Source organism: Cupressus sempervirens, chromosome 9 (assembly GCF_028749045.1).
Source record: "Cupressus sempervirens isolate cs-2001-9-10 chromosome 9, ASM2874904v1, whole genome shotgun sequence".
NCBI classification, from domain to species: Eukaryota; Viridiplantae; Streptophyta; class Pinopsida; order Cupressales; family Cupressaceae; genus Cupressus; species Cupressus sempervirens.
Genome location: NC_143126.1, coordinates 329,374,617 through 329,518,795, shown reverse-complemented (window position 1 = coordinate 329,518,795; position 144,179 = coordinate 329,374,617). Strand labels below are relative to the sequence as shown.

General features: G+C 34.5%; 1 protein-coding gene across 3 annotated transcripts; it reads right to left on the bottom strand.

Annotated features, from left to right (window-relative positions):
* Window positions 1-52,729: 52,729 nt before the first annotated feature.
* Window positions 52,730-104,523, bottom strand: LOC149538692 (chaperone). 3 transcript variants are annotated; one of them, XM_089798877.1, is made up of 4 exons: window positions 104,224-104,523; window positions 93,552-93,629; window positions 74,672-74,810; window positions 52,730-53,131 (listed from the first exon to the last, which is right to left on the bottom strand). In XM_089798877.1, exons 2-4 carry the CDS (start codon window positions 93,595-93,597, stop codon window positions 52,924-52,926), a joined length of 393 nt encoding a protein of 130 aa, XP_089655003.1. In that variant the 5' UTR covers window positions 93,598-93,629; window positions 104,224-104,523; the 3' UTR covers window positions 52,730-52,923. The 3 variants fall into 3 exon arrangements, with proteins under 3 accessions (XP_089655003.1, XP_089655005.1, XP_089655004.1); XM_089798879.1 differs by lacking the exon at window positions 93,552-93,629 and having other exon boundaries at window positions 104,224-104,522; XM_089798878.1 differs by lacking the exon at window positions 93,552-93,629 and having other exon boundaries at window positions 74,672-74,802; window positions 104,224-104,520.
* Window positions 104,524-144,179: the final 39,656 nt, after the last annotated feature.

Below are 144,179 nucleotides of genomic sequence, written 5' to 3'. Positions count from 1 at the left end.
ACCTACTGTTGTTATACCTATTCCTCAATCTACATCAGTATTTATAAATCTCCCTTATCCACAAACATTGTCTCAATCAACTCCACCTAAAGAAAATCCTATAGTGACGGATCTAATAGATCAAATCAAGCAAATAAAAATACAAATTCCCTTGTTGGATGCCCTTAAAGAAGTCCCAATTTATAACAAAGCTATAAAAGAAGTTTGCATTAAAGAATCTAGAAGGAAGAAAAAACACCCTGACACTATCCATCTTTTGGGATAACTTTCTAATCTCATGCTAAGAAAAGATTTAATGCCCAAGTACTCTAATCTAGGGAGTCCAGTACTCACTATTCATATTAATGGCATCCAAATATAGAATGTCCTAATTGACCTAGGGGCATCATTCAATTTCATTACTAGGGAAGTTTTGTTGAGGCTTAGCATTATTGGTTTGCGAGATACACTTACAATACTACAATTAGCTTATAATTCCATTGTTAAGCTAGATGGTATGGTTGAAGATTTTGTTGTAACATTAAATTCATTAGATTACCCTTTAGATTTTATAGTTTTGTCACCCAAAGACACTCTAGGAGGATATCCATTAATCCTAGGATGACCTTGGTTAGCCACAATTGATGCTTGCATTGCATGTCTCTCAAGAAAAATGACCATATTAGATGGGATAAATACCAAGAAGCTAACTATGTATTCTCCAACAAAACCCTAAGTAGAACTTGACCAAGTTGTTTGGCTAGATTTAGGTGATATTTACCTTGAAGCAAACTCAGTGCAACAACTCATGCTCATTGAAATAAATCCATTTTTGGTGTCACAAGAAGAAGATGATATATTAGCAGCAATCCTCACCAACCAATATGGTTCTAAGGAATCTTCTTGTGATGTCCCTAATTGTTCACTCCAAACAATATTGCCTAAGGAAACCTCACCTCAGTCTCCTACAACATTTGATTATCTCCACACCTTGTTGCCTCATGAAATAAAGTCAGCATCACTTTCAAAAATTTTGATGCTAGATAAAGTCAAAAGAGTTGAAATTTCCTTAGGGAAGGAGTTGAATATTAATAAGAATCTCACTACATCTCAGATGTCTAGTCTTCTCAAACTTTTGCAAGAAAGTTAGAAAGATTTTGCATGGGACTACACTAATATGAAGGGGTTAGACCCTAAACTTTGCACCCATAGAATCTACATAAGCCCTAAGTGCAATCTAGTAAGACAAGCGCAAAGGAGAATTAATCTTGCTTTGAAAGATATAGTGAAGACAGAATTGCAGAAGTAGTGTAGGTTTCATGTACCCTATTACTAACAGCCAACGGGTTTCACCTCTAATAATTGTCCCAAAGAAAGGGGAAAATGGTGAATTTGTGTAGAATATAGGGAGCTTAATAAATCCACTAAAAAGGATCACTTTCCCCTACCTTTCATTGACCAAGTGCTTGATAATCTTGTTGGTAAAAGTTATTTTTCATCAAGGATAACTTTAGTGGCTAATATTCACCAATTGGCTAATCACACTCATTGGGGACCCCAGATTTGGCTAATTTTTTTTACACTTTTTGGGTGTACATGTCACTTACACTTTACCAAAATTGGGTCCCATTCTTAGCCTAATTGCCCATAATAACGTAAAAGTATTTATGTTTTTGTGATAGCTTCGCCAATGGAATCTAATTTTTATATGTAGTAATTTAAATAAATTTACCTAAAAATTTTAAGGCTTGTCTTAATTGATGGTCATATTCACCAATATTTGGTAAAAAATTAAGTTGCACTGTAGATTAAGTATGTAGATTTGATATATGTCTCTATTCTGAAGACTTTTTCATGAAACTTTTTATCTTGCTCACTTTGCCATGAAATAGATTTGATTAGGGACACGTATCTTTACATTAGGAACTTTCTTTAAAACTTGGTATCCTTTTGAAAGTTTGGCTTGAAATAGGATTTAGGCCACTGTCTCAAATCATCCAATGTTTAAAAATAGTAGGGGTGCTTCCCCAAGCCACCATTCAATAATTTGGAGGGATGTTGTAATCATAAAATTGGGCTAAATTTAACCATAAAGTTTTGATAAATAATTAGGTTCCATATAATAATAATAAAATCATTATTTCTAGGCATGTGTACTTTTTTCCATAATTTTCATCTATAATGAAAGATTCGCCAAGATTTTACAAATTTTCATGTGATTGAAAAATAATTGCAAATAAAATTAAAAGATCTCCTACTTAAAAATAAAAATTTGCTAATAGAAATTAATTTCTTCCCCCTGAACTAAGGTTCGATTCGCCAAAATTTTATAATTTTTTCTAAAGGGGGGTTTCTTAAAGTTATCCCTATTTTTCATTTGTAGATGGCTTTAGTGGATATAACTAGATCCAAATATCACTAGAAGATTAGGATATGTTAATGTTCACCTATCCATGGGGAACATTTTCTTACTTAGTCTTACCATTTGGATTTTCTCTAACAGAAGTGGTTGGTATTTTCTTTGACATTGTTGTTAACTATGTTGAACTATACATGGATGACTTCACTACTTATGGATCCACATTTGAGGAGGCACAAGATAACTAGGAGAAGGTTCTTAAGATATTCCAAGAATATAAACTCTCCCTCAATAGTGAGGAGTGTTACATGATGATGGAAGGAGTTTTCGTGGGACACTACGTTTCATCTTTTGGAATCTAGGTAGACCCTACAAAAATTATAGTCATCAACACACTCCCCACACCAATCAAGCAGAAAGATGTTAGGAGTTTCCTTGGTCATGCTGACTACTATAGAATATTCATAAAGGATTTCAACCAACTTTCTACACCTTTGTACAACTTATGAAAAAGGAGGCCAAATTCGAATGGACAATAGATTGTGAAGCAGCATTCTAGCAGTTGGTGAAGATGTTTTGACAAAAGCACATATTCTCAAAGGATTTGATTGGAAATTGGCATTCCGCATCCATAGTGATGCATCTAACTATGCCATTGGAGCAGTCCTATGATAGAAAGAAGGTATTGTTGAACATGTTATTTACTATATTAGTAAAAACTTGCAAGGTGTTGAGCTAAATTATACTATTATTGAAAAAGAGATATTAGCAATCATTTATGCACTAAACAAATTCAGGAAATACATCACAAGTTATGAAGTATTTGTTTATACTGATCATTCCTCCATCAAATACTTGATGAACAAACTTTCCATTAGTGGTAGATTAGCACATTGGTTACTCATCATGTAGTAATTTTATGTGAAGATAATTAACAAACTAGGAAAAGCTAATGTGGTGGCTGATTTTTTATCAAGTTTGTAAGTGTCAGATGATCCTATAGTAGTTGATAACAACTTTCCTGATAAAGCACCTATTTTCTATTAATTCTTTCAATCCATGCTATGCGCACATAGCCAATTTCCTTGCCACAAGAAGAACATCACCTCGCTTCTCACATAAGCAACACTGACTTTTAGTTGAGAAGAGTTTTAACTTCCCATGGATATCAGGATTTATGTTATATACAAGTCTAGACCAAGTCACCTATAGATGTGTTTGAGAGAACAATACTTATGAAATTTTATGGGCATGTCATGATGAGCTGTGTGGAGGTCATTTTGTAGCAAAGAGGATAGCTTATAAAATTCTAGCAACTAGATTCTACTAGCCTAATTTTCATAAAGATGCAACAAAACACACCAAGCACTATGATAGATGTCAGCATATGGGGTGCCCAACAAAGTCTAACGAAATGCCCTTGTAGCCTTAAGCAGTAGTCATACCATTTGACAAGTGGGATATTGACTTTTTTGGACCTATTGAACCATCTTCTCATGGGAAGTCATATACCTTAATATTTACTAACTATTCCATAAAGTGGGTTGAAGCCAATGCAATGAGACATGCTAGGGATCATAAAGTTATTGAATTTCTCTATGAATGTATATTCAGCAAGATTGGAGTACCATGGGAGATAATTATAGATCAAGGAGCAGAGTTTACCTCAAATCTTATTCTAGAGTTGATGAATAGATACATGGTGCACCATGGTAAATCTTCACCATCACCCTCAGGCTAATGGCCAGGCTGAGCTAACTAGGAGATAGAGTCCATTTTAACCAAGATAGTTTTTTCCCAAAAAAAAGACTAGGCTACCTATCTTCTTGAAGCCATTTGGGCTTATCGTACAACATGGAAAAAAATGACTGGATTTACCCCTTCTAAGCTGGTATATGGAAAATTGGCATCCATCCCTATTGAGTTTCAACATAAGATGCTTAGAACAGCTCAAGACCTAGACATTGATCTTACTAGAGTGCAAGAAGGTCGGTTATTACAATTGAATGGATTAGATGAATACACAAAATTTTTACTCCACAACACTAAATTAATCTAGTAGCAAAGGAAAAATGGCATGACAAATTCATCCGAGAAAAAAAATTAAGTGGGACATTAGGCACTGTTGTATAATTCCTAATACTAGCACACACCAAGAAAATTTCAAACTAGATGGCTCGAGCCCTATGAGATAATCTCCATATTTGATAATGGTATAGTTCAACTTTTAACCATTGATCCTGTATGGTTCAAGCTACTTGTCAAAGGGCATAGACTCAAAATCTACAATAAACCAATCAGTTGTGAGGAGTTCTTGTAGCAGTTCCAACATAGTGAAGACACATTCTTTCCTACAACCAAAGCATCTAGGCCTCCTACCCAGACTTCTACCAAATCTTGATTCCATTCAAGATCTCCGTAATAAACATTTTACTTTTTGTGAAATTATTTCTCCATAATATAATTCACTTCACCTTCTCTCTCAACCATCTTTCCATACCATCCCATCACTCTATCAATGTAGGTGATATTTGCAGAGCACTCTTCCTGTAGCACTTGCTAGGTTTGTGCCACATACCCTCGTACATATTTAATTTTATTCATTCTTTATTAGGAATTTGTGTCATTTTAATTTTTTACTCTTGCATTTCCTAGCCTAGTGGGACAATTTCCCTTACTTAGTTGGGGGGGGAGGATATTCTACTTCCAAAAAAAATTAAATTGCATGTAAATATTGAGTTTCTTCTTTTTATGAGATGACTATCGTCATGTGATTGTTGATCTATCCTTCTGTAATTGCATCATAATTTATGTAAGGAAATTAAATATATTAAAATTTGAAGTTTAACTTTTAATGATATGTTAGCAACGTGTTCAGGGTGGTAGACCTTGACACAAGCAAACTATTATGAGGTTTGATGCAAGTAAAGTTATCATTAGATTTTGTACACTAAAATATTTTAATTTGAAGAAGAAACAAGCATTTGGTATGTCATTTATTCTGTCTACAATATCATATGCCATAACAAAGTGCATTTTTTTGATTTAACATTGTTGTGCTTTGTGAAAGTACAAAGTTTCTATAATAATTTAAATTTGTTGTTCATAAAAATGGGAGATCTTCATAGACATGAGTTGGTGGATCATGGGGTTTTGTTGGGTGACGCATCTAGCTGTGAAATGTTCAGAAGGAAAGGATAGTTGGATTATTTCTTGAGTCTTAAGGGCATTGATGAAGGAGTTTCTTTGCAATTTCTAAGCACTTTGAAGGATGGATTTTTGCAGTGGTTAAAGGCTTAAAATTTGAATTTACAAAGGATATTATGGCTGAAGTAATTGGTTTTCCATAGGAAGGTGAAGAATGGGCTAAGGATCTCAACGTGTTTGGCTAGGGCTCAGTTTACTTCGCATGATGATCCTCTGCTAGACATAGATAAGAAGCAAGGCACTTCCAAAATATCCTTGCCCTTGGAATTCATGTAGCTAGTTACATTCATCATTTAGTATTTCACCTGTAAAGGGTGCTACAATTATTTGCATGGCCTACATTCCAAAATTTTGGGTCATTTTTGGTACAACAATAGACCAATAAATCTTCCCAACTTCTTGTTTAATATTATGAAAAAGAAAGCTTCCTTAGTTTAGTTAGGAAAAGACTAGTCTATTTTGTATCATTGTTTCATAAAGTTAATTGTGGAGAGATAATTAAATAAATAATTGATTGGGACATGGGAATAATTTCTACAAATGAATGAGGTAGAACCTATATTGGTCAGCCCTAAAGGCCAAGGTGTTGTGTATAAAAAATGAACATCCATTAGATTTTGCAAATTCATCCCAAGAGCAGACAATGTTCTTGAAGCTTCTCCTTCCAATTCTAGACCATCTAGGAAAAGAATTTACAAATTCGGTGCCTCCACTTCTAAAAAGAAGAGAGGTAAAAATAAAGAGCTACTAATGTCCCTAAAACCCCACCGTTCGTAAAGACCAAATCCACCACTAGGGGAGACAAGGGTAAAATTGTGGAACCAGAAGAAGGAAAATTAGAATAGCATCCTAGTAGTAATAATGATAATATTGATGAAATCTTGCATTTTCATGGGGAAGAAACTTTAGAGAAACATCTTGAAGCAACTATGGAGGAAATAACCTCTAGCAGGAGGAAACCAAAGAGTCCTCTAGGCTTGTCTAGACTCCCTATAAGAAGAAGTGTAAGGCTTTTTTAGAGTAACAAGGATGTTGAGGCTTCTATTCCAATTGTTAACCTAAAATCCTTTGAATTTGTGGAGAAGTCCTCTTTGGAGGGTGAGTTTCAACAAAGTGTAGCCAATGACAATGAATTCAACAACCAAAATTCACAAAAAAAAGTTAACCCTAGTGCTAACTATATAGTTATTAATAGTGATGAGGATTATAATGAGTCCAAAGAGTTTGAATAAAAACCTATTATGAAAGACATTTTTGGGGATTTAGATGACCTCTCTTCTAAAGACTACCCAGAATTTAGTTGAAGAACTATTAGAAAAACCTAAATAGAATGGATTAGAGATGTTGGCTAAGGTAGTAGCTAAGTCTAGTGATAAAGAAAGTGTAGTAACAACCCTTGTTCTATGGAAGGGAGAATCCTCCACACCACAAAGCATAGTGAAAAATCCTCACCTAGCATCTAACTGGGTAGATATTCTCAATCAAGAACCCTTGCCACCACCTGATTTGTTTACACCCCTGGTTAGAGCGATAAATTTATATCAACAATTGTTGTGGGAAAAGGCATAGTGGAAATTAGAAAAAGAAAAACTGAAACATGTCATTAATGAGAAAGGTCATCAACTAGAGAAGAAATCAAACCAAGTTGAGGTTTTGAAGAGACGAATTCAATAAATCACAAGGTTGATTCCAAGCTTATGGCATGCAGGTCATCTTCTCTAGTGTATGCATTATTCCTTAAGGAATGGCTTGTTAAATTTAAATTGATAAGAGTTGTAGAAGGACTGAGTCCCTCTATTTCAACTCCTTATGAATTCTATGATGCATTCCAGATTGTTTTATTGACCTTGAAAAATGTGATGTGTGAGCTATACCAGCATAACTTGGTAGTGCCAAATGATATATAATGGGACTCGCTCATTTATGTAGGAGATGTGCAATTAAGGGAAATTATGTCCTAGATGCAAAATAAAATAAGTAGGGAGCACCAAGTTGCACCATATAGAGATAATGAAATGGCATTCCCCTTGCTTATGAGGCCTAAAGTTCAACATTCTTAGTGGACATCTCTAGACTAGATTTCTATTATAGGAAACTCAAGCAAAGCTAATAAGGTATACCTAGTAAGAGAGAAAGCTTTTACAAATTGGGAACATCATTCATCTCATGATATTGTAGCAGCAATCAGTGCCTCAAGATAAAGATGGATATGAATTTCACATGATCTGAAGAAAAGGGAACCTAACTCTCATTAGAATTTAACTCTTTCCACTATGAGAGTCTCATGGTACATCAACTTCGGAAGGAGTTTGTGCAAGTATTGGCTTCCATTAAGGTTTCAGGCTGATGTACTCCTACATCCATTGCTAGCAATGAATGAGAAGGTAGAAGATCATGATATGTCTACAAAAGTTTGGTGATGGAAAAGACTTAGAGAAAATCATGGGTATATCAATTATGCTAAGGATGAGCATGGGGAAAGGATAGCTAGTGATTGGAGAATTTGTGCCAAAATCCAAATTTTCATGGTTGTTAGGGACCAGAAATAGTTCAGTTGGGGAGAATGATGGACCTCTAAAAGGCCATCTTTCTTAGTTCTTTTTATCTCTTTTCAAACTATTGTTTTGCAAGAAGACATGAATTTACGGTTTTTAAGCATATGAACTTATGGTTTTTTATGTATATGTTTTATGTGTGTGTGTGAAGAAATGACATAGAAATATGGATAGTTTAAAGACATGATATTTTTTTGAATTCATGATTAGGAATGGTATAATGTAGTAGCTATACATCTTGATAAATTGTTCCCTATCTATGCTATGTTTTGGGTAGTTTTCCTCATGTAGCCATAGGACTTGCAAGAGTGTTAATTGGTACTTTACACCCTTTTCTTAATATAGATGATGAGAATATATATGTATATGGAAAGTTGTGTGTGCATTGATTATTTTTTAAGAGTGTATCGCAGGCATTCAAGGACCACATTGTGGTGCTAGAATAGTCAAATCCAACCATGGACTGCAAGACCTTTGCAAGTGGGGCAATTCAATTTATGTTGCATGTAGCATGCGGATGTAGTTCCCTCAACATGCTATATTCATGGAGGATTTATTCATGTTTAATGTTGTTTCTATTCTAAAACTTTATGAGTGTGCAATTAATCCTCATTTATGGAGTGATCTTAGATTTAGGAGGTAGTTGTAAGTTTTTCTTCAAACAAATGACCATTGTAACTTTTTGAAAGTTAAGTTGAATAGAGTCAAATGAGTTAGTTTTTCACAACATAACTATCATGATACTATTTTTCAATCAAGTGTAATCTTTCTCCATGAATTAATATAATGCACAATACAAGTTTGTTTCTCTTATCTTGATTGTATTTTCTATTCACTCATCCAAGGGGAGCCACTTGGTGAGTGAATTATTCTATTAGAGTAGATTTCATTTTCCTATTCATTTCTAAGTAAGGTAGAACTTTGTTTCTCCTGCAACCACTAGAAACAAAATTGGTGGAATGTTCCTGTAGCATAGGCAGTTGAATTCCTATCCATGATTACATGCTTCGATAGAGTAATTTCATTTACTATTTTTAGCTTAGTTTTCCTAAAAGCTCAAGCATTTGAATTCCATAGGTTAGTCTTAAGATTGAGAAATTTTAAAGCATATACTTTGCAAATTCCATTCCAAGTTTACATCCCTGGTTGATAATTAGATGATACTGAATAATTTTTTTAACAACCAATTAGGGTGTCCAATCCTAAATAGGAAGTCCATTGTTGTAGGTTTTCGATACCATTATTTGGCCAAGCAGTTATGTTGGATATGCACCAACTAAGGAGAAATTGGTTGATATCTTCACAAAGTCACTCTAGAAGGATGTGTTTGAGTATATGAGAGAAATGCTAGGGGTCACACCCCTATCTAGTCTAGACTAATCCCAACTATACATACATCAATCCATGATTAAGGAATGAAGAAAACTCAAAATGTATTGATGAAGACAAGGGACTACTCCATAGGGGGTGTAGTCAAGAAAATAATAGGTAAGAAAGGATGGTCACCTTTTGCATTGCTATCAAAGGGGGAGAAGTTGGGAGAAATGAGTTGTAGAATAATAAATGCATTAAAATTCACTATCTCAAGGGGAGACAATGGATGAAGTAGAATAAGGCACAGAAAGAGAATCACACACCAATGAAAATAATGTCAAATTGCTAAGTATTTACATCAATGCCAAAGGGGAAAATTATTAGAAAAAGTGTCTTTGAGGTTGATCGGTAGGCCATACCAATAGACTCAATGATCAATGGTGTTATAATTGATATCAACACTAATGAAACATTGATAGAAAGGGACAACCAAAAAAGTGTATTATAATGTGCAAACCTATCAAATAAGGATGATTAGAAAGAGAATATGTGTACACCTAGTAGAGGTGATGACAAATGTTATCCACTTAGAAAAAGCAAGCTAAGTGCAATCCAATGCAATAGAAGAAAGCAACGTGGAAGGAAATGCAAAAAGATCAATGAGTTGGAGACATCAGGCTAGCAAGATGTGCATGAATTAAGGAACTCATGAATTTACAATTGTGTAAAGGGTAATGAGTACACTCAACATCACATTTAATGGAGATAGGGTATAGATCAAGGAATAACTAGAAGAATTTGAATTTGAATTCTTCTCAGTTGAGAGAAAACTATTGAGCACACATAACATATGTGAATCTCGTATGAACAAAATGAATCTGACAAGAGTGGCACAATACTGCTATGGGAAACCATGCTAGTGGTAGTGGTGAGAATTCAAAATTTTTATTCATAGTTTGAAGCTTCTAAGCCAAGCTAAGAGAATAGTATAAAAAGAGACTTAATGGAAAAAGGAAGGGTTAGATTGCCAAGTGACTAGCCAAAGAGCCAAGAAGTTGAGCTAAGGTGGAATCTCAAAGAGTAAAGAAGAGTGATCAAAGATATCATCTTCGAGGAGTAATTTTGTTGAGAAAATAGGAGTGTATTTGAATAGCACAAAGAGTTTCATGTGCACAAGCAAAGAAAGAGAACACGATTAGTAAATGAAGTTGTAGAGCTGAGAGAGGGAAGAGTAGAGTTCGATACTAGTCAAGAGAGCTAGGAAAGGAACTACATAAAGCTAAGTTTAGTAGAAAAATCATTAGATCATTTGTTTTGTTGTTTACTTATATTTATAACAAAACATACCATCAAGGGTGAACCCTAATAGGTTGTTTTTACAAATCCCTTAACAAGGTGACATATTATCTTGTGTTCCAAAGTCATCTAACTAGGCTACTCTTGATAGAGAAAGATCTTAATAGGTCTCAAAAAAATCCCCTAACAAGGTTGCACTTTATAGTTTCATTGTAAGATCTTCTAACAAGGATAAGCTCTTGACCAAGCACACTTCGAAAGTGTGCAAATTTGTGAGGATCAACTCACACACCATGGTTTTTACCCTAGTCAGGTTTCTTTGAGATAAATAATGTGTTATATATTGCTATTTTCATGTGATGTATTTTTTTCATAACCTTGACTAGTTGAGTTATAGCTTGCACTTACCTTTAAACAAGTGAAGAGCTCAATTTGAAGTAAAAAGATGAACATGGAAAGTATAGTGATTCACCCTCACCCAATCTTAGTATATTGACCTATGGTAGGGACCAACACATACAACCGACCAACAACATATAACAATTTATTACAACTCAATTCAAATAAACATATGAAATAACATAAATTGCATCCAATAACACATCAGCACTGGTATTTAATGTGGAAACCCAGTTTGGGTTAAAACCACCACGAGAATTGTCACCCACAAAGAAATTCACTCTTTTGAACTGAGCTCAATTAAAGGCCAACCCTGTTAAAGGTTACAATGCACATTTGTTAAATCTAACCCTGTTAGGGGATTTTTAGCAAAGATTAGCTAAATCTTCTCACCCTATTCATGAGTGACCTTACCAAAGAACTAGTACATTCATTACAATGACACCTTACAAGGATTTACAAATAGGATTGTTAGATCCACTCAGTTAAGATATTTTCTACTATAATGGTTAGAAAGTAACAATGAAATGATTTATTTCAAATATCAACTATCTTTTCTTGTTCAGATCTCCCATCTACTCAATCCTCTTCTCCACACTTCTCTTTACTTGGTTGATGAATACACCCACTTCATTCAACTCTTTCCTTCACTTAATTCACACTTTCCTCTTCTCGGTATACCCTTATCTTCTTCATTTTCTATTAGCAACAATCAACAACTTCATCCTTTATATAGGCATTATTTTGTCACTTAATCTCCTTCATTAGATTTTCCTTGAATTCCTATCGTCTGTTAGATCACTTCTCATCGTTCAAACAATGTATCTGGCACTAGGTAAAAAAAATTAATCATTGTGCCAAGTTTAATTTACCTTGGAACTTTAGCTTTTTCTTGGATCACAAAACTTCCTTTCAATCTCTTCCATTACATCATACCTAACCAATTTATTTAGTAGATTTCACTAACAAACTTCTTATCTTCCTTAGAATATTCTAGAGTAATCTAGATTCTCACTTGATGTTGTCCCACATTTGATTTAACAAAAGTTGTTCTCCTTGGCCGAGTTGTGTTCTTCCTTTACCAAATAACCTCATTTTCTTGGTTATTATTACTTACTCAATTAACACAATCTTTATCAATTAAACTTAAAAATTTAATTATTATACTTATGCTCGATACACTTTAGTTGATCAATAGCTCTACTTATCGACCACCATTTCTAGCTCGGTAGCACACACTTATTCCTTATCTTTTCACTTCACAACTTCAAACCTTTCTTACCAATCAATGTAACTGACTTCTTCATGTTTCTAAGTCTTCATTAAATCATGTAAAACAATCACACCAATATTATCTTCTCAAGGACTGATTCATCAATTGGCAATTGAAACTCTTATACTTACCATTGCTTCATCATTTCATCTTTTAGCTTTTACCAACCTTTACTTTTTTGAATGCCACATCCTTCAAACAATTTTGTAACTTACATAAATTAATAAAGTCAATAAGCTTGATAGAAATGACAAAATAACAATTGATCGAATTCTTCTTCATTCCTTTCAATGCTCAGTCTACTAACCTTGATCATCATCAACATATCTTTATTAGTTGTAATAAAAAAACCCTGTGTGCTTTTGCACCAATACAATAAGAATATTAATATATATCCTCAAGGCTCAATAAAAGAGCCATGATTTATTTATTTAAATGGAATACTAGAGCCATACCTAGACTCATACTATCATAGATTTTTTTTTACCCCATGACAAGTGTAAGTTCTTCATCAACATATTTCACAATAAATAATTAAGAATGTATTATAATAAATATCTTAGGCATCTTGTTGTACACTTGATTTGTGTCACACTCTAAACCCTTCTATCCAAACGATTCCATGAGTTCAGAATGCTTAGATGTCAGCTTAGAGCTCCATATCCATGGAGTGCAAGAGAGTATATTTCAAGAATAAGAAGGCTCTCAGATGAGCCTTAGATATACTCTTCTTGCTAGTAAACCATGCAATGGGAGGTTCCAAAGACAAGATGCAAGAATGCAAATATCCCAAGGAGTTCCTCAAGAATGCAATGCAAATGAAGATTAAGCTAGAATGAGATGCAAAGTGGAGCTATGCTAAAACATGTATAAGAGTGTTACAATCCAACTATTAGACTATATGATTTAAGCTACATGTAAAAATGAAAGCTAAGCCAACCTAGAATGTCATGGATGAGAGAATGTAGACAAGAAAGAGAAGTTCTCCACAAAGCTCCCAAGAAACCTGTTAGAAAACCTGCAGCATAACAATATTCAAAATGAGGATGGATCCTTTGAGGGGGAAAGCTCTCTCCCTTTTAAAGTCATATGGACGGTAGAGATCAAGATGAAGATGGTGGATGATCACCGGTGGAATTTTAAAAGAGGAGTGATCCATGTGCACACACAAGTCAACCAATAGAATATAAGTTGACTTGTCATATAAGACAAAAGTCACAAAGCCTTTTCTTTTAATTGCAAAATAGAAAAAGGACTTTATGTGTGCACTTTAAGTGGGTTAGAAGAATGGGGTCTTTTATTTAATTAAAAGGGGACATGTTATTTTAATCAAATAATGAACTTAGGATAGCATAGTCAAACTATAGGTTATAATCAAATAAATTGATTATTAGCAATTTGATCTAGGTAAATGATTAAATTAATTTAGCCAAAATGTTGAAAAGGGGGCTAATATTCTAGATGACCATTTTTAGGTGATTACATTTGCCCCTCTTTGACTAATGCGTGATCGATCTAGGACCACATTATGTCAAAGAAAATAGAAAGCCAAGTAGGCGGTGATAGATATAAATATCTGATTTAAAAGAATGAAATGCAGAAATGGATAGCAAGTCCTAAATGCATAGCCTGATAGTGGTAGTACTAAACATTAGGAAGATTATTTTAGGATCCGAAAAGAATTCTAACATCTAGCAAAGCGAATAGATCGAGAGCAAGTGATAAGGTCAAACAAATGCTCCTAAGAAATAGATAGCTATAACAATTAACAATAGAGTATTTCTGCCCCCTCAAGATCGAAATTGAAATGAGGTAAGAGGAAGCAGAAAGTAGCTAGACATGAGAAAATTGAGATATAGCAATGTCTGATATGATAGATAAATAATTAGAACCCAGGAATGGCTATAAGAAACTGATAAAATGCCCCTAGTTTGACAAGAGTTGACCTTGAAGGATATAGCATAAAAATTAGGTCAAAAATGAGTAGAAAGGTGATTTTAGACATGAAATGGTGAATTGAAGTAGATATGAAGCATAGAAATGATGAAGACATGAAGAAATGAAGATGCCCCAGTGATGATTCAGAGATTAGACCTCAAAAGGTTAGCTAACTGCTCAGAAGAAAGTAGAATTTTTAAAAGACAATTTTGATAATCAAGATGAACTCGAATTTGGATTTCGATCCCGAAAATGAATCTAGGACGTTAAAATTATTTAAGAGGTCAAAAATTTATATAATGTGATGATAAGATAGAAAAGAGATGAAGTGAAAAATTAAGAAGGTAAAGGACATGAACAAGAAGAAAGTAAAGAAATATATGAAAGGAGTTAGCCGATATGTCTATGAAAAGATGAAGAGAGAGCTCTCCCCATATGCAAGAATGCAAGGCTAAGCTAGAAAATGAACCTAAAATGCAAGCTAATATGAAAAGTGGTTTACCAGAAAGAAGTGCATAACATTTAGACTCTTAATTTCATCATTGAGCATTTATTAGGGACATCATGAGATCATACAACCATCACTAGTATAACTATGAGGATATGAATATGATCGATATCAGATAGGTATGTGGAAATCCAATCTAAGCACTAGAGACATGTAAGTCAAGATAAATACGTGATTAGATTCCCTATGTTTAATTTAGCAAGATCATAATTGTAACAAGGGATAAGCACCAAGATAACCCCTCAGTACGGTCTTGCAAAACAATCAAGGATGATACATTTGTAAGTCAAAATGTTGAATAGGTCAAGCATAAATGCTTACAACACTATAGACAAAAAAAGTATACCCACAAGAAAAAATCAAGAAAACATGCCCCATGCCCCCAATCTTCTAGTCAATGAAATCCTTTAAAGACTATTAGGGATGGAACATATAGTAAAGAGATCATCATAGACAGCACACAAAGTAGATAAAGGTCAGCACAACTCAGTTGTTTTAAGTGTTAAAGTGTGTGTGTGTGTAAGTTACTTGGCCATTTCTTCAAGACTTGATTTTGATAGTGAGAAATATCGTGACATCGAAGACCGTAGGTAAACTATCTGAAAAGTGTTGAAAAACACTTGATGTCAAGGTGGGGAAAGTGTTGAGAAACACTATTTTATGAGTTGTCCAAGAAACCCTAATGCACAAGAATACCTCAATAGGCTAAGCAGTTGTGCCTCCAAGATGAGAACAAGAAACAATTCCAAGCTAGGAAATGTGTAGCAAAATAGGTGATTGAGAATGATAGACAGAGGTGCAAGGGTCTCAAGTAGCACCTGTTTCCAGATTTTCACCACTTGATAGATTTTTTCAGGAATTTTTTCAATTTTTTTGTATTTTTGTATTTTTGATTATTTTGGTGATACATCAAAGTGCCTATTGCTAGGTTTTCACTAAGAAGATCTTTTTTTTCAGGACATTTTCTGATTTTTAGGATTTTTTTCAGGATCATATATGATTTTTTTTGGAATTTTTTAGAAGGTTTTAGATATCACTAGTTCTCAAGCAAGATCACATCATTTTATCCCAATGTCTAGCAAGGTATAGGATATGATGGAGCAGAAAGTTGGTGGACAGACAAAGATGGATAAGAAAGGAGTATGAAGCAAGTGAAAATGATCCTCAAGGATGCACTCCTCAAGAGTGCCCAAGCTAGGGAAAGATAGCCATATAAAGTAGGTTTTGGATAAGCAATGGAAGAAATGAGCAAGATAGCGTGTAGGATAAGTGGTGAAGCCAACAAGTGTGATAGCATATAAGATAAGCGATGGAAGCCAATGAATAAGATAGCATGTAGGATAAGCAGTGGAAGCCAATGAGAGAGATAGCATGAAGCATGTAGTCCAAAATAGTAGACATGTCAAGAGATCTAGGAACCATTTTTTATTTATCGTGATCAAGACCAAGGGGTCAACTAGATAGGATAGCAGTGGGATAGAGCAATAAGAATAAAGCTCAAGATAGAGGCTATGAGTGAATGGGAGAGCACAATAGAAAATCTCGTGGATAAGATAGAAAATATGCAAAGATAGCTCAACATTGTCAAGATCAAAGAGAGAAGAGGGGATAGATGGATGATGAAAGAATTACGCATGATGCCTGTTTGCCAGGTTTTCATCATGGTACTTATCTAAGGTGCCACAAGAAGTAGTTTTCACCATAGGATAAATTTATTTCTCTTTACTTTTGCTACCAAGGTGCCACAAGAAGTGGTTTTCACCAAGGCACATTTTTATTTTTATTTATTTTTTTGCTTTTTTTCTTTTTCTATTTTTTTTGAATTTTTAGAAAGAGCTGAAGTTGTTTGAATGTAGATAATGCTCCTATAGAAAAGATAAGTCATGATAAGCCAAGACCATAGAAAGGTATGCTCAAAGATGTTGATAGGATGATAGAAGAGAAATGGTAGTAGGAAGAGTATATGGAGGATAATAGTTCATGTATAGAAAGTTAGTGTAAGCTTTAGAGGATTTCATGAGGGTAGTTGAAATATTGTACAAGATCAACATTGACACACACCTTGAAGGGTATTGGAATGATGGAGGAATCATGGATGAAGTAGCTTGAGGTCTAGATGTATGAGGTGGTAGAAGAGATTTGGAAAAAAGTGGAGTGGAAGGCTTTGGAATAATTTTAGGAAGATTTATGGAAGAAGATGGAATGGAAGCCTTTGGAAGCTTGAATGTCAACTTTGAAATATTTTCAATATTCAAGTCTTTTAAAAGAGACTTGGGAATCCACATAGCTTTAGATTTTCCTCATTCTTTGGGTGCTTGAGAGTGCCTTTGTATAATGATGGATTTAGGAACCCATTTTTTCTTTAGTTTAGCTCTTTGAGTAGTGGACCTTTGCGGTCTCTTTTGTGCAATCTCCTTCTTAGCATTCACATGTTGATTAGATGGGACGTAGTGATCTTTCTTTTTCAATGGATTCTTATATTTATTCTTACTTCCAAAGGACTTGGGATTTATGAATGAATAAGGCTGATATGATTGGTTTAGATGGATAGATGGGTGAAAAGTCATCAAGGATGAGTGTCTTTGTTGATCTTGAGGTATGATGGAGAGCTAGGGAATGAGCTATGAGTGAATGTAGGAGATGGAGGAACATAAGGCCCCAATATGGATGGAAGGTTTGAATGCTTTAGCTTAGATGGATAAGGACCAAGGATAGATTTAGAAGATGCAAAGGGATAGTGGGAAGGGATATCAACATCTTTAGAATGAGCAACATGGTCAAAGCCATCAATAGACTCATAAGTACCTTTGATAGGAACAACATTTTTAATAGAAGCACTTGAAGCTTGAGCACAATTTTGAAGTGGATGTGGAGAAGTAGAACATGAGGCGATGCTTTGATCTTAACAAGTAGCTTTGGATAGCATATGAAGAGAACTTTTCTCATAATTTTCAGTAAGATCAAGGGAGATAATGGAAGTGGTGTCTTCATCATACTTGGGGGGTGGACAAGATATAGGATATGGAGGGGTAAAATATTGAAAGAGATGAAAGGGTGCTTGATCTTGATCTTTCTTGAAATTTATAGCTTTTTCTTTTTGAGAGTCCTCTTGACATGGAGCCACTTCCAAGGAAAAGGGAGAATGAAGAGTGAATGGAGTAGTGTTTGGATTATGCATAGTAGTGCATGAAGGTTGAGGATGTTTAGGATTACTAGCATGGAAAAGGTTTGCAATCAAGTGAAGGTTAGCTTGAGTTTCTTTTAGAGGTAGCCCTTGAGGATACATGTAGTCAATGTGGAAAGCATTAGGTTCCTTTTTTGATAGAGGCATGTTGGAAAGCTTTGAAGTGTTGGGAGATGCATGAGTGTTGGAAGAAGTGGAAGATGTAATGGAGCCACTACTAGACATAGGTTCATCAATGTAATCTTTCTCAAGAGAAGTATCCTCAGCACATGAGTCACTAGAGGTTCCAAGATCAACAATCTCATCATCAATGAGATCTTATTTTATGCTTCGGCTCTATACAATCAAAAGTAGCATGGTCATTAGATCGATGATAGGCACAATAGGTATCCAAGAATGGATTTCCATAGGAGCTAGACTTATGCAACATGATGATCTTATTGCCAAGAAGTTTTTGCAAAGTGTCATCATAAGAATCTTCCAAGGGAGAAAAAGTTCTATTAGAAGTATGTCTAGAGTCCTTTTGTTGTTTCTCAATTGAATGGTATGCATCCATTTCTTCATCATTAGCTTGGTCAAAGATAGGTCCATCATGAAATTTTAGCATAGGATCAAAGGAGGTATCACTTGCTTGTTTTCTAAAGAGGTCTTTAGATCTAGAATATGAAGACATTTGATGTCTTGAAGTAGAGCATGTAGACCTAGAAGAAGAGGATGACCTCAAAGAAGGTGACTCACATACATGTAAAGAACTTAAGGAATATTCATGTAATGATGCAATCTTCTCCTCTAACCTTTTCTCAAGTTTAGACTTCATTTCTGTCATGCGCTTAGAGAGATGAAGGTAAGAAAGATCATTTGTCTCTTCTAGTTCTTTGTATTGCGCATATAGATCTTGAAACTCTTTAGTGACATGGAGGATATCATGATCATCTAGATTTTGTTGAAGTTTGGTAGCACAAGGTTTAGATCCCATAGTTTTAGATGCAAAGCCAAGCATAAAAGAGCCTAGAGGATAACTTGATGTTGAAACTATAGGAGGTAGAGTGTTCACTTGCCAAGATAGTAGAGAGAGATTAAAGTGACTTGTCAAACAATATGTCCAAAAACTTTATGACATGAATGACTTAAGTCAATAGCTAGGAAAGATGCCCAAATAGCCAAATAGATAGAGCAAGTGAGGTGACAAGTGAACAACTCTCTAACCCAAGAGTGTAGTCAAGAAATCAAGGCAACCATTTTAGCAAAAGGATAACTAGAAAGCATGCATATACCATGAAGACAAAAAGACCTAGAGCACTAAGACCAAAGAGCCACTTTAAGCATGTTTAAGCACTAGAGACATAGAAAATAAAAATCAAATGATGAGACTCCCCTTAGCAAGAAACACAAGAAAAATGTTAAGACTTGATGATTTGACTTGGTTGACAAAGTTTGACAATAGTTGATAGCATAGCAAGTTTGATGTTCAAAAGAAATTTCTTTCCAAGCAAGATAGTGACACATGGAGTAGTCTTCAAACAATCAAGCAAGGGACAAAGCAACCTTGCATGATACAAGCATATGTGAGGTCTTAAAAAAAAGCCGCCTAACTATCATCATGTGTATGTTCCAAATATTTCCACAGGTCTAGCACATTCGAGAACACATCAAGCAATATCTACCTAAAATTCATGGTTCATTACTCAACAACTTGGCCCACGCTTGATGCTCCTTTGCCTCACACCAAGTGGTTTCCCACAAGAGATATTTTCTTTGTCATGGAAATGCCATAAGCATAACCAAGGGAACACATATGGTGAGTGTAAATCTTGGGGTGATCCGGGTAGTCCACTAGGATCAATCCTTGCACCAAGAAGTTGAGCGGCTAAAAAGGGTAGTTACTAACTTAGGGTGTTTAGATAGGGCTTTCGTTCATAGTGTTCCTCTTGCTCTCAATTACAGGACACCTCACCTTGCGATGAGTAACCGATCTCACGATCACAAGAGTACCTTAAGCATTCTTGCCTAGTGATCTCCCTATGGTCGAAATCCCATAAGCGATCACACTAGGGAAAGATAAACACTACGTATACCAAGGTTTTGTGTCCTTGATAGCCTTGAATTTATAGTGGGTTGGAAAAATTGGATAATTTGCTTGTCCCCACTTGGGTCGTTCCTCTCAGGTTGTCCGAGAGCAGGCCCTCTAAAAGATTCTAAACTACACAAAGAGTGGATCAACTTTTAGAAGTCAAGATTTTTGATTCACCACAAGGGTGAAGAGCATACTTTCTTATTCCAATCATTTTCTCCCAAACATGTCAAGAAGATTCAGTTACCCCTTACTCTTGAAATCAAATGGCAAGTCAAGATTTCTAATTCACCACAAGGGTGAAGAGCATACTCTCCTATCACCAAAAGATCCCAATTGTAAGTTTCAATGTGCCTAAAAATAAACAACTAGTATATGCCACACACGTAAAAGTAAAGAAGAAGAAAAATTAGGTTTTTATGCATTGGGCAGCCCTACAAACAATCGTTAGTAGCCCTTGTGCATTTGAAGTTTTGACATGCGCTCTTTTTATGCAATGTTTCAATTTTTTTCATAAGGATGGCAACCTGTAATCACAACTTGTTATCACCAAAAGTTAGTGTGAAATAACATAAAATCTGCAATAAAAATTGGTTAGTTGCTTCAAAAATCTAATTTATCTTCCAACCAAGTGCATGGAAAGAAAGTGCAAGTTAATCACAAATGCTCTCATTTTTTACTCTTTGATTTTGACCTAGTCAACAAGATTGGACTTGTTTGCTATGATTTCGGATCCAAAAATAGAAATGAAAAAAAGAGATACCTACTAAAAATCAGAGAGCTTTCCAAAAATGTAAGAAATTCAAAAAAATCTTTTCATTTGCTCCTTAGAGATTGATTTTGTCAAAATAGGCTAGATTTATCAAATTGAGTTTTTGATCCCTAATACGACCTCAAAAGTCAAAACACAAAGAGAGTACCCCTCTTAGAATTCAAAAATATTTCTGAAAATGTAAGTTTTTCTAAAAAAAGTGCTGATTTGTGATCAGAAATGGCTTTTTATGAAAAACAAAAAAAAAATCATAACTTTCGCAAATCGCGTCAAAATACTCTGAAAATCGAACTGAGACATTTTGAACACATACCCAACTTGAAAAAAAAATTCAGAACCAAACTCCAAGTGGTTTAAAAGATATGATCAAATCTTTAAACCAACTAGATTTTTGGCCTTCAAACCAATCTACATATGGGTTGGTCTTAAAACCAAAGTGATAATTCTACAAAAGCACTTAATTAGATCCAATATGCTGCTGTAAAAAAATTAGAGATGAGAAATGAAAGCAAATGAAGCTAGAAAATTGATTCATGCCCCACGGTGGGCGCCAAAAATGTACACTCGAAAGTGTCCCACTCTAAACCCTTCTATCCAAACAATTCCATGAGTTCAGAATGCTTGGATGCCGGCTTAGAGCTCCCTATCCACGGAGTGCAAGAGAGTATATTTCAAGAATAAGAAGGCTCTCAGATGAGCCTTAGATATACTCTTCTTGCTAGTAAACCATGCAATGGAAGATTTCAAAGACAAGATGCAAGAATGCAAATGTCTCAAGGAGTTCCTCAAGAATGCAATGCAAATGAAGATTAAGCTAGAATGAGATGCAAAGTGGAGCTATGCTAAAACATGTATAAGAGTGTTACAATCCAACTATTAGACTATATGATTTAAGCTACATGTAAAAATGAAAGCTAAGCTAAGCTAGAATGCCATAGATGAGAGAATGTAGACAAGAAAGAGAAGTTCTCCACAAAGCTCCCAAGAAACCTGTTAGAAAACTTGCAGCATAACAATATTCAAAATGAGGATGGATCCTTTGAGAGGGAAAGCTCTCTCCCTTTTAAAGTCATATGGACGGTAGAGATCAAGATGAAGATGGTGGATGATCAACGGTAGAATTTTAAAAGAGGAGTGATCCATGTGCACACACAAGTCAACCAATATAATATAAGTTGACTTGTCATATAAGACAAAAGTCACAAAGCCTTTTTTTTTAATTGCAAAATAGAAAAAGGACTTTATGTGTGCACTTTAAGTGGGTTAGAAGAATGGGGTCTTTTATTTAATTAAAAGGGGACATGTTCTTTTAATCAAATAATGAACTTAGGATAGTATAGTCAAACTATAGGTTATAATCAAATAAATTAATTATTAGCAATTTGGTCTAGGTAAATGATTAAATTAATTTAGCCAAAATGTTGAAAAGGGGGCTAATATTCTAGATGACCATTTTTAGGTGATTACACTTGTTACGTGTTTACTTTATATAGAGGTCAACATAATGAGTCTCAATATTTAGATAAGGAAAAGATAATCTTCTTAAGTCAAGTGAAAGTTACTTTCAAATCATATGCTCCAATATAATTGAGGTCTTTATATAAATATCATTGTAATTTTTTTTTACAAAATTACTTAGTATATTCTGCTCAAGCAAGGGAGGGAATTATTTTTAGTCGTTTGACTTTATATACTCATTTACACATAAGGTACATTATAATATAAGAACTGTACAAATTCATCTCCAATAGATGTCACACCACACTATTACTTAGCCTCAAAATTTTCAAATTTATTGATCATTAAAGAGGCAAAAGGAACAAGTCTTATTATTCATTAAGTCAATTATTCCATAATATCAAAGAAGCTAATTTATAATGACAATGCATCTTTTAAATAATCTACAAAAAAATCCTTTTTTAAAATCATATATGAAAATGTATTAATATTAGGCATTAACATCAACTTGACTATTTTATTAAAAATTAAAATATCATATTTAACATTAAAAATCTTCAATGATAGTGCAAGTACGCGACATTGAAATATACCTAAATATTTAATAAATCCATAATTTTAATTTTGTTATAAATATATAGTTTACACAAGGATATAGACCAGAGATAATGATTTCCATTATATCTCCATACATTGATAAACTTCTTATAATGCTCACTTAGCTTTTATCCAAAATAATACTAAAACATGGTGATTATTCATAATAGTTTGAAAGAACATTACTTGGTTTATGATCTCTTTGTTCTTTGTAATTGAAAGAGTCTGTGTTATATATCTTATCCTCTAGAAAATTTCCATTCTATCTATTGAGAAACATGGATCTGTTTCTACAAATGAAATTGCACTGCCATTGTTATAGGCGTGTTCCAAATGCAAATTTGGATATCATATAGATATGAGAGGAGGAGACATGTCTCATGAAGAGACATGTCTCTAAGGTATGATCATCATTTAATTAGTATATTTAATAATAATAATTTATAATATATATATTATTATTACATGAGTATGTATATATAGGAAATGATGATTTATCAATAACAATAATGTACATCGAATCAATCTGGCTGAAGCTACAACTTTGACACTCCTTCTTAGTTAGGGAGGATTTGTAGAACACATTATGTTCTCAAGTATCATACTAAGATATCAGTATGATATTCAATTCAATATAAGGCTAAAATTCTCAACACTCCCTCTTTAGAAAAAAAGAATTTTAGTAACTATAATACAAGATCTAAATACCACTTTAAGTGTGTTCTGACATATTTAAGTTATTATGTCTGGCAAGATCTAGCCCGAAGAACCATAACAATTAATTTTCATGGTCTCTGGAAAAATTCAGCCTAAAGAGCCGTGATGAGTTGATTATCAAGGTGTCCAACAAAATCTAGCCTGAAGAACCATGATAAGTTGGTTATCAAGGTGTCTAGAAAAATCTAGCTCGAAGAACCATGATAACACTTTCTCCAACACATTTTTTTGTTAGGAGATAGATCAACTATTGATAAAGTTGTCAGCTTACAATAGTTACCTTATGGTTGATATGTTCGTTATCATGACTTCTAGCACTTTGGGACAACAACTTAATGAAATATGTCATGATAACAGGTCTACCATTTATAAGATCATCATCTTACAATGGTTACCTTCTGTCTATAGATGTCAATGAAAGATCATCATCTTTCATTAGATATCATATGTGAAATAGTGACCACCATGAACCAAGTCAGGGGGTAATACAAAGGCTTTCACCTCAATTCTATCTCATAAAGAAGGATACATTACAATAAATTTTACTTAGAACTTCTCCTCATAGAGAAGATATCATTTACAAAGGATTTCACCTCAAAATTATATTATCTCTCTAAACATTGATCTTGGGAAGTTAGGTCCTTTAGTTACTTCCTCATAAGCTCTCTTCACCCAAGGATTCCTATTGAACTCACTCTGAATTTGATATCAATTTTTTGATATTTTGGTGATAAGTAATGACTTCCTCATGATGTACATAGGAGTAGGCCCATCAACATCATGTAGTCTCACATGCATTTCTAGACTTCCTCTGAGTATCAATCGTCTAAGCTCCTATGTTGCCTTAGAAGAAGTGCCATACTCCCTCTTAATGTAGAAGGATCTCATAATCTCAATCATCAAAGATGTTTTCTTCAAGAGCCTCACTTTATTTTTCTTGATCATCAGGGTCTTTAGAGCTACTATCATTAGATTGAGCCTACACAATATTTTGTAGCATGTGTAAAGTACCAACCTTCTTTTCATGTAAGGACATCCTCAAACATAAAGGAAAAGATCAAGGAAAATAATCCTTATAGTATGTACAAAATTAAAAATAAGAGAGAGACTATAATGAGTGGATAAATGTAAAAGATAAGAAAACTTATTTGCACATTGGAACATCTCCTTTCTAAAGGTTCAAGTGGGAGTAAAACATTGTTTATAATATTTCCCCCCTACAATGTGAAATTCCAACTCTTATATTGTCAAACAATTTTGCATTATATTCAAGGTCTACACAAAAGTATTTTCCTTCTCGAATACCCAATGTATGACTTGATGATCTCAAAGATCAACATATTATTGTGAATGATATTGTTGATACAATATTTTGAGTATATTCATGCTTAAAAAGTTTGTGTTTATGAATTACTCTCTTATGAAAATGTACTTGTATAATTTCATAGTAACATGAGTGAAAATAATAAAAGATAATATGCTTCCCTTATAAAGATTCAAGTATACATAGTATCAACATCATGTCATCTTTATCCAAGGTTTCCTTTAATGGACAATCAAACTCCTAATTCTCAATCTCTCTCTTTCTGCAATAAAATTCTCAGAGGAAAAGATCAAGGCACATAGGTCATATAGAAATAAAAATGTAAACATTTAATTAGAATGTTAGTAATTTAACTCATGCTTATTACTAACAATAACATAAATGATAGTAACATAACTCTTTATTTTGTATTTTCAATGATGGAAGTAAGATAAAAAAAATACTTAATCCGTTACTTATCATACTCTGATAACAAATCTCACAACCATCAAATTATTCAATATCATTTTGAATTAAAATGGCATCATTTCCTAGTACATCATGATTATTCATTTCCTTTGCATATAAATAGAAATCATTCACAAAAATAAATATCCATGCCTTCCTTATAAATAATGTTCCTTAATAAAATATTCATAAAGAAATAAATTATAATGTTCCCCTATGTTCTTACCTTCCTTAGTAATAGTGGAACATTCATACCTCAATATGTGCTCAAACTTGTGCTTGGTGAGACACGGTCTTCTATTAATGTGATGCTCTTCCAATTCGTTTCTCCATATTTATCAATGTTTAATCCAAGGATATACGATTTTCAATCCCAGATAATTATCTTATCTTCTCATTATATATAGTTGAACTTGTGTCTCATTTTATTTGAAATTTTATCCCTTCTTAGTAAAGTTATCTATTAACCAAGCGTCACTAATTTTCCTTGTAAATCAATTTTAACTTGTTTATGTGGTATCCAAGTGGACATGTGATAGTAGGGTGTAATGGCATTTGAGATGGCATGAGTCTGAGTGGAGCCTTAAATTGTGTGTCATTTTAGATAGGATTTCAATAATATATTTTGGTTCTTTATCTTTGCGCTTTTATCCCTTGTCATTTCTATTATGATATTGAAGCATGTTCTGACACTAAGATAAGGTTTTGTTATCTTGAAAGAAGTCACTTGATGTGAAATGCAACATGTAAGTGATGCTACCCCATAGGCACGAGTAAATTTTACCAAGATGCTACTTCCATCACCAAATTTTATTGTAATGAGATCGGTGTGTTTGAAGTATTTATTACCTTAGAACTACTATGAACTTAGTCCCACTAAATCAAAAATGGACATGTACCCATGCATACATTGGAATTCTTTTAATGGTATCCTTTATTTTGGATGATTATTCTTCCATGGTAGTTCCTTCTTTCTCTATGAAAAAAATGTGTGGTGGGAACTTTATTTGTGTGGCAAGTCAGACTTTTGGTAGTATCCACATTGGTGCCAATGCAAATCAAACTACATTACGCGTCAGCCTATTAGCCATGTACATCATCTTTTTACAATATATTATTGTCTTCCTTTCTTCGATCGCACTACTTTCCTTGGAATCTATAACTAAATATACAATAATATCAGCTCAAGTTATGGATGTGGGGTGAACCCACAATAGTGGGTTACACTTTTTTGGAGGAAGAAATTCCTCCAAAATTGTGCGACCATGAAATTTTCATTTATTAGTTTTGATAGTAACTTTTTTTAAAGTTTCGGTACAAACTAATTATTGTCTATTGAAACTAATCAAAATCAAAGTTTCTATCAAAAATTTCCATGCCACGTAGTTATGATTGAAACTACATAGAAAGTTTTCATCAAAACTTTCTATGTAGTTTCGATCGGAACCATGAAGCTTGACTGAGGTTTGTTAGCCTTGTTGTCAGGCTCCTTAGTTTCGATTGAAACTATATGAATTAGCTTTGATCAAAACTAGTTTATATAGTTTCAATCAAAACTAAGAAAAATTGAATGTTCAAATAGGTCTGCATGACCCGACATGTAATTTTTGACAGTGGCAAATAGTTTCAATCGACAATGGCCAAAAAGTTTCGATTAAAAGTGCAAGGAAGACGAGAGGCATCCAAATTTACCAGCCTTCAAAAAAAGTATGATTTTCCCCTTTTTTTACTTGTTTTACACAATTTTTAGTTTCATTTATATGTTTTTAGTTTCATTTTATATTTTTTTAGTTTCATTTTATATATGTTTTTTATATGTATGTATATATATCATGTATATGCATGTATATATATCATGTATGTATGTATAAATATATATCATGTATATATGCATATATATATACACACACCATGCGTGTATAAATGCATATATGTATATGTATATGTGCATATATATATATATATATATATATATATATATATATATATATATATATATATATATATATATATATATATATATATATATATATATATATATATATATATTGTGGATCATATGTACACATACATTTAAATTTTTAATGTACACACATGAACTTGTAATATATTAAAATTTAAGTTCATATATACATGTGTGTGTGTGTGTGTGTGTGTGTGTTTAAATATTCACCTTACCTCTAATAATTTAATTTCAATGAGCTAACCCTTTAACATTAGTTCCAATGGGTTAGGTCACATATATGAACCCTAATCTAAACTTCACCTTGACCTCCTCACCCTAATCTTGAAATTCTAATTAAACCTTGACTATTTAACCTAATCTAATTTAAATAAATATAATCATGAAATCCTAACCTAGAAATTTTATGTAACATAATGCTAACCCTCATGTAAATTTAATCCTAATCTTAACTCTAAACATTATATATCTACCCTATAATTGACAGGTTGATTCTAACCATAACCATAAAATCTAATTTACCCTAGAAAAATAAACTTTTAAATCTAAACTAATATCATTGTAATCCAAAAGTTATCCCTAAACCTAACCATGATGTGAAGAATAACTATAAATTTGTACAGCATCATCCTCAGTTCTTAACCCTAAAAAATGGGCAAATTTATGAATCCTAATGAAAAACTTTAATCTAGATTTGTACGCTAATGCTAAATATTTAATCCTAAAGATCCCTAAACAATATATTAACTTTCCCTGACATTGATCATGATTCTAATGATATAGCTCTAGAAATCCTAACCACAATCCTAACTCTAAGCATAACCATGTAACTATAGTTCCATAACATATTTACCTTTTAATCCTAGGTAATACTAAACTAGATAATGGGATAATTATATTAACTTAATCAAGATTTAACACTAAATCCTAAACCTAATCATAATTCTACCCTTAATGCTAACGTAAGTCTCACACTAATATTAAACACTAATGATCTAACTATATAAGTTACACAATAATAACACTAACCCTAACTCTAATCATATAGCTTACTCAACATAGAACAATACTCTAAACACACACACTCCTTTAACCCTAGCCCTAAATACTTTCCTAACCCTAACTTAATGAAAATTTAACATGATTAAACCCTAATAGTGGTCCCCTAAACTCAATCTTAATACTAAACCAAGTAACCCTAAAATTAACCCTAGAACCATAATATAAACCATAATCATGATAAAACATTAACCTTGAATGCCAACCCTATGTGAGGCCTCGCCCTGACCCATCGTAGCATAGTGATACATTATTATTTTAATACTCATGTCTCGATATGTTGAAGCACTATCAGACACCCTGAACATATTATGTTATTTCATGTTGTGTGATGTTGTACTTTTATATATTTGTTTTCTTCATTTAAAGCTTTATGAACATGTATATTGATGAAGTAAGTGAATACTGAATTAACACTTTGATTATGCAATTTTAATGATTGAAAATATGAGAAGAATGAGATAAAAAATGATTATTTGAAAGATGAATGTTTTAATTTATGTGATTTTCTTAATACGTTATATACATATATGCATGTGATTTTCTTGAACTATTGACGTGTGCAATGAGTGTGTAAGAAGTTTTAGCTAAGCAATCTAATGGAGAAGAAAAATTGAACCCTATGTACCAATTGCAGAAAATCTTGTTGTTTGTATTTTATTCATATCATTAGATGTATGAATGTATCATTCTATAATTAGTAAATGTTAATGTTTCATAACAGTGTTTTTACAGTGTCACTTGACACTCGTGAATTGTATATGCATTTCAACATGATAGTTAGGGTTAACCATGTAACCTAAAGATCTAAGTCAGACTAAGTTAGTGACCTCTGTGCTAACCAGGTTTTAATCAAGATTAATTACCCTTAATCTGGATTAGTGTTTAATCTGCATTTTGAAGATTGTTAGATAGTCCTAAAAATTTCTAGCATTTTTTAGGTCCCAAATTAATCCCTAAAGCCTAAAATCATAAAATTTAAATACCCAAGGGGTATGGGTATGAGTTGGGGACATTTTCCACCCCCAGCCCCTTTTGTTGACTTTTATGGTCATCGAAAAATCCAATTTTTGCTTTACTGCGAAAATTGATAGTTTCATCATGAGTTGGATGACCTTAACTCCACCTTGAGATTAGCCTTAGGTCTAGTTGTGTTAGAAGCCTCTAGAACTTTTGGACAAGTGAGGGAGTTATTTCTTTTAGAGGTGGTTGAGTTTAGGATCTTATTTAGAGGCAATTTTGAGAAGGTTTGGATTGTTCACCCAACCTCTAGTTTTAGAGGGGATTTTCAGAATTGAAGGGAAGGAGGGGAAAGCAAGCTCATCTCAAACATGTTCATTTGCCATAACCTGATTTTTGAAGGTAGGAATAATTCACCTCTTTTTGTTCATGTTGTATTTCATATTTCAGTTTTATTTCATATGTATGTATGTGTGTGTGTTGAGAATGTTTGGGAGGGATGGGAAACAAGTTTTCTGTAATGTCTTCCTTTGTGTTTTTGTTTTGAATTTTGAAAAAAAAATTTATGGGTGTTTTGGCATTACTTACCCTCGGATAGGGTAGAAGTGGCCATTTTTGTGGGAAGGTCTTCAGTTGGACTCCAACAGTGTAGAGTCTCTTCTCAAGATGAGAAGAGGGAGAGAGGGTAGGGTGTTATGGGCCCCTACTTGTCAGCACAAACCACATATGAGTTTTGGCATGTAAGAATGGAAGAACGAAAGTTATTGAGTTATAGTCCCGATAGGGCATATGTTTTGGTGTTGTGTCTGACATCTCTTGTTGGGAAAATCCACCTTCTCCCTAGTTTGGGTCAATGTTGAATCTTTTGTGAAAACCTGGTATGGGAGTGAATGTCTGATTTTGTCTTCTTGTTGTGATTGGTTGTCTCCTAGTCAATTTTCGTCCTCTCCATGATCATCCTAATATATTGCAAAATTTGAAATGGATCCCTTGTTAAGGGCCAAGAAGGAGATTTATCTTGTTATTAGAATTCAATTAGGTTGAGGAGATTTCTCCTCATGATTGAAATCTTGTGTAAAATGTATTTAAATTGATAGTTGAAGTAGCAATGATGTCGAGTTTTCTTCCTAGTTCTTTCCCAGTGGAGCCTTTGAATCAGGTGATCAATAAAATAATGATTGTGTAATATCCTTGCTTATGAGATTTTTGTATTTTCAGTTATATGTATGTGTATCAAAAATGAGATAAAATGATGATGTTCAATTATGCAAATTTCAAGTTCAAATATGTTAAGGCATAAAAATTGTGTTATTTTGGGAACTTGATTCATTTTCGTGCTTAATAGGAGATAAAATTGCTCTTACATTATTATGATAACAAACTATTGAATTCTATGTTTTAAACCCATTCAAAAAAAATACCCCCTTGTTATAAAAATATATTGCTTGGAAGAAAAATCCATACTTAGGAAATAATTTGCACAAAAATATAACACTTAGACAAACTAAGGACTTAAAAAAAAAAAAACATCCTAGAGCAAAAAGTCTCTAGATTTTGTATGAAAAAATGTTTTATTCTCTCATATGGAAACAAAGAATATTCTTCATAGATACCTTACTTTATATTTTAAATTTTTTTTATTAAAAAATTATAGAAAAAAAAAATACTACATTATAATCCTAAATATCCTAAGTCCTTACCTAATAAACTTTTTTAATTTATTGTATTTCCCTTATACTAAGTCTTTTAAAATACACCTCATTCATTCTACCTAGGCATGGTCAGGGCTCATTTAAATCTCCAACAAAACAAGCAACCCATGTACCCTCCTTAAATCTGACACGTCACTAGGGTTGATGGAATAACATAAAAAAAAGTGTGCAAGGTATTACGTTGAGCATAATTGTCATATCAATTCAAACTTGCAAGTAGACCTTTTAAACCTCTTTCTACCTCTTGGCACCTAGCTTGGGGTCCATGTTTCCACGTGCATGGGAACTTTCCAGCCACCTCTGCCACTTTATGTCGCCTTACACCAAGATGTTTGTGCATAAAAAGTTGGGAGTATAAAGTCTTGGTTTAAACAATAGCATATATATATATATATATATAGGTTATTCATGCATCGACTTAGTTGTCCTGATTGGACAGCCCATACTTCATCATAGCCTAGGGGAGGTGTGCATACTTAGGAGAGGATTATTCAGCTCTGGGCAGCGTGAGTGGGACAGGCATGGGGCCTTGTACCATGTATGGAGAATTTGGGCGCTAGGGTAGATGGGTGGGGTTAGAATAGTTAAGGGGGGTGGTAAGTTAGTTGTAGGTTAGTTTAGGTTTGTTTTTAGTTTGTAATTAGTTTTTTGTAGGTGAATTTAAATTATGTTAGTACTTTTTTGAAATTGTGTTATTTAGTTTGTTAAAAGGAGTTTAGTTTAAATGTTAGGTTAGTATTTAAGTTAGTTTAGTTTAAAAGTTAGTGTAGTTTAAATTAAAAGTGTTTAGATTTTAGATTAATTTAGAAATCAGTTTTAAATTATGTAGTAGATTTAATTAGTATATTAAAAGTTTTGAGTATCCTTAGTGTTAGCTATTATCTTGTTTTATTAAGTTAGCATTGATAGAGTAGTTGTCTGAATTTAGATTTTAATTAAATAAAGTTTTTAACTAGTTAGTTTGTTATGTTTAAAACAAGTTTATTAGTATATGTTAGACTAATAAGATAATGTTAGTTTGTTTTGTTTTATCATTTAATCAAATATAAGTTTAATTTATGTTGTTATTTTATTAGGTATGTTTAATTTCAAAAGAAAAATTTATAGATTTAAATAAATTTGTGATTTGAATAAAGTTAAATAAAGTATATTTATGTATATGTTAGATGGGACATTTATTTCAATTAGTTCTTTGATCTAATATTTTAAATTAATTAGACCGTATTCATTTAAATTGATATTCAATAATTTTAAATATAATGTTGTAAAAGTAATGTAATAATGAAACAAATGTCAATATCGATTTAATAACGAGAGATTAAATTTAACAATTTATTCCTACTCATGATTTTAAACTTAAGATGAAATGTAGTGAACTTATATTTTTACTTGTAAAAACAAACTTATCAAACTTAGTGGAACTAACTTTTAAAAAAAAATTACATGTGTTTTTTTCCCTTAGTATTTTTTTGGGCATGACATTTTGGTATCAGAGCTCGTGTTTCAATACTAGGAACCTAAAACCATTATGCTTTTGAAACTTAAACTAAACATTAAATTGTGTAGGATGCCTCCCGTTACATGAAGCAGCCGACGAGGCAGAGGTCGTAGGGTGAGAGGTGGCAAAGCAAGATAGGAGGATGGACCACCACCTTTGCCACCACCACCTCCACCACCGCCACTGAACTTGAATTAGGATATTTTGGATGCCCTTTAGACTTTGATGGGTGTAGTTTAGTAGAGGGTACTACCTGTAGTATAGCTAGGGTAGCAGATTCCTGAAAGGGAAGCAGAGGGACCCAGAGGAGGCGAAGCCGGAGTAGGAGTCCCCCACTGAGGCAAGTAGAGGGACAAGGCGAGCATGAGGGTGACTTGATACACCAAAGAGGACCACCAATCGATAGACCTACTAGACATATAGGAGATGATATTAGGGAGCTGATACAAATCGGGCCACCATTCTTTACCAGTTCCATTGAGGGAACAATAGCAGAGGCCTAGTTACAGAGTTTATAGCGATGCTTTGGATTACATCCTTATGGGAGTAATCTGAAGGCACGTGTAGCAGTCCATCAGCTAAGAGGAGATGCCCCCAATTGGTGGCATCAGGAAGAGACTATAGGAGGAGTGAGGATGGATACCCTCACATGGGAGTCATTCTTGGAGAGATTTCGAGAGAGGTACCTATCCGAGCACTTTAAACAGAAGCAGATTGAGGAATTTCATTCTCTATATCAAAGGGGTCTTATAGTAGCTCAGTATGAGAGAAAGTTTCTTGAGCTCCTTGCTTATGTTGAATACATGAAGGATGAGAAACTACGAGTTCATCACTTCATCATGGACCTAAATTTTTCACTTCAGGGTCTAGTATGTTTGGCCTTCCCTACCAACGTTAGACAGGTAAATGAGATAGCACTAGTTGCTAAGGATACTCAAGGTAGAAAAGAGTCATAGGATCGGTCAGAGAACCGAAATTCCACCCAGCAGAAACACCCTTGGAAAGGAAATTAGAACTATATAGCAGGGTCCTCTAAGGGCCAACAGTCTCAGAAGTAGAAACCACAGTAGCAGCACAAACCCTCACAGGGTTATCAGGGATCCAAGTGCAAGTAGTGGCAGTCCTAGGGTCCCAAATAGGATCAAAAGGTATAGGCCCCACAATCTCAGTCAGTGAAGACTCAGCAGTCCTCTACAGGTGGATAGAGTGGATCTAGCACGTCAAGAAGCCCACAGCAGTCTGGATCACAAGGTGCATGATCTTATACCCGAGGACCATGCTACACTTGTGGTGGCATGGGTCATATAGCTAGAGAGTGTCTGCAGGAATAGTCATATGGTGGTCAGAGAGGGGCTTTTTTTAGAGCCGACAGTTGGAGACATGGGTAGATCTCACAGAGTTTTTGCATCAATTGACAACTACTAGGCTGAGCATCAAGCCACAGTTATTGAGGCTACATGTATCATACAGGGCCATATGGTTGCAGTTTTATTTGATTTTTGAGCTACTGACTCATTTACATCTCCATATGTAGTGGAGCATTACGGGCTAGTGGTAGTTAGATAGGATGTCAGTTGGGAAGTAGAGTTAGCCTCAAGAGCTAGAGTGTCAGTTAGTTCCATGGTGCATAATTGCTAGAAGCAAATTGGAGACATGTCCACAATGTTTGACTTACATATTACCCCTCTAGGTTCTTATGATGTTGTTCTTGCCATGGATTGGCTTTATGCCCATAGCACCAAGATGGATTATCGACAGAAGAGGGTGGAATGTGTGGATGAAGATGATATCTCTAGAGAGATTTTTGGGGTAAAGAGACCAATATCCCTTCGTATGATTTCTGTTATGTAGCTTAGGCGGTGCATGCAAAAGGGGTGTCAGTTGTCCACTATCACCATTAGTGATAGAGAGGATGATTCAAAGGGAGAGCCATCCCTTGACAATTTTCCAATCCTGCAGGAGTTTGCAGATGTGTTTCCCTCAGAGCTCCCTAGTATGCCTCCACCTAGAGTAGTGGATTTTCATATTGATCTCATGCCAGGACCTAAGCCAATATTGAGAGCACCATACAAGATGACTATTCATGAGCTTAGTGAACTAAAGACTTAGTTGGAGGAACTCTTAGAGAAGGGGCATATTTGATCTAGTGTGTCACCTTGGGGTGCACCAGTGATCTTCATAAAGAAGAAGGATGAGTCACTTAGGTTGTGTATTGATTATCGACAATTGAACAAAATAACGATCAAGAATCGATATCCTCTTTTCAGAATTTATGATCTCTTCAATCAATTGCAGGGTGCCCGAGTATTTTCAAAGATTGATCTAAAGTCAGGTTATCATCAGTTGAGGATTGTGGATAGTGATATCCCAAAGACTGCATTCTGTACTAGGTATGGTCACTACGAGTTCACCGTGGTACCATTTGGCCGCACGAATGCTCCAATTGTATTCATGAACCTCATGAATAGAGTATTTGGTACCTTCTTGGATAAGCTTGTGGTCATTTTCCTTGATGATATTTTGATATATTCTCATGATGAGAAAGAGCATGAAGAGCACCTGAGACAAGTATTGTAGAAGTTGAAAGAAAACCATTTGTTTGGTAGCTTATCGAAGTGTACATTCTATAGACCTAAGATACATTATTTGGGTCATGTCATATTAGGCGATGTTGTCTCAGTAGACCCATCAAAGATTAGGGCCATCATGGATTGGCTAGCACCCACCAGTGTCACTGAAGTGAGGAGCTTTATGGGACTAGCAGGATATTACTAACACTTCATTGTAGGATTTTCTAGATTGGCACACCCTATCACATCTCTTCAGAAAAAGGAGAAGAAGTATTAGTGGACAGAGAAGTGTAATAGAGCTTTTTAAGATCTCAAGTGAGCCCTCGTGAGTGCACCAATTCTCGTAGTACCAGATCCTTCTGCGAATTTTGTGGTGTGCACTGATGCATCTTTGGATGGTATAGGGGTAGTCCTTATGTAGGAGGGATGACCTATTTCCTTTGAGTCTAGGAAGTTGAAGACTCATGAACTCAATTACTTGACTCATGACCTAGAGCTTGCGGCAGTGGTTCATGCTTTAGTGAGGTGCTGACACTTCCTTCTAGGTCATAGATTTGAACTTCATTCTAACCACCAGAGCTTGCAATACATATTCACTCAGTTGAACCTTAATGCTAGGAAAAGATGGATGGAGTTCCTCTATGAGTATGATTTTGATGTTCATTACATCAAGGGAAAGGAGAATGTGGTTGCCAATTCCTTAAGTAGAAAGTGCCATGAGCTTTCATCTGTGACTACTTGCACTGACTTGAAGGAACAAATCCTTCAGCACCTGCCAGTGGATGAGCTTTATGCAAAAGTTAGTCAGTTAGTGCATTCTTAGAGACCCTTGGAAGGGAAGTATTCAGAGTATTCTTTGGAGTCTGATAGACTTTTGTGTCATAGAGGACGTATGTATGTACCTTCCGTTAGGGGTTTGCGCGAGCTCATTGTACTTGAGGTTCATAAAGCACCTTATGCAATGCACCTCGGTGTTAAGAAGCTACATGCAGATCTGAGACAGTTGTATCACTGGCCAAGCATGAGAGTGCAGATTGCTAGCATTGTTGCGAGATGCCTCGAGTGTCAGAGGGTGAAGGCAGAGCACCGTCATTCCGGCAGGCTTCTTCAGCCTCATGAGATTGCAGAGTGGAAGTGGGATGTTATATCTATGGATTTTATTGTTGGTCTCCCCATGTCATCTCGCCACCATGATACCATTTTGGTGATAATTGACATGTTGACCAAGGTTTCCCACTTCTCACCCATGCGTACTACATACAAAGCACGAGACATAGCCCAAGTGTTTTTGTGAGACATTGTCAAACTTCATGGCATTCCTCATAAGATCATCTCAGATAGGGACTCATTATTCACTTCATCTTTTTGGAGAGAGTTGCAGGCAACTTTGGGCACTAGGCTCAATTTTAGTACATCGTACCATCCTCAGACTAATAGTCAGACCGAGTGATTTAATCAAGTTTTGGAGGACATGTTGCGTATGTACATGATGGACCATCAGGTCAAATGGGAGGAATACCTACACCTTGTCGAGTCTGCCTATAACAATGGCCACCATTCCTCCATAGGTATGCTGCCTTATGAGGCCTTGTATGGAAGACCTTGTAAAACACCCTTGAGTTGGGACAAGATCGAGGATCAAGTCTCTATTGGTCCTCAGTTAGTAAAGGAGATGGAGCAGTAGATGACCTTGATTAGATAGCGGCTCAGAGAGGCACAGGATAGGTAGAAGAAGTATGTCGATGCAAAGAGGATAGATCGAGAGTATCAGGTTGGTGATAGAGTTTTCTTGAGGGTGCGATCGCACAAGAGTCTGATTCAATTTAGAAAGGGCTCTAAGTTGGCACCTCAATTTATTGGACCATTCGAGATCCTAGAGAGGATAGGATTAGTTGCATATCATTTAGATTTTCCACCTAGCTTGTCATGCATCCACAATGTGTTTCACATTTTAGTACTTAGAGGATACATTTATGATGAGTCTCATATTATAGATTGGGATGCTTTGTAGGTGGAGTCGGATGAGAAGCTAGCCTTGGAGCCTATTCGTATTATTTCTCGACGAACCCTAGCACTTTGAGGCTAAGAGTTGAACCAGGTTAGGGTCCAGTGGGATTGTTACGATGAGGTCACGACTTCATGGGAGGATGCAGCATGGATGCGATCTTAGTGTACACTAAAAATGTGTCACACTCTAAACCCTTCTATCCAAACGATTCCATGAGTTAGAATGCTTGGATGCCGGCTTAGAGCTCCCTATCCACGGAGTGCAAGGAGTTAGTATTTTAGCATGAAGGCTCTCAGCTAAGCCTTAGAAATGTACTTCTTGCTAGTAAACCATGCAATGGGAGGTTCTTTGAGACAAGAGCAAGAGTGCAAATATCTTCAAGGAATCCCTCAAGAATGCAATGCAAGTATGGAAACTAAGCTAAGATGATAATGCAAAATGCGACTATGCTAAAACATGTATGAGAGTGTTACAATCCAAATATTAAGCTATGTGAGAGATTATTGCAAAATAGAAGCTAAACTAACATGCAACATGAATCTAAGCTAAAATGCCATGGATGAGAGAATGTAGACAAAGAAGAGAAGTTCTCCACAAAGCTCCAAAGAAACCTGTTAGAAAACCTACAGCATAACAATATTCAAATGAGGATGGATCTTTTGAGGGGGAAAGCTCTCTCCCTTTTAAAGATGTACGGACGGTGGAGATCAAGGTGAAGATGGTGGATGATCAACGGTTGAATTCGAAAATAGGAGTGATCCATGTGCACACACAAGTCAACCAATAGAATATAAGTTGACTTGTCATATAAGACAAAAGTCTCACAAACCTTTTCTTTTAATTGTAAAATAGAAAAAGGACTTTATGTGTGCACTTTAAGTGGGTTAGAAGAATGGGGTCTTTTATTTAATTAAAAGGGGACATGTTCTTTTAATCAAATAATGAACTTAGGATAGCATAGTCAAACTATAGGTTATAATCAAATAAATTGATTATTAGCAATTTGGTCTAGGTAAATGATTAAATTAATTTAGCCAAAATGCTGAGAAGGGGGCTCATAGTCTAGATGACCATTTTTAGGTGATTACACTTAGTACCCTTATCCTTTTGATGAACTCTAGGAGGAAGTTCATGCCTAGTGGGGGAGGATGTGAGGCCTTGCCCTAACCCGTTGTAGCATAGTGATAAATTATTATTTTGATACTCATGTCTTGGTATGTCGAGGCACTGTCGGACACCTTGAACATATTATGTTATTTCATGTTGTGTGATGTTGTACTTTCAGATATTTGTTTTTGTCATTTAAAGCTTTATGAACATGTATATTGATGAAGTAAGTGAATGCAGAATTAACACTTTGATTATCCAATTTTAATTATTGAAAATATGAGAACGAGATAAACAGCTGATTATTTGAAAGATGAATATTTTAATTTATGTGATTTCCTTAATACGTTATATACATAAATGCATGTGATTTTCTTGAACTATTGACATGTGCAATGAGTATGTAGGAAGTTTTAGCCGAGCAATCTAACGGAGAAGCAAAACTGAACCCTATGTACCAATTGCAAAAAACTCTATTTTTTGCATTTTATTCATATTGTGAGATGTATGAATGTATCATTTTGTAATCAGTAAATGTTAATGTTTTGTGACAGTTTTTTTATAGTGTCGCTTGACACTAGTGAATTGTATATGCATTCCAACATGATAGTTGGGGTTAACCATGTAACCTAAAGATCTAAGTCAGACTAAGTTAGTGACCTCTTTGCTAACCATGTTTTAATCAAGATTAATTACCCCTAATTTGGATTAGTGTTTAATCTGCATTTCGAAGGTTATTAGATAGTCTTAAAAATTCTTAACATTTCTTAGGTTCCAGATTAATCCCTAAAGCCTAAAATCGTGAAATTTTAAATACCCAAGGGGTATGGGTATGGGTTGGAAAAAAATTTCACCCCCCTAGCCCCTTTCGTTGACTTTTATGGTCACCAAAAATATAATTTTTGCTTTATTGATAATTTCATCATGAGTTGGATGACCTTAACTCCACCTTGAGGTTAGCCTTAGGTCTAGTTGTGTTAAAAGCCTTTAGAACTTTTGGGCAAGTGGGAGATTATTTCTTTTAGAGGTGGTTGAGTTTAGGATCTTATTTAGAAGCAATTTTAAGAAGGTTTGGGTTGTTCACCCAACCTTTAGTTTTAGAGGGGGTTTTCAGAATTGAAGGGAAGGAGGGGAAAGTAAGCTCATCTCAAACATGTTCATTTGCCATAACCTGATTTTTGAAGGTAGGAATACTTCACCTCTTTCTATTCATGTTGTGTTGCATGTTTTAGTTTTATTTCATATGTATGTATGTGTGTGTGTTGAGAATGTTTGGGAGGGATGGGAAACAAGTTTTCTTTAATGTCTTGCTTTGTGTTTTTGTTTTGAATTTTGAAATTTTCTTTTATGGGTGTTTTGGCATTACTTACCCTTGGATAGGGTAGAAGTGGCCATTTTCGGGGGAACATCTTTAGTTGGACTCCAACAGTGTAGAGTCTCTTCTCAGGATGAGAATAGGGAGAGAGGGTAGGGTGTTATGGGCCCCTACCTGTTAGCATGAACCACGTATGAGTTTTGGCATGTAAGAATGGAAGAACGAAAGTTCTTGAGTTATAGCCCCGATAGGGAATCTATTTTGGCGTTGTGTCTGACATCTCCTATTAGGAAAATCCACCTTCTCCCTAGTTTGGGTCAGTGTTGAATCTATTGTGAAAACCCAGTATGGGAGTGAATGTTTGATTTTGTCTTCTTGTTGTGATTGGTTGTCTCTTGGTCAGTTTTTGTCCTCTCCACGATCATTGTAATATATTGCAAAATTTGAAATGGATCCCTTGTTAGGGGCCAAGAAGGAAATTTGTCTTGTTATTGGAATTCATTCTACCTAGGCATGGTCAGGACTCATTTAAATCTCCAACAAAATATGCAACCCACATACCCTCGTTAAATCTGACACGTCACTAGGGTTGATGGAATAACATAAAAACAAGTATGCAAGGTATTACGTTGGGCATAATTTTCATATCAATTCAAATTTGCAAGCGGGCCTTTAAAACCTCTTTCCACCTCTTGGCACCTAGCTTGTGGTCCATGTTTCCATGTGCATGGGAACTTTCCACCCACCTCTGCCACTTTATGTCGCCTGACGCCAAGATGTTTATGCATAAAAAGTTGGGAGTATAAAGTCTTGGTTTAAAAAATAGCATATATATAGGTTATTCATGCATCGACTTAGTTGTCCTGATTAGACAGCCCACACTTCATTATAGCCTTCGGGAGGCGTGCATACTTAGGAGAGGATTATTTAGCTTGGGGCAGCGTGAGTGGGACAGGCATGGGGCCTTGTACCCACGTATGGAGAATTTGGGCGCTAGGGTAGATGGGTGGGGTTAGAATAGTTAAGGGGGGTGGTAAGTTAGTTGTAGGTTAGTTTAGGTTTTTTTTTAGTTAGTAATTAGTGTTTTGTAGGTGGATTTAAATTATGTTTGTACTTCACTTGGTGCTTCATCTTTAGTAGACTTGTACAATGTAGCAAGCATCCCTTCACTAACTAGCTTAGAGGGTCTCACTGAAGAGTTGGCACAAGATACTATGAGTAATCTTGCTGGGGATCTATTATATATTCATATAGATTCATATCAGAGCATCTTGGCATACCCATATTAGATATTTGACATTGTGTCCATGGTGGTATTGGGACACATCCTCAGCCACATTTCTCTCATCGATCAGGTAGTGGTCATGGTGGTAGTACACATCATGATCTACCTATTGACCAGTCTTTCACTGCAGAGGGATATATACATACTAGTACAAACCCTTCAGATAGTGTAGGGCATGGTTAGAATTCAAATGTGAGCCTTGATCATGTTGACTTCAACTTTTTGACCATAGCACAGATGGACATGTTGACACATGATGATTCTACTTCTATGCCATCTCATCTAGTCAGTCTTCTTGGCTCATCATTATTAGGACATGTGCCAGCCACCAATCATGTTAGCATAGATGCAGAGATGGAGCTAGATGAGGACCAACAAAATCTGGATATATTGGTGGACACGATTGATGCTAGACAGTCTGAGTATTATCAAATGCCAGCATCTGCACAGGTAAATCTATAGTTTTTTTTACATTCATGTTAAAATTTCAATTGAGCATTTATTCATCTAATAATTTATGCATGTATACATATCATGTCTTTGTAATTAAATACATGTTTTAATTTTATTTGTTGCACACAAATTTCAAATTGTTGAACCAAATTTCAGATTTCAAATAGTTCAACCGAATTTCAAAATGTTCAAGTTGTTTCAAATTACAAGTTGTTTCTATCTTGTATCAAGTGGGTAGCTCATTGCTAGATAACATTTAATATTTCCTGTGATCATCAATATCGAGCCTCCACTTATGTATTCCAGGTCCTTTGACTAGATGAAGAGTTAGACTAGTGGAAATAACATGGTTACCATACTGATATATATTATTTTTAGGTGTATATCAATTAAATGAATCTCATTCTTAAGTACTCTATTTTGCTTCAAATATGTTCCCTCTACAACAACAGAACCTACATATAGGTCAATCAAATAAGTCAATAAATTGAAATTCATTTAAAACATAGATGTACACACACGTACATGATTCAACTATATACTGACATGTGTTTAAGATAATACTATCACTTATTTCAGTCTTTGTCAGCTTCTCTCTTTGTATGGTGCAATGCAATAAATAATAGCTAACTTCTTCTACATTTTCAGATTCTGCCATGACTACAAAAATATTGCCTACACAAAGTATATGTATATAAATTCCATGTGTCATGTACATGAGTATATTATGATATAAATACCAACTCTGATCAATCCTAAAATATGGTGATAATCACTAGAAATCAATGGAATATCATCATATTTTTCATCCTCAAACTCTTTTGTATTGATAACATCTAGTGGCACCAAAGTCAAGTCACCCACATATCCATGTTCTTGATTAATGCAACCATCATAGTTTTCATCAATGCAATCAAGACAAAAAAATGAGTTCTCTTGTGTATAATGACCACACATTACTATCTATACTCATAACTAAATGCAAAGATCGTGTCTTGTCTACCCTCTTGCGTGCATGCATTGATCTTCTATCAATACCTGAATGTAAGGTCCATACATACATATAAAAAATGAGTTTTTAAACATGTGTGTACCATAATAAATAGTTATCACATAATGTATTACATATAAAATTGATTCAATTATAATATTCAAATTAACTTATACCTAATACCTCCTAAAACACTCTGAATGGTATGACTCGATCCACTTATGATGATGTGTTATCTGTATTTGTTGGCACTATAAAATATGTTTTGCACCACTCAACCACATCATGAGCATTATTAACGTAATATCCTTTATAGTCCATTTCATACTTTCTTAAAGCACATTTAATACAAGCTCTGGCACCATCATGATCACCCTTTCGATGTCCACTCCTTAAAAAACTCCAAATTTGTGGTATATGAAGGGAAATGAGAGCATCCCAGAAATTCATTTGAGATCAGTATGCATATCCTGTATACAATACTTTCTGGTACAATTTCTAATCAGCAAATACAAGTGCATACTACTATGCCATAAAAGCGGAAACAGACATAGTTGATTTCCCACAATTAAAACCTTAAAGGAAAGTGATTGCAATTTACCAATCTAAACAAAATTCAGTAGCATTATGTCATACAGATTATTACTCTACAATCATAGAACTAGAAGAATTAGACAGAATAGAGAACACAGATATACGTGGGGAAAACCTTTCCAGGTAAAAAACCCCACCCTCCAAACCATCAAGCTAATGTATTATTCAGTAACAAGTTAGAATACATTTTCAGCCTTTATATGGAGATTTACATCTTGTTCCATTCTAGAGAAAATCTGGTAGCATAACCCTATGCAAATATCTTCTCATCTCACTCTTCCACTCTCTTGCATTACAACATGCAATACTCATTTTATGAACATCTTAAGACCCAACAAAATGCCCATAATGGAGTTGGGAATTTTTCATGGCTCAACCACCAAGAACCATGCACAATGCCACATGTACATGCAATACCAAGAAAAGGGCGTCCATCCTTTGAATAGGCAATGACAACTTGTCATAGAATCTGCGAAAAATAGCGATCACAAGAGAAGTGTACGGGAATCCGGCATACCAACTTATTTTTGGCATATTCTCTTACACACACCAACCACTCATTCTTGGCGCCCAAATAGGCCTCATGTCATAAGATGCTCTTACACCTGTCATAGCTCATTCCTTAAATAGCTCTTACGCATCATAGGAATCTGTCATAACCATTTCAGCCATGATCTCCTTCACACACTTCAAGATGCCGACACATGTAAGTGATCAACATGCCAACTAGACATGTACACTCACATTTACATATTATTTGCAAAAATACATTTTACAAAACAAATAATAATAAGAATAGGAATTATACAAGGTTGAGACACCTTATTCCTAACAGTATATTAAGGTATCGATGATATCTACATAATGCATAAAATGGTCTAGCTGATTTAAATTGTGTTGCACATCCATCTAACCATATAAAAAAAAAATCTATTTATATGGCTTTGTTTTTCAAATAATCAAAAAATGTCTTAAAACAATGTTCCACAAAATGTGTGTCGTGTTCTTTGTCATCACTAATGTAAAAGTGATACTCCTTTTTAATGACTCATGCTTGATCTGCAGTTTCCACACCATCCAAATCAATTTGTGCATGTCGATAAGACACTTGAACCATAATAGTAACCTTCTTTGTATAGTAGTATTCTGCTTGAAGTTATTTTTGAGAAATGAAGGAGTAATTCTCTGTAAAAGCAACAATAGATAAAATTGTCCCGAGTGGGAAAGTTTCTCTTAGTGTTTGAAATTGTTATGCTTGCCACTTAGCAAAAAAAAGTATAACATATATATGGGTTAATCTATTTACAAAAATTTGACATAAATTCTCCAACAAGTATGTCATCCTCTACATATTCCAACCTTGTTGATTATTTTCCAACTTTTGTTTCTGACTTTATGTACTTATATCTCTTGCATTTTACGATCCTCGTCATATTAGTATCTTCATCTCTCAAAGGAAATTTGGTCAAGTTACCACATGTTTCACAAGTTCCTCTTATGAAATCTATTTCACCTATTGCACGATCATTTGGTTCATCATATAATATTGATGTTATGAATTGGCTCGGTCGTTAATGAAAAGAAATTTGAGAACAACCACTTTCTTCTATCATCTTTCTAAACCCTTGATAGTACAAATAAAATTCAACATGATATCAACAACAACATGTTTCAAATGATTTATTTATCTTCACAAAATAGGGTTTCAATCTTTCAAACATTGTTTGTCCAATCTTTGTGTCATGATTTAAATTACAAAATGAGAGATACAATTCATGTTGTGTGACATCCAACCAATATTTTGTATGTTGAAGATACTCCTTAGACCCAATCCTCTACTTGATGATATCTCTTCTATTAGGTGAAGGATGAGTATTATCAATCCAAAATTGAATAACTGGATTCTTAACTATTTCCACAATCTTATTAGATTGAGGAACTATATACATTAGCACCTAGTTTCCTTCTAATGTACTATCATCCAAATTGCTTCTCCCTTGTCACTACCTTTGTAAACATATCTGCTAGATTTTCATCTGTATGTATCTTATCCAAGTTTAACTGTCTATCATCCAAAACTGATCGAATGAAATGGTACTTCAACTATATATGTTTGGTCTTTGAATGCAAAGCTAAATTCTTTGCAAGATGAATGGCACTCTAACTATTGGTAAACAAATAAGTATCCCTCTAAGGGTGTCTCAATTCTTTCAAGAAGAACTAAAGCCATATCATCTCCTTGGTTGCCTCTATAGTAGCAACATACTATGCCTCTGTAGTGGATAAAGCATTAACCTTCTATAACCGAGAAACCTAGCTCACCGCTGCCCCACCAATAGTAAATACATAACGTATAGTACTCCACCTGGTATCAATATCCCTTGCCAAATTTGAGTCAACATAGCCCTATAAATTAGTAGTAGAGCCCCCAAAGTGTAAATACTTATTGGATGTTCCTCTCAAATATCTGAGAATCCACTTTACTGCATTCCAATGCTCAATTCTTGGATGACTCATATATCTGCTAACAACTCCCACTGCATGTGCAATATCTGGCCTTGAACACACCATTGCATACATCAAGCTTCCTACAATTGAAGCATAGGGTACCTTGGACATCTTATCCTCCTCTTCTTGTGTCTTAAGATATATCTCCTTAGTCAACTTCAAATGACTAGGTAAAGGTGTGCTAACAACTTTAGCATTCTCCATAGAGAAATGTTGCAACACCTTCTCAACATAATCAACTTGAGATAGCATCAATTTCCTGTTCTACCTATCTCTACAAATCTTCATACAAAGGATTTTTTTTGCTGCCCCCAAATCCTTCATAGCAAATGCATGTGCTAACTGGCATTTCAGCCCCTTAATCTAATCCATGTTAGACCTAGCTACAAGCATATCATCAACATATAAACATAAAATAATGTAGTCATCATCTTCCAACCTCTTAAAGTAAACACAATGATCTGAATGACACCTATTGTATCCATGCTCCTACATAAAACTGTCAAATTTCAAATACCATTGTTGAGGTGCTTACTTCAAACCATATAAACTTTTCTTCAATTTGCACACTAATTTCTCCTTACCTTTCACCTCAAATCCTTGTGGTTGAGCCATATATATCTTTTTATCCAAATCACCATGAAGAAAGATTGTTTTAACATCAAGCTACTCTAAATGCAAATCTTCAGTAGCCAAAATACTTAAAATAGTATGGATAGAAGTCATTTTAACAACAGGAGAAAATATCTCATCAAAATCAATGCCTTTTTTCTATGTAAATCTTTTTACAACTAACCTTGCTTTAAATCTTTTCTTAGCTCCATCATCTTCTTTTAACATATAAACCCACTTATTCTATAAAGCTCTTCTACTTGTAGGCAATTTGCATAAATCACATGTCTTATTTTTTATGAAAGAGTCAATTTCATCTTTCATTGCAGACTCCCACTAAATATTAGTATCCACCTGCACAGCTTCATCATAACATTTAGGTTCACTAGCATCAGTAAGTAAAATAGAATACAAAGACGGCAAAAAATTTTGTGGAGGTCTAGTTTGCCTTGTTGATTGTCTAACATTCACTGATGTGTGTGGTATTTTTTTTTGTGGTTGTTGACATCATGAGGAATGGCTGGAACATCACCTTTTGGAGTATCATCCAGCACTACATAATCATCTTCTTTCTTCTCATGTTGCTGCAACAGATCTTTATATAACACTTTCTCATTGAATATGACATCATTTGCTTCTTACAATTTTATGATTTTCAAAAAACCTCAGAGCCTATAACCAAATTCATTAATGTCATATCCAACAAATACACATTTCTTAAACTTAGCTTCCATCTTGGTTCTATCTTCAAAATCTATGTAAGAAAATGCTTAACAACCAAAATTTTTGAGAAAAGAATAACTCACCTTCTTACAAATCCATGCTTCCTGTAGAATACCACAACCCAAAGGAGTGGAGGGACCTCTATTAATCAAATATACAACATTATTGACAGCCTCCGCCCATATGTATAAGGGCAACCCAACATGCAACCTCATGCTTCTTGCACACTCCATTATAGTCATGTTCATGCATTCAGCCACTCCATTTTCCTATGGAGTCCTTGGAACAGTTTTATGTGTACGACTAACATTAGTGGAGCAATAATCTTAAAATTCATGATTGTGATACTCACCACCATTATCAGATTTGAGACATTTTAATTTCTTACTAGTCTCATTTTCAACCAAGCATTTCTATTTATTAAAAGTTTGAAATACATCAATTTTTTGTCTAAAGAAATAAACTCATACTTTTCTAGTTTCATCATCAATGAATGTAACATAATAATGAGAGCCACCAAGGGAAGATACCTGAGCCAGTCCCCATACATCTGTATGCACAAACTCTAATTTCTCTTTTTTATTTTCCTTCCTAGACTTCACATAACTCACTCTCTTTTGCTTTCCATACACACAACTTTCACAAAAATCCATATTAACACGTTTCAGACCTAGTAGAACTTTCTTTGAATGAAGTACTCTCATACCTCTCTCACTCATGTGCCCAAGTATGTTGTGCCACAACATTGTATCAGAATTTACAATAGGTATTTGTTCTCCTTGCTCAACCGTAGCAATTGTTCTTGAACATTCATTTTTCTTTGAAACAATTAAAGTAGAAGGAACAATATGACCTGTAGAAAGATATAAAGTGCCTACTTTCACACCTTTTGCTACTACAAGGGAACCTTTTGAAACCATCCAATTTTTATCATTAAAAATAACCACACAACCCTCATCACCGAGTTGCCCTACTGAAATTAAATTCCTACTTAGCCTCGGAACATGTCTTACCTCATGTAGTAGCCAATGATTCTCATTCTGTAACTTAATCTTAACTTTCCCTTTTCCAACAATATGACAGGTTTCATTATCAACCAAATAAACAAGCCCAAAATTCCCTTGGACATAATCAATGAAATAACCTCTATGAGGTGTAGCATGAAATGAAGCACCAAAATTTAAAACTTGTGAATCATCAACACTTTCTAAAGGCAGAAGCAAAGCATCCTCTTTAGATTTGATACTTACCACATTTGCCTCCTTATCTCCATCTAGTTTATCTCATTCATTTTTCTTTCGACTCCAACAATCTTTCTTTTTATGCCCTGATTTTTCACAGTACCAACAGTCGTTTGGTCCTCTCAATTGAGACCACCTCCCCTTTGACTTTTCTCTTGATTTCCCACGATTTCCAAAATTATTTCCTCTTTCAGTCATTCTACCTCTGGTTTGTGCATTCAAAGCACTTCTTGATGTAGATCCACCTGAGGTTTTCCTATGAGTTTCCTCACTCAAAACAACATCGATCACATCATCATATTTTAGGGTACTACATCCAGGAACAGAATTACTCATAGCCATTACCAAGCCATTCTAGCTTTCAAGCAAAGAACACAAAATCAAGAGAGCCCTAATTTCTTCATCCAAATTGATACCCACAGAAGATAACTGACTAGAAATAGTATTAAACACATTTAAATGATTTGCAACATATCCACCTTCTACCATTTTCATATCAAATAAATGCTTCCTAAGAAATACCTTGTTTGAAGCGATGGGTTTTTCATACAATTTCGCTAGGGTTTGCATTAACTCTTCTATTGTCTTCACTTTTGTAATTTTAAATGCCACCAATGGTGCCAGGCATAAGCAAATGCTTCCAAGTGCCTTTTTGTCTAAAAGATTATAGTCATCATTTGACATTGATCCCTGATTCTTGGTTTTGCCTTCCAATGGCTTCCATAAATCCTTCTGATAAAGATAGTCTTCCATTTGCATCTTCCATAACTGAAAGTTTTTCCCATTAAACTTGTCAACCCTCAGCTTACCCTTGTCTACCATCACTCATCACTCAACCATGAGCCTCCCACTCAACTGTGAGATTTTCCTGTAGAGGATAACAGGAAAAAAAAAACCTCGCTCTGATACCACTTGTTAGGATTAAACCACAGATAGAAATAACAATTACATGCAAATAAAAACAATATCAAAAAATAATAGATCACATAGAAAAGAACACAAGACACAAAGATTTAACTTGGTCCATCCAATCCTTGGGCTATGTCCACCAAATAGCAAGTCCAATATTATTACAATCTAGTGATTACAACTTGATTACAATCTGTAATCCCTTACAACTCAATACCGCCACAAGAACCAATTTTCACATCACTTACAATTAAACAATCTCTAACCCTAAGCCCTTTTATATAGTTATTTTTATGCTGCTTTAGGGTTACAACATGTAAGCCATACATTGGTCACAACACCATTAACCTCAAAATTTATAAAATATGTACAATACTTCCCTGATTAGTCACCACAAACTAACACTTACCTCCTATAGTATCCTAGTAAAGTTTTTCAACGATTTTCATCTGCTTGTTCATTAGTTCTTTTTTATGAATATTTACTTACTTGTTTACCTTTATTGCCCATGTTGCAAAAAAAAATTCCAAAATTCAAAAACAAACAAGTTGGAAAATATTTCCTCCCTCTCAATTGAAATGCAAATTATCTTTTTGGATTTGAATGTTTTGATTGAAAAAAAAAATGAAATTTATTTATATGATAATTTTTTTTTTATAAAAGAAACCCTAAAGGTTGACTTTACTTTCGATTGAAACTACAATCGATAGTTTCAATCGAAAAATACCTAAATTAGTTTTGATCAAAAGGCCTACCCATTTAACAGCATAGGTTAGCTTTCTTAGTTTCGATAGAAACTAGACAGTTTTATTTCTATCAAAACTAATGTTTTTAGTTTCGATAGAAACTTAGTTTCTATAATGACTAGGTAATTATAGGTTTTTCCCAAGTGTAAGAAGATTTATTGTATTTTCATGGCTTCCATGCTCAATTACCAGGTTAAAATGGAGCACTGAAGTCATGTCATTTTTCATGATAAAAGTACTCTAAATGAGCTTTCTAATGACTATGAATTTGCTACATTTTTAAAAAAATTGGTTTATCTTTTTGCACATGAATTGAACGGAGGTTTGTTACAAAAAATAAACCTATATATTGGATGCTCATGGAAAAATAGTAACTAAGAGAAGAAAAAAATTGAAAAATAACTACGGTCCTCATATTTGAGTCCTCTTTCAACATAAAAAAGAAATTTTGAAATCGGGTAAATATATAATAAGTTACATGTGTCAAAAGTCATGTATGTCCAAATTTGTGTTAGGTCAACTTTAAACTCTGATAAACTATGAAATACTAAGGATAAAGACATCATATCACCTCTATGGTTTTGGTATGGATGTTAACCAACTAAATTCAAAAGAATCGCATTGATATCTATTGTAAAAAAAAAATTGTGTCAAAAACAATGTCACTTTTTTAAAATCAAGTTTTTGATAACATAATAATTTTCGTGGGAGAAAAAATAATTCAATCAAATCAATTTAAAAGAAAAATATTTAAATATATTTGGATTCTACACAGAAAATCCTAAAAGACTCTAATTTACTTCATCTTCAAATTCCTAACTGTTAAATGACAATTTGCATTTGAAAGTGAAAATTTTCTTGAAAATTCACAGTTTAGTTTTAGTATAGGCAAAAAAGTGTAACCCACTATTGTGAGTTCACCCTATGATTATTGCTTGAAGCATGTGTTTCATTGTTATCCTCCTTGTGGCTACAAAGTGACCAATATACTTGTTTCAACTATCTTTTATTAGGTGGAAATATTCTTGTGATTGGATGGTTATAGCGGATATGATTGTCATTGACATGTGCTTTCATCCTCAAGTCTAACCAAGACTATGTATGGGATGACTATATTTGCTCCTCTTTAAGGTTTAGTATGCATCAATCTCTTCAATGACCATATGACCTGTGTGAAATCTCCCTTGCTATATTCTATTAATAAGGTTGTAGAAAGAGACAACTTGTCAACACTGAATTAAAATCCATGTAGGAATGGTTCTTGATTTCCGACTGTGTGATATACCCAACTCTCTTTCTTCTCTAGATATAAACGTCGACATTTGAATTATCTTCTACTCTTTCACAAAAAAACAAATACATCACATATTTATATGGAGTCTCTTAATACGTCATTCGATAATACTTTATTATTGATGGCATTTTTTTGTTTTACTTCGTTCAAGGCTTAGACAATATTGTGATTCCTTTTGAACATTATCATCCCCATTGATTACTAATTACTTAATGGTTGTTGATGAAATGGCTTCCACCTAATCTAGAAGAAAGCCATCAAAGCAAATCGATATATTATTCAGTGCCTATTGGGATTTTTGACTATATATTTTTTAAATCATGTTTGTTGCTTCCTATATATTATATCTAGTTATGTTAATTCCTCCTTGTCTAATCTCACTGATGAATACTCTGAGACATATATGAATAACTTTTCGTAACCATCGTTTGGATCATATAAAGTGCATCTGAAATGTAATGATTCCAATAGTATAATTTGTATACATTATAATTGTTGCTTAAATTTGTGAGCACATGGGATGTATTAGAAAGTGTCCTTTGTACTTTTGTAATGGCTCTATTGAATTGGTCCTCTTATTTTGCCTACAACTCCTCTATATTCTGATTATATGGATTTCCCTTCCTCCTGCATAATACATTGAGGTGATGCAACCTAAGAATCTTCTTTTAATGTGGTCAGTTCTTGTCTCTGTCAAGATCTCTTTATTCTCTCTTACCACCGCTAGTTTATGTTCTTCTATTAGGAAAGACTTACAAGCACATTGACCAAATTGAATTTCATGTGTCATCCAACCTTCTCTGTATGGAAATTTTTTTATTTTTTTTTTGCATTTGCATTTGTTGTTAGGCTCTGATACCATGTTGAGAAACATGGATCAATTTTTGCAAATGTAATTACGCTACCATTGTTATAGGTGTGTTCCAAATGTAGATTTGGATCTCGTATAAATACGAGAGGAGACACGTCTCTAAGGTTTAATCATCATTTAATTAATACATTTAATAGTAATAATTTGTATTATATATATATATATATATATATATATATATATATATATATATATATATTATTACACAAGTATGTATATATAGGAAATGATGATTTACCAATAACAATAATGTATATTGAATCAATCCGACTAAAGCCACAACTTTAACACTATCTATTTTGTCATCATAATAACAAGCAAAGAGGTAAAATCATTTGTATTCCCCAAAAATGATCATACACTAATTTAAACCTCCATTAGTAAAGGCACGCCAAATTTTAAATTGACAATGTTATTATCATTTACAAAGTGATAATATCACTAAATGTTATTATTATTATTATTTAAAAACATCTAATGTAAAAGATATGATCATTATAAACATTTGACTAATACAAATATATTATCATTAATGTATCTAGTATTAACTGCTTGCAATTTTTTAATCAATATTTTGAATCACTCTATGATCCATCATCAAGATAGAAAAAGAAAAACTCACAGTAATATCTGACTTATATTGTGAAGAAAAGTAATAAAATAAATATATCAATATAATTAATTAGAAAAAATATTTATAATTATGATAAAGGAGATAGCATACAAATTAAAATTTCATAGAATATATGTGACAATTTAATATTTGATAATAAAACTATTCATTGTGCTTGACAAAACAAAGTGATTAGTTCAATTTTATAAGTAAATATATTATTATTTATTTTCCAATACATAAATGATTAGAACTAATAACAACCTTACAACATATGAAAGAGATATAACAATAAACAGTTTCACCAAAAAATAAACATTTTCATTACCATACAAGCTTTATTTCATTGTCAGTTTTCAATTGTAAAAATAAAAACCATACACCATAACTAACTATAATTACACATTTTAGTCATGCTTATGAACATTAGAGATGTACTTAAACATCCATTGAAAAAAATGTTATTAGGGCTCCCTTCCAAATGACAATCCAATCAACTTCCAAAACACTTGGGACAATTAAAACATCCTTTAGCTCCACAATTTTGACATGGTACAAAAGAATCCTCCTTTCTAGATACTAGCTTAGAAGCAACCTTGTTATTAGGGCTAAATATTCTTGTGTTTACTTTACCTGATCCTTTGCATTTCGAGCAAGAAACTACCTTCAAACCGCCACATCTTGCACACATGCCAAGAGAACTAGATGGACAAAAAATAACTAATGAGTTTACAATACAAAAAGGAATTAACCATTCTTATATACAATAATGATTAGGCATACATATAATATTTATGTGAGGACAATGAGATGTTGGTAAACATGCATTTCATTTATTTATGAGTTTAAAACAATTAGAGTTTCTTCAATACTAGTAAATTGAATTTTTTGTAAATCAAGGAATGGAAATTTCATATAACTCTAAAAGGAAATTGTTATTTTATTCAGGAGAGTGTATGCCATTGAAATAGGCATGTACAAATATTACTTCACTACAAACAATCGGTTATAAAGCAAGTAAATTGAAGTTTTTCTAAATCAAAGAATGCAAACTTCATATAAACTCAACTTTCAAAAGGAAACTGTTACTTTATTCAAGAGAGTGTACGCCATTGAAATAAGCATGTACAAATATTACTTCACTGCAGTTATAAAGTAAGTATAAAAGTTTTAAACAGGAATAATAAAGATAAGAATATTGTATATCATTAAAGTTAAGGATAAAAATCTACATTTTCCTAACATAACAAGAATGTTTCTTAAGTTATATTATTCTATTTTTAATTGAAAAAGACACTAAAATCCTATTATTCTTGATTAGAATGGATTGAAAAGATTCACAAAGAAGCATTTTCACTTTGATACATAATAAACAAAGGGTATTTTCTAACTTGGTCATCTTCCTTTGCAACAAGTTACAATTCTTGGTCACAATCTTAGTACCACATTTCCTTCCAAAAATAAAAACAATTTATTGAAATGGTGATATCTTGTTAGGATTTAAAGAGACATATATAACAATTACATGTGAATATAACCAATAGCATAAAATATTAAAGTACACAGAAGAGAACACAAGACATAAAGACTTAACGTGGTTCACACAATCCCTAGGCTATGTCCACCAAACAAAGAGTCCAATATTCTCATTATCCAATGATTACAACCTGATTACAATCTATAATCCATTTCAATTCAATACCATCAAAAGAAGCTACTGTCACATCACATAATGAAATCTCTAACCCTAAGCCATTTTATACAAGCTTTTGTCGCTTACAAGATTAGGGCTAGATAATTTTGACAAGTTAACCTAAAAACCCATGATGACTCAACCTTGGAAAATGGTTTACAAGTCAACTCAAAAAAAATTATGACAAGAATTAATGAGAAGTGTACAATACCTCCCTAATCAGTCACCACATATCAACATATCATTTACCAAAAGTGTTTCTTATTTTCTTTATTTTGTTAAAGACGTGACTTTGGAGATGTGATATCCTTGTGAGCTTTGAAGCTGTTTCCACATGTAATAAGAGTCCTATTTCTAAAACAATTTTAGTCACAATGGAATTTGTTGATTCTAAAATTACTCATTTTGTGACAATTGATTGAGATAAATTTTCTCCAACTTTAGAGGCCTAAATTCTTTAAGATAGTGCATAACAATGGGACTTGTAGACAGGACGAGTATAATTTGACCTTATGAAAGGGAGATTTAACTCTTCCATTGCCATATTAATAACATCACCCAAGGATTGAATATACTTACAAATTTGAGTACGATGGAATGATTTATATCGATTATTGCTTGAGCAATCTTACCTGGTCACTCTTTCTAGGTGAATTTATATAAACGGAGCCCAAATAGATTTATATATTCAAGTTTCCTCATGTAATGATCCTAGGTACTTAAAAGGCACAATAGAAAATATTTGAGGACACCCAAACATAATGGCCTCATGAAAGGGATTATATATTAATAATATTTACTAAGTATTAAAACAACTAAGGAGTTTAAGCAAGATGGAATGACTTCTATTATCAAAGTATCAATCAAGTAAAACCCAAACTTTTTTTCCCTGATTTAGTTTACATAAATGATGAATATCCTTTTGTATAGAGGAAAATGGTGAGCAATGTTGGGATGTAGATCACTTGCCAAATTATTTTATTGGGTAAGTCTTTATACATGGGAATATGGACACCCCACCTTTAAACCAAATTTGATTAGCACAACCAAAGTGATGAATGGATGCTAATGCAAGATCTAACTAAAAGGAGGTATTTGGATTCCTCAAGAACAATCTGCTTGATATGTAATATGATATGTGATAAATGATTAAAGGAAAGCATATCTAATCTCTGAAAGTATGTGCAAGAAGAAAATAGAGGGAATGAACTCACCTTCAAACAAGAGGAGGAAATTTAACTTTGGACCCAATTTTGAATGTCACCAGAATGTCAGATTCTGGTGTAACTCCAGATTTGGAAATCTTATGCTTGTAACAGTCTATTGAACATTTAGTCAAAAAGTATAAGACTATGTAGAAAAGTCGACCTAGTCCTATTGGCTACAAATCTAATGAGAAGTTTTAAGGCTCCAAATCCAAACCCACAACTCATTCATGCACACAAACAGAAGGGAAGAAGGTTGAGGGGATGGATTTGCCTCAATCAAGACCCTATTAAGGAATCAACATTGAACTAAAATAAATGAAATGGAAAGAGTGTTGTCATGTAACAAAGATTAGATCTAACCAATGGAGTAAATCGTTCCATGTAGATGCAATTGTCTCTTAGAATGTGATCAATTATGTTAATGCAACAACCTTGACTCAACACAAAAACCAAAAGGAAATCATAAAGACAAAACCTCATGTAATAGATGTATTTCACCACAATGTTGGATTGAAGAAGAGAGAAGAAGTTTAGATGGATCGTTCCTTGATTGCAAACTTCTTTGCTTGACCTACAATGGAGGAAATAAGCTAGATCCATGGAAGGAAATCCTTGAATGCTTAATGGCTTGTGATGGCTTCCTTGCACTGAATGCTTAATTTTGTTTAAAAGGTTGATAATGGATGCTTGCTTGCACTTCGATCTCTTGAATGCACAATGGATGCATAATAACTTGCTTGTAATATGTAGATGTAGATTGTGATTGTAGTGGGGATGTGTAAATGAGAGAAGTTGAAGCCTTTTTATACGAGATTCAAATTTTGTCATGGATGACTATAGTATCATACCTTGGAAGAAAATAACGTCATTGGGCTCTAGACAGACATGATTGACATTTTGATCTAATTCAAGTAAAATTGCCTCATAATTTGTGTGGAAGTTAGAAAGTGTGGTAAGAAATAGTGGTAAAAATTAAAGCATTCAAGAAGATCAAGGCAAATCCTGAAACCCAAAAATAAATACATAGGTTTTAGGTGGAAAATGAATTATGTTATTGGATGGAAAAATTAGAAATCATGCATAGAAGTTAAAGTCAACCTTGAGTTACAACAATAATGAGGGAGGAGGAGGACCTATGTTTGAATTGAATGTGTATTTAGGTACAATATAAGGTCCTCCCATAAGAAACACACGAAGGTAGGCTCAAAATGGTCCCAAAATGAGCACAAATTAAGTGCTTACTTCTTAGGATGATACATTAAGCCCCCACATTAGTGGAAGTATGAGACGGGCTCATGATAATGGAAAAAGAATAGATAAAAGAAAGAATTGAAGATGATAGGTGAATTACAAAGAGGTAAGACAACACTAAGTTCAAGGACCATAAGCCACCAAACTAAGGATCTTAATTCTACATCCATGCATAAGGGCATGAAAACAAAGGGGAAAAAAAAAGTCAAACGTCACAATACACAAAAGGGGTCAATACAAAAAAAAACTCTAAATCAACTAGTGAAAGATACCTTGATAAAAAAATGTCTCATCCATTAACATCATGTTTGGAAAGCTATTGCAAGAATAGAAGTGATCACATAGAAAGAACAAGGGCATTACCAAAGATTATGCAAACTCTATGGCCTAACCCACTAGTATAGCCATGAGAGCATAGAGAAAGAGACAAAGACCATGAATCCAACATGCTAGCAAATTATGTTATGCTAGGTGATCCATCAGGAAAGAATAGAGAGAAGGAGAAAGGAGGATTGATAGTTGTAGCAAATTGTGTTATGCTAGTGAACTCCACCTTTAAAGAAGTTTGCACACAATGACAACTTGAAAATGTTTTGAGCACATTGGCAACTTAAAAATGCTTTGTGTATAGGGTAGATTAAGGAAGATCAATTGTATGAAAAGCATGTTTCCATGTGGATCCACGTTTAGGGATCATTCTTATGCAAATTCCATGTGAATCCATGTAGATCCATGAAAAGCAACTAGTCTTATGGAAAGTCCACGTGGGTCTATGTTTAGAGATTGGCCTTATGAAAATTTCATGTGGATCAATGAACATTATAAGGAAGAGAACCAAGGATACCTACTTAGTAGACATCGTAAGGAAGAGAATCAAGGATACCTACTTCTCACCACAAGGAGATTTCTGTAAAGCAGCAAAATATGCCACAAACTTAGCTAAGAGTGTTGACTCTTATGAGCTAAGAAAATAGATAATTGTGAAATAATATTCTACTTGTGGGAAGAGATCCTTGAAAGGAAGAGATTTTGGCTACAAGGCATCTAACTCCAAGAGTTCTTTTTAATAAAGATAACATCATCGAGACAAAGGGGGGAAGAGAACAAAAATGCACCCATTTAGCCCCTTGTTGTTAGGTGAAAAGGGGATTCTTGATGAAGAATGGAAAACTTTGAAGCGCAAGGTAAGAAAAAAAGTTTCTGATGAACATAAATTTGCAAATAAAGAAGAGGTTGTGATAGACGATGCACACCTCTTGCATAAGAAAGAATCCCAAATCAAAACAACGAATTATTTATAGAAAAAGAAGATCACATGGTAAAGAAATGTCACTATACCAAGGAAAGTAGATCCTTAGAAAAGAGAGAAGAAAAATGAACATGAAACATTGTCCCCCAAGTGTAATGACAAGACAAAATATGCAATACATCCTTAATGATAGTCACATCATAATAGATACACAATTTCAAGCAAAATAAGCCACAAAATCTAGAGAATTCCTAATGTAAAACAAACATGTTTTCTCCAAAAATGATATCACGTTAAAAATTAAGCAAGACATCATGGATAGAGATAAATAATATGGATGATTAGTTATGAATGGCATGCCCTTTTGAGGCATGAAAAAGATTGTTAAACAAAGATATTAGAATCTTGTGTTAAACAAAGTATATCATACCAAAAAGGATGTACCACCATGAAATAGTACCAATCCATGAAGAGATGAAGAGAAGGAAAATGATGACACATTATGTCTAATTAGTAATCAACCCAATTATACAAGATATGCACTTGTGTGAAGCTGTAAAGAAGGATACTAGTCTCATTAAGGAGAAAGATCCTAAACAACAAGTCCATACATGGGAGAACACCATAGTATAAAAGAGATGAAAAAAAAGGGATAATAGATCCTTTGAAGGAGAGAAGGGTGAGATAGAAAAAATAACCCAATAAATGCCCTAAGTGATAGATCTTTTTCTAATAGACATGCACTTTCAAACAATCATAAGGTTGCAAGTTGGGATTTCAATATCCTAGAGAAGAGAAGATCCTTGTGTAAAACAACAAGTCACGCAAGAGAGAAAATCATACTATAAAAGATGCAAGGTCATAAGAGATATTAGAGGTATTGGAAAGGAAGAAAAGGACATGTTAAGCTCCCTGAATGGTTTCTTATGTAGAAGAGATATGCATTCTAAAACAAGAATAAGGTTCAAACTCAAGATGTAAATGTCTTGAAAAAGAGATATCCTTATGTAAAACCACAGATGCATGTTGCAAGGGATGCCAACTTATAAAATAAATGTGTCAACAAAGAGAGAAAATGGATCCTTGAAAGAAGGAAGAAAAGATCTCTTGCATCCAATTTAGAGAGCAAGAGAGGTATTTTCCTATTATGGTGCCCTTAGGGCACATTATGCAAAGAGTCTTGCATAATCGAGAGCAACATAATAGAAAAAGAAGATACTGAATTATTTTGTTGGGATGAAGAATATGTATAATATTTGATGTTATTTGTGCATGATGTTTATCAACCGAATCTTGAACAAATTGTCTAAACTCGACACAATCACAAAGACAATGCTTATTAGAATAAAGGAAGCAACACATTAATGTACCATTGCAAGTTCATCTATGGTTTTCAAGATATCTATTAGGTAGTTATATCTTATAATTATACTCCATATTCAAAAAGAATTGTTTAGCTAAAACTTCATGCCATCATAAGGTGGGGGAGCATGAGAAGGTACTAGCAAGGGGGGAGGTTGTAGTGGAGAGTAAATGTTAGCTTGAGGAACATGATGTTCTTCAGGAGGATATGAATGACTCGTTTATGAATACAAATACATAGGTTATTATGTTCTTGTTGATTGGGTTCTGACATAGAAAGAGTAGTATGCAAGGGATAGGAGGGTTATTCTCTTTTCGGAGATCATCCTTCCTAACATCTTTAGGTTGGGAAGAAGAAGCAAGATCTACATTCCCATCTTCTTTAGGTTGGGAAATGGAAGATCATCCAATATTCTAAGAGAGAACTCATCAAGGAAATCTCTCACATCCAAATTGTGAGTTAGATTTTGATAAGAATAAAAGGATGTAGCAGCATGCCTTAGACTATTGATTATAATAGGTTGAGGAATAGTATAGATCTAGATCTAGCTACCACAAGATCACTAGAAGCAAGATTTTGAGAAGGAATAGTGTGCATTTCAAGAGTGGAATGAGGATGATTATGGTTACCATTAGGCTCATTCAGAAAGACCCTTCTGTAATCTATATATTCCATGTGTTTTGCTAAAATATGAAGAAGACCACATAAAACTATTGATAAAGGTCTTGAAATATGTGTTATATAAGGAAGATATATATTTGGTAACCTTATAATGTCATAAGTAAGAGTGCCATGAAGGAACACAAACATAACCACATACAAGAAACTATGATTCAATATATAAGGTTGATGGAGAGAAGTAAGAAGGAACATGATAAAATATATTATTGTACACCAATTCATCTTAGAAAGTTCTATAACAAAGCACAAAACTAGATCTAGATAAGAATGTTCAATGTCATAAAGATAGGATTCAATGAAAACATAACTAACCACCAAATACCAATGTATAAAAGAGATCTAGATGCATACAATGATTAACACAATGTATCAAAAGTAGATATGGATATGTAATTGAATAGATGATGGATCTAAGACCAAAATTAGAATGGAAATGTTATAAGTTGGGTTCACCAAAATGTATGAAGGGTGAACCTATATATCTAAATACATATATTGTAGCAAATATGTCAATAGTAACTATCACAATGCATGTCAAGTGGATCTAAATATGTAATTACATAGAAAAAGGAATTAACACTAAAGTCAAAATGGAAATGTTATAAGTTCCCAACCTTCCTCTTTTTTTTGGAAGAATTCTTGTTTTGAGGCCATTGGCAACTCTATTGGCCATCCTTCTTAGCATACAATCTATGATAGGTTGGCCTAGAGAAAGAGAAGACACCTTGTTTTTTTTATTATCTTTTTGGTTGCATGATGCAAACAATCCCACACAATGATTATTTGAAACACAATCTAATGGTTCACACTTACACCCACACATACTATGCCTTCAAACAAAAATATTTTTTTGTGCAAACTGCCTATCAAAATGGTGACAAGAAATTACCCAAAAAATGACAATTTTTAGATATTTAACATATAATCAAGTGCATTCAACAAGTTTATAAGTGAATGAACAATATGAACAATAACCAAGAAATTGATAACCCATCCACTTGATGGAAACATTTCCCATAAGCACAAACTAAAACCCAATAACATGCCCTCCTAATAACAAAGTGCCAAAAAAATACACAAAATGGAAAAGAACAAAAAAGATAAGAATATGACAATGAAAAAATTTAGTAAATTTGTATTGACGGTTGAATCTTCAAACATACATTTATCAAAACTACATAATGTTCCAGATCCCCTTTTAGGAATCATATTTTCATTCACTCCAATACACAAACTTACAAACAAATGAACCACTTGACACATTCATCTCTATATTCATTATTTTCATGCATATCCTTCCTGAGAAAATAAAGTTTCTTTTCAACTCCATTGTGAACCAACCTCATTGCCAAAACTATCAACTTCCCCTATATCCAACAAGGGCATTGTTGAGAAACCATATAATTTCCTTTGATGAACAAATGACAATATTTTTTCAAGTCCTTTGTCCATCTCCTTATCATCACAAAAACAAAGTTTGTAACAACACATTCTGGTTGTTGTATTGGCAAGAACTTTGTATTAACGTATTGGAATCAATCAAAACTAAACAAAAGAAAACCAAAACTTGAAGAGAGTGGGGTCCTCTTGCATCAGACCCCCATGGGGGTTAAAGGGGAGATAGTACTCTAGCACATGGGTGTAGCAATGAAAAAAACTTCTTGCCATTCCTTCATTTCTCTTTTTTCAACACCTCTCAAATTTAACTACCATTTTCCCTCCACTTTGTTTCTTACTTTGATGTTCTTCTCGCATGAAATTATTCCAATTGTTTACCTTTCTCCTATCTCTACTCACCCATTCATCATCATAAACATTTACATGGAAATTTAAGATTTCAATGTCTTCAAACTCACTCTCCCCATACATGGAAATTTAAGAGTTTAATGTCTTCATCTTCAATCTTTCACAATGTTTGAAGACAGTAGGGATGAATCTTAGCATCCTTCCGCCATAGTAACTCTTCGAGAAGTTGACTTGTTAGGGATCATTGAGAATTTAATTTTTTTGAGCAATAGGTGTTGTAGAAGCCTTTCTACCATTTTTTGTTATCGATTGCAATTCTTGTTCATCTCCACATAAGTAACTCCTTTTTGATAAATTTAAAGAAAAACCTAATCGTGAGCAAAGAAATGATTTGTTCACCCATCTCTTTCTTCGATCTCATGCAAAACATGGAGCAACCTAGGATGAATTTTACGAGGAGAAAATTGCATACCATCATAGAAACTCTTCAAGAATTCAACTTGTATGGGTTCATCAAGAACCTACTTCTTTTGATAAAGATTATCTTCATCGTCATTGTTACTATCTCTCTCGCTTTCCCCTTTCCCTCTATACCAAACCATGTCTTGAATTCAGAATTAAAGATAAAGTCACCAACCTTCGCTTGCAAGAAGTTACCTTTAAAGATCATACGAATAACATATACTAGCATTTGTCTTTCCTCAATAGTCACCAAAAATATGTTAGTAAAAATATTGTCACTGTGAATGCTTCTTTCAAAATGACCATGTTCGCCCAACGAGCAGTGACAACCGCAGCAATAGTTGGAGAAGTTGAAATTTGATAATGACCTAACCACAATTTTCATCTGCATTGAGAGGGGCAACTCCCTCTTATGATAGCGATATTTGTAGTTTTTGCGTACTTTTCATCTAAAAATACGAAAAGGATAAAAAACACAACTAAAGATAATGGTTGACATAAACCTCAACAACAGACATATGAGTACTAGTTGAGATTCATAATGTAGAAAGATTGCAATGGGGTATCTAGCATAAAATGCAATGATGACAAAATAAGAATAACAAACCTTGACATACAAAAAGATATGATACTATAATAGATTCACTTCAAGATACCAAGAAACAAATGCATTTCGTTATACAAATTACATATTTTAGAAAGATCATTCGATCTCATCAATGCATAAAGATATTACCAAATTTACATATGAAAACCTAGTAATAACTATTGATGAACATGTCAGGCTCCATAACATGTTCACACCTCTGACTATGTCTCCCGCTCCTGCTACTTCTGTGTTTGAAAACGTGTCGGCTTCTGTTCTCGCCTGTCATTCGAGTGAAGGTGATGCATGTTTTGGTGGTGGTGGGCATGCTGTGGGTGGGGGTAGGGTTGCCTTTGGCGCCCTCCCTTCTCCATCTGCCCCTCGTTCTATTTCAGGGTTTCCTAGTTCTGGGTCTAGCGCCCTTTCTTCTCCATCCGCCCCTCGTTCTCCTGGTTTTGGGGGAAGGACTTTTGCAGACGTGGTTGCCTTTGAAGCTGGATAACATGGTGTTATCCCTTATGTCGTTCCATCTGGGCCTTCTCATGTTTCGCCTGTAAGTGTTTTAAAGGCTATTAGGGTTTCTTTAGACCTAGAAACAATTGAAGATATTTTCCATACGACAGAAGAGCTTTCTTCTTTTGCAGCTATTTTTCGCTTTCGGGGTTTTTGGCCCTCTCTTGTTGATCTACATGCTTGGATCTTCAAGCATTGGGAACCACTTATAGACAATAATGTCCACATCTTTCCGTCTACAAAAGGCTTCTTTATAGCTAAGTTTGAAAGTACTAATGACAGGAAGACTATTTTGTGTCATAATAGTTTTTCTTGGCAGGGCAGATATCCTCTTATGGCCAAACCGTGGCATATGGATTTTGATCCACTTTCGGAGTCCTTTAACAAGCTCCCTAGCTGGGTCCGGCTTCTGAATCTCCCAATGCATCTTTGGCAAGATTCTATTTTTGAAACTATTGGGAATGCTATTGGTGATTTTTTTTATGTGGATTATGATACTTCAGATATTTTCCATTCAACATGTGCACGAATTCTTGTTGAGTTGGATGTTTCTAAGGGCCTTCCTGAGGCGATTTGCTTGGATTCCCCGAGGGGTTCCTGGATTCAAATGTTGGATTTCGAAGGCATCCCTTTTCGTTGCAAGAATTGTCACATGACAGGTTACATTGCTGCTCATTGTGTTGTTGGGAAGGCCAAATCAAGGTGACCACCTTCTTGGTGGTCAGGGGCCTCTTCTAAGCACTATACAATGAAAAATCCTTGGTTGCTCCCGTGGATTCTGTGGCTGAGGTCTCTTCTGGCGATCATTTGGTGCCTGTGGTAGAGGAGGATGTCCCCTCTTCAGTCTCTACCCCTGTATCGGATGCTCTTCCTAGGGGCCAGTCATCCTCTAATTCTCCTAGGGAGATTGTTGTGGCTTCTACGTCCCTCGGGTTCCACTGTTCTATTTCTTCAGAGGCTTGGGTTGCTGAGGCTGCGAAGGTTGAGGACGGTTGGATTGCGGTTAAAAGAAAGAAAACTAAGCCTTCTGCTCCCCCTTTAGATATGAACCTCCAGTTGTGCAAGGGAGACTTTAAATTAAAAGGAAAATCATAAGTTCACTTGTTCTGACTGATTTTTTTGTGATGGTGTGTTGGTTGTGGTACTAGTACGCTAGTTACTGGTCTGTGAGGTTTTTTTGATTGCTTTGCTTACCAGTTTGTTTTCTTTCTAGGTTCCAATGTATTTTCTGGTTACTTTTTCTGGTCATATCTGTTGGTTTCAAGTCCCTATAAAACTTGGTTTAGAGGTTCAATTGGTTTCAGGTCCCTTTAAAACCTGGTAGTGCTTCATGGTTTATCTTTCTTTTTGATGTAAAGGGTTTCGGGGCCCCTTCAAAACCTGCTTTTACCTTAATCTAAAACTTGATGAACACATTTAAGAGATACGACTAAATGTATTCTTCATAATCTCTTTGAAGATATATAAATTCAAAGACACTTTTATACATGAAGCAAATCCAAAAATCTAAAGCAAATTGTCCATAGTTTCCCCTTTGCAAAAAGTTATCCCGTTGTACACTACATAAGCCTTGTTTTTATAGTCTCTCTTTGATAACCAACTTGTAACCACTTATAATAGCCACCTAACAAATGCCATCGAAGATAACCACTAAGAATAACTACTTAGGTAATTACTTAGAATAACTACATTTTGAATAAGTTAGGATTTACCCAACTTTTACAATGATAAGACCAAAAGTCTAACTTTTAAAACAATGAGTGACATGGGCCACTTTTACAACGTGAGCATTGAGATTTATAACATTAAGAGAGAGAAAACTCATCAATTTTGTTGAGGTGAGCACCACCTCTTCTTGAAAACATGAACAAATTGGTCTTCAAAATAACACAATCTAATGCATGCCCTAAAGATTAGCCTTTGATGGATCCAAAATGGCTAGAACCTAACTTACTTCCATTTTCTCATTTAAACATTTGAATTCCATGTCATAATTCATATGTGTTCACCCATGCAATCACTTTTGAAGAACAACACATTACAAATGATTGCTTTGATACTTCTAACATTTTTCTACCTTGACGCCAATAGAATACCAAACATTAAATATCTCATGGATGCCTTTGTTTCATAAAATATTCCTTGTCTTCTAATTTTTGCATATGATAATACTTTCAAACACATTATGAAACAACTTCCCTCCTCTGCATTATCATTATTTAATAACCATCTTGCATCCAATATTAGTGATTCGAGGAAGAGTCACAATTCACTTGCATAGTTTTAACTTTGGATGGAGTTGCTTAACATAGTATATGATACTAAGTACTACTTTGGCATTGAACTCCATGGTTATTGCATTATAATGGGTCGATGCAAGTTTCAACTTGTTTTAAAAAATTAACATCTATGTAAGCTTCGAGGACAATATGAAAGGGTTGTGCAATTCCATTTTACATTTGCCACTTGCATTTTCTTGAGAGTTTATAAAGGGCTTTCAATAAATTCATTCAAAGCATACATGTCTTTATACCGTGTTTGAAGATGTTTGCATTCATGTTGTCCCAAAGTCTTAACATGTCTTCAAAGCATTGAGTTAGAAACTATCCACATATCTCTATTTGTGATATTGGACATTACATGCATCTCAACAACAAATTTTCGATGATACCACATTTCTTGACAATTTGCATGTCTATGGTTTTTAGCCGCATTCATGTGTGTCAAATATTCTACAATTACTTCATTTTGTTCCTTCATGTGACATCTCTTTGAAGCTTGTTCAACCTATCAAATGATTTAGGCACCTTGTCTATGCAATCCCATTTAACAAACTGGGTGTACTTGTTGTCTTTCACCATGGTAGAAATTTTCAGAGATCTTACTCATAATCCTTAAAGATGAAAATAATTCTTAGTTTGGTAAATATAATAATTACCCCTCCTTTGGTTTGCAGTATCATGCCAAATTTTTGAGATTTTTTATAATGAAATTTATTTCAATGTTGATAGCGTTTATAAGTAATTCTTTGCCAACATTCTAGATAACTTTGACATCTAAATGAAAATTATGATAGCTCTCGAAAAACCTTTCTTATCCAAATTTGGTGCACATTCATTGTGCATAATCCACAATTCTTTGCATTTTATGATATCACATTTCTTGGACGCATCTAGATAAAAAACTCGAAACCTTGTTCTTTGATTTATTATTTTGCATAGTTCCCTAAATATATAAATTCCTCATAACAAACCTATTTGAAAATATATACATATTGAGTGCAAGATATTATTATCACAAACATATTACTAAATTTCTTACATACTATAAATTGTGTATTTCTTTAGTAATACAAGAGTAAATATCATACATCTGTGTTGCCACTCTATTAGTTGTTTTGAAAAGTATCGCCGTTACCTCTCAATATAGTTCCCTTAATATATATAAATTCCTCATCGCAAACCTATTTGAACATATATACATCTCAAGTGCAAGCTATTATTATCACAAACAAATTACTGAATTTATTATATATTGTCAATTGTGTATTTTTTTAGTAATACATGAGTAAATATCATGCATCCTTGCTGCCACTCTATTATTTCCAGCACTACATATATACTACATACGTTGACTGATATTCCTCCTTGGTAATATTATATATTCTCATATTCCATATTCTTTTTTCCATTCCCATCTATACTTTCATCACTATTTTATATTATTCATCATGTCCTTTTATGAGAAGACACATCTCTTATATATTTAATCATTTTAACATGGTAATTGATAATCACTATTGTTCTTATAAGTGTCATGTTAATCATTGTTAATACATTTCTTAATCAATTGCCATGAATGAATGAATAAGAGATTTTAATAACGTACATGAGGTTAAAATAGCTTACGGGACCCACAAGCTAGCACACACCCCTAGAAAATGGGAAGAGAACCTAAGTAAGTTGTAACCTCTTGACTAGCTCATCTCTTCGCCAGTGGATTTTGATAATTAGGTTTGCGGTGTTGCCTAACTATTTTTCCTCAAATATATAGTCCAAATTGTCTTCCTCTAAAATCTATGCATACTCGGATCCGATGTCTTTGTATCTCAAGCACTCCATGAGAAAATGGTGCTCCTTCTCAATATCCCCCATGTCACAGAATAGGCACGTCTTGTTTTCCCATTCCTCTTTTGGTACCCCCCATCTACCTGTTTCACATCTCAGCTGATGAGAGCCAACTCTAAGTTGGGTTATCAGATTTTTGGCTCTCCATTTGGTATTTCCTCCTATATATGATTTTCCTCATGAATTGTTATGGGATTAAATGCCTTCATAAAATGGGATTTTTTTTTCTCCCATTGTGCCTTGAGCATATGATACTTTGAAACTTTTCACGAACAAACCTTTTTATTTCTTCATTACTAATCAAGCACACTTGAATGCTAACATCCCATTTTTTCATCCACTCATTGATTTTCTTCATCCACATGCTTTTATCCTATTTAGTCATTCCTCCATGACTAACTTAGGCCAATAGTGACTTTCTATACCTCGAGTTTTCTTTAGGTAACTTAGCAGTCAAACCATTGCAATGGCTTCTAAGGGGAAGGATCCAACTTCCGCTAATAAGAACTCATAAGGCACAGTTGTCTTGATTTTGAGGTTGTTGGCAATAAAGTATTTATGTATTCTCTCAACCTATCTCCATTTCTAATTTGACATACTAGTGCCCCAAATTTCACACATGTACAAGATCACTGAGGTGACTAGCAGACCAAACAACATTTTCTTAGTCTTCCAATCCCATAATTTTGCATTCCTACACTTCTTTTGTAGACAATACAACAATTTTTGCCCCCCTAAAATCTTTTTGTTTTGCATGTTTCCCAACTAAGCTTGTTTTGAAAATCGTTTCTCAACTATTTGTAATCATTCCTATCTCTAGAGGGTTACCTTCAAAGAGAAATATGCTTGAGGGCTTCCTATTCCTCTTATAAGAAAAGATAATCACTTTGGTTTTGTTGGTGTTTACTTTCATTCCCACTTCTTGACAAAAGCTTTCCAATGCTTTTAGGTGTTCTCTCTTCTTGATTGTACATTTTCCCTAACATCGGCCATTCTAGATCTATGAGACCCCATAGGGGATCTCTTCACCAACGACACTCTTCTCATAGCACTCAGCTTCATCATAGGGCCTCTGGTAGCCACACAGATCAGTCGGTGTTGGACTTTTTCCCTATGAGGATAGATAACTAATATTTTCTATGATGTCTCATGCTTTCTTCTTCTTTTGTTGTACTTGTTCTTTTTTGGACATTGTTTGGTGCTCCATTTGTTTGCTTTCTTCTTGGTGTAAGCTTCCAATCCCATAGACCCACATTGTGGTCTTTTGTTGGACATTAATAAAATTATCTTATCTTATCTCAAACCATTGGCCCTTTTAACAATTATGATGAGATCGTCTGTTAGGATTAGACAGATAGAAACAATAATTACATGCAAATATAACCAATATCACAAAGGAATAAAGCACACATAAGTGAATAAAAGACACAAAGATTTAACGTGGTTCACCCAATCCCTGGGCTACACCCACCAAACAACGAGTCTAATATTATTATCAAGTGATTTCAACTTGATTAAAAATTTACCATTCCTTGCAACTCAATACAGCCATAAGAAGCTACTAAATCATCATACATAATAAAATCCCTAACCCTAAGCCATTCTATACAAGACTTATGGAAGTTACAATAAGGGCTATAATATGGCATCTAATAGAAAAAATAACTCCTAACACCTTTTATAATAATGAAGTCACTTTTGGCCTTGGGGGTATTGTCTCTTGATCTCACCTTGTATCATGATAAGAAGTGTGCCTGAGGCTCTATCCTAAGACCCCACCTCGAGCGCTACTCTTGGACCCTACAAGGGGTGTTGCCCCTTGACCCCTATCATGGTGGAGTTGCCCCTAAACCCCTGTATAAGAAATATGGGGGGAAACTATGCCGAAGGAAAGTAGGAAAAAATAAACTCTCAGTCTGATTAGGCTCCACATAATAACATCATCCTCATATAAAAGTAGTTTTATCACATAGCTAATGAGTTGAACCCCCTCACCATTGGACTTGTTTAACCATTCTTTCGACTTGTCAGTGTAAAGCCCAAACAAAAATGGAGATAATGGGCACCCCTGTTTGACCTCAATGTCGTTGCCGAAGCATTTAGGGATCCCCTTTAGTTCTAGTTGTAAACTTAATGTGCTCATACAATATATGAACCCCATCCCTAGGTTCCTTAGGAATTTCCATCTCTTCCATTCTATCCCAGAGTTTGTTAAGTGACACCATGTTAAAAACTTTTTTAAAGTACATAAAACAACAAAAGGTTTCGCCCCTTAGGTGTTCCATATTTTTATAACTAGGAATTGAGAGTGACCCTGTGATAGAGAGTGGAATACTTTGGTCGAAAACCAGCTTGTCCCTTACGTATTTTTCCTTTTGTTTGTGTCTATCTACTGGTCTTTTTGTTCTACCATGTTGTCAAGTAATTCGTTGAGGAAGGGATTGACCATGATAGTCTGATAATTTGAAGGGTTGTTTATGTCTCCACTTTGTGTAGCATCACCACACTAGCTATCCATTTTTCAAGGAAACCCACCTTATTGACATTGTTGAAGATACAATTGATATGAGGTGCAAAAATACCAATACCCCATTTTAAATATGCAGCTTGCAGCCCATCAATATCTTAGGATTTTTTTTGTAGCTACCTTGCTTATCCCTTGAGTAATATCTTCGTTGTTGAATAGATCATCTCCAGAATAATTACTGAGGTTTTTTTCTTTCCCATCCCACATGGATAAACTATCTTGGCATACTCTAGCCATTGAGCCCTTGTGATGTTATTGTGTATTTGCTTCTTTTGTTGTAGCTCTATCCAAAACTTTTTAGGATTGTTTTCCCCAAGGATAATCAACACAAGCTCTATTGAGTCCACATATTGCTCTTTCTTTCACCTTGACAAATTTTATACTCCTTTGTGTTTTCTTTGTTCATTTTCCCTCTCATACTCCTTTTTGCCATCTTGCATTCATCATCGAACCAAAGATTAGTCGAGAAAGTATTCTTAGTGTCTCTTTTTTGGGCCTTGATCTTTTACATGCCCCAAGAGCCTTGGTGATAATAATGGCAAGATTATCTCTTTCAGCAAGGTGTTTTTCATAAAATTAATATTATTTTCCTAATTCTTAAACAACCAATTAAGCGAACCTTTGAAATTTTCTAGATTTTCTAGGGTCATTGAAATCTAATCGACTGAAAGGCACCTTCCTTCCTTGAGAAGTGATTTGAATGTTTTGTTGTCCTTCTACGTGAGTGGCTAGCTTCAATAGAATTGTATTGTGGTTAGAATTTAGCCTAATTGGGCATTCCCCTACCTCAAATTCAATTATCCTTGAGGTGTAGCCTTGAGACTAGATGCCATAGTCAAACACATTTTCCCATTGTAGGTTTTACAAGTGGTGCCCCCCAAATTTAGGTCATCTTTCCATACCATTGCATATGACCATGTTGTAAAGGTTGCATAAACCCAAAAATTTAGCCCCATAGTGATTGACCTTGCCCTTGTTGTCTTATGATGACCTTTCCTAGTATTGTGCCAACTATTCGTCTAACCATAGAGGATCACTACTTTCATCGTAACTTCTTTTGAGGTTGAGAGTTTGATTATTTGTTGTCCTATCATTAAAGTCACCAACAATTAGAATTTTGCCTAAAGAGCTTAAGTCAAAAATTTCCTTTTTGAGCGGAGAATATAGATCTTCTGAGTCAAGATTCTTCTACTTATATGTTTTTAACCCTTTAGGAGCAAAGTATAGGCAACAACCTTTAATATTTACATCTTCTTTCTCTATACTTATAAATCTACCCCATGTTTCCTTAATTAAAATGGGCGCAATACCTCCATGTCCCTCGCCACTTTCAAACATTTCATTCCACTCTAAGACTTTCTTGTACCCCTTGAATTTCAATACTTTCCACCCATCATGTTCATGTGTCTATGATAAAAATTTTGTCATTATTTCTAGCTATGGGTCCTAACCCATGTCCTCTTCTCTAAGGGTAACCTCTACAATTCTAGCTAACAACTATGAATTGTTCCTGGGTGGGCCCGAGTTCCTATTTATCATGTGTTATTTTGTCATTAATTTGGGCTTTTACCATTTTGCAGCCATGCCCATTTTCCATTTTATCTTGCTCCTTTCACTTTTCTCCATTCTTCTTTCATCTTGTTAAATTATGGTAAGGTTCTCATTAAGATAAATATGTGTGACTTTGAGAAATCTCTCATTTCTTAGAATTTTGTTTTCGTCTTTTATATCCCTCAAAGTCACCCTTACATGTTCGCCCTTGTTATCCTTCATCCATTTCCGATTCTTTATGTTTGTAGGACTACTCTATTCCAAACTAGTTGGTCTCTGAGGAAATTTTGAATTAACTCTTTTGTGTTTTCCTATTCATCGTAGTCCCTTAGCCCTTTAATGATAATTTTTATTGCCTTCTCATTTTTTTCTCGACCTTCCCTAAATTGCCTCCTTACTCGCTTTTTTATGATGTTGTTAGGCATGTTTGTTGGCCCCCTTACTACATGAGTCCACGACCTAACTTCTTCAATTTTCTCTCTTGGTTTTCTTTTAGTTCCATGTTGGCCATTGCAAATTGGATTTCTTTAATCTATGGGTCATTATCTCTATCCCTTTCCCTTCCTCCTACCGTGACTTTTGTTGTTTTCATCTTTCCTACCTCCTTCCTTAACAAAATCAGCTCATACTCCCCTTTTTCCATGTTAAATTGCAGTTTCTACACTTACTCTCTAAGCATATTGTTCTTTGTTGTTAGTTTCCAATTGATTTTGGTTATCTCTTTTACTTTAATATCCTCCATGTGACTCCTCTCTTCTAAGGCTAGCAACCTCTCTTTCATTAGTACTATCTCATTAACATAAAGGTCTGGACACCACGTTAGAGGTGCTTTTGTAGGGCTATATGTATTTAACAATCCATTTTCCACTTTCTGTTGTGAGAATCATATACCTTACCTTTGGGAATCAATGTTGCATTAGTTTCATTTTGCTCCCTTTGCCCATGTTTCATAACGTCAGTTACCAAGGATTGTGGTATTGGTTTTAGTAGTATAGTTGCAAGTTTTCCCCTCTTCACATATTTAAACTTCTAAATCTTTCTATGTCCTCATATTTGTTTGTATTGTCTCGCATTCACATACACATAATGGTCCCCCAACGATGGTGCATTGAAGTGGGGAAAGATAACATGCCAAGTAGTTGAGGGTTGCTTGCTTTCCTTGGGTTGTAAGAGTTCCCAAACCTTGATGGAGAGAGCATCCCTGGAAAGACTAGCAAACCCCCTGATTTATCATCCCAAAGGTTGGGCTTTGAAGTAAACTATTCCTCTTAGCCACTTCCAAGGTGTTGATATCATATCCTAGGTTGTAATGCATTGCAGCCTCACCTATGCATGTTTGTAGTTTTACTATCTTTGATTGATTACTCAGCATCTTTTGCTTGAAAACAGTTTCAGCTAGCTTAAACCCGTCAGACTCTAGCGTGTCCTTACTAACGTTTCCCTCCATAAAAGCATGCAGGTTCCCTGAAGTTATTAAAGGTGTTTTGATTTTGTGTAGATTTGCATATTGAAAGTGTAGAGGTTTTTGGAGTAGTACGATGATTTGTGCAGATATTTTTATTTTTTGTCCTTTCTCAGCATGAGATATAGGAACAAAAGGAAAAAGAACAAAATACAAGACCAAAGGGGAAATGTGGGCCACACTTGAAACCCGAAGCCCAAAACCCCAGTACCTTGCCACAATGTCGCACATGAAGAACTTACTTTAAGTGTGGAATGTTGTACCTCATGCTCTGCTTTCACCATTATCTCTATGGACAATTCTTCCAACCATTTTTATCCAAGAAGTTGTCATGTTGTCAAGACATTGGTCCCTACGCTATTAACTTCTCCCCAAATATTTTAGAGCATGTAATCTCATGTTACAAAGCCCTCGTAGCTCCTTCGATGCTTGTGCAACAATTTTCAAGCCACTCACAACTCAAATATTGGATTACCCTTAGATCAATTTTATTAACACTTCTTTCTTGTGTTCCTTGTATATTATGTATATTATTTTTATTAATACTTATTTCTTGTGTTCCTTGTAGAAATATACAACCAAGTCACCATAATTAATAGATAGGTTGGCATTTCATTGAGTAATTATAATGAATGCCTCAGTCTATTGTCAATAGTTTTTAACTAATCGAATAGCCATAAGGCAATAGAATATTTTGTAAGAGAGTGAATGGTAATACTAATATTTACACCACGTAAACAATATAGTTGTGATATAGGATTATAAGACACATAAAAACATGTAATGAGTTATATGATAATAATGTGTATAAAATCTAACACTATGTTTCATTACATGAACTTGTGGTAGTTGATATCTATGCTCAATTCTTAGTTCATCCTTGAAATTATACTATATTATAGTTAATTATTATTTTCATAGTTTACTCATATTATTATTTGTTATTAGATTGTATTTCAAATATGGGACGTCACAAGTAAGTATTTTACATTGTACCCTACTCAAACCTGATAAGAAAAGTTGTAAAAGTTCCCAAAAATCCTTCTTGATCAATTATCACAAATTCATAAAACTAATAGAGACCTACATGTCTTAGTTTTCAAAAAAATTAACTTGTATTTGCAGCAATATAGGCCCTGAAGTACTTACCTTGAATGCACATAGGATAAGCTTGAAATGTTAGGCAGATAATGAATAATCATTGAAATCATAATGGAATGAACCCTATACTAGCCTTGCTTAAAAGGGGAATGCTACAACCAAAATAGGGCAAAATTTTAATCGATACCAAACTAAGATAATTGTGCATTCATTCTCACAAACCCAATATATCAAATAAAATCAGATTTTCTTTAATGGCCTCTTTAAGCCACTGTCGTTTTTTATAGTGTATGTACTCAACTAAGAAATGCAGTCAAATATAAATAAGATTACATCTTATTAACTTTCTAGGATCAAATACGGTAACTTCAACAATGTGGTGAAAACTAACTCTAAGCATTGGAAAAAATAAAACTGAGAGGTGGTTAATGTATTTTTTATAACCTTATTCATTCATTTGTCTCACCCAGCATGATTGGCCACATTTTGTAGTCTCTTCACTTTCCTCAGAATTTAAATAGATTACTTAAGTCCAAGTCTTTATATCTCACATTCTTCATTGAAATGCCCATATGTATACAATGTATGAATGAGTGAATTGTGTGTGTGTGTGTGCGCATGTGTGTGTGTGTGTGTGTGTGTGTGTGTGTGTGTGTGTGTGTGTGTGTGTGTGTGTGTGTGTGTGTGAGAGAGAGAGAGAGAGAGAGAGAGAGAGAGAGACCTGCGTTGGGAATTTGCAATGAAGGAATCTACTTTAGGTACAGCTAATGCAACAACAAGAAGCAATCCTCCCACACAAAACCCAGCAACCTCGCTCGCTCTTATATCCTCCATATATTGAGTTTCTTTCTTCTGCCCCACTTAAATTAAAGACGAGTCATAAATAATTGTAGTGGTTCTAAAAGGAAATCATCAATTCTAGGCTACGCAAAACCAATTCATTAAAAAAAATCAAAAACATGAAAAAGATTTCATACACCTAGTCTCAGCAATAAATTTAAATTTCTTGAGGTATTTTCCCTCAATTGCAAATATCAACAATTCAAAGGCATCTCAATTTTTCGAAAAAGTATGAAAGCAATTAACCAAATAAAAAATATGATGTTACTAAATTCATATTCATTAATCTGCATTTTGAACTAATTACCAAATAATTGATGTTAAAACTCAAATGTTAACCTCCTACACTTGTACATTTTTTAAAAAAAACCTTTGCATGAACTCTAAGCTCAACAGAAAATTATATTTAAAAAGCATATGATGCAAAAAACTATAGTTTCTTAATACTAAAACTTCATGAGTTAATTTCAAATAGTTTTTTGAATAGTTTTTTAATTAATGAAACAAGGGAATCTGATTGGGTCATGACCACTTTTAGAAGTAAAGATTTTCAATCACAGCAACACAAAATGGAATTAATTCCCGTTTTGCATATATATAATGATTCCACCCTAGAGATCACTAGTTCTTAATAGAAGGAAGATATCCATGCACATCTTAAAAGAAGCAAGATATCCCCACACATTCAATCACAATTAACACTTGTTACCCTAAAAGGTTGTTGCTTAATGCCAAAAGATTCAAGATAGGCCTTCCTTACACTGCTCCAAGCTTCTTCCATTGCCATGTTTGACCAATGAACACCTCCCAACAAAACATTGAGAATAATCCCATGTTGAAAGAACTACCTTCCACCTACCAATTGTGGGGATAATTGAGAAAAAATATCATACTTATATTGTGATGGAGGCAGGTACCCCCTCTACAGCCAACCACTCTGATTGAATAGCCCCACACACTATTCATTGCTCATTGTGACTAGGATAGGTAGCGACCTTGACCCTTGCCTCCATTGCCACCACTTTTACAACTAAATATTCAGAGACACAACACAAATTTGTTGAAACTTGAAAAAGAATGAGCTAGGGGTCCAACATCACCTTCTTATAAAGAAACTAGGAACATCTTTAGCCACTACAATATAACTCATTTGAGAGGCCATTGCGATACTCATGTTCAATCTCACAACACAATGGAGAACTATCTAGTGCAATCTCAATGTCACAAGGACCTTTCCCCTCCCTAATCCACTCAATAGATGAACTTTCCCACCACTCTAGGTCCCTATTTTCTAGTTGAAAGCTTCAAGTTTGAAGATTCCAACTCCAACTTAGGAGAGGGCAAGAAGCCAAACTCAATCTTGATACCACCACATCACTAACTAAATAAATGATTCTCTTATTTTAACAACATAAGAGAGGAAGTAAATTCCTGTAAGCTCCTTGCATTGGGATAATGGCTCTACATTGTTTTCTACAACCTATATTTGAGCTTCTTCAACTCATTTGTGCTAGCAATATCCCTCTAGTGGCACTACAAGGGACATCAATTTTAGAGATCTTGGGCTAGAACCTCCAAAGATAGAAAAATGTTTCCAATTGCTAAACAAACCTACATAGGGATTTATGTTCAAAGAGAGCAGGAAGATGAGGGGAATAAGGTTCTTACAAAATAATTAGAATGTTAAAAATGCAAGGATGGTTGAGATTAAGTTTGAAAGAAAATTGTTCCTATTAGAAGTAGGTTTAGAACATTACCCAACTAATGCTCTAATAGCAACTACTAGACAAAGTCTACATCAATATATTTGTCAATTATGTTGTATGAAGTGCTTATAGTCTACTAAACATAATTGTTCCACATACCATAGTTCAACGGAATATCCTAGAGGAGGATATAAATTGAATGCTCGCTAATGAGACTTGAAAATGTATACTACTGTACATCTTTCCACAACATTTTGGGGATGGGGACGAAGGATGGCAAGGGATGGTGGTGTGTGTGTATTTTTCAAACTATATAACATATTATAGGGAGAGGAAGGGAAAGAGTGAGAAATATGTCTTTTACAGATTAGACTAGCCATTCTTCCAAAATTGTTCATTTATCCCATTCTCTCAAAAAATTCCAATTGACAATATCTGCATTTTCATGTAGGAACTCAATATTAAGAAGAATTTGTGGTCTTGCATATATTTGCTAACATCTAGTAAAAATTAACATTATTGAATTAAAGGTTTAAAATGATCTTGAGTGTAATCAATAATCGCAAATTCAAAATTGGAAGTGAAGTTATCTGAACAGTAAAAAAAAAATCAAAGTTGCAAGGTTTAGTCCCTACCAAGGGGGTTTTGGGTCCGGGTCCTCAATGGGTATGGATTCACTTGGGGTCTGTAGCGGGTCCTCATAGGGTCCACGCCACAAACTATGGGTCTGCGTGGACCCTATGAGGACCCCTTTATTTTTTGGCAGACCTAGGTAAATTTGAGGGGACTTTGCATAGACAAATGGCTCTCTAGTGGCAAAAAATTGGAAAAAAATGTTTAATATTATTTTTTTAATATTATTTTCCTTCTAACCCTAAAAGGAGACTATTATAATATATCACACTCATTTTGTTTCTTATTTCCTCTCTCGTTTAGCTATCTCATTTTGGTGTGCCCATTCGCAAGTTTGAAGAGAAGGTGCTAGAGATTGATTTTGGAGTCACAAATCCTTCTAGGTGTGCATTTGATCCTTTCTTTTGGTTCTTTGATGTTTGTTTTATGTTTTTTAAATGTTGTACACTTTTTCAAGTTTTTGTATAAGTTCTAAAATATGTTTTTTTTTTTTTTTCATTTTTGTCATGGATTGCTACAATGAGTAGTCAAAGCTTAGTGGGTGGGCAGAGGTCCCAAAAAATTTTTAAAAAACTAAAAAGATTCTCTTGAAATGTAATTTTTGTAATTCCCAATATAGAAGATCTTATTACCGAAAAAACTTCATTTTCTAGGCTCTGGGAGTAAAGGGATCAATATCTGTGAGGGATCAATATCTATTAGCTTCTCAAATAGGGACCATGTTAAAAGAACAAGAAGAAGCTAAAAGGTTAGTTTCAAGGGGAAAACAAGAAAAATAAAAAAATAAACCACCAAAACCACCCCCTCAAATAACCACTCGACATCATCCCTTCCTACCTATGGCTTCTACGGATGAATAAGATGTAGAAACACCAGAAACCATCAAAATGAATTAAGAGAAATTGTTACTATAAAGGTTGGGTGTTGCCTCTTTGGAATGGTCTTTCATTCAATCTAGTTAGATCACCTTATTGGAGAAAGATGGTGCAAGCAATAAATCAAGCTCATAATTGTTACCAAGATCTTGAATATGAAAAGTTGAGAACCACCTTATTACATAGTGAGAGAACAAATGTAGACAACCTCCTCAAACTAATTAGAGATTCTTGGATCCAAATAGGAGTGATTATAGTCTTTGATGGATGGAAAGATTGCAAAAACCGTCCATTAATAAATGTGATTGTTGTCTCTCCAAAGGTGGCAATGTTTTTGAAGGCAGTTGATTGTGAAGGGGAGGTAAAAGATGTTAAATAATATATTGCTCAGAATCTCATTGAATCAATAGAGTTTGTAGGTGTTGATAAAGTTATCAACGTAATAATGGACAATGCAAAAGTTTGTAGGGTTGCAGGTGCTTTGGTAGAAGCACGATATGAACACATCTTTTGGACACCATGCACTATCCACTCCTTGAATTTGGTGATGAAAGCAATTGACACCTAAATTAAATGGGTGAAAAAAGCATATGAGGGTTTGGAGATCAAAATGTTTGTGACAAATTACCATATGTCACAAGCAATTTTCGAACTTTCTTCTATTTAAAACTATTGAAGGTAAAATTTAAATTTTTATTTAAATTTTATTTAGTTTCAATTATCATTTTGAGTCATGTTTAATTATTGAATAAACTATTTTTTTGTGTTGTTTATTTATTTAAAATGTGTTATTAACTTCCAATTAACATGTTATTAGGTGACTGAAACTTAGTTTGCTTCATACGTAGTTGTCCTTAGACTACTTGTGAGGGTGAAAGATGAGGGTGAAAGATGCATTGTCTATAATGTCACCATTTTTGTTAGCATCAAAGTTTGAGGGATTAGCCTATTATTGTGATCGTTGTAGATGTGGATAGAGGATCTTCTAAGGTAGAGACTTGGCTTGGGAAAGATCTTGTCTTCTTCACAATTTAGTATATTCCATTTTGGTCTTCGTTTGACTCAAATTGGACTTTGTTTGTGCTTAGTTTCATGCACTTGCTAATTATGGCAAGAATGGTGATGATTGAGAAGGAAACTTTCTATTTTAGGAAAATGCATTTGGCCACATGGGGAAGTAATAGGCGTGACTCTTGTTTCAGACAACACAATAAAAAGATAAGTATTTCGAGAGTTGTTATTATTTTAGTGGCCAAATTATTATTAAATTATTAAATAGGAACTTCTAACTAAAAGGTGTCTTGATGAAGTCTTCTTTTATGAAAGGTGTGAGGAAGAAGGCAAGTTGCATTATAAAAGAGACTTGATGGAGAAAAATAATTTATTCTTGTCTACTGCTTTCATTATATTTTGGTGAGGGTTTGAGTTTCCTAAATTTCTTGAGCATTGATTCCTCTTGATTTGTGCATCCATTTGCTATTGTTGTATAGCAAATTGAATTAGTATTTTGATTTTGAATCGTGCATTCAATTTACTAATGTTGTATAGTGAATTGAATTGAGATTTCAATTCTAAGGTAGAGACTTGGTTTGACAAGGGTCTTGTCTTCTTCACAATTCAGTATGTTCCATTTTGGTGTTCATTTGACTCAAGTTGGACTTCATTTGTGCTTAGTTTCATGCACCTGCTAATTATGGCAAGAATTGTGATGATTGAGAATGAACCTTTCTATTTCAGGAAAGTGCATTTGGCCACATGGGGAAATAATAGGTGTGACTCTTGTTTTAGGCGACATATTAAAAAAATAAGTATTTCGAGAGTTATTATTATTTTAGTGACCAAATTATTATTAAATTGTTAAATGGTAACTTCTAACTAAAATGTGTCTTGATGAAGTCTTCTTTTACGAAAGGTGTGAGGAAGAAGGCAAGTTGCATTATAAAAGAGACTTGATGGAGAAAAATAATTCATTCTTGTCTATTGCTTTCGTTATGCTTTGGTGAGGGTTTGAGTTTCCTAAATTTCTTGAGCATTGATTCCTCTTGATCTGTGCATCAATAGCAAATTGAATCAGTATTCTGATTTTGAATTGTGCATTCAATTTACTATTGTTGTATAGTGAATTGAATCGAGATTTCAATTTGATTTATGCAACTATCCCACCCTACTATATTGTAATCATTGTGATTGGAAGGTGAATTAAATGTTGTGAATTGGCATTATTATCTCTGCTATATTTTATATTGGTGGGCGGCCAATTTGTTCAAAGTGTGGCATGAGTCTACATATTGTCGTGGCTTTTCCTAGCAGCCGTATGAGGATTTAGCATAAAGGACTTTGGGCACTTCCTTCTTTGGGCAACATCTTATATAGATCAGCTACAATTTGCATAGAGTTGGAACACATTGTTGTACGTGATTCCTATTAATGTTTTGCTGCAAGTTGATCCTATTGTAGCCATTTATAGGTTCCTAAATTTTGATTGTAATTTCCGTAGAAATGATACAATGAATTGCAGCATTAAAATTTATTAATTGGCATTGTTTACTTCAACATCATTAGTGTTCATTGTAAACAATTGGTATTGGAAAAAAGGTTTATAAGGTTACAACACAATTATTTGATGAAATGTCAAGTTGTAGCTATATGTATTTCAGTGATATTAAATTGCTAGAATGCATGTCAAGTCTTTGTAGAAATATTGACTATAGATGCATATTTTACATGTAGAAATCATATGTATGCATTTGAATGGTAAAAGAAATAGCATTTGTACTACAATTCTTTGCTTGGTTATCTAATAACCATTTGCAAGCATCTAAACTAAATCTGAGACCATTACAAGCAAGCAAATTGGTAATCGAGGGAGATTCCCAAATCATCATCAACGGAGTGGCAAAGAGGGACTTTCAATCTTGGAAATTGTATGACTAGCTTCCAAGTATTTCAAACCATCTTCGATCTTTTGGCAATTTCCAGCTCCAACACGTATATTGAGAAGGCAACAGGGCTACTGATCTGTTGGCAAATGTGGGGATCAAATGTTGAGATGGATTTGGTGTTCGAAGATTGCATTCCGCAAAGGTTGCAAGATATTCTCTCAGAAGATTTGTGGTCATCTATCAGTAAAGTTATTGGTTAAAATCTGAAGGGGTCTCCTTCTATACAGATAGTGGTGTATCATGTGAATCCTTGGTTCTTTCGCTTCCATCTTCAGATTGGAATATCCTTCATTCAAGATTTTTTGCAGAATTCTATCAATCTTGACTAGACTAACAACAGTTCGTCACGGATTTTTCTACACAATGTCTGCTAGTTTACTTTTGCTGCTCTGGGATTGGTTTTGGCATGTTCCTTTTCTATTTATAGGGGCCAGTTTTTCTTCCATTTCCCCAATCAAATGGCATTCCTGGGTATTCGTTGTAGGTGCATGCAAGACACGGTGGTGGTGGATTTGCAAAAAGCTCAAGTGGTCAGGATTTCCAAGCAAGCTAACGAATAGGAAAAGGAAACAATCATTGTTCTGCTAGGAGTAGATTACTGGTATGGTGGTCACGTCCACAATGGTAGGGTGATTTTTTATTTTTTCCAGCCCATTATACAAATATTGGGCCATCCTATATTTGCATATGGCATGGTTAGGAGAATGATTTCAGAGGACCTCTATTTGGAGGTGATGAACGCCCTGGACCTGGTCGATAACAGCTTGTCTAGAGGGGGTCTGCTGAGTTTTTTCTATCAAAAAGCTGAGGGAAAGAAGAAAATGATGAAGAAAGTCTGGTGTCGCTAAGGAATATGACTTGATCAAGTTTGAATCCTTTTGCCAAGAAAATGCTAATCTTTTCCCAGCTGAAGTCTCTACCAGTTTGATCTCAATCGGCAATGGGATTGAATACCTCATGCATTAAATTGGAAGGTAGGGTTTGTATGGTTGATCTGTAAAGGAGTGTTAGCTCCTTGATATTATGTATTTTCTTTCTTAGTAATTCAAAGGGTGTTGCCCCCTAGGTAGAGCTTACCTTTAAAAAAAAACAAATGTAATCTGAAAATAAAGAACAGTAAAATAGAGGTTTCATGAGAAGTGTTTGACCAAATGTCAAACATCAAAAAGTGAAGTATTTGATGTTTGTTGAAGTTAGAACCAACAAGGTTCTTTGCAATGGTATCAAAGCGGTTTCCTGCCATCTTGTGGGGTGGAAAATTCCTTATTATTTCAGATTTGATGTTGTATTGGGAGTGACTAACACTCTTGCATTTTCTAGCTATGGACAGCATCCACTAGTCCTATATGTAGTCTTGATTATGGAATTTTCACACAGAGACATGTGGATGTGTCAATGCCACTAGCGGACAACAGCACTGAGTTTCAGTAGGTTGAGATTCTAGAGTTATTGTTGTGAATAGTGTAGAGACAATTGAGACAGTTGTTACCACTGATTGTTTTGACTCTCATGAGGAGGGGATTGTTATTGGGGACTATGTAGAGAGTGTGAGCTCTGATTTATATGGCATTTGTCACAATGTTGATTCAGAGCAAGCGGCAACATCTTTCTTAAGTGAGATAGGTGAGAACATTAAGCTATCTAGCTATGCTATGTGTGATTTGGGTGTTACAAAGGAGTCTGTTGACGTTGGATTGTGCTCCAGTATTATTTATTCACAGCATGATGTTGAGTCATGGGAGCCAAGTCAGGTGACTGCAGTTAGGGCTCTATTAGGAGATGCAAATACCGGCATCATAGACACCTCTAATGATTCTTTTGAGAATGTTATGAGTTGCAACAGGTCTGATATTCTGTAGCGGATGCTTGGTGATGACCCAAAGGAGTTGTTGGATAGTGATAGGTCCCAAGAGTGTAGTTTACAAGGACTTTTTGTTGAGGGGGAAGCAGAGACATGTGAGGAGATTGATACAGCTAGAGCTTCCACTTCTACAAAGGAGGTTTGGGTAGAGGTACTTAGTTGTTGTACCTTGGTTGCAGATATGTGCGAGGATGGTAGCGCACATGAGGTTAGCAATCTTCTGGTGAGCAGTTCAGATTCAGTTTCCTATCATAGTGCAATTAGTGAGGCAAAGAGCTTATATAGGAGTAGTTGAGATATTGTCATTGATGTCAAAGGTTTGAATGAAGTTTATTCTGAAGCAATACAATCTATAGAAAAATAGAAGGTACGCGATTTGAAGACAACAGCTATAGAGGATGTAGCGATTTGACTTGAACAGACATCCACGCAAACAAGCAACGTGGTTGGACGATAATAATGAGAATGCAACAGTGAGACAAATCGCAAAGGACATCTGGAGTATATAAGGCAAAGTAACAACCCCTATGAGCAGCATTCATACTTGCCATGTCATCAAACGCTATGAATGAGACTATTGAACACCATATATGCAGCAGCGTTATCTTATTCTATTCAGAGGAGCCGTCAGGAGAAGTTAGTAATCTTGCAAACAAAAATAATAAAGGTTCAACACATTAGAGAAACCAATAAAAGGACTTACAGCAACCAAGAAATATTAAACTGAAGCAATCAAAACTATAGTACTCATCGATAATATTTATGATGTAGTATGATTATGAGAAGTGTGATTAAAACATGATAAAGTGATTATAAAATATATTTAAGTCAATAAGGTGCGATTAAAAATGAATAGGCATGAGACATCTTCTTTTGTTTTGAAAGACATGACATCTATTTGAATTTAAAAGATATAAATAAAGATTCATTTTCGTACAAAAAAAAAAGAAAAAAAAAGATTGAGAAGAACCAAGAAGGATAAGTAAGATATATTCAGATTTTAATCTAATATATGTACAGTGAAGAAGAGATTGAATGGAGAGCAGATAGTGGAGCTAAGAGAATGAGAATTATATAAGGCTAAAGAAATATAGAGAAGTGCAGATTACAAAAGTATATAAGCACATCTATTCACGTGATATGTATATTAATTTGAGCAAGTGATGAGTAATATATTAATCAATGACTTATGTTAAAAGAAGTTGAGATAAAGATATTAGAAAACATATACATATCTTTATATGTAGAAATATAATAAGAAAGATTACTGCTCTATTGAAGAATGTTGCATCCCAAATTTTTGCCTAATTTAAAATGATCTCATAGCCTTTGAGAATGCATGTGAAGACAATTGTTCGGTAAAGTTGTTGAAATATTTGATCATGTGAAAAGGAATTTTGGTTATTAGTTATTATTCATATGACATGTTAGTTAGTCCTTACGATGGAAATTGAAAATGATCATGTGATATTTTGAAATTTTATTGATATTTAGAATTATGGAAATATGTTATTAATTTGGGACCCTCTTTTGCAGGAGCACGATGAAGGGGGGAAGTGTTGCCAAAATGGGAGTTAGGAATTGGGCACCCAAATCCACTATCAAACCATTAGGTATGAAATCTAACTACCTTGACCAAGGATGAAACAGCTAGACAAGCAAGAATGTACAATGGATTATCATGAGCTAATCCAGTTGAAATTATAACTAAAAGATTACATTCATAATGTGATTGATCTCTGAACATCTTGCAATTTCTATCATGTCTTAATGTAATAATATTGTGGCTATACTCATACTTGTGGTGGGTATAACATATGTGTGTGTTGTGTGTGATCTCTAATAAAGTGTGTGTGTATATGTGTGTGTGTATATACATGTACATATGTATATGTACATACATAGATATATTGTACACACACACACACACACACACATATATATACACAGATATATATGTGTGTGTGTGTACATATACATGCATGCATACATACATACATACATGCATACATACATGCATGCATGCATCCATGGATGTATGCATGCATGGATGTATGCATGGATGCATGTATGCATGCATACATACATGCATACATGCATACATCCATGCATAAGGGGGTGATATCATTATATTAAGGTGTGAATATGAAACATTAGTTTTGCTAAGACCTAGGTGATAGCTTTATTATTTTGCCCTAGCGGCCATCTTCCATATTTCTCCCTTATATTTGAGGAATGATTCTCTTATCAATGGCCACTTCAAACGCCTTGCCACCTCATATGCTCCTGTGAAACTATTCATGCAATCAGTGAGCCTTTTATTCTACACTTGCAATGGGATACTTACTTCTTCTCCCATTTCCTATTTTTTGTTTTCTCTTGGCACTTCTTGTCGTGAAGCCTCTAAATGCAAAGCTGCTAATTTTAATCAAAGTTGAAACCTATTCATTTACATCAGTTGAATTGAGTGTGATTTATTGGCCATACTTCTAGCATCCAATACCAAGACGGGATTATTCTTTTTGTACAAGATTGCTGGCAGCTTATCCAGCTTGGTTGTTTCCAAATTTGTGCTCGACCGAGCCTTGCCACTTTTCAGGTCATGTTATATATATATATATATATATATATATATATATATATATATATATATATATATATATATATATATATATATATATATATATATATATATATATATATATATATATATATATATATATATATATATATATATATATATATATATATATATATATATATATATATATATATGCCTTTCCATGCTTCTTTTGAATTAAGCATACTTGTTATTTAGTTATAGACAATCAATGAAGGAAATAATATCATTATTGATTGGAGTGATTTACAGTCCTACATATATCTTCCTTTGCTTCTTTTTATCTATGTTGTATAAGGAAGCTTTCCTGCAACTATGCATGAGTAGTTTTAATCTCTATCCAAAGTCGCCAGATTGTACAGATGTATTGCCAATATAGCTCTAAGACAAATACAACAACCATATGATGATGAATCTAATTGGAAAGAACTATATTTCACATCAGCTATGCCATAGGCCAGAATTGGGCATAATGGGATGGCAATATTTTATAATCAACCAATTTCCACTTATGGAACCACCCAAGAATTCATCCACAAGGAACAACATGGTCGAGATGAAGGGTGAGATTGGAAATACTCCTACATGATAAAGTAAACATAAATCAGCAACAAATAACTAAATCAACTCATGGTAGTCCATTGTATAATTTATTGTTGTCAACTTGAGCGGTTGCTGATCAGGCTTATATATTGCCCATTTGAAATCCCTGGCCAAGGTAGGTTAGTGGCACGATTGCCACTGTGGTTACCAGAGGTCAAAGTGCTAGTAGTTAGAAGATAGGTTGATGGAAGGTGTCCACAACCTAGTGAGTTGACTAGTCGACACTCCAACACCAAGATGCTCAGTGGCAAGACAATGTTGTTCCAAGCCTAATTCCCAAGGTAAGGAGGGCCTTTCTCGGTAGAGATTGTGTGGGGGTACTTAAGGATCCGCAGTTGGAAGGTTAAGCCCCATGATAATGCTTCTCCTCTATTCCAAATGTCAAGGCTTGCACAACACAAACTTATTTACATTTCTCGGGTACTTATTTCTAATTTGTGTATTTCTTTGATATCACATGTATGTTACTTCTATAATTTGATTATTAGAATTAAGTTACATTCAATAATCATGAAATGGAAATTGTATAGATGTGGTAGTTTCGAGTGTATTTCATGTGAAGCTAAAGTAGGAAATGTTAGTTATTTTTCAATTATATGAATGCAAGATATAGTTAAGTTCATTAATCTTTTTCTACTGAATGTGAACAGTACCTAATATAACTGTCTCTCCCCTTCCTTGATTATAATGGCTTTAATTTGAGGTAATGGTTTAATTGAATATTGGAAATTAGTATGTTACAAAGAAAATATGAGGGTGTGTAATGAAGTTAAAGAAATTATAAATATCAGATTAAAGAAGGGCATTTGTGAAATCTAAGTATCCATCATCAGTTGAATAAGCAACATTGCCAAGGTGGAACAAAAGTTTGTGTGCAGTGGGTTGTTAGCTCTCAAAGACAACTAGTGGGGAGTTACTACTTCCAGTAGGTTGGTGCTTGCGAATTTTGGGAGTTTCAGCTTCCACTAAGTCGGTGCTCATAAACATAAAGGTTGGAGCCTCCCGTAGGTCGTTACCTAAAAATCTTTGTAAAGGAACAAGTTTATATAAAAGCAATTATTTTGTCATGGTTTTTTTCCTGCATTGGGTTTCTATGTGAACATTGTGTTATTGTATTCAAGTGCATAATTGTTTATTTCAGTATTCCAAGTTATTGTTTGCATTAAAAAAAAAATTTGCCAAAATAATAATTATATTGATTCACCCCCACTCTTTGTATAATCGTGTGCTCTTTAGGAGTCAAAAGTTACAGAGACATCATGTATCAAGATAGCTAAAAGTGAGTGATAGTGACATCTGTTTAGCTCTTGAGCATTATAATGTTATCCGACAGATGTTAGCTACATCTAGTTGGGGTGCTCGTCTGACAAATGAGCATGGTCATAGTTGTCTTTCCCTAGCAAAGGTTTATTTGCTTCAAGAGGCCATTAGGATCTTGAAGTAAAGTTATTCATAGTTGGTAGCTGATAGGGATTACCTTCTGCAAAGGGTTAGCACTTGTTATGAGACATTGTCAGGGAAGTAGGAGGAAGTGGTTGAGCTCATGCATGAGCTTGAGGTGACTGTGGACTCTTTGTAGCATACTCAATTGGCTTTCCAGGAGTCACCATCATATTTGGATGAGGTTACCATGGAGTTAGAGTGGATATAGTCAACAAGAGTCCAAACCTAGTTCATTTACATATAGTGGTGGTTGGTGGTCAGTCTACTTCCATGATAGGGGTGATGGACGTAACAATGAGGTAGATACATCCATCCATAATAGGTGTGCAATGGATATAGAGGAGGTGACGGCATCAGTGGAGGACTGCGAAGTGATTCATGTTGTGCCAAGTTCTCCAATAGTTAGCATGATAGTGGTGAATCTTTGGAGGGATGTGTGCCAGTTCTTGATAGTAGGGGATCTCACTTGATGTGGAGATGTGCTTTCATGGAGATTTGTTTCCTTCTATCGGAAGAAAATTTGTTGTTTCATCTCATACAGTTAATGGCATTGGACAATCGGCAGTGCCACGAGTTCAAAAGGATCAGTTGTGGATTGTAGGGAAGCAGGTTGACACTTTCACATATAATTTCTACTGCACAGTCTTTCATAAAGTACCTATTAGAGAGTGCACATTTGAAAGAGGACCATACAAGGCATCTAAGGGTACTCTTATCTAGGGCTAACACGGTCTTCGGCAATTGGTGGACAGATTGTAGAGACCTTGGCTACAATGCTTCGCCATAGGGAGTTTGTGGTTGGGTTTGTTAAGAGGGTTGCCCAAGATCCTACCTGACCAGTATTTCGGAGCTAGATATTGGAGTCATCTTTCAATTCCTAGTTTGGTGCAGATGAGCCTCTAACAACAATTGGATCTTTTTATCGACATTACACAATGAGGAGTACTCATCATTTTACTTTTGACCTACAAGTAGAGGATTTGGTTTCACACAGATGTGGGCTAGCTCCATTTCCATACCATCTTTTGTGGGATGGGTTTGCACCATCTATAGTTGATAGGGTTAGTAGTTGCAAGTTAGTAGCAGGCTACTTGCAGTGTCAACATATCCATGATAGTTTTGCAATGGATGGATATCAAGGTTATGACATAGATACTTTTAGGAGTGCTAGGTCTTATCGCACAGATGGGCTTCATACTCATTTCAATTTGGTAAGGTGTGCAAGGAGTTTTGAACTAGCAGGTGATATTGGATATCCACTTCTCTTTGTTATGGATGGGTGTGAGTTATGTCTCTACAAGGATCCATGTGGAGACGGGTTTAGCATTGCTTATTGGTTGAGATGACATTATTGGTATGGTGATAGTCTAGTCAATATAGCTCTGTGGATAGAGTTATTATCACAAAAGTTTGCAAATGATGTCAAAGACATCACACATGCTTTTCCTTGGGATCTGGGTGGATAGATATGTGCCTCTGGTTCTGGTGATTGCTTGAGGACAAGCAATCATGGGGAGGGCGAACCATAGTGTCCCTATTTTTGTCAGGATCAGAGTTTGAGGGATAAGCCTATTATCGTGATCCTTGTAGGCTAATTATTTTGTATAAAGGGTCTTCTAAGATAGAGGCTTGACTTTGGAGGGTCTTGTATTCTTCACAATTCAGAATGTCCCAATTTGGTCTTTGTTTGACTTAGATTGGACTTTATTTGGGCTTAGTTTCATGCACCTATCATTTATGGAAAGTCTTGTGATGATTGATAGGAGCCCTTTCTATTTTAGGAAAGTGCATTTGGCCACATGGGGAAATAATAGGTGTGACTCATTTCAGACGACATATCAAAAAGATAAGTATTTTGAGAGTTATTATTATTTTAGTAGCCAAATTACTATTAAATTATTAAATGAGAACTTCTAATTGAAAGGTGTATTGATGAAGTCTCTTTTATGAAAGGTGTGAGGAAGATGCCAAGTTGCATTATAAAAGAGACTTGATGGAGAAGAAAAAAATCATTCTTGTCTATTGCTTTTGATATGTCTTGGTGAGGGTTTGAATTTCTTGAATTTCTTGAGGATTGATCCTCTTGATTTGTGCATCAATTTTGTTGTTGTATAGCAAATTGAATCAGTATTCTGATTCTGAATTGTTCATTCAATTTAGTACTGTTGTATGGTGAATTGAATCAGTATTCTAATTCTGAATTGTTCATTCAATTTAGTAATGTTGTATAGTGAATTGAATTCAGATATTAATCTGATTTTTGTGCCAACACTAAGGGTTACAAGCTGAAAATTATTCCAGCCTTTTATAGTGTAATCATTGTGATTGGAACGTGAATTAAATCGTGCAAATTGGCTTCATTATCTCTGCTATATTTTATATTGGTGATCAACCAATTTGTTCAGAGTTTGGCATGAGTCTACACATTGTCGTGGCTTTTCCTAGAAGCCACATGAGGGTTTAGCATGGAGGAGTTTGGAAACTTCCTTGTGGGCAGCGTCTTATATAGATCAGCTGCAAATTACATTGAGTTGGAACACACTTCTATACATGGTTCCCATTAATGTTCCCCTGCAAATTGATTCTATCGTAACCATTTACAAGGTCCTAAATTTTAATTGTAATTTCTATAGAGATGATACAATGAATTGCAGCATTAACATTTATTAATTGGCATTGTTTACTTCAGCATCATTAGGGTTCATTGTAAACAGTTGGTATTGGAAAAAGGAGTTATAAAGTTGCACCACAACTATTTGATGAAATGCTGAGTTGTAGCTATATGTGTTTCAATTATAATAAATTGCCAGTATGCATGCCTAGTGTTTGTAGAAATGTCTATTGGTTGTAGATGCATATTTTACATGTAGAAATCATATGTATGCATTTGATTGGTAAAAAAAAGATTGCATTTGTACTTCAATTCTTTGCTTGGGTATCTAATAACCATTTGCAAGCGTCTAAACTAAATCTGAAACCATTCCAAGCAAACAAAGGTAATCTAAAAATAAAGAACAGTGAAATAGAGGTTTCATGAAAAGCGTTTGACAAAATGTCAAAAGTGAAGTATTTGATGTTTGTTGAAGTTAGAACCAACTGAGTTCTTTGCATTATCCCAGATGGTTATTAGCAACCAATGGGCCATTTGGAAGCAATCAAATACAACAAGGGCCCAAAAGGTAAAGGCAGTGATCTTGGATAATGATTGGTGGGTTTGGGTGGATTTTGTATTAGAACTTATCGAGCCCATCATGTCTATGCTTTTGTTTTTCGCCACTAATGAACCTTGTTTGAGGAACATCTATGATGCCATGGACTCCATGCTAGAGAGAGTGAAATCAGCAAGTTTAATTAATCCCCTATCTTTGTTTGTTGAGAGGTTTTAATTTTGAAATTTTTAATTACATTACATCAAGATAGCTTACATGAACATCATTTGACATCCAAGTTATTCATAAGAGAGAGCATGATCTTAAGGACACCTTGTACAAAAATGTGGAGTCACTTGTTCTTCATCGTTGGAACAAGATGACTACTCCTTTACATCTGCTAGCATATGCTGAACTAATATAAATATAAATATCATAAACCCTTTCTCGTTACAAAGTATATAGAGGAATATTAAACCCGATAAATAGAGACTGAGAATGTAACGTACTAGAAATTTAGAAACTATTTAATTCTTCAATAAAATAATAAATCTAATTCTTAACCGAATGAAAAGAGATACAATTTAATTAGTTACTTAACTGGTTCACATGAAAAGGAAATATGATCTAGTTATGTTCAAGATTTGCATATAAATAGAAAATAACAAATATTTTAACTAATAGCTCCCTTGACAATCAGTTATTAACTACCATTTCCAATATAAGTATTTTGAAGATAACAAATATAACAGCAAGAAATACAATGAAACTTAAAAGGATTACCAAAGTAAAAATAGTTGATGACACAAAGTTGTGCAAGCCTTGGCATCTAGAAGAGAGGAGAAGCATTGTCATGGGCTTAACCTCCCAACCACAGACCTTAAGTATCCCCTCACAATCTCCAATGAGAAAGGCCCTCCCTATTCTAGGAGTTGGCTTGGGACACCCTTATCCAGCCATTGAGCATCCTGGTGTTAGAGTGTCGACCAGTCAATTGTCAAGACTGTGGTCACATTCCAATCAGCCTATCTTACAATTGCTAGCACCCTGATCTTTGGTGATCATAGTGGCAAACGCTATTAACTAGCTTGGCCAAGGAATTCGAGTAGGCATCTTATGTGCCCGATCACCCACTACTCGACTTGACAACAAGAAAAAGCAAACAAATTACCATGAGCTATTTTTATATTTGTTTTTCAAGTCTTTATATTGATTTTAATTAATTTTTTCATTGCAAGACTTTCCCTTTCTTTCCTCCCTTGGCTCAATGATGATGGTCCTTAATACTTGAAGTTAATTTTAAATCTTTGGATTTCATGATCTCTTATGCCTTCACCATGCATGCCTTTATCGGCCTATGGCATCATAAGACAATATGCTTTTAGTTGTGTTTTATCATATCAAGAGAGACTCTTCCATCTCAAGGACATATTGATAATGCCCCTATATGGTGCTCCTTTATTTTAGATCATTTATAAAAGAAAAGCAAGAAAAATATCACACGAGTAGAGTATATAGATGAAACAAAATGAGATTGTCACAGATCCAAATGTGGTTGGCTATGAACTTGCAAACAAGTCATGAAACTTAATAGCAGAGGTGATAAAATCGTATCATAAACAAAAGATAAGACACAATCATTACAAAGGAATTCACAAAGCATGACCTGATTTCCGATGTCAATCTGATCAATATGGAAATTGCAGTATGACTTAGCACCAACACCTCTAAATAGATTGGTGAATAATTACAGCTCAAACCCATGAGCTTCAGCTCTAGCAATATATTTTGGATAGCCGCTTCTATGAGGGCTCACGTATAATGCTATACAGTGGTGTGGCAAAATTTTAAATGCTTGGAAATAACTTGCAGAGAGAGATCGAAGAACAAGAGAGAGACTTATCCCCCGCAAGATCATAAAGCATAAATAAACATGTATTGACCAAGGTGGATATGACTTCCTAGATGGTTCGGTTAAACCAAGATTGACGTGGCATGAACCTTGCAAGATTATTTAAAAATTCAAAAAGGAATATACATTCAAAACTAATAGCTCGATACCACAAGGTAGCGGATACAAAATGCAATAAGGTTGTTCAAGCAAATTAATAAATGACCATGTTCGTGCCAAGGAAGAGAATATAAAAGCAAGGGGCAAAAGAAATATAACTAACATATATCTTGGTATAAGAATATCACTTCCCATATATTCATGCTTACTTGAGTCATATATATATATATCCCCCGCAAGATCATAAAGCATAAATAAACATGTATTGACCAAGGTGGATATGACTTCCTAGATGGTTCAGTTAAACCAAGATTGACGTGGCATAAACCTTGCAAGATTATTTAAAAATTCAAAAAGGAATATACATTCAAAACTAATAGCTTGATACCACAAGGTAGCGGATACCAAATGCAATAAGGTTGTTCGAACAAATTAATAAATGACCATGTCCGCGCCAAGGAAGAGAATATAAAAGCAAGGGGCAAAAGAAATATAACTAACATATATCTTGGTATAAGAATATCACTTCCCATATATTCATGCTTGCTTGAGTCATATGTGTGTGTGTGTGTGTGTGTGTGTGTGTGTGTGTGTGTGTGTGTGTGCATGTGTGTGTGCGCGTGTGTGTGCGACTGATTATTTCGTGCACACACACATATATGTGTGTGTGTGTGTATGCCTACGTACATATTTCATACCCATACAAGTATGATTATAGACAAGATATTATTATACCAATGTATGATAGCAAGTACAGAGCACAAAAGTCAATACACAATGAAGTTAATAGTCTTACTTATGTTAATTAAAATGTTTCTTTTTTTTTTCTTTTTTTTATCTAAATAGCTCATGGTAGTCCCTATACTTTATTGATAATCTAGTCATTTTGATCATTGGTCTAGGTGCTTAACTTCATACCTACTAATTTGATGGTAAATTTGGGTGTCCCCTTCCTAACTCTCATTTTGGCAACACTTCCCCTTTGTTGTCATGCTCCTACAAAATGGAAATGGTTCCAAGTAATAACGTATTCCATAATTTAAAAATAAAATATATCACATAATCATTCTAAATTTCTATGATATTCATTCTTCCATCATCTTAATGGCTAATTCACAAACCACATGATATATTAACTAATAACCACTATTTCATTTCTCATGAATCAGAATATCTTAATAATTTTATCGATACAACCAATTTCACAAGAACTGTTATATTTAACAAAATTTATCGAGCAACTAACTTCACATGAAATTTTCCAAGGGCTAGAATATTATTAAATGTAGCAAAAATTTGGAATGTAACAGAGAAATAGAGAGGAACATAAATGGAATTAGTCTACAAAAGTTCAATGGAGAAATTATTAAACTAAATTATGTAAGGTCCAAACAAGGGATGTTAGAAACGCTATTAGAGCCAAGTTCCTATCAACCTGAAGCAAATATGTCTATAGTATGCACCATTTATAGCAATCACAGTTAATCCAATCATATCAATAAAGGCATTCATATTATTCACAGTTGGGGACCACATACAACAATTTTTTTAAGTAAGAATCAACAACTTCCAGTAAAATGAATCAATTGGTGAGATCAAACAATACAATTTGATCCAGTCTGGGGGCTGAATCAAATACGTGCACTTTGAGCACTCTATGGGTGGAAGAACTTGTGGCAAAAATAACTTGCTCAACCTGGGAAATGGAGCATCAATATCACATTCACGGTAACGCTAAGATGCTAACACTAGCAATTCTATTGGCAACCATAAAGCATAAATGAACATTAGGGAAAAGACATATTATCTACCTAGAACTCGCATCAATAAAGCAGCAATATCGATACTCTATCAAATACAAATGGTGCTATAGAGAAGGAAACATTCAGAATAATGAATGGTTCGGGAAGATGGGTACGCATCGACCCCAATAATGAGGACTATAGACACGAATGGTCAAGAAAGAATTTGTTGCATAAGACTATGTTCATACATCTAAGGGCCCACCAGTTACCATAAAAGAGTATCTAATGATGCAAGCACAAATATAAACTAATGAAGGAGTTTACTACTACAATCTTTACACCTTTGGGAGTCCCATAACAGATTGGTCGAGTAGATAAGTTATGTTAGCAACATGAATAGGTAACAACAAAACTTTATCGTGAGGGAAGTAGCATCCAGTCAATAATCAAATGAACTAAGTTGACGTAGGAAGGAGATATCCAATGCTTCAGATGTTACAATGGAAAAAGTAAATTACTTGCTCTAATCAAAGAACGTTGTTAATTCTTACATTTAAATCCATATTGGGATGACGAGAATTGAGCAGCATTCTTGGAAATTAGAAGGAAATATTACATACATGCATCATTGCAATTTGTATATTAATATCATAACTCTTACACAGTTAGGGAACATCCTTGGACAAGTAAGAAAAGACATACAAAAAATTAAAATTAAAATACAATCTGCCACGGAAAATACAACCAATATAATCGAGAAGTAACTCTATAGAAACCACTCCCTACAGTATTGTGGAGGTCTAAAAGAAAATAAATTATATAATGTGCAACAGTATATCAAATACAATCAGTTCTACTACATAATCATTTAAGGAAGGTGAGGGTAGAAGTTCAGGTATCTCTAAGACTAGCATGAACCATATGCCTATTTTAACATAATATAATAAGCTAAATATCAAATCATTCACCTTAACATCCATGTTCAAATCAGTTATTATTCTTAGCTGGAAAAGAATGCAATAAGGGAGAGGCATGTGTAAATCTAGCCAATAGGTCATTCTCAAGACATGATAGGGTTTAGTGTCCCCAAGCACCTTGTGAACACGGCCAAGAAAGGCTTAAGGGCTTGGATCTATAAAACCTTTAGGGGAGCTATTGAGTTTGGTGTCTAAGAAATCTATTGCATCTCAACATTCTCCTAGACTGGGGCAATAACAAAAAATAGCATGGTCTTCTTAATTGAATAATTGTTTATTTATAATTTATCTATGGGTTAGTTTGAGGAGAGAGAACAAAGGTGTGTTCAAGAAAGGTTAGTACAAATCCAGCCAATCGGTTATTCCAAGATAGGGTAGGGATCAGCAACCCCGAGCGCCTTGCACAAACGTCTGAAGAAAGGCCTAAGGGCTTGGATCTACAAACTTGGAGGAAAACCATTGAGTTTAGTGCCCAAGCAATATATTTACATCCTATGCATTCTTCTCTACTAGAAAAATGATAAGATAAAAACAAAACAAGCATCCCACTAAGTAGGCCACCTTGTGTGGATGCTTAAACACCATCATTGAGGTCAAGGGGGCCAAATTCCCAGTCCTAGGCTTAGTATGAGATTGGCTTGGAATAATTTATCATGACTTACATTTGCTTTGAAACTTATACACATATACACTAATGATCATTGTGGTTGCAGGATTCTATTGAAAAGGTAAATTTTGTAAACCCTTTTCTTGACCCTAGATCATTGCAAATTATAAATTGTAAGTCATCAATCAAGAATACATGCATTATGTATCTGTATTGTGTCTACTTTTTGTCTTCATGCATTCATGTGTCTACTTCGTTTTTTCATTCACTTACCTATTTACTCCGTGTATGCTTCATGTTTTCATGCATTAAGATGTATACTCCATGAATCCCTTATGGTTTCTTACATCCAATTGTATGCTTTGTATGTGGGCTCTACAAGGAAAAGTCATGTATAAATCTTTTTTGCTTGAGAACAAGCAAAATTTGAGAGGGGAGGACTGTGATATCCCCATCAAAATAAGATCTATATAATTAAAATTAATAATAATTAATTAAAATACAAAAAAATTACAATATAATATTGTTAGTGTAGTTTTTTAATTTCCTAGTGGGTTATTTATTTTTCCCTATATTACTAGTTTTTTCCTACACTTTTAATAATCTTGCTTAGGTTAATAAAACATGTTTTATTTAGAAAGTGGTTGCGAGGTGTCATCTTCCTACATGTGAGCATCCATTAGCTATATTAGGAAGATACTTTGCTATCTTTAATCTGATAGATGGTTGCTCCTCATTGCTCAGTGTTGCCACCTCCTCCCTCTTCCTAGTCTATATAAGCATGCTACCTGGCTTATATTTGTGATCGATTTCTTTTGCATCCTCTTAATGTTATTTTGCTTCCAACATTTGCATTACTCTCTTAGAGACTAACTCTATGTTGTTACTTTGATTTTGTATCATTTGCATTCATAGTTTAGATATCTATTCTTTGCACTAGTTTTTTGGGTTATCAATCTTTTTAGATTCTAACATGATATCAGAGTTTTTCTATGTGCAAGAGTAGATTTTAATTTCCTTATTTGAAAGATTCAGGGGGAGGGGGCTAATAAACCTTATTGTAGAATTTTGAAAAATTAAGTATGCTCTTCTCTTGCATCTTTGGATGATTTTGAGAATCAGAAAAGTTTTGACAAAAATGTTTTTAATCTCTTGGGTTTCAATCTCAAATCTGACAACCAACGTGCATATTTGAAGTTTTCAATGAGAATTGCAGGTTCCAGCATGACATTGATAGAGGTAGGAAGCTGATTCAACATTTGCATGTCATCTTTTGGTTGTTGGGGCCATTTCTTGGTTTTTGGAGCCATTTTTTATTGTTAAAGGTGTCTGATTTACACTACAGCTACATCTTTTGTACATCAGCAAGAAAAACGTTTTCTGGATTTTGTTCGCAGCACCAAAAAACTATCTGATTATCTTTTAGTTTTTGCATGCAAGCTATATATTTTGCATAATCGAGCACAGAAAGCTATAGTCGTACCCCTCTCCGTTGGTAGTCACAGATTTGAACACAGTTTTCAAATGCTTCGTTCTTGCTCATACGAATTCTGATTTTGACGATTTGTGTTATGATCTTGGCTATTTTTTTGTGTTCTATCCACTAGTGGAGTTGTTTTTTGATTTTCATACATGAATTTTTCAGAAATTGCAAATTCTCGGCCATGACTATGCATAGTTCTCGTTTTGGAAACTTCGGAGGATCATAACTTTCTCATACGACCTCATATCGAGGTGATTCTTTTTTTGAAAGTGCATGATTTTTCGAGTAGATCACAATGGTACTATTTGTTTCCTTGATTAGTGTGCCCAAATTTTACTTTCAACATATGCTCTTCATGAGGGTTTTGTAATGCATTGAAATCAATACCACTTAGTATTTTTTACTAGTGGTAGTTGTAAATGCACTAAAATAAAGTGCCAAATAATATTTCTTTGAGGGGGGTTATTTGATTGAGTAAAAAGGGGGGGCATTGTCATGGCTGATTTTTTTTGGCATTTCTTCTCTGCATTTCTTCATCATGGATCAAACAAATATGCCCATCCTAACTCGATACAATTACTTTGAGTGGAAATCACACATGACAATTCACTTAAGGAAAGTTGGATTAAATAGGATAACTATGGGACTTGAAATTGAACCTGATAAAGATGAAGATAAGCCTAAGTGGTTTAACAAATGTGATGAGGCATATGGAACATTGTGTTTGTTTGTTTCTCCTGATTCGCTATTTCACATTGAATCTTCAGATACACCAAATGAAATATGGTTAAAGCTAGAAACACTATTTGGCACACAAGATTCAATGAGGGGTCATATGTTGGAAAATGAGCTAATTAGTTTAAGTCTAGGCAATTTCAACACAATCCAGGATTTCTTCACTAAATTGAAGTCACTAAGGCTGCAGTTAAAACAATGTGAAATTGAAAAGCAAGATGAACAATTGATTCTTAGTATTCTCTCTAAGCTGAGTTCAGAATATTCTGTGTTTGTCTCTACCTTCTATGCTAATAAGGGTGCACTTGGTACTCAATTCACCATGCCATCTTTAGATGATTTCGTTGTCAATCTCACTCAAGAACAGGACAAGCTAATCTAGATGGGCACTTTTAAGTCCTCTAAGTCACATGCCTTGGCTGTCAACCAAGGCACAAAAGAACAAGAAGGACAAAATAGTAACAACGATAGTAAGGACAAGAAACAAAAGAATAGCAAGGAGAAGAAGGATCAGATACCAGTTGCTTTAAAAGCAACTATTGATACACCATCTTCCAAGGGCGATAAGCCTAATAAAGAAAAGGTCCAATGTACCTATTGTAAAAGGCTTGGTCATGATGAACATAAATGTTTGAATAAACAAACTGATCACTTGACACACATTCTTGAGAAGAATAATATCAGTGTTTCTGAGTCTATCAAACAAAGTTCGAATGAAGGGTCTAACAAGGCAAAAGAAAACAACAAGGGGAAAGGAAAGGGCAAGGCCCTTGTTGCAGTTGCTTCCTCACCATCCACTTGGGTTCTTGATTCGAGTGCTTCGCACCACATGGCTTCATCTAAGGAGGAACTTGCATCCTTGGAGCCATGTACTATGCCTTCTATTTTCATGGGTGATGACACTCCTGTTGAGGTGTGTGGGAGAGGGTCTGTTGATGTGGTGGATGGCACATTTCATGATGTTCTTTGTGTACACTCATTGTCAACTAATCTCCTATCGGTATACCAGATCACTCACACAGATTTAGGAAAGCGGGTTGAGTTCACTCCTGATTCAATGGAGATACGTAAGTTGGACAATGATTCTACATTTGCAGTTGGGAGAGCAAATCATCAGTCAGGACTCTATCTGTTTTCTCACTTTGTTCCTAATCCTTGTTTTTCTCACTCACTCTAATGATGTGAGTAAATTATGGCATGAGTGGTTTGGCCATCTTAACTTCCGCTACTTGCATCAGCTTAACCAGTAGAGCATGGTCACAGGGTTGCCTTCAGTTTAGTTCTCAGGCGGTGTTTGCCAAGGTTGCATTCTTGGTAAGCATCCTAAGGAAAAGTTTGACAAAAGTAAGACATGGAGGGCTTCACAGATACTAGAGTTAGTTCACAATGATTTGGCTAGTCCATTTCAGTAGGTCCCGATATGTCCTCACATTCATTAATGACTTTTCTCTATATACTTGGGTGTACTTTCTCAAACAGAAGTCAGAGGTATTTTGATCATTTTCAGGACTTCAAAATTTTTGTAGAGAAGCAATCCTAGAAATCGATCAAAGTTTTGCACACAGACAATGGTGGTATATCAACCATCAGTTTGAAAGATTTTGCGCTTCAAAGGGGATTGATTTACAACATTCAGTTCCATACAATCCTCAATAGAGCGGTGTTACAGAACGAAAGAATAGATCCTTGAAGGAAATGGCAAACTGTATGATTCACTCTAAATCTCTTGCACCACAATATTGGGTAGAGGCCATTAACTATGCTTGTTATATCCAAAACCATGTTCCTCACTGAGCCTTGAGGGGAGTTACTCCTTTTGAAGCTTGGAATGGTCAAAAACCATCAGCTAAGCACTTTCGAGTTTTTGGCTCTCTTGCATGGGCCCACATTCCTACAAAGAAACACAAGGCCTTGGATCTGCAGAGCAGACCTTGCATATTTGTAGGTTATCCTGATGGTGTTGAGAAGGGACCGTCAAGCTCTCTTTCTATCACTTCTCCAACTCCTACTTTGACATTGGAGTCACTTGGAATACATGACAAATCTTTTGATGAGTCAGATTCACCTAAGCAGTCTTCTACCTCCACTTCTGATGTAGAGAGTGATATAGAGGACTCAACTCCTTCCTCTCCTAGTCATCATTCACGGGTTGATGATTCTCCTCCAAATTCTCCATCTTCCAATCCACTCTTGGCTAGATAGACTTTACAGTCTGTAGGTGATTGGGTTGGGGATCCATCAGACACTAGGCAAACTCGTTCACAATTCCAGGATGTTCCACATGTCTTCGTTGCTATTGCCTCAGATCCACAGTCCTTTCATGAGGCTTCTGGTATTCCTAAGTGGGATACAGCTATGCAGGAAGAGTATAGTTCCTTGATGAGGAACCACACTTGGGATCTTGTCCCTCTTCCTAAGGGAAGAAAACTTGTTCTATGTAAGTGGGTCTATCGGACAAAATTTGCAGTAGATGGATCGGTTGACAAACACAAGGCTCGCTTGGTTGCCAAAGGATTCTCCCAGGTTCCTGGGATTGACTACTTTGAGACTTTTGCGCCAATTGCCCGAATGAATTCCATTCAACTTGTTCTTGCCATTGCTGCAGCTAATCGTTGGAAAGTACATCACTGGACTCCTTTCTTCTATTAGTTGGGTTCACTCAATGCCATTCTGATCCTAATGTCTACATTCTGAAACAGGGTGATTCACTCCTATTTTTGGTTTTATATGTTGATGACTTGTTGATCACAAGAAGTTCTTCACCCGCCATTAAGGTTGTCAAAGTTGCCCTTCAGGACAGTTTCTTGATAATATTACTATTAGTAGTGATATAATTATAACTCTATAATCATGTTATATTATCACATGATAATAATAATATTAAAGTATGGAGATGAATCAAATGATAATTAAATACTATTCTATAAAACAATAAAATATAATTTCGTCCAATCAAAAAATAAATATAATTTTATAATGAATAATTAATCATCAAAACATATATATTGGCATGCATATATAATATCCATTAATAATAATATTATTATTATTAATAAATAAAATGTAATAAATTAATCAAAACAAACAGACACACCTTTTCTCGTTGCAAAGTATATAGAGGAATATTAAACCCGAGAAACGGAGATTGAGAAATAGGGAGGAAAATCTATGGAATCGGTCCGCAAAAGTTCAATGGAGAGATTTTTTAAGTTAATTATGTAAGGTCCAGACAGGGGACATTACAGTGTTGACCGTGGAAAAACTAGATAACTGAACAATATATCCTTTCAGAAGTTAATCTTGATCGAAAGATAATTACATCCAGTACACCTAACTCATTCTATACATTCTAATATTGCAAAGAATGACACACTTTGGATAAGTAACCACAACAGGAAGTGTTTATTTCTTGAGTAGAGTGCCTTTTTCTAGCTAATATTAAGAACATTGGGTAATGTAATTAGTCTTCAACTAGTTATAAGCTCAGGATCACCGACAATAGTACAGGAACTCATCCAATGATCTCAGTTACATATGGCTCTTCGCATTTCTGTCACCTTACAGCTGATGATATTTATTCATGTCTGGATGGCCATCTGATGTTGATGCAACTGTTCCTTACTCTAGCATATTGAGCTAAGAAATGAAGGCCACCTCACGAAATATGAAGAGGAAGAGAATATGATCAAGGAGAATTTTTAGAATATAAATAGTTTATAATTTTTGTATGTCTCTCTGTCTATAGTTCCTCTGTTATACAGAGTATGTGTTCGCTAATTTGCACATCTGAGGATTGTCAAAATAGAAGAGGAAAGAGAATTGCAGCTCCCTTTTGGGGCTAAATGATATGATTATAGAGATATCAGGATATGAAAAAGAGAATAACCAAGTTGGAAGAAAGAGTAAAACAAAGACGGGGGAAGAAATTAACAAAAGGCCAGCAAAAGGAGTTGACAATTAGAGTTTGAGTTAAAGGAGTTATGGTACATAATGGAAGATTATGAGTCATGCAACAATAAGAAGCCAAGGGAAGGAAAACTACATTAAAAACAATAAAGAGTCGTGAGAATTTGAAAAAGAATAGTGAAAATAAATATCCACTTTGTGGGCAAGGAATGTATCTGTCAGAAGAAGGAAAGATAGAATCCATTGAAGAGTTGGCAGAAATATTAGTGGATGAAAGACCTTTGAATGAGATCTTCCACGATAGAGCACAAATAAATGAATGGGTTGAAGATAATGACATACATGACTTCAATGGGTTGATTACGGTGCAGAAAGAGAAGAGTTGAAATATTGCAATGAAAAAGATTGTAGCCTATCACAAGAGGAGGCTCAAATGTTGTAGCAGTGGAAGCAGTCTACGTTAGAGAGGGAGCTGCAACAAATATTGAAATCTTTGGGAGCCCATTTGTGATGGAGATTTAATATATTTTGAGAACATCACTTGCCAGAAACAGCTAGAAGAATGTGTAGAGGATCCCATTAGTGATGATCAACGAGCAAAAGATCAACACTTCCCTGAGGAGGGAACAGGGATAGTTGAAGGAGAGTAAAGATATGAACAAATATGGTATAAAGGACAATTTCAAAAAGGAATTTTCTGAAAAAAGTGTATTGAGCTAAAAAATGACCACCACCTCATGAAATATGAAGAGGAAAAGATGCATAAATGGCATAATGCAAAAGAGGAGAAAGCAATTCAGGGAGATTTTTTATTCTGTTAACTTTATTTCTGCTTTTAATGATTTCTGTACAGGTGATACAAATGGTGTAAAGAACAATGGAAGAGAAACATTAAGCCGTCAAGTAGCTGGAAAAAGAAGAAAAGGAGAAGGATCTCTATTCCAGCAAGTGGTTGGAATTGAAAGAAGACAAAATGCGACAATTTGAAGGGATATCTAATTTTGTGAGGGAACAACGCGGCTTGGTTCCTCAAGTCAGAAGGATGATTCTATCATCTATTCCAGACTCTTTTCTGGATGTTTGAAGCAGTAGCATTTTGAGACAAAAGGCACTCCTCCGCAAAAAAATAGAATGTAATAGTTACGGTTTTAATATTCTTAGTGTTTTAATTACTGATAAGTGTTCATGCAAATAGGCTTTGAACCAGGAGGTTCAAAATTCTAAAAGATGGGGAGAATGATGCAACTTTTCATTTACTCCAGTTGTTTAGCAGTCTCCGTAGAGTAGATTTAGGACTTGTTTATTATGTTTTGGATTGCTGGTTAATTGTAGTCTTTGTATGAGTTAATCTGGGAGATTAAGTCTTATATTAAGGAGTTACTTTAAAAGTTTGTTGATGACAAAAAGGGAGAACTGAAATAGAGAGTTTCAGAGTTTGAAAGATGTAATTTTCTGTTCCTGATTAAAGAATACAGTGGAGGAAAGTTTCTAGAATATAATAAGTTCATAATTTGTGTATGTGTCTCTGTTTATCGTTCCTCTGTTATACAGAGTATGTGTTCAATAATTTGCAGATCTGAGGATTGTCTGCGTCAGATGTTCCTCATCCAAGCCTGAATAGAAACAAAATCAAATGCGAGTAAACATAAATTTTAAGCCCCTTCAGAAATTCCAGTTCCCATTAACATGGCCTGCCTGCCCGATGTACTGTCCCTAGCATATTTTTTTATTATCTCGCCAAAAATTTCTCATTTCGCCTCTTGTAGATGATCAGTCAAACAGTTGGTAATCAAGGGAAATCCTTCAATATTTCTGAATCTCAGAGTTTAACCACAGTTTCTAACCTCTATCTTATTGAACATTTGAGCGAACAGTTGGCATTCAAGCTCAATGCACATTGCAGGAACGTTTCATCAAACAGTTTGTGGCAAAATTGAAAATTGCATTATCACAAAACAAAATGTATAGCTGTTCCCAACATGGAATATACTTCAGTAAAGACTCATGCCATCAATGACTCATAGTTTACAATGCTTGCCATATAAATAATTGCAGTTTTATAAATATTGTTGTTCTGAATCCTATAACACTGCTGCAAGAAAATACTCCCAAACAAAAAGGTTCTCTGTTTGCGTACCTTTACTAAGCTGAAAACGTCTTGCTGTTATTGCTTAAAAGAATAGGGATCCAAAACTCCATGAAACAGGCAGCGGCCCTTCTGGCAATAGACAACTCGCGGCTGAGAGTTAGAAGAGGCAGCGACTTCAGTTAATATACTACGGTAGTCTTGTGCGAGTTATCAGAAGATAAGGCGGCTGTGCCCATAGAATGCATCACCGTTGGGCAATGTCTACCTTGCAATTAACGTGCACCACTGCTATCTGAAATAAATTATCTACCAAAAATGAAAAGGTGCATACGGAGTTTTATGTGTGGTTTTATTGTAGTGTAGGCAACACTTGCAATTATTTTGAAATTATTCAATTAAATTTCAATCAATCTAAATACTTAATGTTTTTATTTCTTAATTAATCATAATTTTTTTTATAAAGGATTTCTTATTTTTCACAATAAAGTTTTTCTAATAATTAGATTTTCTAAATTCTATTACACAAATGTTAAACTATAGAATTATTTGTTATTCCTAGATTATATTATTTCTAACTTTATGTTTGAAGGACACATTTGTAAATCCTAATACATAACATAGTTGTATATTTTAAAAAAAAATTACTTGAGAAATACATTATATCCATTACAAGCAATAAAGAAAATTATATAAAAATGTTGGAAATAAATAGTTAGGTTCCAAAATTTATTTTAAAAATGAACTCCACAACTAATAATCTTAGATTTTAAATAGACACCCAAAAGTTATGTATGATATTGGAGCTCATAGATCTTTTAAAAAGTTTATTTACAATATAAGTTTTGTGTATGTCACTAGTTATATTATCTTAAACTCATCACTATTTATTTGGTGTGATTGACAAAATGTACTAAAGTCTTAAAGATTTATTTTCATAATTAGGTACAATTTAAAAGTTACACATTTATAGGGTTTACATAATATCATACTATTTTAATTATATATTTTTATTTTTTATTTTTTATTTACGTATTATAAATTTTCTTTTGTGTCATTTTTCAATAATACAATATATATATTTATAACTATATTTAATTTATGAATAGTTTTGACATTCCCACAAATAATACAATAATTTATTAATAGAATACTTGAATTAGATTTAATTTAATTTAATAAAAAAATAAAAACAATCTATATTCAATAAGGTCAGTACCAATATAATTAACTATAAGACGAGTACATGTCACTATGTGGCACTTGTTTTATATTGATTATATATAATTCATTTTCAACAATGGGAGGGTTTGTTGATGTTGGTTATGTTGAGGTGCTTATTTATATAAATGATTTAGGGATTAAATTGAGTAATTCCTATCAAACTCCTCTTGCTAGTCATTTCTACCATTTTTGTGTATCACCGTGTCTTTTGTACATATATGTTCTCTCACAGGGTTGTGGAAGCAAGGATCACACAATAGATGCATGATCTCTTAGTTGTTCACTACTACACCACTACATGCCCACTAAATGTGCATTTGTTTTGCATGAAGTTTACATTTTCAACCTACTAACAACCATTTTATCCTTAGGTTGGACCGGTATAGAATTCATTGGGTATTTTTTGATTATTTGAAACCCTAATTTGGGGTTATGTATTCAATAACCAATGTTTTAACAAGGGATGGGTGGTAGACCACTTTGGATTTGTTGAGGGGAGGTTGGGAAGCAACTATAGTAATGCATTTTTTCAATTTCACTATGATTTTCAATGCATACAACATCAAAAAAAATGGGACCATTAGCCATCACAACTAAGGTTGTCTTCCAACCTTACAATAACTTTGAATCTTCTATTTAATGTTTATTTCAAAAAAAATCAAATTGGTCTTTTAAGTTTCAAGTGTCTTCTTCTTTTTTTCCTCTGTGTGTGTGTGTGTCTAGACACACACACACACACACCATTTCAAGGTCTCTTCAATTAAAAAGATCAATGTTTTATGAGTGTTATTTATTCATCATGGATGGCCACCTTAGCATGGTATGTGCCTCCTTTGACCCCTCTTTATTGTATGGTTTCACTCTAATTGTCATTACAAATTTGGATACCCACTTCAAAAATGATGAAAATGAAGAGCTACACACGTGTGTGTGTGTGTGTGTGTGTGTGTGTGTGTGTGACCCTGATCCCCACCCTCCCCTCCCCCACTATAAATTCTTGAGACTTATTTTACAATATTGACACAGTGCAAGGCAAGAGAATCCCCAAAGGAGATATCCTAGCCCCTAGCAAACAACCACATAGTGGATACAATACAACAAAGCAAAAACAAGACAAGATCTAATACCAAATTACAACTCTTTATTTATAAATAACTAATTACATGCAATATGCCTAGCTATAAGACCTCTTGGGTTAGGGTCAAATACAAACAACAATCACAATACCAGTTCTGCAAGACCCCACAAGATCCAATTACCACACACCAATTCTTGCTAGTCCAAATCCACAATTGGATATGAACATCAAGAAGAATCCACACTTGTGCCCTTAGGTCCACCAAGCAATCCTCTATTTCTCAAGCCGCAACCCTAGCTCTTCAAAATTTGCATCTATTCCTCATCCCCTTTTCCAAGCTAGAATGAATCATAATACCAAAAGACTCTACGAGACCCCTTCTTATACCCAACTAAGCCACAAGTCAGCCCAACTCATTACAGATTAAATTAAATCCCTTACATTAAATATAGGTTGAGCCACAAGTTGGCTACAACACTAAATTAAATACCCATACATAAATTAAATGCCAAAAGTCAGCTCATAGACAACTCGGCACCAATAGAAACCAAGACCAAGCTGAGTGTCAGCAAAACCAAGCTGAACACCAGTAAATTCCCAAGCATTGCCAAGCTCCAAAGACCATGTCAAGTTCTAGAGACCATGTCGAGTACCAGTATCTACCGAACTCCACAACTTTAAGCCAAAATCCCTCCAAACATGCAAGATTGCAAGCAAGCTTAGGATGCTCCTGCATCAGACACCTTAGGTTCAAAAAAATGTTCTAGTAACTAGAATCTTGATCATCTTCTACGATTCAACACATAAACCCCAAACTAGTTCTTCACATACATATCCTCCAAGTCTTCAACTTGTGCACTCTTTCCCTTGTTCCTCATCTACTTCTTCATATCCATTCTCGATGTGATATAGGTCAGATTTCCATATTGATCTCCAACCTTCTTAGAATTAGCCAACTCAACTCGGCTACCAATACTTAGGTTCCTACTACTGAGCTCTTCATTCTAAAAAGGAATCAGGGAAAACTTCCTACCACCTTTCTCTATAGTAAACAGATTCTTGACACAATCATGCATAGCCCTACAATCATACTACCAAGGTCTACCAAGAAACACATGACAACTATTCATGTCCACAATATCACACAACACTTGATCCTTATATTGCCCAATTTGGAAATCAACAAGGCACTACTCCCTCACTTCCAAAGCATGTTCACCTTGCAACCAGCCAATCTTATAAGGAAAAGGATGTATCACTCTCTTCAAACCAAGTTTCTAAACCATTTCCTCAGCAACAAGGTTATTAGTACTACCACCATCTACAATCACTTTGTATACTTTACCACCAAACTTACAACAAGTCCTAAAAAAACTAGTCCTCTGACAAGAATACAATGCTCTCTGACCAACCAATACTCGTCGAGCCAAAAAACTCTCTCCTTGCTCAGGCTGACTATCCTGGACTACAACCTCATTCATAAAAATAGTTGTCCTACCAATCAGACATCCAAAAGATCTATGCCCTTCTTTACCACATTTGAAATAATTACCTTTGAACCCACCTCCACCTGTCCTTCTTTTCTAATTGACAACTCTAGGCTCACCTTCTACACTTCGTTTAGATTGTGTCAAGCTATCATGCTTCTCCTTCCCTCTAACATTACCTTGAACTTTACTCTTCAACTTATCTTCTGCCTTCATAGCATACTAATAAGCATCCTTAACTAAAGAACTATTCAACATACCAAGCTCATCCTAAACATTGAATCTCAAACCATTAATGTACCAAGATACCTTTTCCTTTGACAATTCTCTATGTCCAGATCGAATAGTCAACTTGTAGAACTCCTCAGTATAATCCTTCACAGTCATATCTTTGTGTTTTAGATTCTACAATCTTTTAAACAACACAAGTTCAAAATCAACAAGAATGAACTTAGCCTATAACTTAATCACCATCAACCTCCATCTGGTGATCTTCATTTCACCTTCTTCATCTCTGTCTCTTTGCAATTTTTTCCACCAAAGAGCAGCATGTCCTTTTAACTTAGTTTGTGTCAACCTCACTCTGAGTGGATCCTCAATATCCTTAAGCTCAAAGTATTCTTCCAATTCACCAATCCAATTAATCAAGTCTTTAGGAGTCAAAGTACCTGAGAAATTAGAAACATTCATCTTATGCTTCAGCTTTGACTAAGACCTAGGTCTAGCAAACTGACCAGCCCTAGTTCCAGTAGGTCTCTCCACACGATCAATTTTGTCCTAACCACTTGATCCAGCAACTTCAAAGTCTTCAAAAAATTCTTCATAACTACCTTTAGTACCCACATGCCTAGGTACACCACCTAAAGCACTTACAATTTCAACAATCATGTCACTCTTCATTAATGCAATCTCAGATCTTAACTCTGCTCTAATCTTCTCTAAGATCCTTTTGTCCACAACATCACTGAGATCCTCAATTTCCCTAGGGCCCAATCGTCTTGGAGGCATCTTCCAATTTTTTTGTAAACCCTAAGAAATAGATCCACAAATCCAGAAGATCAATCGGCTCCACAAGATCAACCTTCTCTACAAATCTTGGTACAAATTGCCTCAACTTCAACAATCTATCCACACTCAAGAACAACTAGGCTTTGATACCACCTAACACAGTGCAAGGCAGGAGAATCCCCAAAGTAAATATCCTAGCCCCCAACAAACAACCACATAGCGGAAACAATACAACAAAGGAACAACAAGACAAGATCTGATACCAAATCATAACTCTTTATTCATAAATAATTGATTACATGAAATATGCCTAGCTATAAGGCCTTCCAGATTAGGGCCAAATACAAATAGTAATTATGATACCAATTCTACAACATCCCATAAGATCCAATTACCACACACTAATTCTAGCTAGTCCAAATCCACAACTAGATAAGAACACAAAGAAGAATCCACACTTGTACCCTCAGGTCCACCAAGCAATCCTTTGGTTCTCAAGCCATAGCCCTATCTCTTCAAAATTTGCATCTACTCCTCATCCCCTTTTCCAAGATAGAATAAATCATAATACCAAAAGACTCTACAAGACCCCTTCTAATACCCAACTAAGCCACAAGTCGGCCCAACTCATTGTAAACTAAATTAAATCTCTTACATTAAATATAGGTCAAGCCACAAGTTGACTACAACACTAAATTAAATACCTATACATAAATTAAATGCCAAAAGTTAGCTCACAAACAACTCGGCACCAACAGAAATCAAGCCGGACACTAGTAAATTCCCAAGCATTGCCGAGCTCTAAAGATTGTTGAGTTCCATAGACCATGCAGAGTTCCATAGATCGGGTCGAGTTCCAGAGACCATACCAAGTTCCACAGACCATGCCAAGTACCAGTATCTATTGAACTCCACAACTTTAAGCCAAAATTCCTCCAAACATGTAGGATTGCAAGCAAGCTTAGGATGATCCTATATCAAATATGTACACACACCCATGCATGAATATATGTAGCCTCATAAATTCTAGTCTTGTATAGTATACACCACTTTTTATGCCCTCGCTTTAGTGTGTTGTTTCCTAGCTCCTATCCAAGCCTATTTATGGTTGATATATTGTAAATGTGATGTCATAGGTTTTTATTTTGGTCGAAATCACTATCTTGAACTAACCTTGAGTCTTTCTTGTTCAACTTGTTTTGGGAGGTCAATGTTGCCTTTGGACACCTTTGATTAGTCAATAGCATTTTGGTTGTCATTGATGCCCCCAGATAAAGCTTAACTTCTAATTGTTAGTGTTAGATTCTCAACAATAGTTCCTTGGTCTCAATATATTTATACAATTTTTAGAGGTTAGCTTAATTTTTGACATACCTTTAGAACCCCATATAAGAGAATTCTTTCAATTCATTTTCACATCATGATCAACTCACATCAAATATGAGCATTCAAGTTCAAGAATCCAAGGTGGTATTGTCAAAAAGTAAAGCCCACCAATGCAATTAAGGGGGTGGGGTGAATTAGTTGTGCATTTAAACCAACTTAATTAAACTTTATCAAATTTGAAACATTTAACCAATAGATGCAACAACCACAAGATAATAACAATGGACAATGAAACATTATTTTGTTAACTAGGGAAGCCCTTAATCGGAGTGAAAACCTCAGTGGGAATGATGCCTACAAGATGATGTATTGATATTAAAGTTCCTTGCGAAAGGATAAGAATCTCTTAGGAGACAATTGCATACAATAAATACATATATTCCTTGTTAGGAGACTCTGAATCCATGTTAGGAGCTACTTCAACCTTGTTAGGAGTTAATAGGGTGTCAACTGAACCCACTATCCAAATTGGTTCACAAAACAATTCTCAAGATAGCATATCCAAGGGTGAACAGACCAAAATAACAACTTTCCTTGTCAATGCAGTTCCTTTTAAGTTCTCAACACATCCTCAACATTATCCTCTTCTCTAATCTCATCAAATTTGCATCCTTGGTTCATATACAATCATAATTACACAATGAGACAATCAATTCATACGTACGACCAAGGAAAACATCTTTCCTTTATATCAAGTCCTAACAACAATTGAGTTAGTCTTGAGGCCTCCCAATGTACAATGATAATATAGGACCTCAATAAGATATTACATTACATGTCACATTATAATTAATCATCCAAAACAAACTCCAACACTCAGTTAGCCTGATAGTGAATATATGACACATTACACTTCAACAACCATCACAAAATGGTCATCAAATTTTTCTACTGTCAACATATCATCATGAACATGCCTTCAACCTAAATCCAAGCCTACTGAACAAGCTTTAACCTCATTAAAAAGATACAACTCAAATGCAAGTATTATGTTTTCTATACACTAGCTTGCAATTAGTCTTCAACAAATCTTCCATAACTCACACAAAACTTCAAATTACATATGTCATCAATACATATCCACCATGCCACTAACCCCATAGAACACAAATCTGCATCCTTTGACTACAATGACCAAAAGTCTATCTCCAACTCTGACTGTATCAACCAAAAAGCCAATATGTTGTCATCAATGACAAATCAAGTCATGAATGCAATACATAAGCACTCAATCATCTCTCCAAATACTAACAGACTCCCCAAATTAATACCATTAGCATTCATGTTAACAATATCCCCCTTTGGCACTTATAGCAACATATGATGAAAGATTAAAAGTGCCAAAAATACCAAACTCCCTATTTACATCAACAAGTATTTGTTGACATTAATAGAAAATTGAATAAAATCTCAAGCTACAACACTTATACAAATACTCTCCCATAAAACAATGATAGTATCCCACATAATTGTATAAGGTTTTTCATGTGTTTCTCTCCCTTGTTGACATCAATGGCAAAGGTATCATTGTGCCAATTCTCAAAGTTCAATCATCTCCAAAAAAGTTTGAAAAAGTTGCCAAGTACCAACAAATATTGATATACAATACATTACCAAAAGAGTTTTGTAGTGACTACTCCCCCAAAGGAATCATCACCAAAAATTTAGTCCAAATGTAAGAATAAGATATGAATATATTGGATGCAATCGACCTACATCTACTACTCTAAAGAAGGTCGGGGCATAAGCCCGAGCATGTCTCTTAGATACTCAAAAATGTCCTTAGCCAAAGGTTTAGTAAATATGTTTTCTATTTTTTCCTATGTGCTAACATACCCCAATCTAATTTCCTTCTCTGGTACCTTCTCTCTCAACAAGTGATACTTTATTGCTATGTGCTTAGTCTTTGAATGTAACACTAGATTCTTTGAGATACTAATTGTACTTGTGTTATCACAATGTGTAATAATAGGTTGTAGAAAATCAATACCAATGTCTTTCAACATCTACTTCATCCAAATAATCTTATTACATTTTTTGTTGTTGCAACATACTCTGATTCTACTATAGATTGTGATATGTAGTCATGTTTCTTGCTCAGCCAAGAAACCAGTCTTCCTCCTAAGAAGAATGCTCCACCACTTGTACTCCTTTTTTCATCTACATTTCATGCTCAATCTGCATCAATGTATGCACATTAAATAAAATCATGTGATTTTTCACACCACAACCCATAATTTGATGTTCCCTTCAAATATCTTGAAATTCTCTTTATTGTTGCTAAGTGTGTCTCTTTAGGATCTTCTTGGAATATTGTCACAATTCCAATTGTATTAGCTATATTTGGTCTTGTATGAGTCAAATACTGCAATCCTCCTATCATATATTTGTATCTTGGTTGTATTGCACTAGGTGACTCATCCTTACTTGACAATTTGCATCCTATAACCATAGGAGTTCCAACTAGCTTATAGTTCTCCAATATTTTCAAAAAATCCTTGAGATATTTAGTTTGTGATATGAAAATACCATCCTTATTCTATGTTATTTGCAATCCCTAGAAATATTTCATCTCACCATTCATACTCATTTCAAATTCATTATTCATTTCTTTAAAAAAATATCACTAGCTTCATCATTTCCTCCAAAGATAATATCATCAACAAATACTACAATAACTATAATCCTTTTGCATTTTTCCTAACATACATTTTGCTATATGATTTTTCTTTCTAAAATCACAAATTCTATAAATGTTTGTACAAGCTTGCATACCAAGCTCTAGGTGCTTGCATCAATCCATACAAATCTTTCCTCGGTCTATATACTATATGTTTATCTTAAGTCAATGCAAAAAGCATCAAGTTGTTCAATGTAAACCTCTTCCTCAAGATCTCCATTAAGAAAAGCTGACTTCACACCCATCTAATATACCTTGAAATTATTGCTAGATGCATAAGTCAAAAAAATTCTTACTGCTTCAAGTCTAACAACAAGTGAAAAAGTTTCCTCATAATAAATTTCTTTTCATTATGAATAACCTTTGCATACTAACCTTGCTTTTGTTCCTTACCACTTCTCCTTGTCCATTCATCTTGTTCCTAAATACCCACTTTGAACCAATGATGTTCTTTTCTTTAGGTATAGGGACCAATTCCCATGCCTTGTTCTTTTCAATCTACTCAAGTTCATCTCTCATAGCCTTTGTCCAAAATTCATCTTTACAAGATTCATCCACAGTCTTAGGTTTAACTTGTGATATCAAACATTACACTTTACTTATCTTGTTCCTTGTCATTACTCCCTTGTGTGTACTTCTAATGATTTGATTCATCGGGTGATTCCTTGAAACATACCTTGGTGTTCCTTGTTCAGTTATGTCTTCTTCTCTAGGTTTTGTTCTAGGTTCTACTCTTGGTTCTTCTCTAGGATATTCTATTTGTAAATCATTACATGTTTCATAAAATAATTCTTTCTTGTCATTCTAATTTTTAAGCCTCTAATTAACATTTTAATTATCATTAGAATCATAATCAAGTATCATTTCTTGAACACTGAACTTTTCATCAATTTTCACTCTAGTGCTTTCAACAACAATTTTCAATATCTAATTAAAATATCTATATTCCTTGATTTTCAATGAATATCCAAGAAATATATCTTCATCACTTCTAGGATCAAACTTTTCTATGTCATCATCTCTTTTGATATAACATTTACTTCCAAATATTCTAAAGTATTTCACTGGAGGTGTATGTCCAAACCAAAGTTCATAGTGTGTCTTACCTATACCTTTTTCTAACCTATACTTTGTTCATAATATATTCTATGGTGCTCATTGCTTCTCTCTAATAGATATGTGATACATTGCCTTTGAACATCATGGTTCTGGCTAATTCACTAACTGATATGTTCCTCCTTTATGATATTCTATTCTATTATGTTATGGTGTCTTAGGAGCTTAAAGTTTTCACTTAATTATCATCCTTACAAAAAATATGTTAAATTCATTTGAAGTGAGTTATCCTCCTTTATCTAATATTAAACATTTGATCTTCAAACTTGATTATTTCTCTACTCTACTTTTGAATAACTTGAATTTCTCAAAAGCATCACATTTCTCTCTAAGAAATGCTACCCACATCATCCTTGTAAAATAATCAATACGAAGAATAAAGTACCTTTCACCATAGAATGCTTGTGTTCTTATAAGACCACATGAATCTAAGTGTACAATCTCCAACTTCGCTAATGTAGTAAATACCTTGATTGGAAATGAACCCTTCTTCTATTTTTTCATCACATATTCCTTGGAAACCATGTTAGAGGGTTTCACAAACTTAGGAAAATCTCTTGCTGCATTTTTTGTACTAATCTTCACAATGTTATCAAAGTTAATGTGATAAAGTCTCTTATGCCATAACTAATTGTCATCCACTTTTGCAACTAAATATATCATCTCATTAGGATTCAATTGAAAAACATTACCTCTAGTCCTTGCACCTATTCCAATCAATTTACCATTTTTGTCTTTGATTATGCAAGTCTTCTGAATATATCCCTTATCCACAAGTTTTCCAACACATAAAAGAATATGATTCAATTCATCAACAAAATAGACATCCTCAATGTTAGTTTTCCCATCAAGAGTAATAGATTCATTTCTAGTAATAAGACAGGGTGCATTATTTCTAACTCTAACTACTCCTCCATCATAGTAGTTAAGCTCAATAAATTTATTCATATCTGCAATCGTATGATGAGAGCATCCACTATCTATAATCCAATCATACCTTTTGTTTTCTACATGTGATATTAAAGATTTCTCTTATTTTACATATTTTTCAAGACCCTCTTCTTTAATAGCAACAAAACTAATTTCATCATTTTAATAATCACTTTCTATATAATTTATCATTTTAAAATCAAATTCATCATCTTCCTTGACAAAGAAGAAATATTGTGTACTCTTATGTTTATAAGGAATTCTAGGTTTTACCTTCTTTACTCTCTAAGGGAATTGAGATGAAAAATGATCAAGTTCTTTGCAAGTCCAACACACAAAATCTTTCCTACCTTTATGTTCCTTTTTTGCAAGTAATGCAACTCCTTCATCAATCCTCTTGTCTTCTTTCTTTTCTACTCATTCTCTAGCATAATCTCCACTTGTGCTCATACTCCTTGTTAATGTAGGTTTGTCTTTTTGTACACTAAGGTTTATCTTTTTGTACACTAAAAGTAGTCTTTGTCTTGGTTACTCCTTGTTTCTACTTCAATCTTTGTTCAAATTCATGCAACTTCCCAAGTAGTGTCTCTTTGGTAAAGTTGGGTGTGATAGGAATAATTTTGTAAATAGTTTGTACCTTGTTCTCATATGCAAGTGGCAAAGATTTAAAATTCTTCCACACAACATCAACTTCAATAACAAATCCACAAAAACTCTTAATTCTTGCAACAATCTCAAATATCCTAGGAAAATATCCCCTTATTGATTCATTTGCTTGCATCTTAGCACTATCAAACATATCTTTCAATTTTGAAGTTTAGATTTCTTTTCAAATTTATCACCTTCAAAAATATTTGTAACTTAATCCAAATTGCATGTGCAAGTTATTAGCTTTTTACCTCAACATGTTTTGATTCTAGAAGAAATGATAGCAATGTTTCTCTAACATACATGTTGTACATGAATGGATATTTCTGCTCTTGTGTATACAAATCTAGCTTTATTAATTTATTATTGTCTTGTTTTCCCTTGTGATCATCCAGTAGTCAACTCCCATGCATAGAAAATGAGTCTTCATTTTCTCCTTCCAACTATCATAGTTCTCTCCATAAAATTTTGGGATTTCCTTCCTAAATCTAGTCATGGACCTCCTTAAGATGTTAAACTTCTTGATCAAGCATATGATACTCTAGTGATACCAATTGTTAGGAAGTAAAGCTCGCTAATACAACTAAGAACAAGGGGTGAATCAATTGTGCACTTAAACCAACTTAAATAAACTTTATCAAATAAAAAACATGTAACCAATAGATGCAAAAATCACAAGATAAGAACCATGCACAATGATATAATATTTTTTTAACTAGGGAAAATCTTTCAATAAAAGGTAAAACCCTAGTGGGTCGAATGATGCTCATAAAATGATGTACTAATATAAAACTTCCTTTAGAAAGGATAATACTATTAGGAACCAATTACATACAATTAGTACATATAGTCATTGTTTGGAGACTTTGAATCGTTATTAGAATATTCCAACCCTATTAGGAGGTGCTTCAACCTTGTTAAGAGCTTATAGGAAGTCAATGAACCCATTGTCTGAATCACATTAGAACAATCTTCACAAAATAATTCTTACAATAACATATCCAAGGGTGAACTGACCAAAACAACTTTCCTTGTCAATACAACTCTTTTGAAGTTCTCAACATAATCATTTTCTTTGATCTCATCAAATTTGTATCATGAATTCACATTCAACCACAATTACACAATGAGGCGATCAATTCACACTTATAGGCAAGGAAAACATCTTCCCTTTATACTAATTCCTAACAACTAAGTGAGTTAGCCTTAAGGCTTCCCCAATGTAGAATGAATAATATAGGACCTCAATAAGAATTATATTACACATCACATTATAATTAATCATCGAAAACAAATTTCAACACTTGGTCAACCTGACAATGAACATATGACATGTTACACTTTAGCAACCATCAAAAAATGATCATCAAATTCTTCTACCTTGAACATATCATCATGAACATGTCTTCAACTGAAATCCAAGCCCATTGAGCAAGCTTTAACCTCGCTAAAAAGACACAACCCAAATACTAGTACTATGTTCTTTGTACACTGGCCTATAGCTAGTTTTCAAAAAATCAGCTATAACTCACGTAAAAATTCAAATTACTTTCCAAAAACATAGATACACCATCAAGACATATCCAACAACACACTACTAACCCCATGGAACACAACTTTTTATCCTCTAACCATGTTGTGTAATGCCCCGCCTGGAGATCCTTGGAAAACAAGAATAAAACATGCACTGAATAAATTTTTGTTTAAGATAAGTTACTTAACAACAACATAAAGTAACCAAGTGCAAGAATGAAACATCTAAGAAAGGTAATAAGAATAGGGAACATGGCTAAACTCACATATTCACCTACACCCATGGAAGTAGAAGTAGAAGTAGAAGTTACTAAAACTTGAAGTAGAAGTTACTAGCATGGTTAGACATACAAGTCCATTTCCAGTAATCACATTATAATAAAGAATTAAAATCAGAGACCAACAATGATCATGCACAAGATGAGTCTCAAAGTTACAACCACTCATCTACTAGACACCATGCTAAAAGACATATGTTGAATCCTAAAATTGACTAAGTCTAAAATCCTGAAGCCCTAAAATTTTCTAAAATCTTTATCTTAACTCAAAGAGGTTTGGAACCTATCTCAAATGAATCGATGCATATATTAAAATATATCATAAGTATATTTTATTCACCTTATTGTTGACCTTTTTTAATATGGGAAGATGTAGCACCCAAAAGGGTAATCAAAACCATATTTCGCATCTCCTCAAAGTGTGTGCAAATACTCACATACTCGCATGTGAGATTGCTCTTCCCATGTGACAAGAGCTAACAACACATCAAAAAAGCAAGAAGATATGCATAACAAAATGAAACCTCTACACTAGGGAGTACCGAATCCATGTAATTTGAGGAATGATTACTCAAGAGCATGAAATTAACTCTAAGAACTTGAACAAAGCTAAAATACACATTGAAATAACATACATCCATCTAATCTACAAAATGAGCATAAGCAACACCACAGTGAAATGAATCCATCAAAGAGATATAGCCAAATAAAATCAACTGTGCTCATTTCTTCCTACGATAATGACATCATGAGACCTCAAGGGCCCTAACCACACCCCCAAGTATGAATCTCAAATTGCCAACAAGATAGTTGGAGTTATCTCATGAGATCATTCTTACCAATAAACCATCCATTAACATCACATGAAATAAGACACATTTAACATGCTAATCTACCAATATCATCACTAAACCAAAGTAGTGATAAAAAACATCATCTATCAATATTATACAACATCATGATAAAGGAATGTATCAAGTAACATACTAAAAATCAGCTAAACATGATATCAATGCATCTAAGGTAACACATAAATCAAAAGGAAACATACTCCATATACAATAATGATACAAGTGAGTTTCTGGCGCCAGCCTCAAACTAGAAGTAGACCATCTATGTACATCATTCTCCAATAGTGGTATAGGTAGCTACACCTCCCAACCACATGGTACCCATATGTCCACACCCGCTATGCTCATGGAGATAATAACCCAACCACAATTACATAAGAGAATCACCTAAGGCTAACACACATGCCAATCAAGAACATGATACCAACATATATAAGATCATGAGACAATGTAGTGCATTAGGTCACTCGTTAGAATCCTCCATAGGATAACTATGTAGAGACTCTAGTGTATTGTAAGTTTCTTGGCATCAGAAAGCCCAAGCTAAAAATCATGCAGAAACTCTCCTTCGAGAGTCCATCACATAGTGTCCTCAATAAACCCATACAAACACCCACCCTCAGAAAACTCGTACATGCACATACCCTTTGATCAACCCATACAGGTATTCTCTTATCTTATCTTATTTTTATTACCCATTAATTCATTTAGTTATTCACTTATTAGAAACTCCTTCATGTTTACCTTGTCAGAGATGTTTCTCGAAGTAACAAGAGAAGCCACTCCACACGTCTACCCTAAATACCCATGCTCATCACACAATGAGTGCCCAAAGGTAATGCAAGTTCCCAACCCAACCTTCAAATGAACAATCCCTCAACAGACCTATATTCGAGAGTTTAGGTCTTGCAAGAACCTGTCAAATGCATGCACACATGCTCTTGTGTAGGCACAACCAACTACATGAAATAATCAATAGAACCAATGCAAGGGTTGGATATGAGAATTACAACAAAAGAAACAATAATATCAATCTCATTCAATTGGTCTATACCTAGGAGTATGGATTCTACATGAATCTCAATAAGGTAACAAACACCAAATATCATGAACTCGCTCCACTGACCTAGATCTAGGAGTTGAATTCTACACAAATCGCAATGCAAGTAGAATAATTCTATGACCAAATTGGAATCCTCATGGATAATATGAATCCATGATCAATGATAATATGAATCCATGATCAATATTAGTGCCAAGAAACACCCAAGAAAATTGGGTGGCACACAAAATGAGGCAAAGTAAAAAATGCCCAAAGTTCAACATTGATGAAAATTAATGAAATTAGAACCCTTTTTGCAATCAAGTATAAAAACCCCAAATATCAAATAAAATTTGGGTTTGGAGCCGTATGCAAAAATAGCTAGCATAATGGTCTAAAAACCCAAAACCCTAAGTCAAGAGGCAATCAAATGCTTGTACCTGCCCAACTGAGTAGAGCCAATAAACAAGAATGGAGGGGAACACTAGTTCTCTACCTCCTAGTAAATTACTATCCAAAATATACTCTAAAATGGAGCTAAAACATAAAAACAAGAGAGCCCTATCTGGTAGCCAAAAGGGCCAATATGGGAATTGTCATGATAAAATAATCACTCTGCTAAAGCTATTGGAAGTCTAAAAAAATTAAGGTCTCCCTAAGTCGAATACAATGAGATCAACCTCGCCTTGATCCCATGCCCATAGCTCCCACAACGAGCAAACCAATATTTCATCCTTAAAAGGATTTTGGGATTTTGCTCTCAAAATTAGTTTTAAAAGTGAAAAGTGAGAAATATCTCACTTTTTGGGATATATGTTCACTTGAAAAGTGAAATATTAAAATAGGAAAATAATTGGCTCACTTAATTAAATCCCCTTTTAATCTAGACAAAATCAAGCAATTCCAATTAAATGGAATTCAACTACGAAAAAGACGTCAGTAACTAAAATAATTAAATCAAATAATAAAATTCCCTTAAGACATTAAATCATAATAATCCTTAGTAATTTTCGCGACAAATGTGACCATGTAAATGCATAGATAGAGTACTAGTCTAGTCACAAATGCAAATGAATCTAGATTTATTAAATCAACCAGAGAATTTAATTAAACAACTAAATAAGACACGTCACCCATACAAGGATGATATTTGCTAGGTATGAATAGTTGAATCACTAGCTCCATATGCCACTACTGGGGATATAAACCTTGCATATTAAACAAACACAATCAAGTGTAGATGCACAATGTATACTAGCCAAAGCAACAATTATACGAAATCACATAATTAAAGCATCCAATTAATTTCATTGAAATAACAATTTAAATAGCTCATTTTGCATAAATTAGTGAAAAGACAAAGTACTTATTCATAGCATGATAAACCAATGAATTCAACATGGATAAATTATTTTTAATTATTTAAGAATTTAATAATGAAATTAATAACAATTGTTAAACAACATAAAAAGGCACTAAAACACATAAGGAAACATGGTCGAACACATGAGTATATATTGCTATAAGAACCTGGTCAAGTGCAATAGTACAAATAATACATAGTGAAACCACTATTCACATCTCAAGGTAATCATAGGATAACACCATGATACCACATCACTCTTGGTAAACACTAGCACAAACCTCAATGAAACCATCTAACACATCATAATCTCAAAAAATGAGGCATAAGCATAAATTAATCCAACTGATACAATAACATAATCACATCACCCCAAGGGCATAGACCACTCACAAGGTAAGATCGTCAAGGTTGCATCCATCAGGATGAACTACATATATCAAATGGGAGAGACAATACATGTTGACCAAAACTCTCTCTACAAATATGAGTGTTCTAACCAAAAATCCAATATGTTGACATCAATGACACACAAGTTATGAATGCAACACTTAAGCACTTAATCATCTCTCCAACATTCCAAAAGACTCCCCCAAAGGAATACCATTATCATTCATGCTAATACAAATTTTATCCCACCATATCCTTCAAACATTCTTCATATCTAAGCATTGCAAGGAAATGAAATACAACAATCTTCATGCAAGCATGTTTTCATGATTGATCTCCTTAATGTCTTGTCATGTTATGTTATTGTATCAACACTTGTGATTATAGTCAATAATAAATTTCATTATCAAAACTAAGGTACAACATTCTACGTTCTACTTTAAAGGTTCCTTTTTAGTTTATTAATTTCAATTTAAGATTAATTCCAAACCAACATTTTGTTAGAGCAATAAGATATTTCCTTATTAATTAAATCATTTTGATTGAATTATTAAGTCACTTATTATCTCTAGTTTACTTAAGCTAAAATTTAGGTATATAATAATTAATTATTTTATTAATTGTTATCATGCAACCTAGGTTTTACCTTGTTAGCATTTTGATCTCCTTTTATAAGGATTGATCTCTTTGTAATTTTATTCATTCCCTTTTGATAATAACAATTTCTTTTTTTACTCATCAAGAATGTCTCATCTATGGATCTAGGAATTCCAACCTCCATAGCTTTTGCTTCTCTCTTTTTGTGACAGGCGTTTGCATTTAGGTGATTCTTGGGAGCTGTAGGGTTGATCTTTCATCAACTTCAACATGGTATCAAAGCTTCAAATCTTCATGCCAACTGTTCTTCTTATAAGAAGTTTGGCTTGACTTTCAGATATGTATTTTTTCTTTTAGAGGGTTTCATTTTTAGAGCTTTTTAAATATTGGATCTAGGAGTCACTGATTTTTGGGTCACTTTGAGTCAAAATAGACATCACCATTGAGCTTAGAGTGCCCAAAAACCCCTATTTTCATATAAAATTTATCCAATTTGGAAACAGTTGTATTCCGAGGCAAAAAATATTGCTTCTAGATTTGACGCATTTTTCGATGCAGTGATTTTCTAGTTTTTGGGCATGCAAATCAAGATTTTTTGGTGCTCAAATTGATATTTTGCACGTAAATTAAGATTTTTTGGTATGCAAATTGAGATTTTTGGCATGCATGCAAAACTTTTTAACATGCAAATCAAGACAATTTTGGTGGAAAACTAGCATGCTTCCAAAGGTAACTTTTGGTACTAGTGGACACATTTTTCAAGACAATTGGCACAAATCTTGAGGTGATAATTTTTTTATTTTTCCCTTCCAGCATTTTTTTGACCTACATGTGGTTTTTTGGCAATAACTTGCTCATCCAAACTCCATTTTTTGCAAATGAGATATCACCAGAAAGTTGATTCCAAGCCCGTTATGATGGTGTAATTTATTTGGATTTTTGATGATATTTGGTTGTCAATTTATTTAGTCAAAATTAGAGGCTCTATTTTTTACTCTGGGAGACATATCTTGAGACATTTTATTTTCCAGATTCTGCTGTAAGCACATCCCATTCAATTTGTTGCTTTTTTTTGCATTTTGGTGGATATCTTGGTTGTTTCAAGTCCAAAGATCAATTTTTTTGCTTCAAATGATTTGTCATGGGTTGGAGTATCTATTGTACTAGCTTTATGTCTCTTCTGGTCTATTTAGAAATTATTTGTATGCATTTTTGCAAACACATTGAGATAAAGTGCCACTCTATTGCATTTTGGGACCTTGCACATCTTTGTGTTTTTTTGTACTCACACTACATTATAAAGTGCCTTGGGGGGTTTCATGTTGGCCATATTTTCTATCTTCCTTTGTCAAGTGAGTGTTCCTTCCACAACATTAGCCTCATGATGTGTCGATGACATGTGCCATTATAGGTGTGTGTACTTCTATAGCACTCTTGATGTTCCTAGTTCTTCTTGGTATAGGATATATTGCATTCAGTTTGAGTGTTCATGTCTTACCTCTCAACATTATAGGGGGGTTATGTTGGTTCTATTTCTTTCTTGGTTTGATGGAGTGAGCTATGTATTTAGTATTTGATCATATGTATTAGGCAATTGCAGTGGCTGGGTACCTATGCATTTCAATGAGATAGATCACTTACCATATAAACATTCTTTCTTTCTTATTTTTGGAGGCCATGGAGATATCTTTCATCTTCAATTGATCATCTCTTTAGACTTAGTCTTCTCTACCTAGTCATATTCTATATAGTGGATGTTCTTTAGATCAACAATTTGGTAGTGTTTGCAGCTTCATGCTTCAGTGGTGTTCTTCATGATCATCCTTTTGTTCCTATCTTTTAGAACATTTTATTTCCATCTCTTTTTGGAGTAGGGTTTTTCCTCTAGTTTTTCTCTATTTTCCCTCTTTATAGAGATTTGGTAAGCTTGGGCACTTCATCAGGCCTTGTTGCTAGCACCCAAATTTATTTTTTGTAGTAGTTTCTAGCTTTGGAGCTACTCAAGTTTATCTTAAGGAGGGGTGTTAGAGTAATAAGATATTTCTTATTAATTAAATCATTTTGATTTAATTATTAAGTCACTTGTTATCTTTAGTTTACTTGAGCTAAACATTAGGCATATAATAATTAATTATTATCATGCAACCTAGGTTTTATCTTGTTAGGGTTTCGATCTCCTTTTATAAGGATTAACCTCTTTGTAATTTTATTTATTCACTTTTGATAATAACAATTTCTCTTTTTTCTCATCAAGAATGCCTCATCTATGGATTTGGGAATTCCAGCCTCTATAGCTTTTGCTTCTCTCTTTCTATGACAGGTGTTTGCATGTAGGTGATTCTTGGGAGTAGTGGGGTTGATCTTCCATCCACTTCAACACATTTGACCTAGTCAAACCCCAATCAAATCAACATCACAATTTCTTTTTTCCTAATATAAGTGATAGGATCTAAAGACATGATGTAACACCCTGCTCAGAAACCCAAAAGAAATAAACCTAACATGTTACAAAGTTTACTGAAGTATTTATTTTTTCTAAAGTTTATACAAAGTAACAATGAGGAAGAAATATACACAAACAAAACATTTACACATGTAATTACAATATAGATTTCATTTATCAAGGGTTTCTTCACATTGAGTCAGGTTTCAGATTTTTTTATTAATTATTTAAAGTCTTAATTACAATGCCCATATCATAAAATATAGCATATTAATCTCATAAGAAAATATATGAATACAACTGATACAATGAAATACATCTAATGGATAGCACTCACTACACATGTCACAAGGTATGTGAGAATAGACACAAGTACATCAAAATACAAGATACATGATAACATATAAATACATCAATTGAATAGAAGTCTCCAATATAGGGACAAGAATGAAAAAGGTACAACTACATCATTGACCTTCCAATATCTATAAATCTGAGGGGGACCCAAATGGTAAGAAGTCACTACCTCCTAACCACATGGCTACCTAGTCAGGCTTCCACTCCCACCATGCAAGGAAGATAATGAACGATCTACATACAACTAATCAAATCATAAAACATTCATAGGTAAGGAATCCTAATAGCCAAATCTATGTCAAGGGTAGCATAAACTACTGCAGAAGAAAAGATAACCAAAGTTGAAAAAAAACTCATCCAATACCAAGTATACATTGAGTACCAAAATCATGAGGCAAAGGACATAAACGATATCCACCTTAGTTCAAAAGACACATGTCAAAAGTACAATCACCATGAATCACCAATTACCATAAATGAAAGTAAACACCAATAATAAATACATCCAATTACCATCAATGAAAGTAAACACCAACAATAACTACATCCAACAATAAGTACAACACCAATAACTTCACCACTAGAGGAAAATACAAAATCTATGAAGTAGACTCAAGCTACATACTAGGAAGTGTCATCACATGGTCAAACTACTTGAGTTACCTTGGATTGATCTCTTATTAGATCATGGACCCTCAAACATTGAGTTACCTTAGATTGGTCAATCTTGACCCCGAACCCTCAACATGAAACATGTGCAACCATAATACCCTCTCCCGAAGATGAGGAAAACCAATCATACCTCTCACTAGGTATCATCTCATTCCTATCTATATCATGTACAAGCACTCAAGGCATGGGAAAGACACATCTCTAGCTTATCTTTTTAATGTATCTCAAGGAAAAGAGCTAGGAGAGATATTTTAATTACTATATTATCACTTATTACACAACTTACAATAGGTTATCCTAGTACTAACCACTTTGGGTCTCAAACCCCTATTACAAGTCACTCCCAACAACATATACATAGACAACCTTCCCTAAGCACATAAACCACAATTGTGTTCCATACCACAACACCCATAATGATAGAACTTGGTTCCTTAACAAGAAACCCAAAAATAATTTGGTTCTCAAATCCAAGTCATCATATGTGCTCACCAAATAAATCTCATAAAAATAAGCCTCAATTTTGAATCGTAAAGTACATTCTGATACCTAGTCAAATAACCATCATAAGAGAAATCTTAAAAGATGCCTTTGGTGCACATCCGAGTTTGGCTAGCTAAATAGTTGACATAAAAGCCATCACAAAATAAAAAATCATGTTAAAACCCATCACAAAACAAATACCACAAAACCTCAAATAAACACACATTAAATAATACAAGGTTCCATCGAATGATTTGGATTAGATTATTTTTAAAGGATTTGTTTGATTATATAAAAGGTATATAAGTGTATATAAATTAAATATGCTAAATATCAAATAAGTTTAGAATTAATTATTATTATTTTAAATCAATAATATTTAACAATAAAGATAAAACATTTTCAAGGTTCATAATAGTGAGTTTTTATGCATTTTCTCTATGTAAATCAGTTGGCAATTTAAAAGTTGTAATCTCATATGAAATAATGCAAATATACAACCTATATTGATGGAAATATAATTTAATTTCACACATTTTTTATTATTACCATTCTTAAAGAAAAGGTCATTTGAATAGTGTAAAATGTAAATCTTCCTAGCAACACTATTTAGATTTGAAGGTTACCAGTTTAGAAAAAAAGAAGAGCATAACTTTTGTTTGAACTGTTGGATCTTCATGAAAACCAAGAAAAGTATTCATAATAGAGTTATTTACAATCACAAATAAGATATTTTCCTAACTATATATTTTACAAAAATTTTAAGTGATCGTTCATATGTCTCTAATTGAAAAATCAAGCTCAAATAGGCCTAGTTTTAGCATGATAGTCAATATATGACCATGTCCGTATAAAAAAACTATATATAGTTTTTATAGGTATCCTACTATTTTATGGGATTAGATGGATATCCATCTAGGCTTCCCCACCATTCTATAGGCTAATCCATGCTGGAGTGGGCCAGGTGCAGATGAAAGCAGGGGGTACTGTTTCGGTCGGCCACCCTCGATTTTTGCAAGCAGAACTATAGATTCTCTGAGTGGCTACTTTGCCCCGATTTTGAATAGTTCACTCACCCACTACCTTAGAAAAGAAGGTTGAGGGATTATTAGGTAGAGAAAAGTTCGGATATTCTAGCTAAGAAGTGGTATAGGGTGGGCTCCTCACTATTCTAAGGCATCAAACTATAGTTTCCCACCCTGTTGCTCCATAGCCCATAGATTTGTAGGGCATGTTAATGAAATTCAAATGGGTGTCTAAAAGTATCTTTACATTTTTTTATAAAATATATTAAATTAAAGTTATAGCAAAATCACATGTTTCAAACCCTCAAATTGACACACAAGTAACTACAAACAAAGTTATTCATAATCAAGAATATAACTATATATTTTAATTAAATATACATACATACATACATATATATATATATATATATATATATATATATATATATATATATATATATATATATATATATATATATATATATATATATATATATATATATATATATATATATATATATATATATATATATATATAATAGTAAAATAATAAATATCAATACCAACACCGTAGTTTATTTTAAACCTTCTCTCCTAAGGTTTCCAAACAAACTTTCTCAGAATATCAACTATATCATAAACACAATTTTTAATAAAATTCTACTAATCTCCATTTGTGAGAAAATCAAAGGTCCTCATTCAAATTCAAAGCTAAATTCACAATCAAGAAAACATAGAGAATACAATATTTCCAATAGAAATTGCAAAGACATTTGAAAACCCCTACCTTCAAACACTAAGCTGATTTGTTAAGAAGAAGAAGAAAGCCAAATTGTAGACTTCACTTCCAAGCTTTGACAGAAATCTTTTACTTCAAAACTCGAATGCATAACCTATAACTTGTCTTCTAAAATCTTTGTTCTGAATTATCTTATTGTTCTCCAAATCTTCCCCTCAAAATGATCAGAATGACCTCTTAATGAAGATAAATAAATAAATAAAACTAATAAAACTAAAGTTTCTAAAATGAGTAAACTTACAAAAGAAGGTAACTCAACTAAAATAAAATAATAGTTTTTCTTTGTTTCCTTATAATTTTAAAAATAAATAAAATCACTTTACTTTTTAGTTTTTTATAGAAGAAATACATAATTTGTTTTTCCTTTCTTCTAATATTAAATAAATAAATATTCTTGATTTATTTACTTTCTTTTCACAAAATAGATTTATCTTTTTATAATAAAATAAATAAATATCCTTTCTTTTAAATTAAATAACTTATTCCCCACTCAAAAATCTTATTTTATTTTTATTAATTAATGTGCAATTAAATGTCATATAATTAGTTTAATCATTGATAATAATTAAAGCCCACTAATTATGTGCAACTCTAATTTATTATCATTGATTAAATATTCATGATAAATCAATATTTAGCCTTTAATATTTTAATTTTTCCTTTTTCCAACATTCACATTTAGACTTTTTAAATTAAGTCTTTTATATTAAAAAAATTTAATTAATTTGATTTCCCAATTAATTAAATATCCGGCCATTATAATTCTTCCTTTTATTTAAATAATATTTAATAATTCTAATATTATGTGATTTATCTAAATATCATAATTAAACATTTTGCCAACTAAATAACATAGTCAAATCCACATAAGCAAAACCATTCAAAACCCAAACTCAAACAACACACACACAAAGATAAACTTGTGGGTTTAAAAAGGGGTAGAGAATCATATATGAGTTCTTTTTTGCAGGATAAGTGTTTAGGCTATGGCTAGGATTGGACTTGGTCATTATCTTCCCATTCTTACCATTGATTTGTTGTGATAGGGCACGCTCATCCCGACAATTCAGGGAAGTCAATGCCTGGTACCTTCATCCTGCATAAAAGATGAACATGTGCATGTGCATAAATGTATCTAAACTAAACATGCAATGGCATGGAGTGGTACATCGTGTAGATCTCAACTAGCAAGTGACCACGACTCGCTCCCTTAACCACATCAAACACGTCAAATAGAAAAGTAAAATAGACACGCACACCATACACATGCAAGTATGGGGTAAGTACCATAATGAATCACAAGTCAACTAATTAAATGCGCAACTATAAAAAATTACTATGAATGTAAAACAATCATCATCAAAACATATCATTTGACATCATTATCAAAGCAATCACATTTACTAACTAAGAATCATTAAAGTAGCATTAACACGTAAGTAATCATAGTCATTAGAGAACACACAAAATATAATATACTATGTAATTATAAATGATATTTTGAAGTCATGAAATAACATTATATCATATATCTCTGAAACTAAGACATGTATGAAATAGGCCTAAAAGAGTTCAATCTATATAATATAAAGAAAATAAAATTTGGAAGCATAGATATAGACCTATTGTCACAAAAAGTTTGTACCCTTGCTTGAAGTTTGACCTAAAGGAAACCTTATGAAACATAGAAACAATCTCCAAGTTGTGGGACTTGAACAACAAGATTGAATCTCTAGAGAAGGCTGACTTCATCACCATTAGGATGCACCTAATTACTTCTTTGAAGGAAAAAGGAGAAGGAAATGCATGAAATCAAACCACCTAGGCTAATCTAGAGGGGTGATACATCAAATAGTATGTTCAATCTCATCTCTACCTACAACCTCAACAACCACATGTAGATCATAAACTAATAGAATGTTATAAGGAAGGAGCTTCACTCTATATCATTCAAAGCAAAAATAGATACAATATACAAGTTGAAGAACAGAAGCAATACATTAATAGAAGGCAAGAAGATATTGGACAATATATTAATGAAAGAAAGAGGTACAATAGAGAAATATATTCACTCAGAGGCAAAGGAAATTATAGTAGTAGAGTATACAATACAACTGATATAGAATCAGTGAGAGACTTACCCTTGAAAGAGTTACAAAATTTGCCTTTATAGCTTAGGCATAACTGAGAAGACTTCAACTAAAACCCTAAAACTCAACCACTATCTTCAAGTTGTAGAGAACAATAACTGCTGATCTAAGTAAGATTTGGTTGGATGCACATCCATATGTAGAAAACTTGATTTTTTACGTGCAAACTCAGGCCCTGAAGAGACAGGAATGATGACCATAACTGCTCTGATCACTAGATGGATAACCATGGTGGTGATAGAATGAAATTTAAATTTATTAGGCATTGATAACACCAAAAAGATGGTTGCAGGTGATCAAAGGATTTGTTTGTCATCAATGAGCCACTTCGATAGTGTTTACAATAGCACTAGGTTAACTATGCCATCGAGTCAATTGAATTCAACAGTCAACCTTGCCACATGGTCTTATATCTTTAAAGTGTTTCACCAGATCATCTTTTGTTTTTTAACTACCATGTGAAGCCTATGATGATGTAATCTCCTATTCATTTCTTCACAAACCTATTTCTTCATTCACTACATGGCTTTGTGAAACTATGACCTCTTCATTCTATGGTTTATTGTTGCTTCACAACTATCTATTACTTTAGTTTATTAACCCATGTGATCTTGTGATGACCATCAAACTATCTACCTTGGATCTTCATAGTGGTTTAGAACTTAACATTTCTTTTACCTGCGATGTTGCAAGGCCTTAGATATTAACCATGTCATCTCTTTGTGACCACCAAATACAAAGCCCCTCTAAATCATGCGACATTGTGCACACTGTTTTGACTAACCACAACCTCACTTCATAGCTTCACAACCAAATACATTAACTGCAAATAAAACCCTAAGATGTTGCACTAGCCATTAACTCAACTATTTTGATTACATTTCACAACCTTGTGACTTAAGCTTTTAATCAAAGCATTTCACTACTTTTCTGCCCTAACTTTAGGCGAATTTTAATTACATGCAACAATTCAAAAACTATCCGACTCTAACCTTTTCTTTGTTTCACAACCTCGCAACCATAAATCTTAACTCATCTTTTAACCCTATGAATCTGTGATCAAAGCATTTCACTACTTCGCCACCTTAACTTTGGGTAATCCTTAACCATGTGTAATGGAGTGATATCTATGAACTTAACTATTATTGTTTCCATTTACACCTTCACAACTTAACATATCTTAAGCTTGATATTACCTATGATCATGCGATCTCCTGCCTTTAAATTTTTGGTGAATAGGAAATGTGTCATCTTGTCACTTTCTTGCTTTAGCTATCCTTCCTATAGCTTTATAAAGTGAGAAAGTGGCAGGTGTTGATCTGCTGAAATCTAATGGTTATTACAAAGCAATGTTTTTCCTTGTGCTCTATATATGTAGCAAATTAAAAATTTCCACCTAGAACCTCATATTAATAGAAACCTTTGGCAACTCACAACATGAACTGACCCTACCATCTCCACATATCGTTATGTTGCATTCTCACTTTGGCTAAACTTCAAGGAACTTTAAAAAGTGAGAATATGACAGCCATAGATCTAACGAGATCTGATGGTTTCTATATAAGTGAAGTTCTTTTTTCATAGTCAGCACCCTCAACCAACTAGAACATGTAACTCCGTCAACTTTCTCTAACACATTCCTTTTTGCATCCCACACCTGATTCTAGTCCCATAATGTTCATGTGTCAAACACTCACTTTCTCACTTTAGCTATCCTTTATGCAACTTTAGAAAGAGAGAATATGACATACATTGATCTGCTTCCAGATCAACGGTCATGATTGATCGTAGGCATTTGAGACATTTCTTCCTTCAATCCATTGAGATCTCCCAAGATGTTGACACTTGTCCAATGTTATGTCACCACCACCAGGTCCCACTAAAAATGGACTTACGGGAAATATAAAGGTAGACACGTGAATGATTCAAATGAATAGGGCATGGGGTCAATACTTAGAGTGAATGAACCTACCAAGGGGACCCAACTTAAATGACACATGGGTAATCTGACCCTTCAAAAAGGTAATACAAAATAATGTCATTGAAGGGGATAACCAAGGTTTTAGTTAGATTTTGGCCACATGCTTGACACACTATGCAACCTTGATGCCATGAATAGATATCTCTAATTGGATTTCAATGATGGTGACAAGGGAATAAGGGAGGGGGGGAGGGGTGCTAAAATGGCTAACATTTCTAGTGACTAAGAGGGGATGCTTGTCTGCTAATAATAGGACTATTAGCCTTAGCAATCCGTTCGACACAAAGTCACAAAAATGAGCCTTGTTCTGCAATAAAGACTATAACCTCTACAACTGCAAAAAAAAAAACCTTAAAACCTTTCTATTTCATAGAAAAATAGCCTATGCTCATGCACTTATTGAAAATTAAGAAACTACTCTATAATGTACAAAAACCCTTAACCTTCCCTAGAAGCAAGGCTTAAGGTAAATTCCATTGACTGGAATCGGAAAAATATGACCATCAAGCCTATATAACTTAAAAGAATTGGCCTCTTTACAACTAGTGATAACATATGGGCCACTCTACATAGCATCAAACTTGGAGTGTTTTCCTTGTTTAGCTCTATCTGTATCCCACTTGAGAACAAGGTCTCCTTCCTTAAAAAACCTAGCTTTAGCCTTCTTGTCAAAACTCCTTTTGACCCATTGTTGATGTGTTTCAAGTGTCTGCACATCTTGCTATCTTTCTTCTTCTAGTTAAACCAATTCTTCCATCCTTACTATCATGGCATTATCTTCCATTAGCTCTAATTGATGAGAGAGAGGGAAACTCTAGTGAAATAGGAAGCCTTGCTTCCCTTCCATATACTAGCATCAAGGGTGAGTTCCCAATTTCTCTCTTAGGTGTAATCCTATCAACCTAAAGAGTTTTTCTTGAATTTTAATGCCAACACCTCTAATTATCTTCAATTATCCTTTTGATAATCCTAATTAGGTTCTTGTTGGAGGACTCAACCAAGACATTTTCCCTAGGGATAGTAATTTGAGGAAGTGCTCAAATAGATACGATGGTCAACTACCCAAGAGTAAATGTGAGTCCCAACAAAGGACTTGGCATTATCTGATATAATCGCTGAAGGGACACCAAACCTAGTAACAATTCCATCAAGGAATTTGATTATTGAAGTCTCTATGGCATACTTCAAAGCTATTACTTCTATCCACCTTGTAAAGCAGTTTGTTGTAGCTAAGATCCACTTATGATCAGAGTTGAAAGGTGGATTGATTGGACTGATGAAATCTAGCCTGCACTAGGCAAATGGTTGATCAACCTGAATAGGATGAAGGGGAAGAGCTACTAACCTTTGTTTACTTGAAAAGAAGGCACATTTCTCACATTTTCTCACATGTTTATGACAATCATTGAATAGAGTTTCCCAATAATAACCAACTCTCATTATCTTTATGGTTTTTGTTCTAATTGAGAATTGGCCACCATTAGGGCCATCATGAAACTCTTTGACCATTCTATTTGTTTGATCAAGGTTAATGCATCTTAGTATGACTCCATTAAGATCTCTCCTAAAATGAATCCCATCCACTAGGACAAAAGGAATAGACTACAATCTGAACTATCTTCTTTTAGCTCTGTCTAATCCTTATGGATATCCTCCTCCCAATAAGAAGGTTGTCATATTATGTACCCAACTATTCATATTTTTATCCTTTGCAATTTGTTCATCCTCTAATATGAGTATAACCTCTTCAATCATTTCCTAGGATGAAATCATTTGCTCACACAATCCTTTACCTCTCATAAGATTTGTGATTTTGATGTCAATGTCATATTCCATGACCTTGGTGATCCATTCAACTATTTTGTTCAAGAGGAACTCCTTCACACTTGCATGCGAAACTAGGACACAGACCTTGTTATGTGATAACAAATGTCTAAATTTATTTAAAGCTCTTATGACAAAAAGAACTTGTTTTTCCACATAATTGTATTTGTCTTCATAATTCTTTAGCCCTTCACTAAACAAGGCTATAGGTTTCTCGTCATCTACATCATTCAATTGTATCAAGACAATTGATATGATTGACTCACCCCCAAGGGTATAGAGAATGAAATATTTATCAAAGTTGGGATTGATAAGGGTAGGAGCTAATGTTATTGCTTCTTTGATTTCTTCAAAACTGGCTCTCCCTTCCTTTGTCCAACTGAAAACCATATTCTTCTTCATCATGATTATTAGGGGTTTGACCGTGGTAGCAAGGTTAGGAATGAACCTTCTTACAAAGTTGATTCTACCAAGGAAACTTTGTAGCACCTTCTTATGACTAGGAAGTGGAAGAGGAAGGATTTCTTTTATTCTTTCTAGATCCATGGTTAAGCCATTCCTAGACACAAAATGTTCTAGAAACTTTCCTTGACTGGTGGCAAACACACACTTTCTTGGATTTAAGGACACACCATATCCCCTACACTTGATGAACACCTGCCTCAGATGACCAAAGTGGTCTACCACATTCTTTGAGTAGACTATTATGTCATCAAGGTAGATCAACACAAATTTCTTAAGCATGCTCTTGAAAGCCATCTCCATTTCTTTTTGGAAGGTAACACCTACATTGGTTAATCCAAAGGGCATTTTTCTATAGGCATAAGTGCCCCATTTAGTAGTGAAGGTTGTCTTGTATCTATCAAACTCCTGCACTAACACTTGGTTATAACCCAAAAACCCATCTAGGAAGGGAAATATTTTAGAGCCATTGACCTTGGATAAAATTTGTTCCATGGAAGGGAGGGGATAGTAATATTTGAGAGAGGCCCTATTTAGGTCTCTAAAATCTACACATAATTTGATTTATCCACTCTTCTTTCTAATGGGAACAAGGTTGGCTACCCAAGAGGAATGTTTAATAGGAAAAATAATATTAGCATCTATCATCTTGTAAAACTCCTTTGTCATCATGATTTCCATCTTAGGATTGACTAGTCTTTTCTTTTTCCTAGAAAGCTTTGCATCACTATTTAAATCTATGGTATGTTGAAACAAACTTGGGTCAAGATCCTTTAAATCATCATATTTCCATGAAAATACATCATTGAATTCTTGACATAAATGAACAAAATTTTCTTGTTGATCTTCAAAGCATACCTTTCCCAAATTGAGAACCTTTCCATTAGCAGTGACAATTGCTATGTGATCATCTTTATTTGTAGCTAGTTTCAGACCCCTGTTCCTTGCTTGATCATTAGGATTGAAAACACATTTTGAAGTGATTAGACCCTTAGGAAACTTGTTGGAGTTGAGGTTCATGATCTTATCACCATATTGGATTTTTAGCTTGGACTAATTCCTATCAAAGAATTCTACTTCACTTTGCAAAAGGTTGAAAATTTGCACATCAAAGTCAAACACATACCAATTGGCATGGTCATCTAGAACTGCAAGTCTTACAACCAGTCTAATGTGTTTCTCTCTATTTTCCTCAATGTGTTTTGGTACATCATAGTGAGCACCTATTTCTACAAGTCTATCAACATGTTTTTTATCTCTTCTAGGGACACTTTGGATATTGAATTCTTGGAATCCCTCAAGTAGATACCAAACTCTATGCTTGTATGATTTGAGCAAATTATTCTTTGTGATGTTCTAGCTCCTTACTTCATTAACAACCAACTCACTATCTCCAAAGACCTTTTAAGATTTGAGCCTCCTCTTTTGTGCAAGTTGGAGGCCTTGAATCAATGCTTCATATTCTTCTACGCTGTTAGTACAATTGAATTGAAGCTTATAAGAGAAGTAAAAATTCTCCAAACTAAGGGAGACAAGCATTACACTAGCACCTGAACCATTCTTGTTTATTGAGCCATCAAAAAACATGCTCCATAGCATGTCGGTGTCTTCTTGCAATTCCATGAGGTTAGGAATAGGAGAATTCTTTTTGAATATACAATAGGTGCCAAGACTCATTTCTAGAGCTTCCTGTGTTGGATCAAACTAAAAAGTAGTGGCCCATTCATCTAAAAGATAATCAGGCACCTCTGTTAGTGAAGTAGTAGGTTCATGTGTCATGCCCTTATCATCTATCGCATGGATTGAACAATTCATGTTTATAGGGCTAGGTGTGTAGGTCTTTATGTGACGAAGGGCCATAGATTTTTCCCTTATGGAAGCTTTTGTCCCATATCTTGTCCTAAAGAACATATAGGACCAATCTGATGCAATATAACCACCTATTTGTATAGTGAAATCTTTTGAAAGACAGATGGCAAAATATGGAGGAAGCTTAACTACTGATATGTCTTGAGTGACAGTACAACTAGGGCATGCATGCAATGCCATTTCCACATTTTTTAGGATTCCTACTATTGTAATAGAAACCATCTAACTAAAGTACCTCTCTAGCCATTGGTTCATATTTAAAACCAAGGAGTTCAACTATACATTTAGGCATCACAAAACTACTAGCTCTAGAATCTATCATGCAATTATGAACTATTTTTTCCCCTATAATCAAAGAGACATAAAAATGAGGAGACTTGTTTTTCTTATTTGTATCTCCTTCTTTTGTTGGTTGCACCAAACTTGTTGCATCATCTAAGGTGGTTGATTGGTTTGACACCTTTACACTCTTTAACTCTTTTTGTAGTAGTTTAAACTGCGACGGTATAGTGAGAACATCTGACATAGGAACACTAACACTAGTCCTCTTCATTTGATCTATTATGTTGAGAGGAGTGCCAACTTCTTTGACTGGAGCCTTGGGGACTATAGGAATTGATGACTAAATTTGAGCAACCTGAGGTTCAATAGACCTCTTGTTGCTTATGTTTTGCTTCTGTTGGGAAGCAACATTTGATTGTGCATTTATAATTGGAAAATGTGGGGCAATACCTAAAGTTGAAGCCTAGTTTGATGGAGGAGTTGTAACACTCTCAATGGCTCTTCTTTTGCTTCTAGTATTATGAGCTATAGCATCATAGTTATCATGGTTAGTATGACAATTTTCCTTTGGTTGATGGTTCATAAAAGAACAATCACCCTACTATTGTAGATGAGAACCATCAATAGGTTGACTTGCACAATACTACTATCCCGCTACTTGATCTTGTGTGACTAATGTTTGAGATGGTTTAGCCTTATGGCACATGCCATATTCATATAGATAATTGCAAGAAGGATAATGTTCTTGTTCTTGAGCAAGATTGTTTTGAGAAACTAATGTCTTGCTTGTATTTGCAGTAGAGGCATTACCCATAGGTCTACTTTAATTGTATGGAACATAATCTTGACCCTAATTAGGAGGCCTATTATATGTGGGGTTTTGATGATGAGGCTAAAAGGGCCTATTACCTTGAGCTTGTTTCCTTTCTAAGGTCACCACCTTGTTGCTCATCTTTTGTGCCACTGAGAAGTTGTCTTCCAACTTCTTTTCTAGATTGGAACTTTGATCTTGTAGCTTCTTTTCTAGATTGGAACCCTAATCTTGCAACTTCTTGTCTATATTTTGAATTAGGGCCTACATCATGCTCTTCAACTCTCCTAACTCATTGGAGAATTTAGAGGCTATTGGGTTATGGCAAGAGGTTGGCTTATGGATGTGGTAGGAATAGGGGCTATTGTAGGCTGATGAGTAGGCATTTAAGGAAAGAAAGGCATTGGAGGCCTTGGAGCTAACTTCCCTCCTTGAATCAAGGTATTTTATGCTCTTATGGTAATTTCATATGCAGCTAGTAAGGTATCCCCTCCCATGGTTTGTAAAGTAGTAGCAATATCACTATTGAAAGTTCTTAGGTAATACAAGAAAGCATTACCAAGGAAAGGCTTTACTACAATAGGTATTCTATCCCATGCCTTTTGGAATCTATAATTTAAATCTGTCATATATTCATGAGGTGCTCTCTTGATCGTAGTCAGCTACTCTAAAAGTGATAGGTGAACACTTTTATCTTCAAAATGTTTACATAATCCTTCTCCTAACTCATCCCAGTCATTGATAGCATTATGTGGTAATCCCCTATATCATTGTAAAGATTTTCCATTTAATGATGAGGCTACAAGTCTAACAACAACATCATCTTCTATATTACCATGTATATTGCTAATATTGAAACATCCTGAATATGTTCTATTGGGGAAATAGAAGTTTCACTGGTAAAATCTAGTAGACTTTTAAGAGCAGATAATAGGATATCCATTGAAGGTAGCTAAAAATTGATTCCTAGGGAGGGCCATGTGGAATAATGATCTATTCAGATGGAAAGATGGCACTCTAGGTTGTGATCTATCAACTAGAGGAGTAAAAAGAGATCTATTAGGTGTATGTGCTACTTCTAAACTCCTAACTAGAGATAAAGAGAGTTTATATCATGTCATGTCCCCTTTTCAAATAATTTAAAAAAAAGAAAATCTTTGCTAAGGCAGGCAGGCCCAAGAAAGTGAAGTTTCGGAAAAAGGGAGTTAATCTTTGGAAACCGTTGGACTAATAAATGATAATTATTATTAAAATATGTTTCATTAACCTCTCTTGGACGTGAGTTACATTTATGCCCTTTTTAAAGAGGTTTGGAGGCATTTTGGGGGGATTCCAGACTTGATTTTCGCTCATTCTTTGTTATTCTTCAGAGGCTGCCAAACCTGTGGAGAAGGAGACCCAAGAACGGGAGTTTGCAGGTTTCCAGGGAGACCCAAGAACGGGAGTTTGCAGGTTTCCAGGAAGGCTAAGGACGGGAGTTTGAAGCCATTCCATGTGCATGCTCATACAGAGTTTGCCTTTGTGCTGAACAGTGCAGATTTGTGAGTTTCCGGGTGTATTTTTGTAAGAGTTTGGTGTTTCCGGTTGAGTATTTCATATCAGTTTTGGTTGCTGCTGTATTTTAGACTTTAAGCTGTTAAAATAGAGCTGAATATATATATTGGGACGTGATTAAACTTCTGAGATAGATTATTAGTGTTCTTGTGGTGTTTCCGGGCATATTTTGTGCTATTTCGGGAGCCCGATGAGCATAGTTTTGGTCCTACATTTTTGAGCTGTTGTGTAAAGGCTATACGGATCTGGAAATGTCAATTTGTAGGCTGTTATGCTGCTGAAAGTTCTATAAAAATTTCCATTTTCAGATTCATTAATAATTTGTGAAGTTGTGAAGCTTTTAGCACTATTTTCAACATACCCGATTTGGGGTTTCTTGAGGAATTTGGTGGATCTTTGGGATATTAGCTGTTTGATTTTAAAGATCTGATTAGAGGTTGAAAATATCATGAAAAATCAGAAAAGGGACATTTCAGTGGTATCAGAGCCATGATCTTGCCAGCCTGAGGGTTTGTAGAAGTTGCAGGTCAGTTTTGACAACTACCCAGATCTTGCATTTCAGTTTTGAGAACTACCCAAATCTTGCATGTCATAATTTATGATTGCATGTTGCTTCTAATCAGTTGCATGTCAAAATTTATGGTTTCATGCTACTTATAATCATTTTCATGTTAGTTCTTGGTGAATTTGGTGGTTGTAGAAGTTTGCATTTCAGTTTTGACAAGTACCCAGATCTTGCATATCAGTTTTGACAACTACCCAGATCTTGCATGTCATAATTGGGTGGTTGCATGTTGCTTCTAATCAGTTGCATGTCCAAATCTATGGTTGCATGCTACTTATAATCATTTGCATGTTAGTTCTTGGTGTTTGAAGAAGTTATATCCTATTGGGGTTACACTCTACTTTATCCAGAATGGACAGGTATAGTACAGAGTCTCAGAGGGAACAATCTTGGACAATTGATAGCCAGAGTCAAAATAATAGAAAGGATGGTTATTTAGAAATTCGAGATAAACTTATGAAAATAAGCCATGACATGTCTAAACAGTTGGTTGAGCACCACCGTATAAATGACATGTTATCTGACCCAGCTAAGGTGGATAAGTTGACTGGATTTCTATTTGGCAGATTTTCTCACAGGACAGATGACACAATTTCCAAGAACTTGCATGAGGAGTTTGAGAAACTAGCTGATAGCCAGGTAGAGGTCTCAGATTCTACTCTGCCACAGGAGGTGGTGGGAAAGGATATTACACAGATTGATAGTAACGGTCAACTTGATACTCAAATTGAGACAATTGTTTACAGGTTGTCAAAGGGTGATGCCACAGGTATTCAGGATGGTATAGTTACAACAGGCAGTGACAACAGTGTAGTGGGTTCAGATGATGATTATGAGGATGTTGTTGTGCAGGGTGGTGAGATACCTGGTAGAGATGAGCAGACATTGAGCATTCATGACTTTGCTGAGAAAGAGTACCAGGCACAGTTAGATGCTTCATCACATGAGGTTGAGGCTGGTAGTACTTCACATGATTTGTCCAGCCAGCTGAAGGTGAACCAAGATAGTATTGTGACTTCATTATCTCATCATGACAGGTATGTGGAGTTAGTTGGTATTGGTCATATTACTCAGGTGAGGAGTTTGCTTGAGTTACCAGTTGATTCTAGTTTACGGATATGGACTCGAGATTGTTATATTGGCATTTGGGATTCAGTTGACTGGATATATTTAACACTTTTTGGTAGCAGTGTTTGTTTGGGTGCTATCATGGATTTGATTAGCAGATTACATGGTGTTGTCTTTTCTTGTGCCAGTATCTTGTCTGATGTTGGTATTAGTTTTTATACACCAATGTTGGGCCTTGTTCATATATCCAGTCGGCCATACTTGTTGGAATGTGTTGATGATATTTCATATTTGGCAGTGTGTATAGATGAGTCCCAGGATCATATTGGCATTGATGACATCCAGAAGGATGCAATGGGCAATTTTGAAGACTTAGTTTCCTTGGGTATAGAGGAGTTGGACAGAAATGCTAATGTTTTTGATACTCTGTATGTTGATATGAGTTTTAGATTTGATTCACAGGATATGGATGGTAATACTCTAGAGACTAGTAACTTTGAGGATACTCCTTTAGACAGTGCATCAGAGGAGGTTTGTAGGAGACAGTCAAGCCAGTGCCATCATGTGTCTAATCAGTTGAGAGTTAGTGACCAAGACATTGCTATCACTTGCCAGCATTTCGATGCTGCTCGTCAGTTGTTAGCAGTTTATGGATGGGGTTCTCCTACTAGTGATGAGCAGGGAGGCAGTTATCTTTCCTTGACAGAGTTCCACTCTTTATGGGAGGCTATCCAGATTCTGAGACAGGATTATATGCAGTTGGTAGCCGACAGAGATTATCTTATGAAGTGGGGCAGTACAGCATATGATGCATTGTTGGCCAAGGAAGATGAGGTGAGTGAGATTACTGAGCAGCTTGTGGTGACTTCTGAGATTCTTGAGAGTACACAGTTGGCTTTCAAGGAGTCACAGTTTCATTTGGCTAAGGTGACCATGGAGTTAGAGCGACTACAGTCTTCACCTGATTCTATACAGTCACAAGCAGTGGTGTTTGGTGATCCGAGGATGTCCATGGCCGAGATTGTCAGAGACAGTGGAGATGGGGATGCATCCATTCTTGATACTAACATTGGAATATCAGGTTCATTCCCACTAGAGTTAGGTTCAATTGAGTTGGGTGTTGTAGCAGATTGTTGTATGCCTGACATGGTGGTGACCTCTAGTACTAATGGCACGAAGACTAGAGATGTTGTATCAAAGACCATGTGTGACATTGGTGAGCTGATAGTTGGCATGGTTCCTACTAGTAATACTACTCCCTTCGCAATGTCTTCAGAGGTAGTAGTCAGTTCCAATTTGGTTAATGATCGATTGCAGTTAGTTACATCTGGATTGCAGTCTGAGCCACTGACTGAGATTGGTGCATTCTATCGGCATTACACTGTGAGGTATGCTCATCTATCTACCTTTGATGACCATGTTGATGAGATGATGATACAGAGATGTACTTTGGTTCCTAGTGCTTATCATCAGTTATGGGACAATTTGATGCCTCAAGATGAGAGTTGTGATGGGCATGACATGGCGATAGGTTCTACAGTTGACAGCTTGATAATACATGACTTAGAGCAGGAGTTTCAGAGTGATGCTTCAGCAGGTGTTGTTATTGATTCTACTCCTTTGGCTATGACATCTCTTGACTTAGCTGGTGATCAGTCACAGTGGGTTGTATCACTTCTTCATGGTGAGCTGTTGACTGAGGTTGGTTTTTTTTATCAACATTATATTGCAGGGTATGTACATCAGTTAGCATTTGATCCTTGTGCTGAGGAGTTGATGGTAGACAAATTTGGTTTGGATTCCATTTCTTACTCTTTATCTTGTAATGTCTTTTCACCATCAGCAGTGTATGGGAGTTATGGTTATGAGATAGTGGCCGATGATTTGCAGAGTTGTGTTGACTGCAGGAGTTGTACAGTGTGTGGATTCTCCATACTTGGTACAGTTTCATTCAAGAGGGTTCACCATTGTTTCAGAGTTGGATTGTACATTCCATATAGGCCAGTGGGATGCGTTGATGGTATTTACTATGTTGGTAGTTTGATTTGTCCACTTTACTTGGGTTCTGATGTTCTAAGAGTTTGTGCCTCATGGGTTTTTGTTTGTGGTAGTGGTGATTTCGGAGTTTGGTTGAGCTATAATTGTCAATTTGATTATGGATTCCTCTTGGTCATATTGCAAAGGATATTGCAGGAGCCTATGTTAATTGGTAGTAGTATAGTTCATGACTACATTTGGGATCCAGGTGGATTGATTGGTTTATTGTTCAGCCATTGCTTGAGGACAAGCAATGATTGGGAGGGGAGGACTTGTCATGTCCCCTTTTTAAATAATTTAAAAAAAAGAAAATCTTTGCTAAGGCAGGCAGGCCCAAGAAAGTGAAGTTTCGGAAAAAGGGAGTTAATCTTTGGAAACCGTTGGACTAATAAATGATAATTATTATTAAAATATGTTTCATTAACCTCTCTTGGACGTGAGTTACAGTTATGCCCTTTTTAAAGAGGTTTGGAGGCATTTTGGGGGGATTCCAGACTTGATTTTCGCTCATTCTTTGTTATTCTTCAGAGGCTGCCAAACCTGTGGAGAAGGAGACCCAAGAACGGGAGTTTGCAGGTTTCCAGGAAGGCTAAGGATGGGAGTTTGAAGCCATTCCATGTGCATGCTCATACAGAGTTTGCCTTTGTGCTGAACAGTGTAGATTTGTGAGTTTCCGGGTGTATTTTTGTAAGAGTTTGGTGTTTCCGGTTGAGTATTTCATATCAGTTTTGGTTGCTGCTGTATTTTAGACTTTAAGCTGTTAAAATAGAGCTGAATATATATATTGGGACGTGATTAAACTTCTGAGATAGATTATTAGTGTTCTTGTGGTGTTTCCGGGCATATTTTGTGCTATTTCGGGAGCCCGATGAGCATAGTTTTGGTCCTACATTTTTGAGCTGTTGTGTAAAGACTATACGGATCTGGAAATGTCAATTTGTAGGCTGTTATGCTGCTGAAAGTTCTATAAAAATTTCCATTTTCAGATTCATTAATAATTTGTGAAGTTGTGAAGCTTTTAGCACTATTTTCAACATACCCGATTTGGGGTTTCTTGAGGAATTTGGTGGATCTTTGGGATATTAGCTGTTTGATTTTAAAGATCTAATTAGAGGTTGAAAATATCATGAAAAATCAGAAAAGGGACATTTCATATCACTTCCTTCTAGGGTTTGAAAATGAAAGTTCATGAAACTAAAAATACCTCTAGAAGATGCCCTTATTTGAACCTTGGGCATGAATTACAATCATTTTGGTTTGGAAAGTAAGATTTAGAGATGGAGTTTCCAAGTGCTTTGAATGAGATCCTCTTAAAGGCTTGAAATGATAAGAGACACTATTTCCTCAACATAATTTTGAAGTTCCTTTCTTAACACCATTAAACTAGTAGACTTTAGAAGTGCTTCAATATCTACCCCATCAGGCATGCCAAAAACTATTGTCACAAAAGTTTGCACCCTTGCCTGAAGTTTGACCTAAAGGAAACCTTGTGAAACATGGAAACAATCTCCAAGTTGTGGGACTTGAATAATTAGATTGAGTCTCTAGAGAAGGCTAGATTCCTCACTATTAGGATGCACCTAATTACTTCTTTGAAGGAAAAGGGAGAAGGAAATGCATGAAATCAAATTACTTAGTCTAATCTAGAGGGGTGATACACCAAATAGTACGTTTAGTCTCATCTCTACCTAGAACTACACAATTCATCAATATAATCCCAAAGTACACAAATTCAATCTTTTCTTTAATTCAACAACCACACATAGATCATAAACCAATAGAATTGTATATGTGAAAAACCTACCTATTGCGAGCACGCTTAAACAAGGAAAACATTAGTTGTACATGTTTATATATCAAGATTGAAATAATGAAAATAACTAAAACTAATTGTATTTTACTAAGCTAAACAACCAATAGATATGAGTCCCACATAACTTCAAAGTAGCTCAACAAGGGCACACATGTAAACCTTGTTGGTGTGCTCTAGTTTGAGGGATGTGGATGTGCTCTCCCAAACACAACGATTGAA

Coding starts and splice junctions, on each gene's coding strand:
- LOC149538692 (XM_089798877.1), bottom strand. CDS start 93,597: ATGAGAGTTAGGAAGGGGACACCCAAATTTACCATCAAATTAGTAG. Junction 74,811..93,551: donor ATTTACCATCAAATTAGTAG/GTATGAAGTTAA, acceptor CTTTAATTTAAG/TGGGGCAGAAGAAAGAAACT. Junction 53,132..74,671: donor ATTGCAAATTCCCAACGCAG/GTCTCTCTCTCT, acceptor TTGTCCATCTAG/TTCTCTTGGCATGTGTGCAA.